At 38.9% G+C, this 103,789-nt stretch overlaps 1 protein-coding gene across 2 annotated transcripts; it reads right to left on the bottom strand.

Annotated features, from left to right (window-relative positions):
- Positions 1-1,673: 1,673 nt before the first annotated feature.
- Positions 1,674-92,938, bottom strand: LOC117427003 (ribosome biogenesis protein SLX9 homolog). Of its 2 annotated transcripts, XM_034045311.3 has the most exons (6): positions 92,440-92,873; positions 90,483-90,594; positions 14,290-14,355; positions 6,601-6,760; positions 2,399-2,467; positions 1,674-2,038 (listed from the first exon to the last, which is right to left on the bottom strand). In XM_034045311.3, exons 1-6 carry the CDS (start codon positions 92,662-92,664, stop codon positions 1,912-1,914), a joined length of 759 nt encoding a protein of 252 aa, XP_033901202.3. In that variant the 5' UTR covers positions 92,665-92,873; the 3' UTR covers positions 1,674-1,911. The 2 variants fall into 2 exon arrangements, with proteins under 2 accessions (XP_033901202.3, XP_058889429.1); XM_059033446.1 differs by lacking the exons at positions 1,674-2,038; positions 2,399-2,467; positions 6,601-6,760; positions 14,290-14,355 and adding exons at positions 83,508-85,412; positions 86,302-86,739 and having other exon boundaries at positions 92,440-92,938.
- Between the last annotated feature and the right edge of the window lie 10,851 nt (positions 92,939-103,789).

The following is a 103,789-nucleotide window of genomic DNA, read 5'->3' as shown; positions in this document are numbered from 1 at the left end:
GGAGTTCATTTGTGTTCACCATTATTTCACTCTTTCTTCTCTATTTAGAATGTCTAATTACTGTTCCCTTATGACAGAAATCCTCAAACAGAACTGAAGGGAACTTTCCAGTGTGCGTTCCCTGACCCAACACCAAGCACACTACCTCTACAACCAGCTTCCCAATAAGTGTGCACTTTGAGCTTACTTTCAAGTATGCGTTCCCCGACCCCAACACCAAGATTCTCTATAGGTGTGCACTTTGAGCTCACTGGGCGCTAGTAGGGTCTATTAGCTTGTGAGGAGACACAGTCCATGCTGATTATGCTGCCCTGACTTGCAGGAGCTCCTGAGCAATGTGATGCTCTGTGACCGAGTGCTGTTGTTGAGTGGCATGTGTGGTGACGTCACGGACCAGGAAGTACCAGAAACAAAACAGTGGATGGGCGGGTGAAGCTGAACGCTATTGCGGTCAGCGAATTTATTAAATAAACAAAACAAACGATTTGAACAAAACAAAACAGAAAAGCTGGGATCATCTGTCAAGTGTTTCTTGTCTGCTGATTAACTGCAGAAATGAAAGCGATACCTTCCTGACGCATTTAATAATGATTAATAATGGCCTGCATGACATTTATTGATTATATTTGTGGGAGCTATGACGTGGAATGGCATCAGCATTATTGAAATAATTGAATTTAATAAAATGTTCAGGTTTTATGATCCCTAAGGATCCTGCCGGTTAAGGCTCAGATAATGTCGAGCAATCATGGAGCTACTTATAGGATACTGTAATTATACCAGTCTGCAAACTGTAACTAGACATTTGTGATTTTGTGAATAAAAAAAAAAGCACTCTGCAGAACCATGGTAAGCATTGTAAGGCCCATAGAGGTATGGTAAAGCATTTTACAAAACATGGTCAATTTTGGTAAACACATAGTAAAACTGCAAAAATAGCATGCAAAAATACTGTAAGACACAAAGAAAATATCTCCTATTAGACATCTGCTTTCTACAACGCCAGCATTGCAAAACGAAGACCCCAGTGGCTCATCTAGTACAGCTGCATGGAGTGAAGAATGAGTCGTGCTAGAGAGAGATCAATAAGGTGGTTGAAGAGAGACGATATTCCATTTGGGGATTTCAAAAGATGTATAAAAATGGGCCTGTATTAAAAAAAATGTACCACCCTTACCCCCCAAACAATGTACTGCTACACAGAATGCAAACTGTCAGTACTTAATGAGTCCTTTTATATGGCTGGGTTAAAACATCCCAGTGATAAATTGCAGCATCAAGTACATCACTGCTATTCCAGAATCTCCTTTGTAAATTACTTAATTTATTTAAAACATGAAAGCACATTTTTGTATGTCTCCCTCATCTCCCTGCCAGTTTTTCTCTGTATACATTTTGAGTTCCCATAGAAACTATTAGCTGGCAGACTGCTAAGCTGTTGCTTGAAACTCTTAAAGTCTATCTAAACACAGGTGTTTGTGAAGTGGTTTCTGTATTTTCAGCCAGTCATACAAATGGTGGAAAAATACAAGCTATGATGGAGTAGATGTAAAAGGAATGCAGTTGATTAAGATATATAAGAGGCCAGACAGACAAGCATTATGCCCTCCTCGTGTATGTCAATTTTGTTAAGTTCAGGAAATTTAAAATCCAAACACAGTCGACCTTTCACATAGAATTATCATACAGAGCTTGATGTTTATTTTTGATCACAACAATTTTCCAACTGGACAGTGTTTGCAGCCGTGATGCTTTCAGACATCCACTGTTGCAAAGCATGACAAGTAGGGAAAACAAAAATAACAATTAAGTGAGTTCTTGAGAAATGGCTGTCCCCGTTTCCTCAGAGGTACCATAAATAAAAGACCACTCTTCCACAATGGCACCCATCCCCACACCCCGACGATGCAGTCAGCTGGGGCTCTCTTCCTCCTCTTCTTTCAGTCTCTTCTGCAGGTGTTCACCAATGGCAGCCAGAGGGTTGCTTTTGAATTCAGAATTGCTTATTGCCTCAGCAAACCTGGACATTTCAGCATCTCTGAAACAGATCGCAATGTTTTGGGAAATTATAGTTTTATATGCAAGGCAGTTGCTTTAAAGCTGATGATCACAACTGTGTACCATCTTTAAGATTGACATCTTCTCTACATGGCAATTGTAGTAGTTCTGAACAATGGCTTCTCTTTCAGGTTATAAACTGTATTTTCTATCTTTGTTTTCTTTGCATAAATGAACGGTGAGAGATGAACATCATTAGACAAGCTCCCCTCATAGATCTGCTCTGATCTGAATGATCCCCCACCTCACCCTACCCCACTCTGTATCTCCCCATTGGGGTCTTCTGCCCATAGAGGACTTCATTAACACAGCACTTCTAAGATTAAAATCCAATACTTACATGAATTTGCGTTTCTGGGTATGTTTCATCTTACTGAATTCTTTTGGTTCTGGCTTCTTCTTTACAATGCTGAAAAAAAGATATTGAAAAGCACAGGTCAGATTTAATTTTGCTCAACTAGAAAAACCTGTTGTGCTGGGTACAAGGTTCAGTCTTTTGCATTAGATGCAAAATGAGGACTTTGTCTACATTTGCATAAACACAGCTAGTGTATTCATCTTGAATTACAGGTTGCATCACAATGGAAGCATAACATTATACTTCAGCATAGGAAAGGGTCTGCTGAGGCATGTTACCAGTATTGACATTACTTAAAAATATTTGGACACCACAAATTCAACATGCTGAATGTTTCTAGTGGTGTGGGTTTTAAGAGGATTTACGAATAGAACTCAGTTTGGCTGTGGTGCCATACCCTGTATACCAAGCATGGTATACCGTCAGCTGCTCTTCTTGTGTTTTAAGGCCTATGCTTTCATGTGTTTGTGCACTTTAATACCTCCAATGTATAATAGTATCATCACTTTAAACAGGCCTTGTTTGTTATTTTTTCAATAACACAGCTCCTGTAGTTCCATTTTCTTTCTGCTTATGCAGGGCTATGCGACTCCTAATTTCAGCAATGCAAGCAAGTTGCCAGCTTTACTACTCTTTTTAAGGTACGTTACCGTCAATTTGTTCCAAATACAGTCATTTTTAGGCAAGGTGTAGAGTCATAATATTAATACTGTACAGTAATCCATCGCATATCTGACTGCCGTGGGACCAGAGTAAGGGCAGATATGTAAAAAGGCGGATAAAGGAATCATTTTAAATACCGGTACTGGTACCATTATACACAGCTGTAACAAATTACTATATTCACACAATTATTGTTTTTCAGCTTTTATTAGGACGCTCCCCTAAATCCCTTGTTTAGAAAGATAGAAAGGGTAGCCGTCTGCCGTGTGGATGTGTGCATTCGCTGCTGAGTGACAGGCAGGAGATCAAGACGGAGGTTGAAGTTGATAGTTAGGGCGGATATGTGACGTGCAGATACGCAGCGGATTACTGTATTGGAATACAACCCTTTTATTTATATTATTATTATTATTTTATTATTATTTATTTCTTAGCAGACACCCTTATCCAGGGCGACTTACAATTGTTACAAGATATCTCCAGGGCCTGCTGCCCCTCCACCCTCTCTGTCACCCCCCTGGACCTCTATGATCACTATTTCATCTCTTTTTCTCTGTCTCTCCCCCCTCTCCCTGCTCCTCCTACCCCCACTGTCACCTCTCGCCGTAACCTCCGATCTCTCTCCCCCTCTGTCCTTGCCACCACTGCTCTCTCTCACCTCCCTCCTATCGACTCCTTTTCACAACTCTCCATAGACTCTGCTACCTCCACCCTCTTCTCCTCACTCACCTCCTCCCTTGACTCCCTCTGTCCCTCTGTTCTCTGCCTCGCTTCGCCCACGCTACTCCACTACTCCGCTCACTCCACTGGCTCCCGATCACCGCTCGCATCCAGTTCAAGACTCTTGTATTAGTCTACAGATGCCTTGACCAGACTGCACCCAGCTACCTCCAGACCCTCATCTCTCCCTACACCCCCACTCGACCTCTCCGCTCCGCCTGCACTAGAAGACTGGCTCTACCTCTGCTACGCTCCCCTGCCTCCATAGCCCGCTCCTTCTCCACCCTTGCTCCGCAGTGGTGGAATGACCTTCCTACAGATGTCAGGACTGCCCAGTCCCTGACCACATTCCGGTGCCTCCTTAAGACTCACCTCTTCAAACAGCACCTGTAGAACTCCTCTGTTTGTATCCTGGGACACTATCACCCTTCATTTAAATGTGCTTTATTTTGCTCTTATCTGCCCCCTATTTTACTGCATTTAATCCTGTACTTCAGAATACTGTAATCTGCCAAGTGTTTAACCTGTAGTATTTTGTATTTAATCATATCCTGATGTAACTATCACTTATCTGCTGTATTATTGAATTGTGGTTTGTCACACTTGTACTTTGCTTGAACAAAAGTTATTGTATTTCTTGCTCTTATTGTATTACTTGTATTGTAACACTTGAAATGTATTTGCTTACGATTGTAAGTCGCCCTGGATAAGGGCGTCTGCTAAGAAATAAATAATAATAATAATAATAATAATAATAATAATAATAATAATAATAATAATAATAAGATATCACATTATTTTTACATACAATGACATTATCTTTTACATACAATTACCCATTTATACAGCTGGGTTTTTACTGGAGCAATCTAGGTAAAGTACCTTGCTCAAGGGTACAGCGGCAGTGTCCCCCACCTGGGATTGAACCCACAACCCTCCGGTCAAGAGTCCAGAGCCCTAACCACTACTCCACACTGCCACTTACACTGCTTGATTCAATATAAATGCTTGTATTCATCATGTTCAGTTAAGTTCATGTTTTTCCACCAAGAACATAAATGTTCATACACAGTAACAATTCCAGTGTCAGAGGTTAAGTTTGCACTTTGGGAAGTAACATGCAACATGTGACTGTTGACACATACACTGGTCAGTACAAGCTGCAAGGGGCAGCAGTGTGGAGTAGTGGTTAGGGCTCTGGACTCTTGACCGGCGGGTCGTGGGTTCAATCCCAGGTGGGGGACACTGCTGCTGTAGCCTTGAGAAAGGTACTTTACCTAGATTGCTCCAGTAAAAACCCAACTGTATAAATGGGTAATTGTATGTAAAAATAATTTGTAAAAAATAATGTAATTGTATGTAAAAAAAATGTGATATCTTGTAACAATTGTAAGTCGCCCTGGATAAGGGTGTCTGCTAAGAAATAAATAAATAAATAAAATAAAATAATAACAATGCAAGACTTCTCATTTTTGACCAAAAATGGACTTGGATCGTTTTGGAAACCCACCCTTCAGTTGTATTTTGGGAATCCATTACAAGCTGTTTATATTTTTTGTTAGAAGGAGCCTGGAGGTTTCTCCATGAAGCTCAGTCTAGCAAGATGTCAAGAAAATAAAATTGAACACTGATCAACGCCCGAAAGAAAAGGCTACCGTGGTTGTGAAGAGTTCCGGTACAGAGCCTAGAATCTGACTATAAAAGAGACTGCATTACATCTCAAACAGCACTGCTGCAGAAAAGACCTCTGCCTTTAATTCCACTAAACACAAAACATACCGTTGATTTGAGGCAAACCATTTTCCAAAATCATTTTAGACCACTATGCAGATAATAAATAAAAAAAGAAACTGACAATGGACTGCACTGCAGATAAAGACATTAAAAGCACAGTAGAGAATATGGAAAATGTGTTATTGAATTATATTTACACCCCAGGGTGTTATACAACCCTCATTTCAGGCTCACTGAATGAATCAAATTCTGAACGCACACATGCACACAGACTCTGCTTTGGAGTATATATTTCCAGCTAGTGTCACTAGGTTTACAGCTAGTATCATCAGAAGTCAGACTTGGAAAGTACACCAGGTAGTTATGTTTTTTTGTGTTTCTTCTATATTTTACATTTAACCTACATAATTACCCCAATGTAGCGACACCTCATTTATGGTATTGGTATTGTTTCAGTGAATCTTAAATAATACGGCAAGTTTGAAAAAAGTTTTATTTAACATTGTAACAAAGACATATTCATTTAATTTCTGAGGACAACTCCAGTCATGGGGTATAAAAAGTAAGGGCTGATTAACAAATGGAAGAGAGCTTATTAAGCACTGAAAAACAAATTCAATTAATTATGCTATTTTAAATAACTGAAGTAATGCATGACAGCATATTTGCAACGTCAATTTGAATGCTGATGATCCCCAGATCTTCCTCTCCTTTCCTCCTCCGACTCCCAAGTCTCCACCCGTATCTACCTGTCTCTCGGCCATCTCCTCCTGGATGCACTCGCATCATCTTAAACTCAACCTCTCCAACTCAGACCTCCTGTACTTTTTAATGTACCCACAGCACTTGTTTAACTAAGAGTTACACTTAATCATAACAGTTGGATAAGGTAACAGTGTTAACTGGGATTTCAGACTACCTAAAACTCCTTAGGTTCAAACTTTGGGATTTATTTAGAATTTTTAACACTGACACATTACCAAACTCATTTATAGAGGCAGTTGCCCATGTAAGCTGATCGACCCTGCATGTTATCAACAAAAGCACCACACCATTTAGATACTTACGGTTTTAACTTCTTGAGCGAACGTATTTTGCTGGCTGCAAGCAGCTCGGAGAGATCTGGCAAGGCATCTGCCAGAGCCTGCATATCCCCGACCACTGGTGTGGCCTTTCTCTTAGCCAGGGCTTTCTGCTTCTCCCTGTCCAGTTTAATGGTGTCGATCTCTAGAATACAGGAAAGACAACAGAGCTTTTAATAACAGACTGCTCTGTGTGTGTGTAACTGGGTCCGGGAGGGGCATGGTTACATTCAAACAGCTTGGTGAAAGTACCAATGACCTTGCCTGAAGAGTTAAAAAGCATTTCATAATTGACTGTACATTTTCATCTGAAGGCGCATTGTTAATCTCAGCAGCTCTTGTTGTTCTACTGGTCCCTTTCAGTCAAATTCAAGATTTATGTCTCCACTACTATGAAATTAATCTAATGATACTGGGGGTTTATATACCTGCTTGGTAACCAGCTAGAAATCAAAATGTTTGTTTCAATTCCCAATTGTTGTTGCTTGCCAGCAGCTGATGACTTTTCTGCAGGATTGCAAATCTCATTTATCTAATTTACATTTAAAACTTCCAGACCCAGCAAAGTTAGGATGCAGCAACACTGAATTGAAGTCATTGTATTTTATCTTGCTCTTAATTGTATTAATACTTGTACTGTGATTCTTGAAATGTATTTTTGTTTACGACTGTAAGTCATCCTAGATAAGGGCGTCTGCTAAGAAATTAACAACAACAACAACAACAACACTGGAACCCTGAGCGGAGGACGGTTTCCTGGTCAGCAAAGTGAACCCCCCAAAAGACAGCTATGGTATACTCCCCAGATGTGACATTGCCCATCTGTGATGTAAATATTACAATCTTACTGTTATTGACATTGCATAACTATCACGGATTCTACACAGTTCTTTTGATACATTATCAATGCATCTGCTTCTAGCACTGGTGGCTTACCCCAGGAGAGCAGTCAAGAGCCAGAAAAACACCCACAAATGTAAACTACTGTAGACGGTAAGAGTGCAGAGTTAGTTTAAGGGGGTATATATAACTCCATAAACAGTGTGCAAATGCTGTAAAATCCTATACTCTGTCTCAGGTATAGTTACATTGCTCCCTATATGCAAATCTGCTTCATACTTTCAAACATGTTATTGTTGCCTTAGTAATATTCTGATTCATGCTGTACACATTCTAAAACTCTTGTGGAATTCACCTTAATAATGCACATGGAATTCTGGCAGATGAACCTGGACTCCATATGAATTAACATAAGCAGCAACATAAACTTCACAGGGAAAAAAAGTCTGATATTTTGCTTGGCTGGTAAAATGTTGTTTATTGTCACAGAGACCTAGTCACTTATTAGTGGAATCAGCTGTATTTGAATATGCACATTAGTAGGCAGTGTTTGTATTCTTTTCAGGTATTCTTTGTGAAATGTCGGTGGTAAAACAGATATGGAGGGGCTGCCGAGTGGCGCATCCAGTAAAGGCGCTCCGCGTGGAGTGCAGGATGCACCCTATCGTCTGGACATCGCCGGTTCTAGTCCAGGTTATTCCTTTGCCGACCGAGGACGGGAGGTCCCAGGGGGCAGCACTCAATTGGCCTGGGGGGAGGGAGGGTTAGGTCGGCCAGGGTGTCCTCGGCTCACCACGCACCAGCGACCCCTGTGGTCTGGTCGGGCGCCTGCAGGCTTGCCTGTAAGCTGCCCAGGGCTGCTTTGTCCTCCAACGCTGTAGCTCTGGGTGGCTGCATGGTGAGTCTGCAGTGCGTAAAAAAGCGGGCGGCTAATGGCACATGCTTCGGAGGACAGCGTGTGTTCGTCTTCACCCCTTCCATGTCAGCACAGGGGTGGTAGCAGTGAGCTGAGCCTAAAAATAATTGGATACTACTAAATTGGGAAGAAAATAATAAAAAAAATTGGCAACTACTACATTTATAGAAAAACCCCCCCAAAAAAACAGATATGGTATGCTGGTACGTGTTAAGCCATTTCTAAATCAGATGTAAGGGGGTAAGGGGTGGGACTGACAAAGTCCTTGTAACTTGCTGATGGCTTTTAGTGAAATAACATATTTTCTTGAAGCACTCATATTATATATATTTTATATATATATATATATATATATATATATATATATATATATATATATATATATATATATATAAAGCAGAAATAATACAAAAAAATAATCAAAGCTCTATAAAAAGTTATGTAAGTGGACCATAGTTCTTCCTTATATCCTCAAATTCTGATACGACAGTAATTCAAATTTTTAAGAACGTCCTTTTAGGACAAGTGGATGAGCAGGTCTCAAGATTAGCGTAAAAATTCAAAACGTGGCCTCCATATATCCTGACACTAGATGTAACAATGTAAGTGTGACCTACACTATTTCCTGCTCCCAGGTATGCTCATGCCCTGCTGGGCATTATTACTAATAGGGAGAAGGATGAATCTCTTACTCGTGTGGGTTAAAATGTTCAAATCCAAACCTCAGGTTTAGTGAGTGTGAATGGCCTCAGCTGCAGCATCAAATTAAAACTGCAAGGACCAAAGATCAAAGGACTGAGAAACTATTAAAACCACATGGAACTAGTAAAAACTAGCTAGTTTTATAACAGGTGCACTTTCACTCATATAAAACTTTATAGTCACAAAATTAAATCTATAACAGGCCTATGTCTGGTTGTTATTCAGGAGGTGCAAAACGCACCCAGTATTTAAAACTTGATCCTGCTCAGGCAGATTGTACCCTTTAGTTCCATTTAATGAACCATGACTCCATTTCTTTCTAACCTCTGGTTATGCTGTTGGTTTATTTCTCAAAAAATCAAACTGCCATAAAATAAATGGGGAAAATACAAGCAACTTAGATGTAGGTGAAATTGATTAAAATAAAACAATTTATTCCGTTTTCAAGGGAGAAAGTACTGTCAAAATGCAGAAAAAATGTTTAATGAGCCTAGTGTCTTTTGCAGTATGATTCAACTCTCTTTTTTATCTCTCTCTTTAAAAATGTATTCAGTGAACTAAATTTATTTATGCTACAGTCCATCTCTTTTCCCCATTTTTTCTTTAAGAAATCACTATGGCTCTTTTAACCACACAGGCTGAAAAGCTCTACATTAAACTATTAAAGACAAGTTGATCTCCTGTAATACATGGCAGGATATTATAAGCAGGTAAACTGTCAGCTCATGAGGTTTCCCTTTGTATTGATTGCAGGCAACAAAACAATTTCATACAGTTTCCATGCACATCCATAGCTCTCAAATGTGTACTATTTTACAAACATGTAACTTCATTTAAAACATGACATCAGGTACTCCATTAAGTTAAGGAAATCTCTGGTTTCAGATAGTTCCACACTTCCTCTGTCATTTCACCTGGAGAGTAAAATTATCCCACCCCTTCAGGGCCTTCTTTCCTGCCAGTAACCAACCAGCTGCTTCCCCCAATGACTGACATGCTTTACAGCCAGCAAGATGCTTGACCCCAAAGACACCGAGGTGAAATGAAATGCAGGTGTAATAGATTTCCTGGAAGGGAAGACAAGCAAACTGAGAACTTTCTTTTATCTAGTGTAGTACCAGATGTTAGGTTTTAAAATGAAAACACATGTTTGCGATATCATGATTCTTTTGTGCACTTCTGAGACCTATACAGTCAATGAAATTGTATGACAGGTAACATTTATGGAAGTTAGCAACAATAGAGGCCCACATTTCCAGGTTGCTTGATCTATGACTATGTGGATTAAATTATATACAGTGCCTTGAAAAAGTATTCGGCCCCCATCCCTTTTTTCACATTTAAGAGTCTTACAGCCTGGGATTTTGATGCATTAGATTGGGAACTTTTATTTGTGAGTCAGCATTCTTCTTCACAGAGTCGCCCCCAAAAAGAAAGAAAATAGCAAACAATAAAATAATAAAAATTAAAAAACGGAAATGTCATCATTTTTTGGAGCTATTACAGCCAATAGTCTTTTCGGATAAGTCTCTATTAACTTTGCACACTGTGATGGAGCAATATTTGCCCATTCCTACTTGCAAAATTGCTCAAGCTGTGTCAAGTTTGTTGGGGAACGGTGATGGGCAGCGATTTTGAAGTCTTGCCACAGATTTTCGATGGGATTAAGGTCAGGACTCTGACTGGGCCACTCAAGGACATCTATTTTCTTCATTTTAAGCCATTCCAGTGTTGCTCTGGCAGTGTGCTCTGGATCATTGTCCTGTTGAAAGACAAACTTCTTCCGCAGTTTGAGTTTTTTGGCAGAGGGGCGCAGGTTTTTATCCAGGATTTCTCTTTATTGTGCGCCATTCATTCTTCCATCAATCCTGACAATACTGCCAGTTCCTGCTGCTGAAAAGCATCCCCATAACATGATGCTACCACCGCCATACTTTACGGTGGGGATGGTGTTACTGGCTGGTGTGTTTGATTTGCGCCACATATACCGCTTAGCATTCAGGCCAAAAAGTTCCACTTTAGTCTCATCAGACCACAAGACTTCCATGTAACTGCAGTATCTTCTAGGTGACGTTTTGCGAACTCTTTGCAGGCAAGGATATGGGTTTCTTTCAGCCAGGGCATCTTCCTTGCCACTCTCCCATAAAGGCCCTTTTTGTGGAATACCTTGGAGATTGTTGATACATGATACATGATACACCATCGTCCATCGCAGCCACTGACTTCTGTAACTCATTCAGAGTCACAGTTGGCCTCACAGTAGCTTCCCTAAGAAGTGCCCTTCTTGTCCGGCAACTAATTTTAGAGGGGTGGCCTGATCTAGGCAGTGTGGTGGTAGTTCCGTATTTTTTCCACTTCTGTACGATGGACTGCACTGAGCTCCGAGGGATGTTCAATGCCTTTGAAATGGTTTTGTACCTTTCCCCAGATTTGTGCTTCTCTATAATCACATGACTTGCTTAGAATGCTCTTTCGTCTTCATTTTGATTCTTTCTTTTGAAAGTCTGTACCATACTGTGGGACTGTGGCGGAGTGTCCCGCCCCTATATATTTATTTATTATTATTTGTATTTTTGTTTGCGGCACAGTTCAAAGCGCCGCGTATTTGTTGTTGTTTTTATATTTTAAAAACCTTGTGAGGATGCGTGGCTGATCAGCTACTAATTATTTAACTAGCTGACAGTCACGCATCCTTACTAAACTCGTGCAGACTGTGGCCGAGGGGTAATAAGATAATTAACAGCTAGTTAACCCCTCGGCCAGAGTATAAGAACCTGCAGCTGTCCGTGCTGCGGGGGAGAGTGTACAGAGGAGAGTACGGGAGAACACGGGAGAACGAGCAAGGAGAGTGGGCAAGGATAGTGAAAAACAATTGCCAAGTATCGTGCTGGGTTAAAACCAGCACGCTTATTTGTTTCTATTTGTTTGGCCAATGCGCCTTTTTGTTTTGTGTTTTGTTGTTTGTTTAAATCTTTCGTTTTGTTTTATGATTTAATAAATACGCTGAGCGCAGTAGCATTCAGCTTCACCCGCCCATCCACTGCTTTGGTTCTGTTACTTCCTGGTCCGTGACGTCACCACACCTCACCACTCAACAGCACTCGGTCACATATGGTGGCAGCAGTGGGATAAACAACGCCTCCACCGGAGCAAATTTAGGCTTGCAATTACAAAGGGTATGAATACTTTTTTAATCTGATCATTTCCGTTTTTCATTTTTAGTAAATTGTTGAAAGCTTTTGGAATTTTTCTTTTTATCTGACATGGTGCTCAAGGCTTTGTAGATCAGTAGGAAAAAATCCCAATTGAATCTATTTCAAATTCTGAATCTGAGACAACAAAATGTGGAAAAAGTGTTGGGGGCTGAATACTTTTTCAAGGCACTGTATGTGAAGGCAAATATGAATTATAGAATGTTCTCTGAAGTGATTCATAAATATATTTCTTCACAAGCAGATCATGACAAAGTCCAAGCAAGCCCTTGTCTGGTGGTTACAATCTTGTGTGTCTGAGTTCACCTCTAATCCAAAGAGCGACTTCAATAGTAAATCAACATGTTTTTCACTCAGCTGTGACATTTTATGAATATCCCACAAAACCACAGTCTAGGATGTAGCCACAGTGTTTTTTGGCTGCCTGGATACATATTTTATTACAACCACAGTAATATGTTTTGTTATGAACATGATTTAATGCTTGTGGAGCAGCTTTTGTCAGGAAACTCCATTTGTAGTATGGAACCATTTTGAGCCGACAGGGCTGGATTTAGCCTCCATTACACATACACTGCATGCTGGGAAACATGACATGATTCTCAGCCTGTTATATGACTTCCTGTGGTGCAGGACACAGGTGTGCTTAGAATTCTTCTTTCAAGTCCATGGTTTGCTTGAAATATTAATGGTTTCAAAAAATATATTTGTGTTTACTTGTTTGGCCATTGGCCAGACATGTCCATTTTAAATAGTCCAATAACTTCAGACAAAAGTTGGACAATTGTTGTATAGGAGATGACTCAATAATAATAATAATAATAATAATAATAATAATAATAATAATGTAAAAGTTATTTATAGTATCATGCTTTAAATGTCTTTACAATGGAGCCTTAACAGTATTTGAAAAAAAAACATCTTCCCCAGAAATATTGTTAAGCCGACAAGCTCAGAAGCACCTGCATCTACTGAAACTGGGTCAAGGGAGGCAGCAGCTCCAAACATCCTTGTTAATACTGTCCCTTCTATTTAAAGTGAATATAGCTAACACAGTATTACTGGTTTACTTCTTTCTAGTTTACTTCAAATTGTTATACAAGTCAGAAATGTGCAGTTTTGAAAGAAACCTGTGTTACAGTAAACTTGTATTTTTATTTTAAAACATGATATGAGAGCTTCCTTTAACCTCAAATTGTATCAGATATGTTTTAAAATGAGAATACATGTGTGCTATGACAGGTGTTTCTTTCAAAACTGCACCTTTGAGACTTATTTGTGCAAAGCAGGTAAGATAAGGTAATTATGTTGTCAGCTACAATTACTTAAAGCAGAAGTTCTATGCGTTTTTTTACTAAAATGTTATCATAACAAAAATAAAACAATTCTCTCCTGGTCTTGGTTTGGTTCAATTAAGACAAACTCTAAACAGAACTGTGCTCATTTGGAGTATATGTGCTTTCAAATGAACCAACCACACTCTATTTAAAATCAACTAACCAAACAAACCAATTGTGAACAGACCCATAGGCTATGATTACAATGACTTTTGGGACCCAGAATGGAATGTTGTTTTTCTAGAACTAAACCAAACCATTCTCAAAGACAAGGGTGACCAGTAGAATGCTGCAGTTACATCTGTTGTAAACCCTGATGGCCACAATTATGTAAAATTGGACCGTTTCTGTAATATCATACTAAAATCTTACAAATTAGGCACCCTTTTTAAAGCAATGCTCATTTAATTCATAATATGGTTCTTATTATGTGTGATATCCAAAATGTTAGTATTTTCACTGCAACTACACTTTGATGGTTGCTTTAAACCCAGGTCATGATAAAAAAAAGGACAGGGTCATGTTGATGTTTTTCAGGATTAATAATGCTGCTATCTTAGTGGGCCACCTTCTTTCATTGTAAAAAAAGACCTTCCATCTTGAAGGCATCATATGTTCTTGCGATACACGTTGAATTTCACTGCTGAAAAGTGAACCATGCACTTACTGTTTAGCCATTTCTCTCGCCTCTGCTTTACTTTCTCCTTCTTTGATAGCTTCTTTTCACCAGGTCCTGCAAAAACACAATAATAAATACTGTTACTCAGGCCTCTAACTGTACAAAGCTCTCTTCCATTACATACAGTAGCCTTTTAAATAAACCGATGCCCTAATATGCCCAAAATAAAACGATGCCTACATGACAGCCAACGTAGTTGTTTTATAATCACTTTGTGCTTCACAGAATTAATATTGGAGATGTACAGTACATATTTAAGAGACATACTACTAATAGTAATAATACTAGTAATAGTAATATTAGTCGTAATAGCACTAGTAGTAACAGCAATAGTAGTAATTGTAGTAATATTAATAATACTTAGTAGTAATAATAACAATAGTATAGCTTTGGCCAAAAAGTTTTGCATCACCTTATAGAATTAACTAATTTTTCTTGATAAAGTCAAATGAAACCTGCTGAATAGTGTTACGTTAACATTGCATTACACAATGCTTTATAGTTTTCCATATACTTAACAGAAAAACTGACAAAAAATGAAAAATATGACATTTCGAAAAGTAACATGAAATACTGTACTGTGATTATAGCTTCTAGTAGACTTATCGTTTCAATATTGTGTTATTGTTTTGTAGTTTTTGATTACATGATGTTAAATAAAATATCTAAATTATGTTCATATGTTTTTTTTTTTTAATTAATGTCTCAATCCTACAATTCTAGGTGATGCAAAACTTTTGGCCATAGCTGTAGTAACAGTAATAGTAGTAACAGTTGTTAAAGCCAATATAAAACTGTGTCCTGAAGTTCAGCTTTGAGAAGAGAATGTGACCCTGTGTCATGCTCTATGGCTCTGACACCACCTCAACCTCACAGCTCCGAGTTCCCAACCCTGCCCTTCCTGTCCAGCTGGGATATGAGCATCTCTTGTGAAGCCACAAGACCAAAGGGTATCTGACAGGCTTCCTCTGGGAAAATACAATCAAAACAGTTCCTGGCCCTCTGCCTAGTGTTTGGATTAGTTGGTGAACTAAAAGTGTATCACTGAAAGCACAGTAATATTTGGAAATGCCGTCAAATACAAATTCAGCAAAGCAATATGTGTTTTTCAATGTGGTAGTCATGACTGCAGAATACTCATTAAAATAATTTGCATATGAATCCACTATGACAGCAGACAATTTACAAAAAAGTATGTGCCACAGATGGCCGGCTCTTTCAATGTTTTTTTTTTATTTTTTATTAACAATCTGTAAATAAATAAATAAATAAATAAATAAATAAAATAAGTGTTTAAATGTGAAAGGCTCAATGCCAATTACCAGTATCGCAGCATAAATCAATACAATAATCTCTTTCATAAATTAATGCTCATCATTTTTTTTCTACTTTTGGACTATGAATGATTTTTCTTTCTAGTAAGTAGTGGTGTCTAATTATATCTAAATCCACAGTCTAAAATTACAGATATCTTTTCTTGCTTCTCTTGTACTTGACAGCATTTGTATTTGAATTAATTTATACTATTGCTGTAAATAAGTTTTAAATATGATATTTCATAAATGTCATTCCTTTTTGGATTAATGAATTCTTCCTTGCATATAAAATCTAAAGTGAATTAGTGAAGACTTCTTAAAGTAGAGTTTATGACTGTTCACTGCCAACTTGGCCCAATCATGAATGACCTGAATTAGTCAACTTTTTGAGGGAGCACTGTATATTATAACAACGTATTAAAAGAAGTTGACCAAGTCAACCCTGGCCAATGGAAGTGCAATACCGAAACCAGGATCTGAGGACACTGTTAGAAATGAAGTGGAGAGAGACTTGAGACAGAGGGTGACATATATTTACAGGGAGAATGGCGACAATATGGAATAAATGCCTGAATAAATGTGAACCTCCCAGCCACGAGAAAGATGTACTGTACCAATGGTTAATGGGCAAACAGAATATGACCGCACTTCAAGGAATTTTCAATCACACGTTTTCACTGGCAGTGTCATTATGATATTTCCATCTGTGAGCACCATGTTATCTCAAAAATGTTTAAAAAGAAAGAAGGAAGAAGTGCTGTAAAGCCTAGGACACACATGAGTGGCACGGCACCGCTAGCGGGGAGCGGCAAAATGCTACACATATTGCTCACCTTTTATTTAAATTAAAGTGAACACACATTGACAAAAAAATGATGCTGCAGAAAAGTGTCGCAGTGGCAGAATTTTAGAACACAAACATTTTCCCACAGTGGCCAATCTGGGTCTAGCCAATCAGGTCCATGGTGTGGGATACGACATGTCTTGATGCACTCGAATATCCATCAACATGGAGGAGCTACTGATAGCTGAAGTTTCTCAGCATCCTGAGCTATTCGATTCGATAAAAATAAAATTTTCAAGGATGTTAATATGAAAGTCATCTGGTGAACAGTTGCGCAGGCTGTAGGGATGCCAGGTAGGTATTATTCACGTCTTATTTTATATATAGCCTAGTATATAAACAGCACATACACAATTAAAGCATATACCTGCAAACAACAGAAACTTCCAGACATATGGGCTTACCATGAAAGGGGTTATGCTAAGAAATTAGTTGGAAATTAGGAGAAATGTTGTACAGTGCTGGGAGGTGGTGGGCGGTCTTTCTTTTTTTTATCACCGCTTGAAACCGTTGATGTGTGCCCACCAAGCAAAGTGGTATTGCCGTGTGCCGCCCCGCTTCGCTCCTCACAAGCAGTGTCACGCCGCTCATGTGTGACCTAGGCTTAAAGCGTCAGTGAAGTGTTCGGATTTACCTAATGTTCAGGTAAGCAATGGGTGCACAACAATTCGTCCCCGACAATAATAATAATAATAATAATAATAATAATAATAATATTAATGTGAACTTACTTAATGTGACCGTTGCAATACACATTCTGACTCCTTTCATGTCTTCAGTGTATATAAATTTGTTACACACAATAGGTAGATAATTATTAGTTTTGCTCAAATTCTTACACCAAAAGAAAAACACAAAAAAAACCAACAAAAAAAAACACACCAAGTAGCTATGACATGGTTGAAGTAGCAGCTCCCTGCATTATGAAACGAGTAGGAGAGATAACATAATAGTGAACGAAACACAATCTTGAGAAGGGCATCGATTTCTGTTTTCATTTATTTGTGTGTAATACATTCTCACTACCTTGTGTAGTTCTGCTTTATAACTAGTAAAATGTGTGCTTTCACTCAAGGGGTTAGAATGTGTATGCTTAAAAACAGCATGCCTTTTTTTTCCCCCCTGAATCGAGTGTCCAGCAATACACCATAACAAAACTAAACCCTTGCAACTGAAAATTTACAGAACTGTGAAACTATATAAAGTCTGTCAAATGTAAACATCTAACATTATGTACATCCAGCTGTTCATCATTGTGATGCAGAGCACTCTCCATTGCCTGACAAAGTTTCTATTTCGAGTTTTCCCCAAAAACGGGTTGTTTGTACAGGTTTTGTAACAGCGGTTATCAAACTACAGTTGCGCAGACACTGCAGCTCGAACAACTCATTTGACCACTATCGTTATCAAACTCCAGCCATGGGCAAATCTTCAACCAGTTTGCCTGAAAATCTATCTTTAACTTTCCCTTCACTGACATTGCTTATTTGTGCTGTTGTATCACTAAGGCTGTAACTAAGCCTCTAATCCACATATATCAAACTCAAGGCCCATGTACGGCCCGCGACGAATCTAAATCCGGCCCGCGAGACTATTTCTATCAGTCAATTCATTTTGGCCCGCGACCAGTCCGCTATAGAGAGCCGAAGTGCTTTCATCATCGCGGGTTCCAGAAGAGAATTTTCCCCATGTATTTCTCCATAGAGGTTCACAATATCAGCGATTACTGATATTGAAACCTTGAACCGGTGTAACGTTTACCTTTCGTTGTTAGATACATCATAAGCTATGTAATAGGCCGAAACATCTCGCAAATTATCGAAGAATTGATAAAGGTACAACTCTGTGTACATTATATTCCACAAACGAACTACATTATCCCTGCAGAAAACCGCTAACTCAGTGTTCGGAATGTTCCAGCATTTTGAGTGGGGTATTAGCTTGCTAGCTTTCGCTTCATAGTTAAATAAGTAGTTAGTTAGCAATGCTTTTACCTTGGATCAACCTTGCTAGTGGGCTAGATCGTTTTTATTACGGTTTTAATTCACCAACACTTAATAAATTTAGTCTCACACACAAACTCTGCTCAACACAATCACCCCCGCTGCGAGTAAACTGGCCTTGTCCTCACGGAGCTCCGTCACTCCTCAGGAACTTCAGCTTGTTTTAGGTTGGGAAATTCAGTTCTTTAAGCGAAGACAATGTATTTGGCATGAAATTAATCCAGTTTCCACTACAATTTCTGAACGATTGTGACACAACTGTATTTTAATAATCTCAGGTTTAAAAAAGGCCTATGGGGAAATCAATAGGATAATTTCACTTCTGGAACCCGTGGGACAGGAAGTGACATAATACTTCGGTTCTCTATTCACTACAAGTCCAAACATGCACTGCACGCTCTGGCACGAACCATGGCATATATGCACAGTTCACAGGCCTACACTGAGCATTCTGTTACAGTGCGCTCTGTCACGCATACACTTAACTTAAAACCTGTCACAACACAATCACTCAATCAACAATAGCTAGCAAGCTAGCCAGCTATCACAAATGGCTAAAAAGAAGGTGGACAGAGAGGGTATAATGTTCCAGGACAGGTGGGAGTTCGATTACATGTTCGTGGAGCACAGGGAAAAACGTGTTTGTCTAATTTGCAAAGAGAGTGTATCATCAGTATTGAAAGAATTTAACTTACGACTCCACTACGAGACCAAACACAGAGACAAATATGGAGACTTGGACAGAGAGCAAAGGCTACAGAAGGTGGCAGAGTTAAAGAAAAGTCTTGAGCTCCAACAGAATATGTTCACCATGGCAAAATCACAGTGTGATGCGGCTGTAAAGGCAAGTTTCATCGTAGCGCAGGAAATAGCTAAATCAGATTTCATAAAGCGGTGCATGCTTAAAGTTAGCGAGGTAGTGTGTTCAGACAAAAGGCAAGGATTTGCAAACATTAGTCTCTCGAGAAATACCATAGCTGAGAGAGTGGATGAGTTAGCTACCAATCTAAAAGATCAGCTGAGTGAAAAAGCAAAAGACTTCATTGCATACTCACTGGCTGCTGACGAGAGCACAGACGCTATGGACACAGCTCAGTTGTCAATTTTCATCCGTGGGGTGAATCCCGACTTATCCGTCACTGAAGAGCTTTTGGGTGTCATAGAGATGCACGGCACTACCACAGGGAAGGACATTTTTCAACAGGTCGAGAGGTGTGTAGATGAGATGAAGTTGCCATGGGAGAAATTGGTGGGACTGACAACAGATGGGGCTCCAGCTATGTGTGGTGAAAACAGTGGGCTGGTAGCACAGGTGCGAGAGAAGATGCAGGGGGAATGAGTGTTGTTACGAAAACAGTGAATTTCATCAGGGCCAGGGATTGAAACACCGCCAGTTTCAGTCATTCCTTGACGAGCTGAATGCCGAATGTGATGATGTGCCATACCACACAGAGGTGCGTTAGCCAAGTCGGAGTAAAGTGCTCAAGAGATATTTTGAGTTGCGTGAGGAAATCGCCCTTTTCATGGAAATGAAGGGGAAAGAAATCAAGGAGCTTTGGGATGAGAGCTGGCTGTGTGATCTTGGTTTCTTATGTGACATAACGGACTATCTCAGCTCACTGAATGTGAAACTGCAGGGTTGTAAACATGTTATTACTGACATGTATGATGTCGTGAAAGCCTTCCAAATGAAACTGAGTTTGTGGGCAAATCGCATGCAAAAGGGAAACTTTGCTCCCTTCCCGACATGTCAGACAGTGTCAAACTCGCTTACCAGCGCAACTTTACCAAGTGCGGCTCTTGCTGGCAAACTGAGCCTACTGCACACTGAGTTCGAAAGAAGATTTGCCGACTTCAAGACGCAGCAGTTCACTTTCGAGCTCTTCTCCAATCCCTTTGCAGCGGAAGTGGATTTTTTTATATTTTTATTTATGTTTTGCAAGTGAATATCATAAATATATGTGATATAAAGATATGTTTTATTTATGTTTAAATGCCCGGACAGATTTTTATTTATGTTGTGCAAGTGAATATCATATGTGATATAAACATATGTTTTAGTTATGTTTAAATGTCTCAAATCCTATCTGAAGTTAGTTTGCCCTGAGTGATACTGTTACAGCTGTAGATGTACGTTACTAGCTGGCTTTCTTGTAGCTTGGTTACGCTACCGTGTGCCTGTGTCGTAAAAGGCTTGTTATTATGTTTTTTTGATGCATTGCCGTTTGTGAATATGTGAGTGTGTGCAAGTGAGATTAAGAACGTGAGACACACTTCGAAACACTAGTCTACTTCATCTTATTGAAACACAACAGATACATCATACTAACAATAATAAATGGTTAATAAATGGTCGCAGCATTCATAAGCACTTTTTACAGGGGTGGGAGGGCAAGATATTTACATCCGGCCCTCCACTTCAATTTGAATTCTCAAAGTGGCCCGTGGTGGAATTGAGTTTGACACCCCTGCTCTAATCTAATCTATGTATTAGTCAGTGGTGTGTGACTGTAAAAAAATACTCTGAATATATTTTGCCAAATTACCCTTTCTATTTTTTCATTATAACAGTTTGTTGTTTTTAAATTGTATTTTTTATACCATTTTATTTTTACAATTGGAAAGTGACCTATATTTTATTTTTGTAACAATTAGTGTGTGAATCACTCAGAAAACATCAATTTGTGTTTGAATTAAAATTTCATCAACATAATAGGCTCTCTGTATTTCTTTTTAGTTCTTTTATGAATGAGTAAGAAATCGCCTTAGTGCTCTTGGGTTGGATTTATGTTTTGCCTTTTTTCCCCTAGAACTGCCTTGGTGCCCCTGAATTTTCACGCCCAACGAAGACAACATTGCCTTGCCCTTCATGACCTTAACTTCATGCTCTGGAATGGGTACCTAGCCATGTTGTTGAAACTTTGGGATCCTTTAAGATCTGACTTGACACAATTGTGTGACCAAACCAGCATCGACTGTAAGAACTGGAGGAGCACTGAAGGGCCAAATGGCTCCTCTTTTTCTTAAATTTTCTTACATTCTCTATGTTTGTTGATTCTTCTGACCCACACATTAGAATAACCCTAAATTGTATACTGATAATATTATTTCACCAACAGGACCTTAAAGATGTATTTTCTGGGTCAAGTTAGCCAGGTAACCACAGAAAGTTATAGCACTGTACCTCTGATTCGTCAATTAGCCTCCCAGAGAGGCAATTTCTTCACTATGGTTATATTTGAAACTCCTAACATGTTTTTATCACCACTGCAGCACTATGACACATTCTCTTCTGACTGACACAAGAGTACCAGATAAGTTCAGCAAATCCTAACACCACAAACAAATGGATGATTATCCATGTAGCTTGCAATTACATTCTGTTTACAGGGTCTGAAAGCCTGTTATTTTTGTATATATATATATATATATATATATATATATATATATATATATATATATATATATTGTAACAAACTGGCGGGGTACCCTGCGGGATACTCCTTTTCCACGGCTTCCACCGACGAGCACAGACACGTAGAGATTGCAGGCAAGTAACCTTTATTTACAATATTCAGACACAACAGACTCTTTGAATCACTTAATGCCCTGTACGGGTCACTAACTGTCTCACTTCTTCGCCCCTCTCTATCTACTATAGAATACCAAGTCCTACAGGTCGGAGCCTGTAGAAGTCCGCTCCCGAGGAAGGGTCAGCGTAGGCTCTCCCAGCGGTAGGAGCTTTGTAATCCACGTAGTCCAACCGCTCCCTCCGCTGGTGTAGTCCTGCAACACGGGTAAGTATCCACAGACTCCTCACTCACTGCAGTCTCTCTGACACAGAGGTAAGGACAGCACCGACTCCCTCTGCTGGAGTCTCGCTGCAGCACAGGCAAGGACAGCGCCGACTCCCTCTGCTGGAGCCTCGCTGCAACACAGGAACAGGTAAGGACAGCGCCGACTCCCTCTGCTGGAGTCTCGCTGCAACACAGGTAACAGGTAAGGACAGCGCCGACTCCCTCTGCCGGAGTCTCGCTGCAACACAGGTAACAGGTAAGGACAGCGCCGACTCCCTCTGCTGGAGTCTCGCTGCAACACAGGTAACAGGTAAGGACAGCGCCGACTCCCTCTGCTGGAGTCTCGCTGCAACACAGGTAAGGACAGCGCCGACTCCCTCTGCTGGAATCTCGCTGCAACACAGGTAACAAACAACGGGAAGACTCTTGGCTGGAGTATGTAATGGGGCCCTGAATAACAGCTCCTGGATGGCCACTCCTGTGTCCCACCTCCCGAGCAAGACGTGCCCAACGGCGTTGATGACTATATCCAGACTGTGGGGAAGAACCCCGGCAGCCAGTGTCCTGGGAGGTTCCAGAGCACCCCTGTGTAAAACGTGCTTATTTTCTGTCACAATAAACTGTGTCCTGCAAACCAAAGTGTTGTTTCAGTCCGCTTTCTTTTCCTTTTATTTCTACCCGCTGCTCCTGCAGCGCGTACTCACACAATCCCTTTCCAGGTCCCGGATACTCCACACAGACACACAGACGGCCGCTGTGACGGTGCTCAACCGACACGGAAGCTGCGGAACTGCTTTACTTAACACTGAGGAGCGGCGTTCATCCAAACGTTTAAATAAAACAAATTATCCTCGTAAAACAAAAGGCTACCTCACCAAGAGGAAAAACGCTCACAATTTAAACAAAACAAAACTCTTGTTCACCAAACAAAAACACGTTCACTTTACCTTGCAAAGTTTTACAACACTCTCTATTCTCTGGGTATTTCCTGCAGGACAATCCGGCGGTGCTCCCCACGATCACCCCCGTCCTGTCCTACCCTACTTCCTTATATACCCCAGGAACCCCGCCCTACTAATTAGTGCTCTGGTTCCTGGGTGCTGTTTGTTTCATTTTCCTCAGTAGCGCCGCCATTTCTTAAAGGCGACGTTACTTCTTTCTTACAATATATATTGTGAAAGAATCGCCCTCACCGCGGTTCGTTGCCCCTTTAAAAACACGACCCAACACACAGAAATGGATTTTTTTATGCGCGGTTGCGCAATTTTTTAATAAACACAGAAACAAAAATAAACAAAACAAACACCTGGCTCTCTTTGAGCAATAACTAAACAGAACAGGAACCTAAACTAAAACAGGACAGCTAAGCTGTTTACCTGTACAAACAAAACAAAACACACAAAAAAGGCTTCACACTACCTTTTTCTTTTAATTACGGCTGTACCCACACACCAGCACAGTCGGGCTTCTGCCCTCTTCAGCAGCCGCCCAGAGCAGACTGACTGCTCTCCTTTTAAACCCTGCACCTGGCTCTAATTTTCAATAATAGCCAGGTGCAGGTACTGATTAAACAATTAAACAAAAGCAATTAAACCATTAACAAAACAAAAGTGTGCCTTCCGCACATGTTTTTTCTGCAGGGAGGTTTTAACCCCCTCCCTGCTGTCTCACAATATATATATATATATATATTGTGAGATAGTGGGTTGTGAGAGACAGCAGGGAGGGGGTTAAAACCTCCCTGCGAGAGAAACATGTGCGGAATGCACCTTTTTGTTTGATTGTTTTGCTTTTGTTTAATTTAATTGTTTAATTGTTTTATTATTAATTATCCCCTGCACCTGGTAGCTATTGCTAAATTGGGACCAGGTGCAGGGTATTTAAGAGGAGCAGTCAGTCTGCTCAAGGCTGCTGAGTAGAAGGAGGCAGAAGGAAGGTGCTCTGCTTCCGAGCAGTCCTGAAAAGTAAGTGCTGGAGACCTGCGAAGTTTGCTTGTGTTTGTAGTGTCAGGTAAACGGCTTAGCCGTCCTGCAAGTTAGTCAGGGAATAACCTGTATAGTTAGCGCTCCAAGAGGAGCTAGGTGTTTATTTTGTATTTGTTTTATTTTTGTGTTTATTAAAATATAGCGCGTCAGCACTTGAAAACTCCATTTCTGTGTGCTGGGTCGTAATTTTAAAGGGGCACGAACCCGAGTGAGTGCAACTGGTTACAATATATATATAGTGCAGTCAGAATATTATGGTCGTTCCAGAAAGAAAAACAAACTGTTTTGTGTCTATTTTTAGAAACACAGGATATATAAAATACCCTGTTGGTAAGAATATATTTAACAGAAAACTAGGTTTGGACTGGTAATGCAATAATTGGATGTAACTACATATACTTAGTTATTTAAGAAAATTGCCTCAATTCCTTAACCTTATGAACCACACCTCCCATTAAAATGGCACTAAATGGCATTCCCAAAAATGCTGCTATTAGTTTCAGTTAAGCTACAGTACAGAGGTCGAGCCAGGATTTGTCTTGAAAAAGAGGTCATTATCTGACAGGATCTCGTCTGTAATGGTGGGGCTGATTGTGCCAGCTGAATGTGGTCTCAGACAGCTGTGAGCTCCGATTAAGTCAGAAATGTCTACAGTGTACATCTGTCCAAAAAAATGATATATATATTTTTTTTTTTTACTTGAACCATATTGTTTTCTAGTAAAGTTACTGTACCCATAGCAGATATATTTCACCAGCACTTTCAAATGGCAGCCAACAATATATATATATATATACATACAGCTCTGGAAAAAATTAAGAGACCACTGCAAAATTATCAGTTTCTCTGGTTTTACTATTTATAGGTATGTGTTTGGGTAAAATGAACATTTTTGGTTTATTCTATAAACTACTGACAACATTTCTCCCAAATTCCAAATAAAAATATTGTCATTTAGAGCATTTATTTGCAGAAAATGACAACTGGTCAAAATAACAAAAAAGATGCCGTGTTGCAGACCTCGAATAATGCAAAGAAAATAAGTTTATATTCATTTTTAAACAACACAATACTAATGTTTTAACTTAGGAAGAGTTCAGAAATCAATATTTGGTGGAATAACCCTGATTTTCAAGCACAGCTTTCATGCGTCTTGGCATGCTCTCCACCAGTCTTTCACATTGATGTTGGGTGACTTTATGCCACTCCTGGTGCAAAAATTCAAGCAGCTCGGCTTTGTTTGATGGCTTGTGACCATCCATCTTCCTCTTGATCACATTCCAGAGGTTTTCAATGGGGTTCAGGTCTGGAGATTGGGCTGGCCATGACAGGGTCTTGATCTGGTGGTCCTCCATCCACACCTTGATTGACCTGGCTGTGTGGCATGGAGCATTGTCCAGCTGGAAAAACCAATCCTCAGAGTTGGGGAACATTGTCAGAGCAGAAGGAAGCAAGTTTTCTTCCAGGACAACCTTGTACTTGGCTTGATTCATGCGTCCTTCACAAAGACAAATCTGCCCGATTCCAGCCTTGCTGAAGCACCCCCAGATGAGTCCAATTTTCAGCTTTGCCCAACACCTGGTCGTCTAATGGTTAGACGGAGACCTGGAGAGGCCTACAAGCCACAGTGTCTTGCACCCACTGTGAAATGTGGTGGAGGATCGGTGATGATCTGGGGGTGCTTCAGCAAGACCAGATCTCCAGACCTGAACCCCATTGAAAACCTCTGGAATGTGATCAAGAGGAAGATGGATTGTCACAAGCCATCAAACAAAGCCGAGTTGCTTGAATTTATGCGCCAGGAGTGGCATAAAGTCACCCAACATCAATGTGAAAGACTGGTGGAGAGCATGCCAAGACGCATGAAAGCTGTGCTTGAAAATCAGGGTTATTCCACCAAATATTGATTTCTGAACTCTTCCTAAGTTAAAACATTAGTATTGTGTTGTTTAAAAATGAATATGAACTTATTTTCTTTGCATTATTCGAGGTCTGACAACACGGCATCTTTTTTGTTATTTTGACCAGTTGTCATTTTCTGCAAATAAATGCTCTAAATGACAATATTTTTATTTGGAATTTGGGAGAAATGTTGTCAGTAGTTTATAGAATAAACCAAAAATGTTCATTTTACCCAAACACATACCTATAAATAGTAAAACCAGAGAAACTGATAATTTTGCAGTGGTCTCTTAATTTTTTCCAGAGCTGTATATATATATATATATCTCTCAATTCTTTCTATGCTATGTATCATTTTTCCAACAATAAACTGTTAGCAGATTTTCAGGGGTGAGAAATATTGACCCTGAAGGACAATATAAATAAGAAAGCACGTGCCCCCTTTGGTAAACAAACCGAATTTGTGAAAACCAACCTGCAAAATGAGACCAAAATGATGTCCAGATTTCAAACTATTCTGATTTATGAGGAGGAAGAAAAAATATTCAAAATCAAGAAATGCTGCATTAATCATAAAGATTTGAGCGATCTACAAATTGAATACGAATGTGTGAAAGCAGAGAAACTACAGAAACAAACTGACAAGTGTTTTACAACAAATTAGAACAAATAAAGTGCACCCTGCTGCACATATACGCTGCAATTCCAGCTTGGGTTTCTGCGACATTGAGCTAAACATAAAAAGGTATTACAGCCTTTTTATGTCCATTATTGTGGTTTTTCTTTAAAAAGAACTACATTGTTTAAGCATGTTAAAATATCATTTTTAAGGAATGAGGTTTCTACTACGGTAAATATCTCTGAAAAGATCAGACTTAATACAGGAGTTATCCAACCAGAGTAAGTTTCTCTTATTGGTCTAATTGCTGAAAGTGAAAAAGGAAACCAAGCTAGGTAAACAGTTTACTGTAACTGTTTTCAGGCATTTGGCCTGGTCCATACTGCTGGCATCTGATCAGTAACATATTTCAAGGTGCATTTTAAAAGACAGGATTTTCCCACTCGTGTCGTTATGACAGGTTAACAGGTAGGCTGCCAAATCCCATAACTCAGGGATGACAGAATTCCCCCCCCGGCACTTCAGTTCAAGACATTTCTGATTGTATCAGGTTCTATTATTTGATCTTTTTCAGACACCTGTGCATAATTCAATTCATAACGTGGGATCTATTCATTCTGAATGATCCCAGACTTAAATACCATTTGACTATATGAATCTCACTGGTGTTTCTCTCTTTTTTCAAGGATACTGGTATTTAGATCTGCAACTGTTAGGATCATTAAGACCCTATCTGGTGTGCAGTACCAAGGCCATACATACCAACGCCTCAAACATCTCTGAAGTGTATTTTTGTATTTAAAAGTAAGTAAACGCAAGCAAACACTGTATGAATTGAACAGCGTTTAGATCTACTGTCACTGCGATGGAGTGAATGGATCCCTTGTTTTTTTAAATACAGGCCAATGGCAACAAAAGATCATAATACAACACTGAAAATTGATCAAATTGGGAAACTACAGAACAGGAGATTCTGTAGTTTTCAGCTATAATCGCTCAATGAAAACCTGTGTTGTTCATACTGTACTGCAACAAAATGTGCTTTAACACTGGGCCTGATGTTCTGTTGACTTAATTTTTTCATCAAGGAGAAAAACAAAGTAAATATTATAAAACTAGCAAGAAACAAATTAGACTGATTAGACTAGTTTTATAATATTTACATTTTTTTTTCTTGTTGCAAATTAACAGAAAATCAGGCCCAGTGTTAAAAATACTACATCATCACATGGATTTTTGGCACGGTAGGAACAAGATTAAACTTATTGAGAGAGTGCCTAATAATATTATTTTAACCCTGTAACTGGGTAATAATCAGTTCTACTCCTGGTCTCTTTTTATCCTATGCACTGGTGCAAACAGAACAAAAATCAGGCCCAGTTTTAGCACAAGGTGTGCAAGTCTAGACATGGCTAAAACTTGTAGGTACAAAACCGAGCTGAGAGACAACATCGTGTACAGTATACAGTCATAATGCCCTGCAAGTACAGCAGTCAGCCCAGTAATCCTGGTACAACATAATGCTGTGTCACCATGATGGAGCACCACCACATTGTGGGTGCTGATGATTAATGAATGTCTTCTCTGGCGGCTACTTTTAAAAACATAATTAAAAGGTTATGAACGCCTTGGATGTATGGAATAGTGTAAATATTTATTTCTACTAATTCAACAAAACGACAAGGTTAAAGGTTTAGTCTTACTTAATTAAGGTCACAGTAAAGCCTGGAATGAGTCAGACTGGAGTGAATTACAACAGCAAATGTCAGCCATGCTTATATTGTACATGGATAATCATCTACTTGTGTTGGACTTTGCTGGAAAAAGAAATGAAGAAATAAGAAATTCAGAGTGGACATGCTGTACAGCGCAGCTCTTTTCACATGTGTGTGCAATAGGGAGATACAAGCACTGCAGCGACACTAAACAGTATAGTGACGATTGAGAGAGAGACATCTTCCAGGATCCATACTGTACAAATTCCAATTCTAGCTCATTGTAGTCATTAACTTGAAGGCATTAAGAAAATAAAGAAAACATGCTTATACATTAATTAAACGTATCCCCCCCCATACTAGTTCTTTTTAATGTTTAATCTTTCACTGACATTTTGCTTATTTGAGAAATAATATCTGAAATATGAAAGAATATCTGTACAAAGGTTTAGGCTGTAAACCTACATTAATATATTCAGGATATAATATACTCAGGAGGTTGTTATGCCAGAGGTTGCTGTAATACTGCTTAATTTACTCCTGATTTGGTAATCACAGTAGGTTGCTATATTTTATTGAAAGTTTGAATGACTGTAACTAAACCACAAAATTGACCTACAGTTTCTAATACCCAAAAGCCTTGTAAATAACGATGAAACTGCCACAATCTCGTCACTGTGATTAGTTTTATTTTTGAACCAGATACTGTAGTCAGTTTTCACCTCACCTCTAGACGAGTTGTCATCCCATCCTAACATTAAGTCTAGACAGAATCAACCACAGCTATGATTAAAACCAATAAACTACAACAGCAAATGTAATATCCAGTAATACTTTAGTTTATAAGTAATAAGCATTTCTTGCAGTAAAACTGCAGTATGTTAATACATTAAAGGTTTACACATCAGAAGTTCCTGTTGCACCTTGTCTTATACTATAGGGAATAAACAATAAGTATTAATGTACAGTATAACAAATACAGTATTAGAGACTGAATTATTGGGCTTAACCACTGACTCCGTTGACGTTTAATAATAATAATTAATTAAAAAATCAAAGAAACAAACCACAAAAAAAACACTATGTAAACCCCAAAGCCTTTTAGTTTTTGTTATTTTCCATTTAGGATCAGCCAAAGCAACTCACTCAATTTTGAATTTCAGGCCGTCTGAAAACCCTCAAACTGCATCTGTCAAAACTTAGTGGCAGCTTTATAATCAAAACAACCAGGTCTTCTGAGCTTATACAAGAGCTTCTCTTTATTAAAAATAGCTAACAAGAAAAATGTAGAAAGAAAAGGTGCTGAGAAGCTGTTGGAGGAGGAATATGACACACGAAGAGGATGACGTTCCACGAACGCCCCTAACAAGTGCAGTGAGTGCAACATGTACCAGTGCAGTGAGTGCAACATGTACCATTGCAGTGAGTGCAACATGTACCAGTGCAGTGAGTGCAACATGTACCAGTGCAGTGAGTGCAACATGTACCAGTGCAGTGAGTGCAACATGTACCAGTGCAGTGAGTGCAACATGTACCAGTGCAGTGAGTGCAACATGTACTAGTGCAGTGAGTGCAACATGTACCCGTGCAGTGAGTGCAACATGTACCAGTGCAGTGAGTGCAACATGTACCAGTGCAGTGAGTGCAACATGTACCATTGCAGGGAGTGCAACATGTACCAGTGCAGTGAGTGCAACATGTACCAGTGCAGTGAGTGCAACATGTACCATTGCAGTGAGTGCAACATGTACCAGTGCAGTGAGTGCAACATGTACTAGTGCAGTGAGTGCAACAACATGTACCAGTGCAGTGAGTGCAACAACATGTACCAGTGCAGTGAGTGCAACATGTACTAGTGCAGTGAGTGCAACATGTACTAGTGCAGTGAGTGCAACATGTACTAGTGCAGTGAGTGCAACAACATGTACCAGTGCAGTGAGTGCAACATGTATAACCTGGTTTCTACAGTGTTGTCGCTGGGGAGAGACCAAGAGCTGCTGCAAGCAATCAGAAACAAGTAAAATCAAAGCAACCTCTGTCTTCCAAAGGAAACAAACACATCTTTATTTATGACTGTTGAGAGAATATCTCCCAAACTGTCTTTTTTGAAAATGATACTGGTCTGCTATTAATAAATTTGACTGAGTTTAAACAAAAAAATGTGCCATCTGTGAACTCTGGATGAGAAAAAAATATCTAAAAAGCAAGACTTTCCAGTAAGACTGCACCAGGAAATGCAAAATCAACCCATTTGTCACTCAAAACAGTACTTCACATTTACAAATTAGATGTAATTAACAGACATTTTCAGTAACAAACAAATGTATATGTTTGCACATGACGTACTTCTAACACAGTAGAGTACAACTCTAGACACATGGCTAATTTAAATAAACTTCCACCATCTCTTCCAGTAAAACAGTCCCCTATATAAGATCAAGCACTTGTCTATAGCAGCATCCCCTTTACATAGTGTACTTTACAATGTCTATGTGCATTATTATAGTTAGAACTCTCAATGATAAATGAGAGATTTGAAGTATATAACAGCACTCCCCCACAAAGACTTTAACCAGACTGAGCAGAAAGTACAATTGTGCAGCTGGACACTCACAGAGAATTCACTAAATACCAGCACAGACAACCTGAAAATAACTAAAGGGGTCATTTTCGTACAGGGCTAGTTTTATTCTAAGTGCAGACGCAACGCAGCCTGCGCTGCGATTGAGTTACGACCAATTCTAAAAATGCAATTTTCAATAAAAGCAGGGGAAAAAAAAAACAAAAGCAGGGAACGAACTGAAATGCCCACAATGTTCCAACAAAACCTTGCACTGATGCAAGGCTAGTTTTTCAGTGCAACTCTGATATTGAAAATCGGACGCAGCTGCGACTCTGTTCTTGTATGCCATCGCATCTCTTTTGAAAATTGGGCCAATATTTCTGAATTAGAAACATTCTGCCTGATATTTATATCCACATCATCAATAATGGACGTGTTCTTTTTTCTTTTTACAAGCGAAAGGAATCTTGTGAAAGCTACACTGCAGCTAGAACGTTTAAGAGAGTTATTTTAAACACTTCATATTTATAGCTGAGGGAAATTGTCTCCTGCCTTTGCTAGATCACATCTGAAAGCAAGATGCTGCTTCTAAGAAGTCTTTAGATGGTTCCATATGCTCGCATGGTTTTGTAACTACAACAACTGAAATAATTCTTTTTTTGTTACATTTTGCGGTGTTAAGCGTTTGTGAAAGGAGCTGGACAATACTGACGGCTGAGGTGATTTAGCGCGAGAGTAGGTATCACAGCTCTTCATGAACAGGACATGTGAAAGTGTTGCAAGCCTTTCCTTGGAGCAACCACCTTTTAAGGGGGCTCAATAGCCCTCTGTTTCTTGTACTACTTTCTCAAACTGTAAAGGGCTGGTTAGCTTTTTAAACAGGATTAAACTAGCATGACACTGCCCGCTCTAAAGTACACAATGTGCTATACAGTACAGTCACTTTTGTTTTTTTTTATTTTATATCAAATAGTGTTAGTTTATAAAACTAATGAAAATAATACATTTCCAAACTTTCTAGGTAAATACTGTGGGTAATGTGTGGAGATGGTCACAAAAGCAGCTTACCAGCTACTATCTTGAGAATGCAAACCTTGTAAAGCTGTTGAGGTCAGTATGTTAAACAGACAACCCCATATCTATTTTTATTTACCTAAATGTATCTAACAAATGTAAAATCGTGGATTTTCTTGGTGCAAATCATTATTTTCACATGCATGAGTGGACCAAATGTTAGGTGAAAATAGATAAATACAGACCTGTAGCTTTTGTAAAATCCAAATTTGGAAGAGACTCCCTACTGGACTGGCAAACCCAGCTTGTTTAAGAGGGTTGTGCTGGAAGGAATTCCCATTTCTGTTTCCCTTTTCAATATTTGGGTAGAGCCACAGCCTGTCTTTGTTGCTGTAAATAGTATTAACCAAAAGACATGACCATAAAATGTATTGCAATACATCTCTGTACAATTTCTATGAAAGTCAAGCTGTTGCCCTTTTAAAAGATCCCTCTGCGGGGGAAGAGGGCATATGCCCAATATGACAGAAGATGAAAATGTGCGAGTTATTAGAGAGTGCCGGCTTCTAACCTTAGTGCCACCTGTCACAGCAATTCTAAGGAGTTTTGAGGTGAAAGGCCAACAGTGAGCTACTGGCATGGCTCTCCAAAACCTGTTAAGCATGCTGCCAGCCCTTTCAGGAGGTAGTAAACAATAACTGGCATAATAGAGGACAATGGGTCACTCTGGTCACTGATGGGAGGCAATACAAAGGAGAAGAATATGAGCTGCTTAGATCTGTGTAGTTGTTCAACTTGAACGCATTCAGAAAATCCTAACCCACACCATAAGAAATACACTCTCCAGTGAGTTATGAATAATGGACTGTTACAAAGACGGCTGCAGTGGGTGACGTCAGACCAGAAACAGGAAGTAATACACAGAGACTTGGGGTTTTGGTGAAGCTGAGCGCGTGATCATGCTCAGCATTTAATAATTAACAGGCAGAAAATAAAAAGGTTGTAAACATACAAAAACACAGGGCACGGCACTGGTAGCCAAAATAAAGAGACAAACAAAACGGACAGACACTAACAAACAGGGACGAACAAACACGGTGAGAAACACTTATTATTATTATTATTATTATTATTATTATTATTATTATTATTATTATTATTATTTTTACCTCCTCTCTCTCCCGTTCTTTCGCCCTGAACACCCAACCCCGAGTGAGTGAAAACATGCTGCTTTTATGCAGTTGTACCGAGTCGATTGCTAGTCAATCATTCAATTGGAATCCCGGTACAACTGCACGTGAATTAATTAAGTGTACTCCCGTGACCACACATTACATTTTAACCAGCACATGAAGTGATCTGTGCCATCCTCGTGCCTAAATACAAATCTACATTTTTAAATACACGTGAAACACAGACCCGTTTATATCCCGTGTACCAATCTCTATACACCAACATTAACACACGCAACATACAACACAGAAATGCACACAGGGGGGGAGCACATTGCCACATGGACCCATAGTTGAAATGACCCGTATTTGATAGTTTTAAAATGTGTAGGCATACAGTTATAGTATATTATAGTACATTTTTTCTTTATACTTTAGGTGCCTAAAAAGATCATAGTTGACAGTTTCAAAATATGTAACAATGTTAATTTTATACAAAACATGTTTTATGTAGTCTATCCCACTTAAGTGTATATCGTTAAAGTATATACAAGTGTAATAAATTCCAAAATTATTACCGGTGCTGCATCATTAGATTTACACTGTTTAAGCACAATATTGTAAGTGTATATTCCCGTTTTACTGTATAGTGGTGATACTTTTTATGAAGTAAACTGAGCATGTGAATCCAATGTATTACTCACAACTAAAATGACGAAGTGAAATTTCATGACAAATGTACACTGTAGGAAGTCCCTTTGCTTTCATATTTACTGTTTTTCTTTTCCCTTGAAATCTGGTCCACATCTGCAAGTAAAAACACGGATTCAGGAAAACCCATAACTTTATATTTGGTAAATACATTCCTGTGAACATTAAATAGGTTAAATGCAATACATAGCTGTCTGTGTACTTTTGTACCAATGCTGGTTACCTTTGCACTACCTCAGACAGACGCAAGTAAACTGTTTTTGAATCCTTCCCTCATAATAAGTAAAACTGGAAAATAAATTATTTGCACCAATTTTTCAGTTCTTAAATTTTAATAATAATTTCAAGGGAAATTTTAATAAATAAAAGTCCTTGCGAGTTTTATTTATTTCACTCACTTCCTGTTTGTTTGCCTCTTTTTGAACACAGACCCAACACACAGACTTGAGGTTTTACAGCGTGGTTGCACTAATTTTCTTTTATTTTTATACACACACAAAAATAACCAAACAAACAAAAAACCTAGATCCACTTTGGAGTGCTAACTAAACTTTAGGAACACCCTGTCTAACACGGGACATCTAAGCTGTTTCTCCGTCCTTACAAAAAATCAGTTTAGCAAAATGGTACAGACAGTACCTTTTTTTTTCTTTTTCTTTTAATGGCGCACAGTTGGGCTCTACACACAGCAGCCTTGACTACACTGACTGCTGATCTTAAATACATTGCAGCTGGCTGTAATTTGCAATATTCGCCAGCTGACAGTAATTCATAAAACAACTGGAGGCTTGTCAACCCCGTGGCCTTCTGGGAAGTGTAGTCCTCTAACTCCCCAAGACTACACTCGCTTTGCTCCTTGTCTCACCAATATATTATATATATATATATATATACACACACACACACACACATACTGTATATATATATATATATATATAATGAGAGAATGCATTCATAATATAACGTGCCCATTAAACATTCCAATCGGATGACTTATTTTGCAGTGCATCTTAGGGATGACAAGTTGTCTGCACTGAAATTCATCTTGCTCAGTTCCAGTCACTATCTCTGGAATTGTTTTGTAGTCCTTTGGAGTAGCAGGTGTATCCCGTTCCTCAATTGAATGCACATCCCAGCATGTTCGCTCATGTCAGGATATATAACTTCATCTGCTTCTACTGGAATGCCTGTCAGGTTCTGATATGTCTGGGGTTTCCATGGCTGGAAATGTGGGGTCTGTGAGCAAGAAGATAAAAACAAATTCCAGAGCGGGAGTTCTAAACAGAAGCACATCTAAATATAATAATTAACTTAAAAAAAAAAAAGCTTGTAAGACCGTATATTGGTTTTCATTATAGAATTTTAACTGGGTGGCTGCTCCCTCTGTCACAGTTTTAATTTATTCTTGTGTCATAACACATGCCTCTTTGATGTATAATATCTTTTGATTGTGTGCCCTTGGCCACCACAGAATATTCAGAGCTACTCACTCCCATATTCACATTAAAAAACAAAAATATCTATAGATCAACTAATACTGATACAGACATGTCAACCCCTAAGTGTTCACACCAGTGAGACCCCTGCTGAAAAACTTGGGATTGATGAAAAACCTTAACCTAGACCACTAGATTTTGTTTTGGATGGGGGGTGGGTTGCTGGTGACAGATCAAGACTTAAGGGCTATGCACACCGGGAGCGAAGCAAATGACACAAATACAGCACGAGTACAGAACAAAACACAAGTAGCTAGTCATGAAAAGAAAATACTGTCTGCTTTTTCTCCTTTGGTGGAGATGAAATGAAATAAATAAAACAAAGAAATAGTCGGGGTACACCACACACTAAAAAATGACATTTAACAGTGAATGTTTACATGTGATCTGGTTTAACATGTACATTATTCAAAAATAATATATCTACACATTTATTTGTAAATACTGAGAAAATTAGTTTAATATAATATACTTTTATTGATTTTCAGTTTTAATAAAATCTTCTCAGTTAGTTATAGACATACCATCAATTTCCAATTGTTCTGCTATTTCTTACCATATGTCTTTCTTTGTATTGTCTTTATAACCACTGACACTGGCATCATAAAGAACATTATATTTTTCAATTCAATTCTCATTGATGTCCATTTCTCTTTTATTTATGTGGTAATTTCTGTGTGAACGAGACAGTGACCGTCTGACAGCTTCTCCTTCGACTCTCTCCGAGGGGGGAGTAAGGGGGGAGTTTCCGTAGATCTACAGGAATATAGAATGGTAATGTACATCTCTTCATGGTGACCCCCCACCCAGCCCCCCACACTCCCCCGCTTGGACAGTTGTATTGGATTTAACACTGTATCATGTATAAAGGGTTTCACAGCCTCGCAAACAATAACAAACTTATGCACAAACGAGAGAATCCATTGCACGGCCGTGAGACTCTCAAAATTGTGAAAAAACTTGAGTTTCACTGGTAAACCCTGAGACTTGACATCCATGCTGATAATATGACCGAATCGTAGAGCTACACAAACCGATTATCCGATTTTGTTGTGGACAAACTTGCCACAGGTGAGGGTCATTGGTGTTGATCAGGCACATTAACCATTCCAAATGAAACAACTGAAGAAACAGCTGCATAGATTTATGTGGATTGCTGTTCTCCACAGCGCTGAAGAAAAGCAGCAATCCACACAAATTCAAGCAACTGTTTCTGTATTTGAGAAGAGTAATGCTTGATCGTCCAGGAGTAGATTGTATGATGATTTGTGGAAATGAAGGGGGAGTCCATGTTGAACAAGTAACATTTTTTACCTGGGTTCCTAATGAGAGTTTGAACCACAATTGTTCCGAGCGAAAGCAGGTTACATACCAAGGGTAATCCTGTAGGGAGATTCCCAGAGTGGTTTAAACTGCAGTGACAATTGGTTTCACAGACCCTGAATAGCATCAATCTTGGATTACTTTACCTAAATTAAAATTAGGGAGACCATGATCAGGGCTAATCAAGGTCTGTGAAACCTGCTGTAAAAACCTAGTAAGCTGTAGCTTAATTCAGCAGGACATAGGTTGAAAGCAACCCCTGGTTATTTTGTAAGTAATGCTTTCACTCAGTGGGAAATGCATCCAAAATAAAGCAGAATCTTGCAAGGTGGTGTAGTCATTATTCATAGCAAGAACAGATTAATCACCAATTTCACTCTGCAATGCCCAAAGCAGCCTTGCTTTATTCACATCTGTAAAAATCTGCATTATATTATACGAATATAAACTATAACTAGATACAGTTCCATAATGATATTTCTGCAGCCCTGGAAGTCCAGCATTCCTAAGCTGCCTGCACTACACAAAACCCTGAAGCAAGGGAAATTAATTGTAACATTTGTGTTCCATAAACAATGAGGAATGCTGAGTATTCTGCCTGCCTTGCTAAGGGCTAAGTGAACGTGAGCAGAGTACGCCTAGGTAAGCAAGCAGGTTTCTCTGTCCTCTTAACGAGCACAGGACTTTGAGGGTGATTGACGGGTCAAAAACTTTGTGCCTGTTTCTTTTGTGTTTTCAGGATTTTCATTTGCATCATATGCAGCAGAATATTAAAACAGAGATGCAAGATGTGCAGGAGCATGCCTCAATATGAATATTCATGCCCTTCCTCAAAATGTGCATACTATACTTCACACACAGAGCCCTGACTCTACAAACTAGGCTGTGAAATATGTTTACCAGCTAAAAGCTGCTGTGTCTTAGCGAGTAGGTATCTCGTAGCCAACCCCAACCCTTTGCATTTCAAACCTGAATTAAGAATTATCATTAGTCAATATTTATTTTTCATGGAAAGGATATGATCATATACTATTTGTCTTTCTAATGTATCAAAAGGTACTTATAGTTTTGTAATGGTATTAAACAAAGCGTAGCCCGTACAAACGTACCACGTTAATGGGAACTGTGCAGTTTTCCCATGCTTTTCCTGTGGTTATACCATGCATTTACCATAGTTTACCAGGTAGTCCTCCAGGATTCCGCGATTGCTGAAAATCATGGAATTTGCTCTCTCCCGCGGAATTCTCAATTTTTTGCAAAAAAACAAAAATGCAGACATTTGCTCACTACTATCACTGTACATGTCACTAGAGCGCGTACACGCTACTTGTATAGTGAGAAGTGTGGCAGGGTTTCAGTGAGAGCTGGTGTAGGACATGGTGTAGTAACATGAATGCTCAAAAAGGAAGGGGGTGGCGAACTATATTAGATATTATCCGATTACTTGGGATGACAACATTATTGTGAAATCCTCTTTTTTTTTTTTTTATTTGTTACTTTCCCGTTTGTTTTGTGGTATGTGATGGTAGCACTTTTACATTGTGGCCTTGGTCAAAAGAAACAAAAATGGGTCATTCCATGTCAATTCAACCAGTCAATGTCACCATATGTCTCAGATCTGGATAAAAATCGGCACAAAGTTAGTAAAAGCGATTTTATGGAAAAATCTAAAATCTGAGTGGCAGCGCTGGCAAATGCCAGTGGGGCCGGTGATCATGAGGGGTAAAAAAAATAAAATTTTAAAAAAAAAAAAGTATAAAATATTGCTATTGTGTACGTGTATAATAATCAAATAGAACAGACTTCAAATGGCTCACTACATTAAGAGCTCACCTAAAATAATGTAATTAAATACAAATTGAGGGGACTTCCTCTCAGCAACTTTATTTAAAAGACACTGCGATACACACACACTTATGCGTGGCTTCTCCCTAATCCTGAGCCAATCAGTGCAGAATGTTGGATCATCATGGGTTGACATATTAAAAAAAAAGCAAAGACGTCAAAATTAGTAGGTCTGCACTCCCTGTTAGAAAGATGGATAAATCAAATAAAATAAAAGTTGGAGCCGAGAAAATTAGACAAAAAAAAGCAGACGATTCTAGAAACTGAAGCACAAAAATGTGTTAAAATAACTGATTTGTTTAGTCGTCCCGGCCCTTCTCGACCATCGTCATCAACTTCAATTTGGGAATCGTGATCGTAGTGTGAATGAAATGTTAGTAAATTATATCCCTCAGGAATAGCTCCTGTGGCAGCTATTCCTGTTATTGAGCAACAATTTGCAGAATTAGGTGATTTAGCATCTAATGTGAGTGGCGATCTCGAGGAGAGCCAGCACTAGGCTGATCCATAGGTCCTCTTTAATATTATTATTTTGCCTGGGCCAGTAGACGGAGCTACACATTTATAACTGCTTATTGTTTGAGGGTAGACCTTTCATTTCATGAAACAGAAAGTTAGTAGAAAGAAGAGAAAAAGATAGAACAGTAGTAGTGAAGGTAGAAAGTAAGTTCATCTGTATGTTCATCGACATGTCAAGTCTCCCGCATGGATGTGAGACTCAGACATTATTATTATTATTATTATTATTATTATTATTATTATTATTATTAATTTCTTATCCAGGGTGACTTACAAGTGTTACAAGGTATTATACAGATATCACATTTTTACATACAATTACCCACTTATACAGTTGAGTTTTTACTCAGTTTTTGAGTTTTTACTGGAGCAATCTACCTTGCTCAAGGGTACAACAGCAGTGTCCCCCACCCGGGATTGAACCCACGGCTCTCCGGTCAAGTGTCCAGAGCCCTAACCACTACTCCACACTGCTGCTCACATGCAGTTAACTCTCTTCTATTTATGCAACTACCCTTTTTTACAATAGCAACGCCATGGTAACAGATTATATATATATATATATATTATATATATATATATATATAAATATATATATATATATATATATATATATATATATACACACACACACACACACACAAGGGTTCTGAGCACCTGCTTATTGTTAGGCTGCAGTAGTGTACTCGTGTCTTTACTGTAGTTTAAAATAAAGAAGCAACATGTTGTTTAGGCTATACTACACTTGTGCCATGTGTTTTTGTTTTGCAATTACATTCAAATTATATTTAAAAAAATCCTGCGTCAATGTTTAATAGACAAAAGTTCCACTTTTCTACAGTACTTTTATAGTGAGCTAGCGTTTTTTCTTTTTATTTTACAAAGAATATTTGTGTTTTTATGTTAGAAAACCAGTCATGCTTTGCCAGTGTACAACTTACACCGTGTAACAAATATTTATTTTTTTTTGGTTCCTGGGTAGTAAGTGTTATTTCCTGATTGCTTATGCCTCAAAAGTATAGAAAATGGCTATTATTCCCCACAAACTATGCTTTTGTGACCAGGACAGTGATATTTTGAAATTTACCTATTTCCAATGAGAAAACGGATGAATTTGTGTCTTTTCGTTCACATAAAAAGTCAGAAAAAAACAACATATGAATCCAAATTAACATGTATTTATACTAAAGTAATACAAAAATGACTACAAAAGATTTAGAAGTGAGTAGTTTTTCGAGATTTACGATTATACTGTAAATCACTTTCACGAATCAGCTCCCAAATGTAGTCTCCCATCATGTTCTTGTTATACTGTCCTTGGTAGCGGCGTTCAAAGTCCAGTATATCCTGGTGGAAGCGCTCGCCTTGCTCCTCCGAGTACGCTCCCATGTTCTCCTTGAATTTATCAAGATGAGCATCAAGGATATGGACTTTGAGGGACATCCTACAGCCCATTGTGCCGTAGTTCTTCACCAGAGTTTCAACCAGCTCCACATAGTTTTCGGCCTTGTGATTGCCCAGGAAGCCCCGAACCACTGCGACAAAGCTGTTCCAAGCCGCTTTCTCCTTACTAGTGAGCTTCTTGGGGAATTCATTGCACTCCAGGATCTTCTTTATCTGTGGTCCAACGAAGACACCGGCTTTGACCTTTGCCTCAGACAGCTTAGGGAAGAAGTCTTGAAGGTACTTGAAGGCTGCCGACTCCTTATCTAGAGCTCTGACAAATTGTTTCATAAGGCCCAATTTGATGTGCAGTGGTGGCATTAGCACCTTCCGGGGGTCCCAGCCATACTCATCATACTTCAAGGCGTCCAGCAAGGTCTTGATGCAGTTGTAATCCTCTTTGAGGTGCACCGAGTGAGCCAGGGGAAGAGACGGGTACTTGTTACCATTATGGCACAGCACGGCTTTGAGGCTCCTGGATGAGCTGTCAATGAAGGACAGTATAACGAGAACATGATGGGAGACTACATTTGGGGGCTGATTCGTGAAAGTGATTTACAGTATAATCGTAAATCTCGAAAAACTACTCACTTCTAAATCTTTTGTAGTCATTTTTGTATTACTTTAGTATAAATACAAGTTAATTTGGATTCATATGTTGTTTTTTTCTGACTTTATGTGAACGAAAAGACACAAATCCGCCCGTTTTCTCAATGGAAATAGGTAAATTTCAAAATATCACTGTCCTGGTCACAAAAGCAAAGTTTGTGGGGAATAATAGCCATTTTCTATACTTTTGAGGCATAAGCAATTAGGAAATAACACTTACTACCCAGGAACAAAAATTGTGTTACATAGTGATCAAAATGAAGCCATGACGTAAGTTAAAAGCCTAATCATATTGTAATAAAATCAATACTTACTGTAACTTCCCAATGCACGCATTGCTCACACAGATCATGTTTTACAATAACAATTAAATCTAAACAAATGGAACAATTGTATTGTGATCAATTAAGCAGAGCAGTACAAACTTGAAAAAGCAGAAATGGAAAGAGATAAGAGAATATGCCCTGAAAATTTTGTGGAGTTAGATCAATGTTATGTCTCTGTTGTGTGTTAATCGCAACTTGATAGTACCTATGCCACATCTTTTTTATCTTTTTTTTTTTTTTTACTCATTTGTGGACCTTGCGACCTGTTAAAAAAAAATCCCTTGATGACCCACTGAGCCTTCATTTAACCATGAAATGTATGTTTTACATATTCTTTTGATGATATATTTGGATTCTGTGACTAAAAATCTACCTGGGTGTGAATTTTGACAGCTCTAGCATACTTATATGAAAACTTATTTGCTATTAAAAGCACTGTGGGTGTTTTTTCATTTCATCGGCTAGGTGTAAACTATTGGCAGTTGAGCGCTCAGATTTCAGATTTTTCCATTAAATCGCTTTTTACTAACCAAATATGAGACGTATGGTGACATTTTCACAAAATTTTGGTTCATTTGACATGGAATGACCCAAATGCTAGTTTATCAGCCAATCAGTGTGGCCTGTCACTGTTTCCAATCGCTTGTCATAGCTTCCAAACTATTTCTACGTGCTGTCTTGATTTGGATACATTTTAAAATTACAACATTTTGGTAAACACGTTTCTAAAAATACCCTGTTACATTTGTACAAAAATGCTCCAAGCCTACTACACATTTGTAAAACAGTGCATTTGTAAAATGTACCAATGCTAATTTGAATCCCAGTGCACCACTACAATCTTATTCTGCTAGGCAAATGCTATTATTACTAATGTGATTAAATATAGTCTGGTGTTTTGGCCATAACTGTATTTCATTTATTTAATAATTGTTATGTTTTATGTATATTTTAAAAAATGGCATCCAATAGTCAGAGTTTTTAAAAAAAAAAGTGAACTCTCTTTGCTTTATTGTATATTTTTTTCTTCTTTGATTTCCATAAAATATGGCAAACATGTTTGTTCTGTTTTTTTTTTTCCCCATCAGATTTTAGTAATGTCTTTTTTAAAATATATATAATTTAACTAACTGTGACTTACCTGTGCTTTATAATGCTTTCACTTTGCTATGCTTTTACTACAGTAAACGTTTCGGACACTCTAATAGTTGAGAATCGAATAGGTTTGAAAAGTGGCGTATCAAAGACATGAGGCTTGGCATGCATATTGCTAAACCTGTTCATGTCCTGTGAACTGACTACATGAGAGGAAAGCAATGGCATATTTCTAATTGAATGAGATGGATGCAAACAGAAAATGCAATGATGTCGACATCCTGTTTAATATTAACAAATATTACAATATCCCACTGTACCATACATAGAGTCTGACTATTATATAATTAGCTGTTAATTAGTCTGTCTTGCCTCCCACAAAGACTACACATTCATGCATCAGAGAATAGCGCCACACCAAGGTGGTTCTTCAGTCTGTGCAACCTACTGACGCAAATTGCAACAACATATTTATGCATGGTAATAATGTAAAAACCCTACAACACCCAAAATACTATATTCAATGATATATCAAACTCATTACATAGAGAAAAATGCATATTTACCACTTTGTAGGTCTCACCTTTTCCTATAATGAATTGTCTCTAATAGTATTATACAAATCAGCCCTTGCATCAGAGACCTGAGCCATACTTTCATACATTTTCTGATTTCAAAACTGAAAGGATGAAGTCTGCAAAATAGTAGCGTTTTTAAAGCAGCCAGCACAGCAAGTTTAAGGTATCTCCAGTGCTAGCATAGATTTATTATTGTGTCGCCTGGATCAGCACACCTTCTCCTACCTGACCAGAAAATAATGATGATTCTATTAAATCGACCGGAATTCTGTGTCATCACAAACATTTCCTTCTTTTCAATGAAAATTGACTAAATAAAGGTTGGTAATGATTTTTTAAACATATATTAATAATAAAGCAGTAAATAACAGATAGGATTGTGAGCGTCAGTGTATGAGTTACATCGGCATTCGCAGCTCGTAAACATTCACTAGTCACCATCATGCCGTTATTACCCTAATATACAAACGCTTGCTGTCCTATAACCCTATATTATCCCTTCAAATGGTGGAATACATTTATTGAAATACAGCACACCCTCGCTATAACGAACCTGTTGGGGTCCAAGCCTTTTATTTGTTATACCAAGGGGTTCGTTATAGTGAAAGGACAATCAAAATGAAGGATAAACTGTTGGGTGAGATGAGATTGTGAATAGAAGTAGAATTACATGTACCTGTTTTTCTCATGTACGCAGTACTCTACCTTCGCTTTATCCTATACGTTAAAGAATTAAAATGCAGTACAAAAAGCAAAAATCCTGAATTGAAGATGAACTTTTATTCAAAATCAATCTGACATGAATCGTTTCAAAATGCAAAATCTTAATCCAGCATGCAAGAATCCCAAACTGGGCTTTTATTCCAAATCAACCAGACATGAAAAGTTAATCAGATCATCAAGTTTTTTTTGTTTTTTCTTTAATCCATTTTGCTTTGCCGCATGGCTGCTGAACAAGCCAAAAAACAAAGTGCTTTCTGACAACCTATATTCACAATCAATATAGTTACCAGCTTTGTTGCAACGTAAATTTATTTTAGTTTTGGATGCATAGTTACACAGAGTGCGTTTTTTATTTAACAAGATAGCTAACTTCACTGCGGAGGTGGCATGCCGCGAGTAGAGACCAGAATGTTGACAGTGTGTATTTATATTCACTTTTTAATATTTTTTTATTTGGGGTCCAGGGACCAGGCTCGTTATAGCCGAAGGTTCGTTCTAATGAAGGGCGTTAAAGCCTGTACTGTACTACTGAATTACACACCGGTACTACATGTTGCATATGTTCTACCAATATTTCTATTTAGAAAAAAAATCAAAACGGAAAAGGCAAGCTGTTTCTTCCACAGCATCCATTTTGTTGTTTTTAGGTCTCGACCACATCTGGATAATAATCCCACTTCCAATACAGGCAGAAATGCACAAACCAAACAGATGATCATGTGACTGGGTCATTTGTGACACTTGTTATGTCACCCCACCTTCCCCCAAGACTAGGTCACCATGAGACGCATTTAGATCATGCAGTCTGGGTGTTTGTGCACCATAAATAACTGAAAAAGACTATGTTTAGTTATTCAGTATTTCTTAACTCACCATAAATAAAAGCATCGATGACGACACAACCTTTTGAAAAAAAACCTTTGAAAAAGACATAAAAGTATTACTATAATTGTTAAATAAAAACAAGTATACATCCATTAACATGAAAGTACTGAAATTAATAGCAACACACATGAACTTTATTATTTTCCACTTTGTAATGCAGTAGAGGTTAGAAACAAAGATACATAACTGATGAAGGCTAAATCAGAAGTGACAGTAACTTGCAGTTATTTGTAATTCATAGTCATTTTCACACCACTCTTATTTAATATTATTACTGTCTGGAAGTAGCATCATTTGGCAGACATTGTATACTTATAGCAGGCTTAATGATGCATTTTTCGCAGAACTTTGATTTGCTGAACATTTTCTGGTAAAGACAGATGGCCAACGGCAAGATAACAGACTAAAGAAAGCATGATAAAGAACACTGGGAGTTACTGTCTTAGACATCACATTAGAGCAGGCGTGCAATTACAGGCCGGGCACTTTATTATGCAATTCCAGGTCTATTATGATGACTAATGAACTTTGAGTTGTTTGCTGTATTTGATCAATGGGGTTTAAAATGGTCCTAATGTTTAATTTATTTTGGCATTAAAGCCCAATGCAGCGGTCATTACCTGATAGATACTTGACTGCAGTGACAAGGACATGTCCTGAGCCGATGACAACAAGGTCACTTTTATTACAGGCAGTGACCCACTACTACTTTAAAATGATTTACTTTTCGTTTTTAAAGACATTTTAAAAAAAGTGTTTTAGGTTATAAACTTAATTGCTTTTGTCTGCATAAAATGTAAGTCCCACTAGCTTAAGACAATTATCGACCAGAGGGAATTGGACTGTCGGATCCTTCGAGAATATACTATGCATGAACGATAGTTTTATTAATATGCTTTACCATACCTCTCTGGGCTTTACGATGCTTATGCAGGCTTTTGCTATGCTTTTACAATGGGAAATATTTACAAGGGAATCATGACACACAAAAAAATTGTTGCTTTGAAGTAGACACTGAATGGTTTAAACAGTTACCATATACTGTAGAAACATCAAAAAGGAGTTTTTTTTTATTTTTTTACATTAAAGGTTAAAAAGACATCTCTCTTAAAGTCAAGGAAATTCAATTAGCTGTATAAAAACAGAAGGTCTCCAGTAAACGGAAAGGAAACTAACATGTGGAAGCTATCTTCTCAATACACACTTCCTACTGTACAAGAAAATACTTCAAGTACCCATATCTCAATCAAAGAACATGAACACATGGCTTGGCCTCATGAACAGTTGTTGACCACTGTCAGAAATTATTTTTTGAACAAGGCACCAACTGTCTTGCTTATCACATTTGCTGTGTCATTTGTGAAAAAAAAAACCAAAAAAACATTTCTTTGGATAATTTTAAAGACAGAATGAATTCTAATGGTACCAGACAGCGGAGCCCCAAATAATGACTTTTATTATGAACCTGCTTGTCTTCACAGAAACAGAAAACTGCTTTAGAACTTATTTTATTACACTAATAAAATCCCCTGGACAAAACAGACAATAATTCACACACTCGACTCCAATATACAACATATAAAATATCTGAAATGCTTGCCTTTACTTGTTCCCACTGCTGTGCTGCAGGTACCTGGCATGTGTGACGTAGCAGAGCGTTAGAAGCCGGGAAAGCTCCATAAAAAGGGAGCAGCAAGATTTTTCTTTTGTTCCTAAAATCTGTGTGGATGCCTGAACCAACTTGTTTCATTTAATGTAGCTCTTGCCTCATGAACTTAGACCTGAAATCAAAGAAGTTTAACTTCCCTCTCTCGAATCTGGCTGGTGGTCGGGCGCAATTTGGAATGCAGAGATTGTATTACACATATTTACAGGTGAACTGTCTACAACATAATTTTCCAGAGGAGCAGAATTCAGGCAAGATAAAAAAAATGACCCATAAGAGATTAACAGGTTTAGTACACTATTGTAAAAGAGCATGATGGGTGCCAAATAAAATCATCTAAATAAAAAGGGTTCCTTTAGAAAACCTCAACATGCAACACAGACCTAAACTTTTAATTCAAATTGTAAAATGACATATCATCTTTAAAACATCAATTTCTCAGTTTCAAATTCAAAAGGCATCCTATAGATGGGAGAAAGGTAAACACAAAGATGTCTGGGCTTGACCTAAAGGTCTATTCAGTCATAGGCCAATCAATTAAGAAGGAACAAGGAGCACTAAATCTCATTCATATATAATTTCCTTCTCAAGTCACATAAACCCTGAGTTCCACTGTGTATCGTGGAATGCTTGTCGGATAATGAATACCATCCTTGGAGTTCCTGAATATTCGTAGCTGTGAACAAGACTAGGCACCCTGGAGAAACGACAGCAACGATGGATATTAATAAAGACACTTTTTTTAAAAGAATTGTTCCTAAAATAGAAGCGGTTACTCCCTGGTGAACAGGAACAAGGAGGAAGCTCCATCTGTCACTATGTTTCCGTGTAGCTGTGCTCTCTGAAATTTACATTTCTTTTGCTGAAATGAAGGACATTTTATTTCTTCTTTTTTATGGTCAATTATCCCTAACCTTCAAAATAGGAGTCACTTTTCAATGTGACAATCCTTCACTGCAAATTAATGTTAGTTGTAGTTATAACATGAAAGTTATGTGTCACCCTTGTTTGGACTGGAACTTTTTTTTTTTTTCCCTTTTTTAGTAGTCGCCAATTATTCTTTTTATCATTTTCTCCCAATTTAGAATGTCCAATTATTTTTAGGCTCAGCTCACTGCTACCACCCCTGCGCTGACTCGGGAGGGGCGAAGATGAACACACGCTGTCATCCGAAGCGTGTGCTGTCAGCCACCCGCTTCTTTAAACACTGCAGACTCACCATGCAGCCACCTCAGATCTACAGCGTCGAAGGACAACACAGCTCTGGGCAGCTTACAGGCAAGCCTGCAGGCACCTGGCCAGACCACAAGGGTCGCTGGTGCGCAGTGAGCCGAGGACACCCTGGCACCGCCCCCTGGGAGCTCCCGTCCACAGTTGGCAATGGAATAGCCTGGACTCGGACCGGTGACGTACAGGCTATAGGGCGCGTGTCCTGCACTCCACGCGGAGCGCCTTTACCGGATGCGCCACTTGGGAGCCCCTGGAACGTGTTTAATGAGGAATAATTTCCCTGTTGTCTTTGTTATGTTAACCTATTTTTTGTGGTTCGGGGGCGGGAGCGAGGCTCCTCCCTATCCTTTGATCTCATATCAATCAGATCTACTTCCTATTTAACACTAGAACCGCTGAGATTTCGGACTACATACAACTGCCGTACCCGCAAAATGTGCGGCTCCATTTTAAAACGGCTTCGATATGAAAATGAAAAACAAACAAACAATCGGATACACCTTAATATATTTATTTATGAACATACATAACATTTTCAGGGCAGAAACACCATATTTACATTGAAAATTAAACTTTGTTCTTATTTTTTTCAAAAAGAGCACATAACAGGGCTTGAATTTCAGTGCGGAATTGCGGGAATAGTGCATTTTCCAAGTTGCTCCCACATATCTGAAACTTTCAGTGCGGGAAAATCCCACAGAAATATTTTAAGACACCAAGCTACTCTTTCTGAGTAGTTAAAATAAATAAATAAATAAAGTAGTGCTGGATATTTTAAATACCGCAAGACTTCATTCTCTCGTACATGATTCTCGGCCGCTATCTTTAAGGATTATAGAAACTCAGTACACTGCAGTAAGTAAACATTTTTGAAAAAAAAAAAAAGACAATATTAAGTCTATCTAGGTGTTTTGCAAGCGGTGACGTTTGCTTTAACTCTTAAAACCCAGCCTCGTTCATTTTGGGGCACCAGTGCACTGAAGGTTAAGCACATATTACTCAGGCACCGTAAAAGCCACCTACCTGGCTTGTTTAAAAGTACAGACTCGGGGCTTTCCAAAGACGTATTCAGTGTGTGTACGCGGTACTCCTAGCCGGAACTACAATGGTTTTTTTGGGGTTTTTTTTGGAACTTCCATAATATGAAAGGAAATTCTGTGGCCTTTCATTTGATATGTTACATGCATGCAGTACAAACTATCCATAGTTAAACATACATAAAACAGTGAAAAATAGGTGGGAATAGGACTAAGTGTAAAGAGTTAAAAAATAAAGAAATGGAGCACTGGTTAAAAAGAAAAGCACCTTTTTCTTCTGCTGCAAAAACTTCAAATCAGGCAATGGCAAAAGCAATGGAGAATACTCTGTCTCAGTGATGAACAGCTGTTAGGTCTCCTGAAAGCAGCTTATTTTAAAGTAACACCAGTGTGAATGACGATGCAGTAATATATATATATATATATATATATATATCGTTTTTTATATGCAAAAGTGCCTTTTCTTTTGCCATTCCCCCCTAAAATTTTGGAATCCTCCCCATTGGCTGCAGCATAGTGGGGAAATCCCCCAGCACACAAAAATGAAATTCAAGTTCTGACATATACAGTACATAAATATGAAAAACTGTAATAAAATAAAGTTTAGCAAATAAAATTCTGTGTAAACAGGTATAGAAAGCTGTATGCACATATAAAATTATAAAACATAAATAACTAGTCATAATAGCATAAACCAAAATATAACATAACTTATGCAACGTGAAAGTGCTTTGGGTGAAATAGAGTAAAAAGGCTGTCTGTTCAGAGTTCCATTACAGCTTTCCAAGTACAATCTATGCAGAAAACACACTTTTCAACTGTACCAATGCATTTGCCACAGACTTGCCTTTTCACAACAGTCGCAGACATCAAAAATTCTGTTTTTATTGCATTTAGCAACCTGGCATTGTCTTTTATCCATGTGCTAGTTGGCGCAGCGCTGGCTGAAGGTTGAGGGGCATTTGCCAACCGGCTTTCATGTCTCTTATTAAAATATTTCTGCCGTAGCTCCAGGGCTAGCTGCAAAATTATGTCATCCCGAGTGATTGTGTTGCCGGTGCACTCCTTGTACAAAACCAAAGCGTTGATGGCTGCCAGGTCTAAAACATTATAAAAAACAGCCACAGGCCACCTGCAAGTACCACCTTTGACAGAATACAGCCGTGCCATTTGATCCAGTATATCCACACCGTACTTCCTTGCGTTGTAAAATGCAATTCTCTGGCTTTCATTTAGCATCAGTCCCGATGGTCACTGATATGTGCAGAGCTTAGAATACGAATATTAGATTTATTTTGCACCGTCACACTCAGGGTGGCACAGTCGTTCTGCCTGAAAAATGTAGTGTAAATAATAATATATGATGCGTAGAAAGACTTTCATCAGTGTTTCATCATTTTTTCTCTTTATCTCTCCTCCCTCAGATCCACAGGCAGAAGCGATCACGAATCTTAAAAGTTTATTTTCAGAAGTTGGCATCCCGCTTTCAGAGGAAAAAACTAATCGGCCCCCTTCATTCACTGGTATTTCTAGGAATCATACTGGACACAGAAAAGTTTGAAGCTAGCCTCGACCATATTCGTTCTCTTATTCAGAACTTTCAGATCAGTAAAAAAAATCAAGAAACGAGCAGTGCTCTCGTTGCTGGGTCATTTTAATTTTACAATTCACATTATCCCCCAGGGACCCAATAGTCGCAGCAGCAGACCTATGCGGTCATATTTGGTCAAAGAAATCAATACTATTCTTTTGCGATAACAAATCTACAGTTCATATTATCAATAAAGGCCGTTCCAGTTCCCCTCTTATTATGCAACTACTGCGGCAGCTAATTTGGATTTCGGTATCAAATAATTTTCTAATCCAAGCCTGCCATCTACCGGGCATTTATAATAACAACAGCTGATGCTCTTTCCCGTTTACAGATTTCCAGATTCCACCGTCTGGTTCTTACAGCTCTGCCAACTCCAGCAGTGACTCCCTAGTTCAATCAGCTAATTTTCAACTGAACCCAACTACCATCGGACTACTCAGTACAGCACAAGAGTACATGGTTGCAGCACTCGCTCCTACCACCAGATCCTCTTATTCCACCAGCTTGACCACCTACTTGACTTTCTGCTCCCAAAGCGGGATTAATCCAACCCCATTCAACCAGGACTGGATTATGGCTTTTATAGGGCACACAAAGGACTCTTTACGTCTTGCACAAGCTACAATCAAATCCTATCTGTCAGGAATTCAATACCAATTTCTCTTGATGTCTATTACCTCCCCAACTCTGCTATCAATACCAGCGTTCCGTTTCCTCTTGTGTGGAATCTCTAACAACTCTCCGACCGCCTCTCCTTCTCGTCTGCCTATCTGTATAGATATTCTTGGCAATCTGATTTCAATCCTCCGGCAAGGCTGCTTCTCCACATATGACCTTACAATGGAAACCATATGCTTAATGAACTTTTTTGTTTTTTTAAGATGCTCAGAATATGCAGTTCCTTCTATTGCCAGCTTTCCTATGCTGGTTATTTGCTGCAGCGATCTCACTCTCATCTTGGATTCCCACTTCATTCTCTTCCTTCGCATTTCAAAAACGGATCAGCATCGGCAAGGTCAATTTATTCAGCTATCAAAAATCGACTTTCCTCTATGCCCATATGCTTCCATGCAGAAATATATTGCAGAACGCAAACCTATTTCAAATTCTGACACCCTCTTCATCGATTCAAGCCGGACTGTTATATCCAGACATTAGTTCACATCTCAGCTTGTCCAAGATTAACCGGCATCTAATTAAAAATATGGGGCGCTGGACCTCATCAGCAGTTGATCATACATACGTTCTTCCCCATCTGAGATATCTTCTGCACATCAGTCTATTGCTAGCACATCTTGAGTGGGGATGACCCTTCTGCTGGGTCCACCAAAGGTTTCCCGGTAAAAAAAAAAAAAGGTTTTTTTATTTTTTCCTTTCCACTGAGCAGAGAGTCTTCACATAGTCAGTAGGGAGCCAGTTACTAACCTTCTTTGTTGTGTTAAATGTTTTATTTCTTTATTTGTTTGTATATGCATTGGCGGTTCTTTTGTTTGCCCTTTAGCGGGGAGCCGGGGGTCCATCCTTTCGGGGTGTTAATGAGTCGCACTTCCCCGACCTTTGTGCAAGCTACGCTTCCTTTACTTAATGAGGAAGGTTCTCTCAGTGAGTTAGAGGGGACCCCCGGCCAAACCCAACCTATCTCTTGCGCTATCGCTCCCCTTATTCTTGCTAACCTTGCAGAAGGAGCTCTCCCTTCGTAACTCGAGGCAATCTTCTTGTTTCAGGCTCTCTGGGGGTGCATCTCTGCCCCAGCTTTAGATGTATATAATTCACCTCATCGAGGGCAGCTCTCAGCGATTTCTTCCTTTCAGGTTGTCAAGCCTCTGTTTATTGCAGGGGATCTCCCGTGTGTCTCGTCCCCCAAGCGGAATGGACCCCCCTTCTATACGTCAGGCCTTAGCAAACGGCGGGGCCTCTCTCATATGTTTTCAATCTTTACTAACTCTATGTCCCTGAGGGTGCCGAACACCCAGCCCTTGGAATTAGCCGCATCATGACGCAGCCCTCTCATAATCTGCAGCAGTGCCCTCACCACGACTCAGACCTCATCCTGCCAAGGGCTTGGTTCCAACGGTGGGCGGCTCGCTGAGAAGTCAGGCGACATCTCTACAGGTAGCCCGGCTCCCACCCCGTGAATTAAACTTCCAGGTAAATTACACCAAAATGACACAGAAATTACTATATAAAGTGTAATGTGCCCAAGCATTACTACTCAGGGAGAGTGCAGCTTAAAAAAATGACCAACGATTCCCACAACTGACACAGTTGGAGTCTATTCTATTCACAGAGAGAGCAGGAATTGCAAAGTAGTCAATGTGAGCTTCCCCTGGAGTAGGCTTCAGGCCTACCCTAGAGGGGCAATCTTTTTTTGCAATGACAGAGCAGCAATAAGTGCCTAGTAGATAGACTGGGGGAGTTTCACAATATTTTTGGGCACTACTGTATTTTCAGTTTCACCTGCAATCTCTTCTAATGCAGCCTTTGTTTTTCAGAACACCACTGATGAGGCTCATGTGGTATCCATGTGGCGATCAGCATGTCACCTACTGCACAGCTGTCAATCAGGCCATGTGTTTGTGGTGATCAGCATGTTTGTTCTTTTTGTGTCATTTATATTTTCACCCAGTATGTGTTAATTAACTTGTTACTAAATGGGGGGTATCCAATATGTGAGGATCAGCATGTTGGAAAAAGCTACAGCAAGCATCAATCTGCACATTATTAACTTTAGATCCATCAGTATGCTGATAATTATTGTGCTTGGTGATGAAACGTCAGGCAGATGGATAAACTGGATAAATTATTCAGATGCGGATCAACTCCTATCACTCAACACACTGCTACTGATATGGTCACATTAAGAGAGGTGGGTGTGTGCCAAGTAGTCAAGAAGAGGACACTAAGCTTGCAGAGGTGTGGGTGGCTACTGTAGTTCTTCACAGGCAAGTAGATCAGTAAAAAACAAATAACACACAATAAAAGACATGAGAATTAAAAGGTTGGAAATAATAAAATAAAAAGATGAGAGGCTGGAGAGGAGAGGATCGCAGTTAGTCTTAAGTTGGAAACATGGTACAGTGGTGTTATTTTGTTAATTCCGAATGGGCTATCGGTTATTAGTTATGCTACTGCTTGCTGCTCTTTGTTCTTTCTTTCACTGAGCATCATGGTTGCATATAAAAATGATATGCAGGCGCACAGTTCCAAATCGTGAGTCCAAAGTCTTTTGGTTACTGATTTGCTATATCACCAATATACTGAGTTCAACTAGTCGAAAAGTTGGTAATTGAATTGGTTTAATGTGTAATAGTTAATTATATTGTATTTCTGTTTAGTAAACAACTGTTAACACAAGAGCTTGTTCTTTTAATCAGCTTCATGTACAGATTTTTTATTTTTTTCCAGCTTAACCTGTCTCTTCTGTCTACAACTGGAATCACACCAAAACAGCGTTGATCAAAGCTGAAACTAGCAGCTTCTCACAGTGGCAGCAAATTACTGTTAGTCAATTCAATTGGTTTCAAAATGAAATCGCAACAATTATTGTGTCTCTAAAATATCAATTTTAATTCCAATTCCATGTTCTTCAAAAGGAACTGGAATTAAAAAAACAGGCTTCGACCCCAACCCTGCTTCTATTGTAATTGATTTTGATGTCAGGGTCCACACACTTCAAAGGAAGCCTGCAAGCCTAATACATGAAAGCCTGTCCCCCTGTGTCTGGTTGGGAGACAGGGTCCAGAGCTTTGACAAGAAATGCAAGCACTGATATATCGCTGTTGTAGAATAATTTGTTTCAAGTTTTATTTCAAATAGCTTTTTAATGTAGTAATTTTCCCATATATACAGTGCCTTGCAAAAGTAGACCCCTGACCAATTCTCTCATATTACTGAATTACAAATGGTACATTGTAATTTCGTTCTGTTTGATATTTTATTTTAAAACACTGAAACTCAAAATCAATTATTGTAAGGTGACATTGGTTTTATGTTGGGAAATATTTTTAAGAAAAATAAAAAACTGAAATATCTTGCCTGCATAAGTATTCAACCCTTGTGCTGTGGAAGCTCCCAGTTTACACCGATGAAAGAAATTGCCCTAACGAGGACACAATTACCTTACCATTGGCCTCCACCTGTGAACCATTAAAGTTGCTGTCACATTTTCTGGATAAAAACCCCACTGTTGAAGGATCATTGGTCAGGCTGTGAATCTGAAGGAAAATGAAGACCAAAGAGCATTCTACAGAAGTTAGAGATAAAGTAATACAAATGCATAGATTAGGGAAAGGGTACAAAATAATATCCAAGTGTTTGGATACCCCAGTGAGCACAGTTGGATCAATAATCAGGAAGTGGAAGCTGCATCACACCACCCAGGCACTGCCAAGAAAAGGCGGTCCCTCAAAACTCAGCGCTCAAACAAGAAGGAGACTTGTGAGAGAAGCCACAGAGAGGGCAACAATCACTGGCTGGGAGTGGAGTAATGGTGCACCAGTCAACCATATCAAGAGCTCTGCATAACACTGGCCTGTATGGGAGGGTGGCAAGAAAGAAGCCGTTACTCAAAAAGTACCATCTGAAAGCACGTCTGGAGTTTGCCAGAAAGCACGAGAGTGACCCAGCTGTGATGTAGGAAAAGGTTTTGTGGTCAGATGAGACCAAGATAGAGCTTTTTGGCCAAAACTTAAAGCGCTATGTGTGGCGCAAACCTAACACTGCCCATGCCTCAAGACACCATCCCTACAGTGAAGTATGGTGGTGGCAGCATCATGCTGTGGGGATGCTTCTCATCAGCAGGGACTGGGCATCTTGTTAAAATTGAAGGAAGAATGGATGGAGCAAAATACAGGGAAATACTGCAAGAGAACCTGCTTCAGTCCGCTAAAAAACTGAAGCTTGGGAGGAAATTCACCTTTCAGCAGGACAATGATCCCAAGCACAAGGCCAAAGCAACATTGGAGTGGCTCAAGAACAAAAAGGTGAATGTCCTACAGTGGCCCAATCAAAGTCCTGATCTCAATCCCATTGAGAATCTGTGGCACTATTTGAAAATTGTGGTCCACAAGCATCGACCAACCAACCTGAACAACCTGGAGCAAATCTGCCAAGAAGAATGGGCCAAAATCACTCCGACACTGTGTGCAAAGCTGGTACATACTTACCCCAAAAGACTTAAAGCTGTTATTGCAGCGAAAGGTGGCTCTACCAAATATTAATGTGTGGGGGTTGAATACTTATGCAAGCAAGATATTTCAGTTTTTTTATTTTTCTTAAAAATCTTTCCCAACATAAAACCAATGTCACCTTACAATAATTGATTTTGAGTTTCAGTGTTTTAAAATAAAATATCAAACAGAACGAAATTTCAATGTACCATTTGTAATTCAGTAATATGAGAGAATTGGTCAGGGGTCTGAATACTTTTGCAAGGCACTGTATATATATATATATATATATATATATATATATATATATATATATATATATATACACACACTTACTTACTTGCAACCGGTCAGTCCACATAATCACAAAAGACAGTGAAAAAAATATCTGTATAAATGTATTGGATATATGAGGCTAGGAGTGTTCGACAAAAGTTTGGTGAAGATTTGTGTAAAATGAAGCCAGTTATCGTGTTTATCATGTAGAATGACAGGCAGAGAGGGATGGACAGACAGACACGATTAGGCAAAACTGTGAAAGAGAAAGGCTGACGTGACATTGCCAGTACGGGTATGTTTCAGGGTAATATTGTATATTACTGCAACAGCATATGTACATTACTAATAGCATCTCAAAAGGCTTTATGAAAACGTTTGCAATTCTGTACACAGTAATTGCTATCCTGTTCTCCAACTCCAAGATTGGTATTAATTTTAAACAACATGCCATTAAATTAAAACAACATGCTTTTTTTAATCACAGAATTAAACGAGAACAAAATCCTTGCTTCTTTTTTCTCCCTTAGCAATAATTGCTAGAGGTAACACTGAAATGACCTTACAGCTAGGTTTTTTGGGGTAGTATGTCAGATGTAATTCGTGTTGGCCCCACCCAGTTCTCTAAGGTTCGGGGGCTGAATGCGTTTACTTTGCAAGAGCAGGGTGAAGTATTGTTGTTTAATGTCAAACTTAATCCAAAAAGCAGTGCAATGCATCAGATTAAGGGAAAATTTGCATGCAATGATGGTAGACTTTTTGGCTAAAACTATAAATACCTATAAATATTTCCTTTAAGACATTTGCTTGGAGTGTGCATTGGCACACCTATGCCGTGCTCCACAGAGGTCATGGTCTAATCAGCCAATAATTATTGTGCATGTCTCAGTTAACTCATCATAACCCTTTACTAGGTTACAATTTAAAGAGAAATTCACCTGTGTATATCATTATGCTCGACAATTGTGCCCTTAAGTAGATCTCCGCTGTATTTCTGATACAGGGAAAGCATTTTAAACACAACTGCGCAGGACCTTCAAGGTTGTAGGAACACTGCATCGACAACCTTTTCAAAACATTCCAAGCTGAAGGTCAATTACTGGGTCAGGTGACAAATGACATCATCAGCCAGGTCTTTTTGTAATTCATGCCACATGCCCAATCATTTTAATGGGTGCCTTTCACTTCAAATTGCTTCCTAACAACTTTTTCCAGACATGCCCTTAATTTCAGCTTAACCTTAACGCAGAAGCTGGAGACTCGAAGCAGCTGGGCTTTAAACTGATCACAGCAAGAACTGAATTGGCAATGCAAATTCATTCAGATTTATTACTGCACAATGCTTCTGCCCTTCAGAAAATAATTCAAAGATGGACAAAAACAATAGAACAAAATTATTACATTGAAAACGTATTAACATTAAAAGATGCAGAACTAGTTACAGTTCCAAATAGTAACAACAGTAACAGCACATTTTACGACTGAGATTTTTTTTTCGGTTTGGTCAGGCTGCAGCTCCAAATATTCTTTGAAGATCCAGCTATCGAACCCACTGGTTCCCTCCTCTGACACCAAAGTCCCTAGCAAGAGGATGTAAAAAGCGTGCACAGATGAAGCGCTTTTTGACTTCCATGTTACGTATTCGCCGAATTACAAAAATTGTAATCTGTTAACTGTCTAAAAAGGGAACCATTACAGTTACAAGTCACTGAAAAATGTAATCAGATTACAGCAACGTGTTACGTGTAATGTGTTACTCCAACACTGGAAACATGTTACCCAAACACATGAAGAAGTACCCTGCTGCAACACTTTGAATAAGCACAAGGTAGCATTATTTTCACTGACAAACCACTGACAAAATGTCATTTTGAAATGTTTATTTCATTTGTAACTTAAAATAGCCATTCTGTAACTGCTGCAATTATTATAATAATAATAATAATAATAATAATTATTATTATTATTATTATTAGAATACTGTATGACAAACTAATGTATGTAGATCATTAGAAAATAACTGAAAACACATTTCACATCATGTTGCATATACTACTCACATTCTGTTTTTAGTCTTGTACAAAATACTGTATTATGCCAACAGCAATTGGTCACTAGAGCACAAACTGCAAAACGCTTCACGGTTTTATCATTTCCAAAATGCACTTACAGTATTGTGTTTTCAATTAAACTTTCTGTGTGTGTTCACTCCTGAGCTAAAATTCCAAAAAGAGCAACTGAATCATTTACCAGAGTTATATTTAAGTTAACACTATAAAACACCTCCATTCAAGCTCCTCATTAAACAAATCTCTGAAAATAGTACTGAAGTGTGAAGGAAGGAGTTTTCTTTCTTTCTGTTTTTGTCTCTAAATTCTGATGAAGCTCACTGCCACAAAAGCAACATTTCTCTTTCCTGGGCTAGAGAAATACAGAGCAAAGCTGTTTTATTTTTTGTTTGTTTGTTTTATCTAAAGCTTCAAATACATAATCATATTTTTACAAACTAAATATCGGAAGCTTTATATTGTAATACTCTTCCATTTATTATGCTCATTATCCCCCGATGAACGCGAGTACTGGATGTCATGCTTGATAGTTTTGTATATACTTTATCTGGAGAACCACTTTTTAACATTTTTAGGATAAGTTAATATGATAGCAGATTCTTGGGGTACAGGGGTGTCTATCTGCATTTCAGACTTTTTTGTGTATGTATCTGGGGAATTACTTCATCAAGGATCTTGATTTCTGTGTAAGAAATTAATCTTGATTTATTTCCCTAAAATGCAACAAACCCAGTGGTAATACTGAAGTTTATTACAAATTAAGTATCAACATAAGGCTGGAGTGCAAAGATATCATTCTAAATAAAAACCTCAGTTGACATTACAAGAAGGATTTGATTATAAAAGTATAAACAAACACTGCTTCTAATATGACCTCAGTGCCTACAGCATTTGTTACACATTCTTGCCAACTCCTGGGTGGTGATGTTTGCAAATCCAAAATGGTGCAATTAAGTCTTGATAGAGCACAATGATGTCATTTTAAGCACTTATCAACCCATACAGACTGTGGCTAATGCTTTCCTGGCCTTATAAACAAAAAGGCAACAGTGAAATCAAATCAAAGTTTTCTTTTGCTTATATCTATTAAAGAAACAAAAGACCAACAATTGTATTGCCTATCACAGTAGAGTTTTACATTTAAAAATGTTATCTCTCTAAGAATCAGATTACTTTCCTTTATGTTTGGTCGGGAACTGGCAATCCTGTCCCACCGTGTAACGTGCAAGAGAAAGAATTGTTAATTGGTACATCATTTATTCAATTTGGAAGCAAGAATAAAATGTTGATTTTTATTTTACTGTCAAAAGTTATTAGTAATATAAGAAAATAAGAAAAGTTAGGTCTTATTGACTCTGCAGCAGCAGTTGTAATGCATAGTTCACCCTCTAGTCTCTGTAAGTCACTTTGGATAAAAGCGTCTGCTAAATGACTAATTCATAATAAATTAGTTTTTAAGTGCACTGAACTCAGAGGTAAAGATTCCAAATTATAAAATAAATGACTCGGCAGGCCTCATCGTTGATGTAGAAATGTTTATCTCCTTGTACACTACACTTAAAAACAAATTAGTGCTAAACTAACTGTAGCTAAAAACCTACAGTAGCCGCAATCAAAATGAAAGGAGGATATCGGACGTAGCAGAGCAGAGGTCTGGATGAGCCAGAAGGGCAGAAATACTAGAATTTAAATCAATGCTGCCTTATTGTGGCAGTAAACAACATTATCTTGAGTTACCACAAAAGGCTGTGCAATTTCCTGTTGCTATTTTTAATTGAACAGACACTACCTGCCAACAACAAGCAGAGCTGGTATCTCATAACAGATATGGAAGCAAGCCTTCTTAAATTACACATTTAATCAGCCTCTTTTTATCCCAGCAGCCCCTTTATTAAATTACTGAAATAGCTACCATTTTAAATTAGATTGCTTTGAATGCTTCTCAAGGGCAGCATGCAGACTCATCTATTCTGCAAACATTTTCACCAGGGTTAGCCCATGAAATTAAAAGTTCCTACAGAGAGTGGGGAAGGTATTGTAACGCTTGGCAGGCTCATTTGATGTTAATCCAAGCCATAATGCAGTACAGAGAGGCCAGACACGGAATGCGGGTACAAGCACAGAGCACACTTATTTTAGTAGTCAAATGCTTCAGACCACAGATAGCCTAGTCTCTCGGCTTCATATAACATAGAATATAACACAGAGTCAGTGTATTATTTAGCCTGCTTGTTAACCCACTACTTAAGGTCAGTCTACACAGCTGTCCACCCCTCTTAGAGACAACCAGAGTACAACCTAGTAGGTGCCTTGAAAGAACTATATACGTTACCAAAAGGTACAGTAACCAATTAGTAAAGGATCATTACAGTATGGACTGGTTTACCTAGCCTTGCTAATACTAAATCATTGGGATCCATTAAAATACTCCTTGACAAAGTTTTGAGATCAACCAGCTACTAGGAACCGGATCAGCACTGGTGGGACGAACATGTTAAAATCTTTCCTAATTAAAAGACCTTTATTTATTTATTTATTTATTTATTTATTTATTTTTAAGAAAGTTAAAAAATAAATAAAACAGTGGCACAAAAATGATCTCATATTCAATTTTGCATGTCCATAATTTCATAGATTTCATGATCAAATATCTTTATGTCACTGTTAACCTCATCAGATTCCTACTGTATTTACAAGTACACAATGTAAACTGATGATGGGTAACACACTAGTCATTTTGTATAAAACAACACGTATCACATGTATCATATTTACATGTTCAGTAAAACATCTGAAAGCAGCTGGGGTGGATACCAGGTAACTTGTATTAGTATTAGTTGTATTGTTATCACTGTTTTATTATTTATCTTGTCAAGTTTTGACTTCTGTGCTATTAAGGTATTTCGTTGTTGATTTTACTGCTGTTGAACCCTTTATAGTAATGTGCTTGTTAGATAAGGTTTCCAGGCCAATTGTTTGCTAACTGCTTGAAATTGTCCCATGTGCATCTGAGTCCTGTTAATTTCAAATGTGATCATGCCGCCTATTTAAAGGCATTCAGTAAAAGAGCTGTGCTGTTTTACTCGTCCCAAAATGCAGGCTCTTTCCTATCTATTCTCTGCCTTGGTGCACTGTCTATACTACTTCATGCCTCTACTGTTTCCTATCTGCTAGTGTCCACTCCATCCACTGACTTTCGCTGCTATTCCAGTCCTCTCGCAAAATCTCTCACCAGCACTGCTCTAACCCTTCCAACCTGATCTTTCTACCCCTGCTCCCCCATTTACTCCTTCCTCCTGCTCTCTCTCTCCAGTGCCATCTGGAACTGCCAGTCAGCCTGAAACAAGGCCGACTTCATCTCTGCCTACGCCCCTCATCTATCTCTTGACTTACAGAAACATGGATCACCCCCAAGAACACTGCTCCCCCAGCTGCTCTCTCCTTTCTCACTCTCCCCGCTCCTCAGGACGAGGCGGGGGAACTGGATTCCTACTTTCTCCATCCTGGAACTTCGATACCCCCTGCTCTCTCCTCCATCTCTGTCAGCCCTTTTGAGTTTCACGTCGTGCATTCTCTGTCATCTCCTTTTCACTTCTACCCTCTCCCATCCACCTCTGATTTAGACCACTACTGCTCCCTCCTCCTCTCCTCCTTCTTGACAGCCCTCACGTCCTCCAAACACTCCTACTAGCAATCCATCATCCTGCCCTCCACACACAACACCCGCTGACTTTTCACCACCTTTTCCTCCCTCCTCAAACCCACACCCGCTCCTTTACACCTGATGACTGTGCCTCCTCCTGCTCCAAAGGATATTCAGAAGCTATTCTCCAGACCATCTTCCCCCCCCCCCCCTTCATTCTCAACATTGACACCTCTACCTGTCTCTAACTTTTGCTCCTCATTCCTATTGATTTATTGACTGTTGCCCATCCTAAATAACCAAAAAACTACAATATTGTACCAGTTTAGCTTCCCCTCCTGTATTAGCTTTACTAGAACTTCTGATTCAAATATTAAATATATTTCTATAAAACACATCCTTAACTTCAAAACATATTTTCGAACAAAACATTTGTCTACTTGACTTGTTTCTTGTACGTTTTATGTAGCGCACACAATGTATAATACTGCTAAGTGACATCACATTCAGACCCAATACTTTGTAGAATCTCAATCCTCTAGTGGAATTTCATTTTTATTCTTCATGGTTCAATGAAATTCAGCCCAACTACTGCATCAAAAAGGACTGGAGATGCGCTGTCTGAGTGGAGACACTTTCCATATGACTGAACCCATCAGCTGGTCATCCATCCATATGACTGGCCAGGAGAAGGACCAAGGGCTCAAAATGAAAGGAATGTGAGACAGACTTCGACAGTTCCGTCAGGAGAATATTCATCACAAATCCAAACGGTAATCAAAAGCAGCTATTAAATTGCATGCCAAGTTAAATCTCTCAGCCAATCACTTTTATTGTGATTTCAAATTATGTTAAAAAAGATACGGTAGTCAAGGCGTTTGACTAATATGCCTGGTCAAACTCAGAGCAAAGGCACTTCATTTTTTTTTTTCTTAATTAAAAACCAAAACCTTAAAACAAGGAAAGACCAAAGCACCATAACTAGCAGGGCTCTATAGTGCTGCCAATTTGGTCGCATATGTGACAAAAAAATGTGTTGGTGCGACCACCAATTTTGTTTTAGGAACATGTGTGACCAATGCTTTCACAGCCTCAAAAACTGATCAGCTGCATATATAAACTTATCTGAAAAACAAAAACAAGGTTTTCCATATAAGTTCTATCTCATGTGAGTGTTTATCATTGTGTGTTCAGGGTGAAAAGAGCTGTCACAGTCAGACAGGCACCTGATCACCACAATGCTGCTGATGTGCTTGACATCACACTTATTTACAACAACCAAAAGGTTTGCAAAAGTGTGTTACTTGTACTCAGAATTGTATTTAAAAAAATTGTCAGGTATTCAATAAATCCATTCATTAACGTTTTAAAACAAGGAAAGCGGTCCTACCTCACATTTACAGCTATACTATACTAGACTTTTAGGATTGAGACATCATATATATATATATATATATGATATATATATTGTAACGTTGCCTCTCTGTTATCGGCTTGTTTGCCCTTTAAAATCACAGACCCAGACACAGAACTGCACAGTGAAGCACTTTCGTGCACTTTTATTACAAAACAAAAATAAACAAACAAAACAAAAACCTAGCTCTCATTGAGCACTAACTAAACACACAGGAACCTCAACTATAAGGCAGGGCGGCTAAGCCCTTTACTTGCTACACAAAACACTCTGTTCTTTCAACTTACACTTTTCCTGTAAACTTTCTTGACTGCTTGGAAGCAGAGCACCCCTTCTGCCTCCTTCTCCTCAGCAGCCCTGAGCAGACTGACTGCTTCTTTTTTATACTCTGCACCTGGCTCTACTTTCCAATCATTGCCAGGTGCCGGTGATAATTAAACAAACAATAAAACAATTACCTTGGCAGGGAGGCTTTACTTCTGTCCCTGCCATAAAACAAAACATTTTTCATATCGCAGGCCCCGTCCTGCTACGCCCGTTACTATATATATATATATATATATATATATATATATATATATATATATATATATATATATATATTGTAGCACAGCGGGGAGGGGGTTGAAATCCTCCCTGCAGTAAAATGTGTAGTTTTGTTAATTGGGGAAGGGTTTTGTTAATTGTTTTATTATTAATTATCCCCTGCACCTGGTAGCCATTGTTAAATTAGAACCAGGTGCAGGGTATTTAAGAGAGGCAGTCAGTTTGCTCAGGGCTGCTGTGTGGAGAGCCCGCTTGGTTGTGTGTACAAGTGTAGGAAGAAGAAGAAAGGTGCCCTGTTTAAATAACATCTGTGGTCCAGTAAAAGTTTATTTTTCATACAAGAAGGTCCCGAATTGTAGCAAGGCACCCCCACTTTGTTACAATATATACACACACACACACACACACACACACAGCTGTGCAAAAGTCTTAGACGTGTTGCATTTTTCTACTCTCATGCATTATGAGCATCAACAATTTACTCAAAGCCTCCACTAGTGTTTTCTACTACTATAACAACCTGGACTTGCATAAAGAAGGAAAAACATTGAGTGAAATAGCTCACATCACTCGATTTTCAAGGTGAAGATTGCTCTCTCTTTCTCTGCTTTAAAAAAAAAATACATCTTATTTTATAAATAAGGGATTTCTGTGTCAAACTGTTAATTAATAAATCTGTCCACATTTCCACAGGAATAAATCTCATTCCATGTATGGCAGTTCAGAAACTGGAAGCAAGTGAAATTGAATGTTAATAAATATAACATGCCAGTCGCAAAAATGTATGACTCAAATGGGTGGCACACAATTTGAACAGGCCCACCACTAGAAAGACCTTGGAGCTGTAGTAGACTTGTCTTGTCAGCAACCAGGCAGTGCAGCAATTAAAAGAAACAAACAGAATGCTTATATACTTGAAAGTGTAGATAATGAGGATGTATAATGCATAGATGAGAGCACACTCGGAACACTACATTCAATTCTGGTCCCTGCAATAGAACTGAATCTATAGGCCGAGGACAAAGAATGGTTAGGGGAGGCTTGATTTTAAGCATTTTAAATCCTAAAAAGAGTTGACAAAGTTAACCATTGCCAATATTCTAATTATGCAATAAGTATTATCAGCACTATCCATGTGCGTTGATGAGGCATGAGGCACAGCCAAGTGTCTTTAACCACCTGAGAAGAGAGTTGCATCAGTACCACCCACGCCTTTATGTGTATTGAGTTTTTAGAATGGCTCATTATTATTCTGAAACTGATTTTACTGATTGGCATGAAAAAAGTTCTGAATCATAGGTTGAACTCTTTTAACCAAATGGCATTGGAATGTTAGCAGCCAATCAGGGTGCAGAAAATATCCAATATATTATCCATATGTGCAGCACAGAGACCAGGACCAGAGGACACAGTCGGAAATTAAGTGGAGTCAGACTTTAGACTGAGGGCAAGAGGCACGTTTTTAGCTGCTGAATCACTGGGATGCTTTAACAACTGACTAGACAAAGTTCTGGGATCAATTAGAACCAGTCAAGCATTCACGGGTTGATTTCAGGCCTTTTCTTATGTTTTTATGTTCAATGTGTTGTTGATAACAATATCTTGCATGTTTATCTACAAGATTAAAAATGCTCTTTTTCAGAAAGATGTTAATTTTACAATTCTGAATTGTTCTCTGTATATGAAAGAGCTCTGTATTGGGAAACGTTTCTGTTCCCCAGTGCTAGTTTGAAGCAAACATGAATAAAGCACCTTCCTTGACCACTTTCTGTGATGTTTGTCCAACATGTACGTATGATTCAACAGGCCAGGTTATTACTTCCATGCAAAATGTTGCCACAAGAGACAGTAAAGTGAGTTATTCAAGTGTGCCCAATGTTTTATATCTCAGCGGTTATCTTAATCTTTAGGGGGGGAAAAAAAAGAATGAATAAAGAGATGATAAACATTTTTTTGCAGTTCTCTTTCTCAATGCAAAATATCAAGCTTTACTTTTTGAATGGACAAAACTAAGCCCTCGCTACTCTTGAAGTGGTCCTTGTTATATAATTATTCATTACACAGCCTCTGTTTAGAGTCTATTTGAGATCAAAGTCTTATGGTACCTGGTTCAGATAAAGAGACTGTGTTGAGAAGCTTCACAGAATTGTCTCCTACAAATCGGAGCAAAACAAATTTCTCTTGTCAGGTGTACAGATATATACTGTGTGTGTAGATGAGCGCTTGTGGAAAGTGTACAAAAATACCTGTTTGGTATCGTTTTGACTGAAATGACAAATAAAGCTTTTAAATGTCCCTACATTATTTATAAAAATAAATAATAAAAAAAACAGTTGCCCTTACAGTATTTAAAAACAAACAAACCACTAAACATCCTAATGTGAATAATTAGTTTTGATAAAAAGAGCAGCTTTAAGGAATGCCATAAAATGGTACAGCAAAGTCTAATTTTAAAACACCAGAAAACAAACGGGTCAGTCAATTAAAAAATATATCATTTACCAACTTAGAAGTTCTAAATGTACTCTAGCTTGTCCTACAAAGGGGCACGAGTCTACATTAACAGCTCCAGGCCGTGGCTGCGTAATTGATTATAATTATGTGGATATTGTATTACCTTTTTCTGCTCTAATGGAGCCGAGAGGGGGAAAAACAATAAAAAAATCGATTTCTGATTTTGTTTTCCGCTAATGACGGTAACAAGAAGGGCTTCTGAGTTCCATTAGCACTAATCAGTGCACACTTCAGGAACTGTTACAGTAAATGTCCCTCTATCAAACTCCTTACAATTAACTTGTCTTTATACAGTAGGCCATTTTTGTGTACTGTCAAACCTGGTTTAAAACACAGGGGCTATTATTTTATGTGCTGATTTCTTTTCAGACTTTTTTTCTACAGTTGCAGACACGTTTTACAGACATGATAACCGGTTGATTTTTGCTATGAAGGAATAATCCTCTTATGACACCACGGAAGTAAACTACAAGGCCTTAGACAGTGCTCTCCATAAAACCCCTATTTACGAGAGTCAAGAGCTGTGTTGGTTATATGGCTCATTACAGTTAATATCTGTTTAATCAGTCCTATTTATCAAAAGCAGAATTAAAGGGGGGGGCATGGATTAAGTCAGTAAAATCTTTAAAAGGACTTGACATAGGGGCAATTTCCATTGAAAAAGAAAAATAAGTCTCACCTTTTTACCCCACTATTTTGGTAGTACTTTTGGGTTATATGTTTTTCCATGTAGTTTTCTAACAATAATGACTGTGAAGAGAGAGTGACTAATTTCTAGGCTGCGTGGAACCCCAACCATTATTAACCCTAACCAATACTTTAACCGCAGATCAGAAAACAGGACCAGAGGACACAGTTGAACATTCAATAGCGAAAAACTTAGGACAGAGGGAAGGAGACACTTCTTCACAAAGAGAGGTGAGGGTATGGAATGGGTTACCTAGTCATGCTATTGAGGCATAGTCACTTGGGTTCTTTAAGACCAAACTTGACAAAGTTTTGGAGACCAAACAGCAACTAGGCACCAGACGAGCTTAGATGGGCCAAATGGCCTCCTCTAGTTCGTACATTTTCTTATGTTTTTATATATCCACACAGACTTCCCAATTACAACTCCTTCTGGTCCTTGCTTTAACAATGACATTTTGTAAACTCTTTACACCTTAATTCAACATAGTCTCATTAAAGATGGATTTTTTTAAAAAGACAGTATACATAGAGATTATGTTCTGAATCTTCATTGTGTACAGATAATTCTCTCACAGATGGGTCTGATGGTTAACTTTTACTTTACATTTGTTATTTAAAAAATTAACAAGTTAGCAAGTAATTCCAAAGCAACTAGGATTCTTTAGCAACAGTGAGATTGTTGCGGACTCAATGTGGGAGCTCAAAGTGAAGCCATTATAGTAAAAAGCAATATACTGACCATGGAGAGAAAAACTGTAGTTTAATGAATGGATCAATACTTATCCACAATCTTACTTGTGGAGATACAGGCACACTATCACTGGCAGCACTGGAACGACTGCGTGCAGCTAAGAGACCAGGTTTAAATATTTTGACTTGTCATAGTAATAATATCTGGATGTTTTTAGAGTAAGCAGCAAGTCATAGTCATTTTTTCTACAATAGCAATGTAATTTTGTATTAGCTAGTATTAATTATGCGGTTTACGTTTGTATTAATAAACTCTTCTGTGTGTTAATCTGCCTTCAAGAAGATTTAAAATAATACGATCTCTAACAGCCTTGCAGTTCATTATGAATAGGAATGTTATGATTAAAGTAGTTGTGTTTTTTTGTTATGCCACTTTTTTTTTTTTTTTACATGCGATAGTGACTTAAGCAACATTTATTTATTTAGAGTGGAATGTCTTTTTTTTTTTTTTTTTAAATAAATTTAGTAGTTCCAAATGATTTTACCCCATGTTTTTCCCAATTTGAAATGAATTGTATTTTAGGATCAGCTCACCGCTACCACCCCTGCGCTGACTCGGGAGCGGCGAAGACGAACACAAGCTGTCCTCCGAAGCGTGTGCCGTCAGTTGACCGCTTCTTTTCATTCTCCCCTCTCCCCCTGGGCCGCGCTCGACCAATTGTGCGCCGCCCACTGGGAGCTCCCATCCATGGTCGGCAGTGGAATTGCCTGGACTCGAACCGGCGACCTCTAGGCAAAAGGGACGTGCCACTCGGGAGCCCCTACAGTGGAATTTCTTAATTGTGGCATAAAAATGACAAGACAGAAATCCGGGTCAAACAAGCCACAACCAAATATCACCACAGAAATTAACACTTGTGTCTTGAACAGCAGATTATCAACAGTGTGTCAGATACAGTAGATGAAGTCTATAATAAATAAGCATAGCTGGATTTAGCAAATACAAGTTCCACTTAGACATCTCGCAGTTTAAAAGACAAGTTATGAAGAACAGTAATTTGTTTTAGAGGCAGCAAACGGTACTGCATCCTGAATAATCAGTGCACTGGACTCTCTGTTTATTCTGCTGCAATTTATCTTAATGGACCAGAGTCATTCATCTTAACCTTTGTAGGCACCACATGCATGACCTTCAAACACAGAGTATCTCTCTAGGGCTGAACGGGTCAATGGCTTCAGGATCGTGTTTCCCCCTTATATACACCACAGATGACTCGTCAGTGCTGGGTTCTAAACTGCACACATGCAGGCAGATCATTCATCTGGACAATACTACTGGCATCAAACCCCATCGGGGGAACAGACAATGCACATGGATGTTCTGTAAATGATATGCTTTGCCTTTGCGATTGGGGCATTGGAAATTAATACTGAGATTTTGCACATTGACAGTTTGAGGCCAGGGCTGAACTGGTTTCCAGATTAACCTACACTGCAGAGCAGGGCGGAATGAAATGATCTCAATGGTTCATAATGCAGTACTAATCACATTTCTGGTGTCTCTAAAAACGAAAAAGATGTCAATTTCAAAAACAAAATACAGTAGAAGTTTGCAAGAACATATTGCATTAACCATGACGAGCAAATTTCAGCTGTGAATTGGTAGGCAAAACAGGACTCATTTCACCAACAAATTATTATCCCTACACCAGTAAAACCCCACAAAGTCTAATTTGGAAATCACTTTTAAGTACTTCAGAATATCAAGTTTGCCTTGCTTGAGTGATGGTATCAATTGGTATAAAGTATTATTTGTGAAAGAGAGTATAAATAGAGTAGATTTGTATAAATAGAGTAGCACACTACTTGTCCCATAGTTATATTTTTTCCATATCAAGCTTTGATGTGCTATCCTGTATGAAACAACGTGTAGGGGTCTATACAGCGGCCACCTAAACAAGAATGGGTCTCTAGGCTCAGACAACCTTAGAGAGACCTAGAACTGTCTTGCCCATCTACGGCATGGCTCTTTATCAGCAATCAAAGTGCAGACAACAAACTGTTGTGTCAGTTACAGTAAAACACAAGCCGATAGGCATCTTAGACCTCTGTTATCAACCCGCTGTTCCAGACATACAGAACATGAGACCCAGCTTTTATCTCTCGTGTTTGCAGTGATGAAATGTCCTTGCCACTAAGCAGAGCCCACACACATGAAACTGATAGCACTAATTAAAAATGGGCATGGAATTCAAGCTGCACTTTCCTGCCGTACACCCGTCATCTTAAATGAACCTGAGCAGCTACTGCACTGCAGTATCTTTAAATGCCTGTTAGTTGGAATGCATAAAAGACTGGGAACACATACATTTTTGTGATATTTGGTAGAAGTTGTAATTTTCCTTTGTTTTCAAGTTGGACATTGAAATCTTAGTCAGTTTACAAAAAGTCATAATTACACAGATCAGCTTTACAATATCCTGTGGAGTACAGCAACTTCACTCATGAAGTGATGCTCACCGCAAGTATTTTACAACAAAAAACAAAATGGAACAAGGAGAACTGTTGTGCATAGAAGCAGTCTTAGCTAATAAATATATATATATACCATCAGGTCTATCTTTTTAGTGATGTGCTGGTGCTGTGGACATAAAGTGAATAAACTAAACTAGGCAGACAAATGCCTCAATAGTATCCCCTTCAGAGGGGATTTCAACCCCAGCAGAGGATAATAAGAGTAAGATACTGTAGCAGTCTAACATTTGCTTCTTGATCCTCCCCTCCCCCTAATCACCCTCATTACACGTGGACTGTCCATCCCAGTCCCACAGCTTCCTACTACCAGCCAGTGGAAAGAAGAAAATAAATAAAATAAATAAATGAATAAATAAATAAAAACAGCAAGAGATTAGAGATGATGTTTCAGTTTTAAGCTTTAATTTAAGATGATCCGGATTGGCACACTTCTTTAATGATAAACTGAGCATCCTTTTACCCCAGTGTAATAAGTCCCTTACGCATGGTGGAAACCCTTAATTAGACAACGGAAGTCTTAAGGGGATCCATAATATGTAAGAGCTCAGCTTATCAAGTACATTCGTTTTCAAGGGTTCTGGTTAAAGTAACACGCAGAGTGGTAAAAGGCATGGTCAGTGGCTGAAAGGAAAGAATTGTAACAAATGGGTATTCAGAGTAACGTACAATATAATTTGCCTTAAATATATAATACGACAAAGAATTTGAATAATGTGTTGTCTTTCGTTAACTATATCTGGTTGCGCTTTATGTTCTACATTTTCTTTTTCATTACTGTTTTTTTATTATGGTAAATTACCATGCTTATTTAGACACTACGATTTCACTGGGGAAAGATAACGTAGGGTTACCGGAGTTAAAAAAAAAACACAAAAAAAACCAGTAACCTTTTCACTTCCTTTTTTAGCGTAATTATTGAGCTTACTGCTTCATTAATTGTTTTCTTTATGTTAAGTTTTCAAGGCATTTTGTTAATGTGCATCTATCTTGGTTTTTCTCTGTTTTTTTTTTAAAATACACCTGTTAATTTTAACCAATTTTCTTTTTATTTTTATTTTTTACACAGCAGTACTCACACGTTTGATCACTATCATAACTGTTGCATGAAACCGCAGTGTAATAATCCAGCACCTCTGCACTTAAGCATTTGTAAGTCAGCTGTGTTCTGCTGATATCGCATCATGCCTTTCTTTTTAAAAGGCGAACAGCCTCTATACATGAACCCTCAATATCTCTCACAAGTAGCTGGTTACATATTTTTACAATATCACAACAAAAGAAATAAGCTTTTTTTGTTTTTGTTCGGTGCATATGTATAGCTATTATGTACTATATCACCTTACAGTACAATAATATGACAATTATTAAATATGAGGATTTCATCGACCGCCGACTTATTTTGACCCCCTGTATTCATTGTCACTATTTTTGCTTTGAAAATAATTGGTTATTTTTTTTGCAGTCATTTTTAACATTTTAGCCTCTTGAAGTGCTTAACACAGAAAACCCGCCCCTTCAACTCTCTGATTGGTTAAATGCTGTGTCAAGACGTAACACAGGTAAGGGTTAGGGTTAGGATTCCAAGATTATTTTTTTTCACCCAGCAACACGCAAGTGGTCAGCTAGAAGCACAATCAGTCCTTATTGTTAAAGGCACAGTGGCATCTGCAAGACGGGCGGATCAGGTTTTTTCAGCCGGGTGGCGACAGCTGAAAGGCCTGGGGAGAACCCTGCTAATTGTGTACCATTACCGGTCTGGCACATAATATATCTAATGACTTGTTTTGGAGGCAACATTTATAATCACATCAAGGCTTGCCATCTTGCACATATTAAATGAGGAGGAGCACAAAATAGGTACAGCTTTTTAGTATCTGTTTGGTTTACTGAAATCCTTGTGTTTTTGGGTGCTGATCATCTAATGTGTTACCAAAATACTTTTTAAACAACATTTTTTCCACCAATTTTGAATATCACCTCACCACTGCAACCCACAGGAAGACTGGAGATCAGCAGGTGAGCTGACTGGCCCCTGGCCAGTAGGGGTTGCTGTAGCACGACGAGGCAAAGTATCCAGAGAGACAATGCAGCGCTCCCCGTGGGCCCCACAGAATCTGCAACTTGCACTCACATTCGCTTGACTCACCCTGCACTCCGAGCAGCAATGCTTTCACTAGCTGAGCCCCTAGAGACCACATCCTTGTCTCTTATCTTGGGTTTACAACACAAGTCAAGAGAGTTGTGCGCAGTGTGCCAAGAGCCAGTTTAAGAGGTCACTGGTAGTTGCAAAAAAAAAAAAAAAAAAAAAGAATAAAATAAAATAGATCCCTGAGGCAGAGGTGCCACCTGAATCATGATCACCCACAATCAGCATAATTCTAGGTTAAAATAATACAAATTACAACAATCTTGCATTTATGACTTCTGTCAGCTTCAAAACAGTCAAAATGCTCAGTGTTGGAGCCTAGAAATTAATGGCTTCCTTTCTGGTAACATGTTCAACCCTTTACATTTATATTCCAGGGCTGTCACACTTTGAAACATGTCACAGGATACAGTTTAATATTTTAGAACAGGACTATGAACCACTGTTTATTGCAACTTCCCAGAGCCTGATTAGTACTCCTGAATCTATGTACAGGGTGATTAGAAAGTAAGTTTACCACATCAACGCACCATATCTCACAAATTTTAAGGCATAGGAAGGTGAAATTGCATACGTTTGTTAAGGGAACCATGGGGATTTTTGTCACTAGGGGGGCGCCACTGTGGTTACTGGCATGTATTTGTATACTACAGTACTGTCACTCACATGGCAGCTTAGTCAAGTAACATAAGGCTGACAAGTACGCAGAGGTGAACTGGCCAAGTTTTTTTTACATCAAAGGAAGCCATAACATCCGCAACGGGCCGTGTTCAAGAGTTGCTGTTCACAAGTTAATGAAAAAAAATAAGGAAACAGGTTGCACTTGTGATAAGCCTCACAGCGTCAGACCACGGACACCAAACAAAGTTGTCATTGAGATCAACCATGCCATAGCAGAACAACCCAGCACAAGTGCATGTGTCGTCGCCCGCCGCCTGAATTTGCCAAATTTAACTGTTCTTAAGGATCTTCGTTCAACTCTGCGGATGTTTCCATACAAGCTGCATCATGTTCAAGCATTGGAGGAGACGGATTTCATCAGACATGTTGATTTTGCGTTGCAGTTCTTGGTACGACTGGAATTGGATGACCAGTGGCCTGCTAATATCCTGTGGACGGATGAAGCACACTTCACCCGGTCTGGAAGTGTGAACACGCGCAACTGTGTTATCTGGTCGGAGACTAATCCACATGCAACATTTGTGAGACCCCTATGTGATGTTAAAGTGACAGTGTGGTGTGGCTTTATGGCTAACTTTGTTACTGGACTGTTCTTTTTTGAAGCACCATCCAAGGGGACCTCAAACGTGCACAGTCACTGCTGCACGACACCACACCATGTTGACAACCCATATCATTCCTATGCTCCAGCAACAAAATGAGATAAATGGTCTTCATGTAGGATGGTGCTCCTCCGCAGATTGGTAAGCAGGTGAAATGTGTCTTGCAGGAGCACTTTCAGGACAGAATCATTTCACGTCACTTTCCTTGTGAATGGCCACCTCGTTCACCGGCACTTACACCAGTGGATTTCTGGTTATGGTTATCAGAACCCTCGCACAATTCTAGACCTCAGTGATGCCATTGTCCGGGAGGTGGCCAGCATACCTGATCAGATGCGTAATACTGCCGTAATGTCCGTTGTCACACAAATGCAATTCATTCTGGATCACGGAGGAGCACATATTGAACAGTGATCAGAGGTAGGTCATAGTGGCGGCCCCTGGTGACAAATGTTCAACTGTGGCATTTGCGTCCCCATGGTTAACAACTGTATGCAATTTCACCTTCCTATGCCCTACCGTTTGTGAGATATGGTGCGTTGATGTGGTAAACTTACTTTCTAATCACCCTGAATATATATATTTTTTTGTTTCTACTTTGCCTGTTAATTATTTTAGGTTGCTTACTACTGATTCACATCATTATCCATTATGCATTGTATATGCAGACAGACCCTTTATAAATAACTGGGCTCCAGTACAAAGGAGTTCCATACTCACACACTCAGTCAAAATCTGGATAGTTCTGAACTTTTCAGGAACGGGTGGTATAAAGCCAGCATCATTTTGGAAAGTACACAGCTGACTGCTAGACTTTTAATAGTTTCCTTTTTTCCCAGCAGAGTTAAGTGCCAACACAGCAGGGGATAAAACAAGGGCTGTCTGTTTACCTCATCGCCAGCTTGGATGGTGAAAACTTAAACTCAGAGGAACTTAGAGCTTTGCCGGTCACTCTAAGCGCTATCCGAAAGCTGGCTGAAGATATCTTGTTGTAGGGGGTTTAGCTGTTTTGTTTTCTATTCAATTGGAATTTCTCAGTCCTGTACAATTATATATATAAAAAAAAAAAACTTGCTTGCTATCTATGAGAAGATTTAGTTTCGGTTTCTCTTACAGAAAAAATTACAAACAAGCAGGTAAATCACAGTGAGAAAATTATTCACAGGTAATAATTTTCGTTAAGAAAAACAACTGCATCACACTCAACTACAGTTCTCTCTCCTCTTCCTGTCCCGCCCCATAGCAACTATTACACACTCTTGATTTGCTGGTACAGTACTCCCCTGACCCCCAACTCCCAGTTAATAGGCTCTCATTAACTGTCAGTAAATGTACTGTATTCAGTCCCAAAAACACAGGAGTATAGTGCTGCAGATCGGAGCCTCTCATGGCGCCATTTCTAAATCATTTAATAAAATATTGCAGCGTTTGTAGAGCATAGTATTATTAATAAAGGCCGCCCTCGTATAATTGTCGCCCTCGTTTAAGGGCCGCAGTCATTTTGATCAATTTAAAATAAACACTGCGGTGCCAAATTGAAGTAATACGGTACATACAATTCTTCCACTGAATCGGAAGTCAGTTTTCTCCGGGTACTCCGGTTTCCTCCCACAGTCCAAAGACATGCTGTCCAGGTTGATTGGTCACTCTAAATTGCCCTCTGTGCGAGTGTGTGAGTGAGTGTGTGTATGGTGCCCTGCGATGGACTGGCGTCCCGTCCAGGGTGTGTATATATATTTAGCCTTGAACAAAGAAGAACATGAATGAAGTCTTTAAAACCTTAAAAGGAGTTGATTTAAGTTAACCCTTACCAATACCTTAAGCACAGTACAGAAACCAGGACCAGGCTACATATTGTAGTCATGTAGTTGATGCTGAATCACTGGAATCCTTTAAGACCCAACTTGACAAAATTTTAAGAACTATCTGCTACAGCGAACCGTTCACAGATTTTCTTAATATCTTCATATAAAATACATTTTTTTTTATTTTTTATTTTTTATGAATGAGAGTCTAATTTAATTGTATCCATTTTATTCCCCATAAATTATGTCCGAAGGAGCTGGATGCAATTATTTTTTTAATCTATACGTTAAGATTTCAGATTACACATTATGCCAGTTGGAATTTGGAAAACAGTTCAGCTACAGCAAGGGTGCACAACTATATTTTGAGGGGCCAGATGCAGGGGACGCCAGCTCGCCAAGGGCTGAAATTCATGAGGTGAAGAATATTACCAAGACATTTGACAGCGATACACCCTTCATTACAATGTCTGCACTACATTCACCAGACTGTCGCGTGCGCAAAGTTGTCTGGAGAATAAAAAAAAAAAAAAAGGAATTTGTGATGAAACTGATAAAATCACATACGCTCAACTTCCAGCCTACAACATCGTCTTTTTATAGCACTTCTACACGAAGTTTCAGCTGACTACAATGACCTTTTACTGCACAATGATGCTCGAAAACTCAAATGTCACAGAGTTGAAGCAGTTCTGCATGGAGGAGTGGGCCAAAATTCCTCGACGGCGCTGTGAGAGACTAATCAATAACTACAGGAAGCGTTTGGTTGCAGTTATTGCTACTAAAGGTGGCGATTACTTTTTCACACGGGGGCATTGGGTGTTGCATAACTATCTTTAATAAATAAATGAAATATGTATCACATTTTCATTCAGGGTCCCTTTTATCTAATATTAGGTTTTGGTTGAAGATCTGATAACATTCAGTGTCAAAAATATGCAAAAATGCAGAAAATCAGGGGGCAAATACTTTTTCATGGCATATATACACACACACACACACACACACACACACAGAGCTAACTAATGTCACTGTTTAATAAAACAAACCCAGAGTTTTTATTTATTTATTTTTTTAAACCTTGGTTGATATCCCTTATTCTGTTATTACTTCTTAGTTAATTTCTTCAAAATTGTACAGCATTTAAAAATGCAGTGAAAAGGCAGGGTGGGTCCATACATATTTATGAACAAACCACTTACTAGTATAACACGTTGCATGAATCTTATAAATGTAGCAGTACTGTGCTGGAATTAGCTTTCATTTTCAAAACAACTCTTTTGTGGTTGTAACTATCATTTATAAGGTCATACAATGCAGGATTCAATGATATATATATTTTTTTTTTAATCACTATCTTTATAAGTTTGTATGATTTGTTAGTTACTGAAATCTCAGTCAACAACTGAAGACAGATAAGAGGATAATTTCGTACCACTTAATTTGCACCGATGAAAAATAACCTGGTTAACCATATTGATGGCATATCAAATGCTTATATCAAATATGGTTGCATTCTTGTAGAACTTAAGGATAAAACAAAACACATTGACAAGGAATTGCATTATTTCCATTACTTACTTGAGCACAAGGTGGTTTGAATAAATACTTTCTGATTTAAATATAGGCCTACTATTTGATAGTTTGGGTTAGGGTTAGGGTTCAGTCTATTTAAAACAGTACGTAGGTGTTTATTTTTTTAATTACATTAATTGGATCATGGTAACGTTATAGCTAGCTATCTGCTTCTGTTTTTATTTTTTTTTTAGATAAAGTAGTAAGTTAAATAAACCGCTACCGAAGAAGACCATTTTGCTACCTACTTTCCAGGCAGGTAGCAAATCCTCACTTCTAGCCCTGATATTATATACTTTTTGTTGCAACTTTGTTATGTGGAATGTAATAAAAAAGCAAAACTGTGAGTTTTTTCCACCTTCATTTTACAACGCCATTTCCATGTTTGTTTTATTTTAAGTGTTTAAAGTTTAAATTTCAGTTTTGGTTTGCTTGTTCAGCTACAAAAAGGCAAAAGTAAACCTTGTGTTTAGTCTATGGCCACTGTTTACTGTTAAGGAACGCCAATGGCAAGGAATGAAAAAAAATAAATAAATAAAATGTGGTGTCTATGTACTATTTATTTCGGAAATAAACAAAACAACGTTTAACTTGAACTGTTATTTGGCATCCTTTGTTGTGTAGTTAATTCACTGGGATAAAGTAAGTCCTACACAACTTATTCTTTACTCCTGGGATATTTTTCTATTTTAACGTGTTACATATTGTAAGGTCTTGCTGTAAAATAAAGGCACACACACAGGGGCCTCGGCCACGACCCCTGCCCGCGTTCAGAGCAATATAATGGCTTTTATTACTTTCTGAAAAACGAACGAATATTTAAATTATGTGTGAATATCCGAACATGAAAATCCCAGTGTCCCAGCACTATTTATAATTAATATAAAAGTGGGTTTAAATAACCCAAACATTTATTGGCACTTTTGGTTCTCGGTCTAGCAATCTGAAGGGTAGTATCTGCAGATGGGAAAGGGCAAACGGCAAAAGAGCAGATAGTATGAAAATGAAGCACTCCTCTGACAGAATGAGTATCTGTAAATGGATGGTGCAAAACCCCTGAGGGATTTGAGCCAGGAGCAGCAAGAGCTGAGGCAAGCAGGCAGGCAGGCAGGCAGGCAGGCAGGCAGGCAGGCAGGGACAGTGGGAGGGAGTGAGCGCAGATGGATGGAGCCGAAACACATTCTATTTATATATCTTACACAGTAACTGCAGGGAATAGTCACCATCTGCAGTATGAGGCTGGGGACCAGGCACCACCACAACAAATCTAAAAGCAATGCCAGGCTGTCTCCATGGAGGCCCAGACTGGCTTGCCTTATGGCTTACGGGCTTCCCATGAAGTTGGTTAGAGAGCTCAGCTGATCCAACCAGTAGCCAAAATTCAGTACTGCTTTAAAGCTTTCGCTGTACAAAGCATGACTTATGTACAGCAGATATTTCTAGTTAAAAGATTGTTGTGCTGGAACTCTACTTAATTTATTTTTTAAACAAAAGGCTCTAATAAAACAAAACACATTGACTGACATAAAACCAACTGTAAGGTTCAACAAAAAGCATGCAACTTCAAATTCTTATTTTAAAATTAAAATATACACAACAGGCAAGCATTTAAAACACTGCAAAATCCAATGTATGATAAACAAGAAGGCCGATTCAAGAATATGTACTGGGATTCTTTTTTACCAGCCAGAACATTCCACAGATCTAGCATTAGAAACAGGACGGCATGCTTAACAAGATGCTATAGCACCATAAGAAGGAACCTGTAAGGATTCCTTGTATTCAGCACCTACTGTTAATTTTTCTAACACTTATAATTGTTAAACACTTGTTTTCTATTACATAAAGAAACAGATCTGAGATCCATCAATACTGGCACTTTTTATATAATAAAAAAAGATACATTAGTGAAAGCAATTTTCTTACATAATTATGTAACCACATGACAGCTGTGTTACACACTGTCTTGACACAACATTTAACCAATCAGAGAGCTGAAGGGGCAGGTTTTGTGTGTTAAGCACTTCAAGAGACTAAAACGTTAAAATGACAAAAAAAACAGCCGATTATTTTCAAAGCAAAACTAGTGGCAATGAATGCAGGGGGAGAACCGAACCCTCCCTCTCTCTCTCTATACACTGAGTGTACAAAACATTAGGAACACCTGCTCTTTCCATGAAATAGACTGACGAGGTGAATCCAGGTGAAAGCTATGATCCCTTATTGATGTAACCTGTTAAATCCACTTCAATCAGTGTAGATGAAGGGGAGACAGGTTAAAGAAGGATTTTTAAGCCTTGACACAATTGAGACATGGATTGTGTATGTGTGCCATTCACAGGGTAAATGTGCAAGACAAAAGCTTTACAGTAAGTGCCTTTGAACAGGGTATGGTAGTAGGTGCCAGGCGCACCGGTTTGAGTGTGTCAAGAACTGCAACGCTGCTGGGTTTTTCACGCTCAACAGTTTCCCATGTGTATCAAGGATGGTCCACCACCCAAAGGACATCCAGCCAACGGCAGGCTAGTGGTTGAAAACGGCTCATTGATGAAAGAGGCCAAAGGAGGCTGACACAAATTGTGCAGAGTAACAGACGGGGTACAGTTAGTCAACTTACAGTCCAGTACAACATTGGTGCCGAAAGACCCATAAAAGAATGCACAACTCGTCGTACCTTGACACGAATGGGGTATGGCAGCCGACGTCCTAACAGAGTTCCACATCTTTCAGCAAAACACAAGAAACTGCAGTTGCAGTGGGCTAAGGAACGAAAACACTGGACACTGGAGGATTGGAAAAACATTGCCTGGTCTGATGAATCCCGGTTTCACGCTGATGGGAGGACTAGGGTATGGAGAAAACCACATGAGTACATGCACCCATCATGTCGCGTGTCAACATTGCAGGCTGGTGGTGGTGGTGTGATGGTGTGGGGTGTGTTTTCATGCCACACATTGGGCCCCTTGATAAAAGTGGAGCAACGTTTGAATGCCACAGGATATCTGAACATCAATGCCAATCAGGTGCATCCTTTCATGGCAGCAGTGTATCTGTCTGCTAATGGATTTTTTCAGCAGGATAATGCCCCATGCCACAAGGCTAGGATTGTCCAGGAATGGTTCCACGAACATGACAGTGAATTCAGCTTACTGCAGTGGCCTGCCCATTCACCAGATCTCAATCCAATTGAGCATCTGTGGGATGAGATGGAACAAGCTATTCGGAGTAGAGATCCACTACCAGCCAACTTAAGAACATAAGAGCATAAGAACATAAGAAAGTTTACAAACGAGAGGAGGCCATTCAGCCGATCTTGCTCATTTGGTTGTTAGTAGCTTATTGATCCCAGAAATTTATCAAGCAGCTTCTAGAAGGATCCCAGGGTGTCAGCTTCAACAACATTACTGGGGAGTTGGTTCCAGACCCTCACACTTCTCTGTGTAAAAAAGTGCCTCCTATTTTCTGTTCTGAATGCCCCTTTATCTAATCTCCATTTGTAACCACTGGTCCTTGTTTCTTTTTTCAGGTCAAAAAAGTCCCCTGGGTCGACATTGTCTATACCTTTTAGGATTCTGAATGCTTGAATCAGATTGCTGCGTAGTCTTCTTTGTTCAAGACTGAATGGATTCAATTATTTTAGCCTGTCTGCATACGACATGCCTTTTAAACCCGGGATAATTCTGGTTGCTCTTCTTTGCACTCTTTCTAGAGTAGCAATATCCTTTTTGTAACAAGGTGAACAGAATTGAACACAATATTCTAGGTGAGGTCTTACTAATGCATTGTAATGTTTTAACATTACTTCCCTTGATTTAAATTCAACACTTCCCACAATATATCCAAACATCTTGTTGGCCTTTTTTTATAGCTTCCCCACATTGTCTTGACACAACTGTGGGAAGCATTGGAGTCAACATGGGCCAGCATCCCTGTGGAACGCTTTCGACACCTTGTAGAGTCCATGCCCCGACGAATTGAGGCTGTTCTGAGGGCAAAAGGTGGTGCAACTCAATATTAGGATGGTTTTCCTAATGTTTTGTACACTCAGTGTATATATATTGTAATGATTTCACCTCTCTCGGGTTCGTTGCCCCTTTAAAAACAGTGACCCAACAGACAGAAATTGATTTTTCTTGCGCGGTTGCGCTATTTTAATAAACACCAAAACAAAAATACAAAAACAAACACCTAGCTCTTTATGAGCACTAACTACACAAACAGGAACTCCCTGACTAACGCGGGACAGCTAAGCTGTTTCCCTGTCTTTTCAAAAACCCCGGTTTACCACAGCACTTACTTTAATTCAATGGCTACTCGGAGACAGCGCACCTCTCTGCCTCCTTCCACTCAGCAGCCCCGAGCAGACTGCCTGCTCTCTTTTTAAACCCCACACCTGGGTCTAATTCCCCAATAATGCCCAGGTGCGGATGATCATTAATAAAACAATTAAACAAAACAATAAGCAATCAATCCAAAACAATTAACAAAAGGTGCATTTCTCTCGCAGGGAGGTTTTAACCCCCTCCCTGCTGTCTCTCACAACCCGCTTCCTTACACATCCCCCCCCTTGTCTTTACAAGACACAGGCCATGAAACGGCCACCTCCTCCCCTAAAACCTAACCACCCACCCTCGAGTCCACAAATGTCCATTTTCGCCCTCTTCCACGGGCGAACTCGAGGGTGGATCGATCCACGTCCCGGCTCAGCCAGGTAGGGACCGCGCACCGGCGACGAAGGACCCCAAAGGTTTGACAGGGGCGACCAGAACGGCAACCGGGGCACTGGAGGCTGCAGCAGCGGGCAGAGGTCTGCAGCTGGGACCCAGTGCAGCGACGTCCGGTCATCTAGGGGGAGCGAAGCAGTGACCAGGGGGAGCGTAAGCGACGTCTGGGAGCAGCGCAGCGACGTCTTAGTGTCCGTGAGGAGCGGAGCAGGGGACCAGGTGCAGAACTGTGCCCGATTCTGCCGACTCCTGGGCTCCAGGTCTAGTGACGGGAGGTCCAGACCAACCGACAGGGTGTCCAGGCGCAAGGGGTGAGGGACCGGACGCAGCGACGCCGGACTGGACAGTAGGGGTGGTGGTCGGGGCTGTGGTGGAGGTATGTTTTCCACCTCCTCCCTGGGCTCCGGAAGCAGCGGCTCCTCCCCTCTGGGCTCTGGCAGCGGCGGCTCCTCCCCTCTGGACTCCGACAGCGGCGGCTTCTCCCCTCTGGGCTCCGGCTCTTCCCCCTCTGGCTCCGACAGCGGCGGCTCTTCCCCTCTGGGCTCCGGCTCTTCCCCCTCTGGCTTGGGAGATTGCGGAGTTACCCATACCTGCTCCCACTTCTGGAGCAGCAGGTCTATCTCTGTGGGCTCCGGATCAGGTAGCCCCCACTCCTGTCTCCACTTCTTTATCTGCTCTTTTTGAGCAGCCGTGTTTCGATTGACCATTTCAATCAACTCTTTTAAATCCATTATTTGGGTCGAAGGGGCGCCCACACACGCTGCCACCAAATGTAATGATTTCACCTCTCTCGGGTTCGTTGCCCCTTTAAAAACAGTGACCCAACACACAGAAATTGATTTTTCTTGCGCGGTTGCGCTATTTTAATAAACACCAAAACAAAAATACAAAAACAAACACCTAGCTCTTTATGAGCACTAACTACACAAACAGGAACTCCCTGACTAACGCGGGACAGCTAAGCTGTTTCCCTGTCTTTTCAAAAACCCCGGTTTACCACAGCACTTACTTTAATTCAATGGCTACTCGGAGACAGCGCACCTCTCTGCCTCCTTCCACTCAGCAGCCCCGAGCAGACTGCCTGCTCTCTTTTTAAACCCCACACCTGGGTCTAATTCCCCAATAATGCCCAGGTGCGGATGATCATTAATAAAACAATTAAACAAAACAATAAGCAATCAATCCAAAACAATTAACAAAAGGTGCATTTCTCTCGCAGGGAGGTTTTAACCCCCTCCCTGCTGTCTCTCACAACCCGCTTCCTTACAATATATATATAGTGACAACACGTCTGGATTACCACTGTTTAGCAGGTTAAATACCACAGTCTTCTAGTAAGAATACTCGGACAACAGAGTAGAATTAAAAAGTTTCACAAAATAAACAAAACAAAACAAAATCTTAACTCCCTCAAGGAGTACTAACTAAACAGAAGATTATTAATGAAATAAGCGGACGGCTAAGCCCTTTACCAGTACCAAAACACATATATACTCTTCAGGTATAAACACAGGACCTTTCATAAGGTTCCCCACACAGGTATCTCTCCAGGCCTTAGCCTTCACAGACACTGACAAGCCTTACAGACCTGCTTAAATGCACCTGCCTTGATTACTAGCAGGCAGAGTTGTAATGACTCGACTCGGAATCAAGTCGGAATTTTTTTCGTGACTCGACTGGACTTGAATTATTGCCATCAAATGACTCGACTCACTGCTCAGAAGACATGACTCGGCTCGAGTCACGCAAAAAAGTCTCCATCTGACTCGAGTCATTGTCTTTATGATAAAATCAATAACAAACTTATTTCATTTTCAACACATGCAGTCATCTTGTCATTTTGCACATGAACAGGTTCCTGTCATGGTTGTTAAGACCATTGCTAAGGAAGTAGAAAACACCTTTCTAGCCTATAGCACCGTTCTGTGAACATAACGTCACAAGCAGCAGGGAACATGGGACTCAAAATGTGTAGGCGGGAAGCAAAGACAGATTTCTGATTACTGATCACAGACAATCCTGAGGAAAATAGTGATCTTTGGGTTTTGTCACAGACACGAAAAAAAATAAAACAACAACAACAACAACAACATGGAGAGTACACTAAAAGTACCTGAGGTAGTTCACTTTTAATAATTATAGTCGACCGGGAGAGAAACAAGCAGGCTGCATCCTGCCAGCACTGTAAAGCGACAATATGAATAAACTGCATTCAAAACATAGCACCAGTAACTGCCACTAATTTATAGCGGTAGGTTTTTAGTTTTTTTTCAACGGCTAACATGAGAATCTGAATGAATTAAACTCAGGCACAAGCTACACCAGTATTTTTCCAAAATGAGTAAGTTGTCGATATTTGATATTTTAAAAATAATAAAAATAATGCCAGGCAAATTAAACAACATGGCAGAAAAAGCTCTGATTAGGAGTTATTTTTCAGGTTTTGTTAGCACACAAATAAAGGTAATGAATGTATGGAAAACGTTTCTAAGAAGTAAAATTTTGCCTAGTGAAAGCTTGAAAAGTAAATATAAGTATTTGGTGTGCACTATTCTCATTATTTAATATATGTATGTATGGGTGTATGTATTTGATCTATTTATTTATGGACACCATATCTCTTAAGGGAGTTGGTGCTTTGTAGCTATTTTTAAATTTCCCTTTAAATCCAATTCTGAATAAAACATTGTTTACAGTACACATTTGTTAAGCTAATGCAAACTAAGAAAAACTACAAACATTTGGAAGTTTACCTGAACTAATATTTGGTAGTCCAAGGTCAGTGCTAATCAGGGTCTGTGAAACTAGAGGTTTATTTTTAAAGTCTTAGTTAAAGACTTAACTAAGGCTTAAAACGTTTTTCTTTTCTTTCTTTCTGGTAACGTCCTATACTTTAACATACGTATACATAAAACTTGAACCAAAATATTTGGTGAATCACACCCATAAAACCTATTTTGCTATAGAAATGTTGGCGACCTGTTGCACTGGTAGTAGTATATTACTTCATTATATGTACAGTACTAAGATATTCATACGTGAAAAATGCATAATGAGAAAGAGAGAGAGAGAGAATGAGAGAATGACAAAAACAGATGGGCTTCACTTACAGGAAAATAATTTCATCTAGGGTTTACGTGACGTCATAAACTACAAGACCGTTAGGTCGAGTACTTCATAAACTATCGCAGAAAACCTGATTTCCCATCCAAATCTTTTTGTCACTGTACCGTAGTGTTTTCTCTTATATAAATAGATTTTAATAGAGCAATGTAAAAGTGCACAGAAGGAATGGTCTATTTGCGTGGCAGTCAAAAGCTAAATTAATTCATTTCAAGGTATTTTCTTATTCCAGTCTGTTGATTGGACACCGTGAAGTACGGAAGAGTCTGACGAGGGTGCAAAAGTTGAGATACCAAGAGGTAAAGAAGGGCCGGACAGAGAGAGGCCTGGAGAACATGAGGTGGAAGAGCATGGAGCAGGGTTGAACTCTGGTGGTGGTGACCACATCTCTGAATTGGGGACCTGTGGAACCATGGAAGTGCAAGCACTGACCTGCAGAAAGGCCTGAACCATCAACCTTAAACTGCTAGCCATAGTCAGCTAAGTGTGTCTCCACCCGGCTCATGATAGCGTTTGTCTCTTGCTGGAGCTGCATGAGGCGTCCCACATTGCTGTGAACATCTTCAATCGACTGTCCCCTGGGCGTTCGAAGCATCCCCCTCCTCAAAGACACAGGTTGGTGTTGGGGCACAGAGCTAGCAGCGTTTGGACACGGGGCAACTGGAGGGGCATCAAATAAACGAGTAAGAGGCCCTATGGGACACTCAAGGGATGGAGGCGTACAAAAGGCACTTGATGAAGGTAGTGGTGATAGTCCCTCTTCCTTCTTTGGCACACTAATCCCTCCAACTAGATCTTGAATCTCTTCCTCCATAGGCTGTACTAGTTGCCCTTCCTCCTCAGACACAGTTATTATTCTGCGAGGCTCCTGTGGTTCATCATCATCATCATTGTCCGAGTCTGTTTGTATTATAAAATAAATGTAACAAAAGAATCATTATAAAAAAAACTAAAATGTATCTAAATTTAACTACTACATCCCTATTATCATTTTGGCTCGAAGCATTGTTTTATTGTTTGTTTATTATTGACTAGTGCCACATACTATAATCAAATACCTCATCTACTGTATGATTTTAGACGACTTGAGTTATCATTGGCACATAATAAAATGTGTTAGTTGTGTGACAGGTTTCACTCTTCGTTTTTTTTCTTCATTCTTCATTTCTGATCAGCTGAGGTAAATCATGTGAATAAACAGATGTTAATCATAGCTTACAAACCACTATCGGCACAATTCTTCAATAAGGACCTAGAGTAGGGTGTCAGGACTAATTATCTTACAGTGACTTGAGTGATACTGTCACCTGAGTCTCTATTAAACATGACATCTCTTGGTCACTGTTAGAGAAATTTGCCAACAAGATGTGTTGCAACATATTATTGACATCCAGCTTGCATGTGCTCAGCATTGTTTATCACACTCAGTCATGCAAAGATTAATGCAACTGATCAGAGAAGAAATATTAATTGAAAATGATCACTAAGTGGTAAAGCCCCTGTGTGTGGGGGGGAAGGGGTGGGGGGGAGGGAGGGTTGTTCAGTAAATGAGGCCCATAATCTACACAGCTTCCCATGATGGCACAGAGCTGGTTTATCCCGCTCTAGGTGATATAAAAACATAGCTAAACAAGAATGCATTTTACAACTGGACAGAACATTTTTACAATGTATTTTCTCTTCCAGACAAAAGGCACTAACTATGATTTCTAGATTGATGTGCTTCAGTTCTGTAAACAAACTTGAAAAAAAAATGCTGTATGTATTATGGGGTCAACAGTATACATACCTTGTTTTGTTACACTATTAACTCCATGTACAGTGTAATAGGCTATGGGGAATCCTCTGAAGACACGCAGGTTAAAGGTTGCGAGAATCCTCTGGTTCCTGGGAGTCAGTGGCTCTGGCGATGAAGATTGGTCGGGAGTCGAGGAGTCGTGGTGAAGGATGTTTGCCTTCTTCCTGACATTGGCACGGATATCAAACCATCGTTTCTGCACCTCCAGTCTATCCCTTGGCCAAACCCCCAATCTATTGATCTTAGCAGTGATATCCTGCCAAATGGCTTTCCTGGCAGAGCACGGTTTACTGGTATTTCCAAATAAATGCCTTCGATTTCTTAAGACCTCAGTAACAAGAATGTCATTTTCGCTTGCTCTAAATTTTGGTTTCCTCCACCTCTCTGGAGCAGGGCTGGCTGAAGAAGCACCAGTAGCATCTTGATCTCCTAAAGACATGTTTAAAGATTTTGCATCATTCCAAAAAAACGCAGCAATATTCATATACTTAATTAGGGAACTTTTGTGTTTAGTTAAATTATTTAACACATTTAAACTTGAAAAGCCCTCTGTTGGAATTGTTTTACTAAATTACATTAACGTGGATGAGACTCCATGGGTACAACATGAATGTGTATATGAGAACATATTGAATAAATAACCTTACACTTTTCATATCCCACTGTATAAACACAACAGCAGACCCTATATCTGAAAAGCATGTCTTTGACCACCACTCCGGATAAGCTGCGTAAAGGGTGTTTTACACATAGAAAAAATATAAATGACGTATTTACATTTAATGCGTAAAGAATATGCAAAGCAATTTTGCTGCACAGCCTGAGTATGCATGTTATCAAGCTTCTTGTACTTCGCTGGTTCACGGCGTCTCAATGGTCTATTGTGAATATACTGCATGTGGTAGCTAGAGAAATGACAGGACAGCTTGTAGCCTTTTGTTTTATAAACCGTACGTTTGAATTCACTCCCTTGCAATGCGTGTTTGTAACTGGTGAATTAGAGACTGAATTCTGGATTTCTCTGCACCGTCTTGGTGCCCCTCAACCTATGCTACCAATTGACCTATCTGTCAATCAAATCGTGGAAGGTAAATCTATGTAATAAATACAATATTCTGTGTTTGAGTCAGTTTGATGCTTTATATTGCTATAGAAAGGCGATCAATAAGAAATACAATATTGTCATTTCTTTATAAATAAATAGTATGTGCATGCAGGCCTTTTGTTATGTATATTCCATCTGCAGCATTGGAATGATGTATATTGCTTAGTGTTTATTTGCATCACAGCCATAGTAGTCAATAAAGCAAATAAGAATCGTTGTTGTTTTGGTTTTTATTGCAAGACCAAGTTTTTGTACAGTAGTTCAAAGTAAAATCAATAAAAAATATAAGGTTCTAGTTAATGCATAGCTTTCACTCACCCAAAATACATTTTACACCCAAAACCTTATAGGGAGCGCTGTGTTTGACAATGGTTAATCATTTAGACAAAATCTAAATGTTAACAACTTTTACTTTTAACAGTAAATGACATCATATTGCCCAAACTTACAGTCCAGCTGATTTATTCACACAAGATCTACTGACTGTGTAAATAAATGTATGCATTTTCTCCAAAAAGAAAAAAATATATATTTTGATACATCTTTGAATTGAGCTCATGTTTATCATCACTATACATTTGGATCTACTGATGTTTTTTCTGTTTAGGACAATGCTAGAACAATGCACAGAACTAGAACGAATACACAGAGCAGGACTGCAAAGGTAGTAATAAGTGCCAATAAAGATTTCCTTTTACTGTAAAGTTCCAGAATTTCAGCTTACAGTCAATAGTTAAATTCACAATGAAACTACAGAAATATGGATCAGGCCTGACACCTAGTGAAAGGAAAAGGATTAACACAAAAGCTGAGAAGTGCTCTTATTCCAGTCAGATAAGGTACTTGCCCTTTGCATGCATACATACAGTACACGTTGCTGTCCTGGCATAGAAAGCACAAGCCTGAAAGCTAATAAATCCAGAATTGTTAAGCAAGCAAAGAAATGTCAACAACTTCAACTCAACACTCATTGCCTACTTGAGTTTGTTGTTAGATTGACCTCGTCTCCAGTGAGGATATTATATTTAGCCATGATTTGTTTGTGCTCCCCTCTCGTAATGGAATTTTCAAACCCACCACTCTCAATTCCGATTAAACTCGACAACAACAAAAAAAATCCCAGTTTCCACAGCAGCAGCTCAAGTTCAAGGAAAGGTCGCGTTTACGTGATGGATCAGCCTTTGCTAGTTTTGCAAAATATTTTTCGATGCCAATTTATGGCCTCAGTATGGCAATAAAAATGCCAGCACCTCGGATGAGAGGTTAACTGCCATTGCTTGTTACTCAATTGTAAAGGTGAGGCAAGGGCAGTTTTTCTTGTCTTGAAATCAACATATTAATAAATAGGTGTGTTTTGACTTATTTCATACCTGTCGACAAATACTTGTGAAAGCACTTACTCTGAAAATACGAGTGTCAGCAAACCTCTAGTATTAATAGCAGTATTTCAATTGTTGCATCTTCAATTAAAGAAATGTCCATGGTTAAGTTCTACTGAATATCATGCAAGTCTATCAAGGATATACAAATACATTATGTATGTACAATACATTATTACGATATAGGATGTTTGTGCAAAAACTGAATCCTGTTTATCTATGCTACAGGTCACGAAATTGTAAATCCACCAATAAATGAATGAGTTAATAGAGTGCACTATATGTTTCATTATTATTGTTATTATTATTCTTATTTAGTGTTATTAAACACTATTTGTTTTCCTCATAAACTTGTTATTTTTAATAACGTCAGTACCTTTTTACACCCTGAAAGCAAATTTCTAGGGTCAGCCCTTATGCGCTGATCGTGTCTGTCATTCAGTCACATTCTACATGCCTTGATTTTGCACCAATCATCAGCAAGCTTTTACCATACACTTCTAGTTACCTACTGACATTTCGAATTGCATTTGGGTATAATGAGACAAATCTTTAACTCTCACATACAGAAATTCCAAGAATCTGTGCCGGAAGTAGGTTATAATATTTGAAGAAATTCTAAGCATTCTGTGGTGATTGCCTTAGAAAGAGTGTCTTAAAGAGCTCTACAATGCATTACTACGCAATCCTCAATGTTCTTTCGGGATGGGCATCATAATAAGTTAATATCAATGCATTGTCTCATCTAGATCACTGATGTACAGTTGAAAAGCATTTTTTCTTACACTCATTCACCTTTGTGTGTCAGTTTGCATTCCCTTTTCAGCAGAAAACACTTGAGAGACTTCACACAAGGTGCCACCGCAGGCATCTTGAAGTGGGTACTGCCTCCTCAAAGCTGTGTCCACTGGCACAGCATGCCTTTGAAGGCAGTTGCAGTTGAAGAACTAAAGTCATTTATATCTGCTATAGGAACATAGGACATTTTACAATGAGAGGTCATTCGTCCCATCTGTGCTCTTCCTGTTTCTAGTAGCTAGCGGATTGATCTCAAAACTTTGTCAAGTTAGGTCTTAAATGATCCAAGTGATTCAGTATCGACAACATTAATAGATAACCCATTCCATACCCTCACCACTCTTGGTGTGAAGAAGTGTCTCTTCCCTCTATTCCAAGTCTACCCAAGATTTTAAAGACTTCAAATCATATCCTCCTTATCTACTACTCTGTACTCTTGATCTCTGCTGTTGAGCCAGTTGATACATTTCAATTTTAGCTGTCATTTTATTTAACATTTTGGAATAAGTGGTTACCTATCAAGAGAAAAATTATTATCATGCCAATCGACCCGATGAGAAATACACACATATAAATGCCCAAGACAGAAAAACTTGAGGACCACGATTCCAGTCAATATTATATTATGGGTGTAACAAGTGGTCCTTACCATGAATACATTGTTTCCTGAATCATAACTGAAAAACTACCTCTGGCCCACCAAGTTCTTGAATGATGAAAGTGTAATTGATTGCTGGTATAAAAATATGCACTCCGTCACTGAAGTTTTGAATTTCAACAAAATAGCCAATCATTAATAATCATCTGATCTTATTGAACATCATACAATGTAGCCCATCATGACCATTAACTAAAAACATTATCTACATCAAAGAAACATAAACATGTACCTTTCTGAATGGGCACAGGGCTCCGAGTGGCATCTAAATCCAATGACTGCACAAGAGCTTCAGGACTGATCTTGGTTTCAGCAAAGATGGAAGACGATCGAACATTCCAGCGCTAAGGAAAAACAAAATCCTGTCTCAATCCAAAATGTGTGACCCTGTAAAGTAATTCCCTACCAAACAGCCAGGGCAGTACACGTGACAGCCAGAGCTATGAATGGCTTGCTGAACCTCTGTCAATGACTGATGTGTGGCAAAGATCATTTTGAAATGAAAAAAAGAAAAACATTTGTACGAGGCAGCATTCCAGTGGGAAGCTTGGTTTGGCAACTATATTAACATGAAGTGTAAATTCCCTTTTCAGGTTCAGTTGTTTATTGCCCTGCTGCTCCAAAGTAATGTTGCTATCAAATACATCATACTGTGTTTCAGCAAGACGTTCACTTTTAAACCAGTGTGCATTGTCTGACACTGTATAGTTAAGATGTGCAATATTCCATCGATTCTGCCCTAAATTAAGTTAAATAGAATCATATGTGTTTCATGTTTCATTCAATAAAGCACAGAGCTTACCAGGAGTGTCACGGCATCAAACATACAGTAGCATTACTTTATGTTCTCTATCCAACTTCCTTATGCTTGCTTTTATGACCAGTTAAAATTAAAAATAAAAATGTGCTCATCTTTTTTGTAGCTTAGTACAGATGTTGCATAAATGTACACTTCTGGGCTATACAATTATAATCCCATTTAAAATGGATTTTCATGACAAATAATCTATTTGTGTAAAATTCTAATTAATGTGTTGAGACTGTATAAATGCAAACAACTTCCTGGAACAGATTTCCTTCTTTTATTTTTATTTTTATGGCAGCAATCTTCAGTATGAACTTATTTTAAAAAGAGTCATCATGTTTTCAATACATTATTAGTAAAAAGCTGAAACATGTTTTAAGTAATCTTTACTATCCACTGAAGAAAAACTGGAGTCCCGTTTTAAACTGTTTTTATTTTGGTTTGCTGCCAATGGGAAACACACTTTCCTGGTTTCAAGTCCTGCCCACTCCATTCTCTGGTACTGGTAGCCAGACCTGGGCTCAGTTCCGATTGTAATGGTGTACTTTGTAATTAATTGCAATTACAATGTAATTGTAGTTGAACCCTGGCACACCTGTGTAATTGTATTTGTAACAAAGTTTAATTGTCATAACTAATCAATTACAGTTCAATCATTCACATTTCCATTGAGCAAACATTCTTCTAGTATTTTCAACCCCATTTGTTTGAAGAAACGTTATATGGTATGTTTCTGTATGTGTACATGCTTGGTAGAATAAAGAGTAAACATGTTAATGTGTGTGTAGTTATGTGTTACTTTTTAGTGTAACTGTCATTCTAATTGACCCCAGGTCTGCTTGTAGATGAAACCCTGATGGCAAGCTGGGTTAAGCAATATCAAACCACAGAACTTTCTGCTTTTATAATTATTAAACTGTGTGCATGAAATACAGTACGTCTCGCAATGCTTAAATAAATAAGGCATTAACGATACATTGTGGGAGTTTACTGTTGGGTCACGTGCTGCTGTCTGTTTGTGTTATTAAAGTTAGGATGTGTTACACGGTACTAGGATCCTGTTGTGCTATTAAGTTGGGATGTGTCGCACTACGCGGATGTCGTTGTGTTAAAGTTAGGATGTGTTACACTGTACGCGGATCTTGTTGTGTTATTAAAGTTAGGATGTGCTGCACTGTACGCGGATGTTGTTGTGTTATTAAAGTTAGGATGTGTTAGTGTACGCGGATGTTGTTATTAAAGTTAGGATGTGTTAGTGTACGCGGATGTTGTTCTGCTATTATGTTGTGTTGCTGTTTGCATTGCAACTGTCCCGAAGTTCTGTTTACCGTAACGTTTCTACCGAAACGTGCCTGCAGTGCTAGATATAAAAAAAAAACCTTACCTTAACCGGGTCTTCCCCACTCAACTTCTCAATTGTCTCCTCAGTATCAACATGCTTCAAAGTGTATGTATTTACGAGTGGCGGTTTTAAAATAAGCAATCCTCCAGGCTGAGGGAGCTTTACCGACTCACGGCTGGAATTACATGATCTTTCTCCGGTCTCCTGCGTCAGCTTCACTGCCTCATGATGAAGCTTCTGGCGGACTCGCTTAATCTTGCCCACCATTCTTAGCTTTCAATTTTGATTAAAGTATTCTAATAACCCCCCCACTTCGCTTTAGAAAAGCATATATAATTCACTGTTTAAAGGGATGTTTTGGTTACATGCATAGTAAACCCACGTGGTCACCACACAACAGCATCCCCCTGAAAGACGACCTGGTAGAAACAAAAGCACACCCAATGTGTTCCGCGGTCAATCGTATGGCAGTTCTGTAAAAATTAAAACTTTTTTTAAAGGATAGAACATTTTAAATAAATACACAAATGACAGGTAATTAGTACAAGCTATTACATTTCAAATGTGCCGTTGATGATCACTATAGAACTTGTAGAACCAGACTAATTAAGTGATAAAGTGCATATGCTTCAGTCATAGTCACTCAAACGTGTCATGGTCAAGGATGAATGATGGCGTGATTAAAAAGAAACCAAAACATTTTGTCAATGTCCATCATTTATATAGCTTATAGTGATACGTTTCTTTTGATGTTCGGTATATGTAAATTACAACTTTTTATTGTAACTATATATAGTGTCTATAGAAAGTCTACACCCCCTTGAACTTTTTTCACCTTTTGTTGTGTCAGTGCCTCAGAGTTTCATGCACTTAAATGAGGATTTTTTTCCACTTATCTACACACCATACTCCACACTGTTAAGGGGGAAAAAGTTTTTATTGAGAAAAAAATGATATATTAAAAATACAAAACAGAAAGATCATACTTGGATAAATCTCCACCCCCCTGAGTTAATACTTGGTGGAAGCACCTTTGGCAGCAATTACAGCTCTGAGTCTGTTGGGATAGGTCTCTACCAACTTTGCACACCTAGATTTGGCAATATTTGACCATTCTTCTTTACAAAACTGTTCAAGCTCTGTCAGGTTCCTTGGGGAGCATTGATGGACAGCAATCTTCAAGTCACGCCACAGATTTCCGATTGGATTTAGGTCGGGGCTCTGACTGGGCCACTCAAGGACATTTACCTTTTTGTTCCTTAGCCACTCCAGTGTAGCTTTGGCTGTGTGCTTTGGGTCGTTGTCATGCTGAAAGGTGAACTTCTGTCCCAGTATCAGCTGTCTTTCAGAGGGCAGCAGGTTTTCCTCAAGGACTTCTCTATACTTTGTTCCATTCATTTTCCCTTCTATCTTAACAAGTGCCCCAGTCCCTGCCAATGAGAAACATCCCCATAACATGATGCTGCCACCACCATGCTTCACGGTAGGGATGGTGTTCTTTGGGTGATGCGCTGTATTGGGTTTGCGCCAAACATAATGCTTTGCATTTAGGCCAAAAGGTTCCATTTTAGTTTTGTCAGACCACAAAACTTTTTGCCACATGGCTACAGAATCTCCTGAGTGTTTTTTTTTTTTGCATACTTCAAACTTGATTCAAGGTGGGCTTTCTTGAGTAATGGCTTCATTCTTGCCACCCTACCATCCAGGTCAGATTTGTGGAGTGCTTGGGATATTGTTGTCACATGCACACTTTGACCAGTCTTGGCCATAAAAGCCTGTAGCTCTTGCAAAGTTGCCATTGGCCTCTTGGTAGCCACTCTGATCAGTCTCCTTCTTGCTCTGTCATCCAGTGTGGAGGGACGACCTGATCTAGGCAGGGTCTTGGTGGTGCCATACACCTTTCACTTCTTAATAATCGTCTTGACCGTGATCCAAGGGATATTCAAGGCCTTTGATATTTTTTTATACCCATCCCCTGCTCTGTGCCTTTCAACAACTTTGTCCCAGAGTTCTTTTGAAAGCGCCTTGGTGCTCATGGTTGAGTCTTTGCTTTGAAATGCACTACCCAGCAGGAACTGCTGAATTTATCCTGAAATCATGTGAATCACTACAATTTAGCACAGGTGAAGGCCACTTAACTTGGTGTGTGATTTTGCAGGTGATTGGTTACACCTGAACTAATTTAGGATTGCTATTACAAGGGGGGTGGACACTTATCCAACCAAGCTATTTCAGTTTTTATTTTTAATTAATTTTCTACAAATTTCTAGAATATTTTTTCACTTGGAAGTTGTGGGGTAGGATGTGTAGATAAATGAAAAAAAAAAACAAAAAAAAACAATTTTAATGCATTTTAATTCCAGGCTATAAGGCAACAAAAGGTGAACATTTTGAAAGGGGGTGTAGACTTTCTATAGGCACTGGAGAAATATATATATATATATATATATATATATATATATATATATATATATATATAGTAAATCGACTGCCACTCAAGGTCAATCGTTGCCCCTTTAAATTACTGACCCAGACACAAAAAAGTTATTTTATTTTATTTTTTTTTATGCGCTGATGCGCTATTTTAATAAACAAACAAAATAAAACACAAAATAAACATCTAGATCCTTTTTGGAGCACTGACTAAACAAGCAGGTCCTTGACTCACTCGCAGGACGGCTAAGCCGTTTACCTGCCAAACAAAATAAACAAACAAAACACACACAGGTTTACACTCATGCACAAAAAGGTGTCACACTACTTTATTCTCCTCTTCTTCTTCCTCCTCTTCCTCTTCCTCCTCCTCCTCCTCCTCTTCTTCTTCTTCTTCTTCTTCTTCTTCTTCTTCTTCTTCTTCTTCTTCTTCTTCTTCTTTTTTTCCCCCTCTGCATGCACTTGCAAGTGGGCTCTTCACACAGCAGCCCTGTGCAGAATGACTGCACTCCTTAAATACCCTGCACCTGGTTCTAATTTACAATAACTACCATGTGCAGGGGATAATTAACAATGAAACAATTAAACTAAATGTGCATACGCACATGTCTTTTGCAGGGAGGATTTTAACCCCCCTCCCTGCTGTGTTACAATATATAGAATAATAGATGGGCTTCAGTGAGATACAGGAAAATAATTTCATGTAGGATTTCTGTGACGTCATAAATTACGAGACTAATATTAAAGAAGATGAGGTTCAGCACTACAGTTCGGTTTTTTTAAACATAGTGTTTCAGTGCTGTACAGACGTTCTATGTCGTTATCTGTTTCTACAGTTTCTGAGATACAAATGTACCAGCTTTACATTTTTTTTTTTTTTTTTTAACATATTCTCATTCTGTTGATCATTAATGAACATTTCTTTACTGTGGGTGTTGTCGAGTGATTGAAAATGAGACATTTTGTGTTTAAATTGAAAGTGGTGGTCTCGAGGACTCTAATGGGTCAAAGTTCAAGTATATTTTCCTCTAGAGGAATTATCACTTTTTGACGTCACTACTGTGGTATTATTACTTTTATTTATTTGTTTTTAAATGGCTCAGGTTGCAAATATAGCCTTCATCTATGTATTATATAAAATGTGTGTGTGTAGCCTATTTATTTATTTATACATACACACACATTTCCAAAACAGTTGGCAGAGCAGGGTACATTGCTCTAGTTTATTAAATAAAATGTATAGTGTTCCTGTTCTTATTGCGGCCTACTGATTTTACTACAAACAATAAAGGTAAAGCAGACCTCCAATGATGCCCTCACCAGTTCCAGTTCACTGTGTGTTTGGGGTGTATTTGGTCTAATTCATACATACATACACAACATTTAAAGTAATCATTTAAAATATGTTCAAATATTTTAAACTAAATGTCACTTTCAGAAAAGATATGAAAGTACATAAGCTTTTTCCTGTGAAAGTCTTTATCCATCAGTTATCACATTTAATAATATACTGAGAAGTAAACCACATGTACTTAACACACACCTGAATGATTAAAGTGTGACAATGCCACATATTGTTATCCAGATTGATCCATTCAACCCACCATTGTGTATCTTTGAAATGGTCTATAAAAGATATGGTACTGGTAGCCACTACCCTGGTGAGCAATCATTATGGAAAAGGTGGAAATTAAACTTACTGATGGAGTGGCAACTATCACATTGTTGGTTGCACCTGCAGAGAAGGAAATAATTCAGTCAAATAAGAAATATGGATAATGATAATAAACTAAACCCCATTTATAAATGCATTATTGAAAATGACATTATATTTGATCAGTGATTTAGTGTTTTCTTTTATGGGTTGGCCCTTGTTTGAGTTGTCACTGTAACTACTACACCAAAATGTTCTTGAAGACATCTCAAAGCTGATATAAGGCAATATGATTAAGTGTTTTACAGAGAGCATTCATCAGTCATCTTCATACCCCTGTAATAAAATAACTAACTACAACAACTTTTTTTCTGTGCATTTGCATTGGTATTTGTTTAGACACCTTTTACCAGGCTTTGTAATATGAACTCCCCTAAATACAATATTCCAACTTAATGTAATGCCAGTTACAAATCATGGATTCCTCAGTCAAACATGAAAATACAATTATTGAAGGATCATGGTTCTATGACTCCTCTTGTCCACAAAGGCACAGATCTTTGCTCATCCTATTTCATGCAGATCTTGAATATGCCAGTAGGCTTTTCAATTATGTACTGAAGAGCCAGAGCACAGTGCAACCAAAAGGTGAATTATGTGTGTGCATATTTTTAAACCTTATTTTAGAGAGGGTCCAGTTTTTTTAATCCCCTTTCATAACGTAAATGCCTGGAAATGTACTGAAAATATGTTGCTGAAATAATAGTGGATGGTGCATCTCCAACAGACTTCTGTGCTGTGTATGGTAATAAAACCTCCTATCATGCTTCAATCCTTACAACTACTATGAGGACATGCATCAATAAAATGGAAAATCAAGGTAAACACATGTGCACATATATAGGCTAGTGTCAAAACTGTATTGGGATTTCTGTGAAATCAAGAAGACTTAGCCTTTGCTGATTTGTATTATGTGGTTTCTTTGCTTGTCTACCTGACATCTCTTTAGTTCTGTTATGACATACCATTCTGTTATGACATAAGATCGTTATAACAAATTACTTCTGAGTTATTTAGGATGAACAAAGGTACACAAAAAATATATATAGTATTGAACAACTTATGATTCACAAATGTTCAGTACAATATCCATCAATATCCATCCTGCACTTACCTGTAACCCAGGACAGCTCTAGGAGAGAGAGCTGCCCTGTTCTCACCTGCGGACTAACTCACGACAGTTGAAGGCCCTGGAGTGCTCTTCGATTTCCACAGCTTGAAGTAGCTTAGAGAGGGTTGAAGAAGTGAGTTAGTCAGTGGCCCGTTCAGGGCGAGAACTTTTCCAGAAATTGATTTATTGTTGTAAATATTGTAAATAAAACTTACTTGCCTGCAATTGTGCTGTGCCAGTTAGTGGGACGGGAAAACGGTGATACAAACGCACTGAGCTACTGGATCCTTTACAATATATATATATATATATATATATATATATATATATATATATATATATATATATATATATATATATATTTTTTTTTTTTTTGAAAATGCCACAGTTGTCATTTGTCAAATGTCTGGTTGTTCAGAGAAATGTAAATCAAAATCTATGGCATCCTCTACACACACAGTCCCTAAACTACTCTATCTGCCTCGGTCCCTGGTTACTGTAGCGCCCTTCAGAGTGGACCACCATCACAAAGTGCTTTACAGAGGTAGGCTGTGAACTATGCATTACATGCAGAGTCACTTACAATAGGACATTGATTTAACATCTCATCTGCAGGATGGAGCACAAGGAGGTTAAGTGACTTGCTCAGAGTCACACAGTGAGTCAGTCAGTGGCAGAGGTGGGATTTGAACCAGTGACTCCAAGTCCCTTCACGACCTCTGGCCACTCTGCAATGACCCCTCCCATCAGTTCCTGTTTACCCCGTGTCTTCTGGTTTTCATTCCAACTGAGCTCTCACTTACTTAACTAGACCTTATTAATTTGCTTAATTAGACCTTTGTAATTGTTCTCAGCTCCTAAAAAGTTGCAGAGTTCAACTTACTTGTAAAATGTTATAGCTAACTTGAACTCTGCAATGGTTTCAGAGCTGAAAACAAGTAAAAAAGTCTAATTAAGCAAATTATCAGTTCAATTAATGGTCTAGTTAAGTAAGTGAGAGCTCAGTGTGAATGAAAACCAGCAGACACAGGGGGTCCCCAGGACTGAGTTTGAGAAGGCCTGATATATATTATCATATAATAGACGTATCCCCCACCTCAACACCACACGACCATCATGACAGTAAAAATAGACATAATGAAGTGTTCTTACCTTTGTATAAGTTTGTGATCAGCAGATGTGTCAGCCTCACGAAGAGCACAGCGTGTGGTTTTCTCTAACTCTACTGTGCAGAATAAATGATTTTTTTTTAATGTGTAAATATCCAGACTTTCTTCCTATGCATCGGGACGCGGGACATTTGCTAGGAAATTGGGACTGTCCCGACCATATAGGGACTGTTGGCATGTATGTACGGTATCAAAAGACAATAACAAAAAGTACCTGCGTTACAGCAACTAAAATAATGTTGAAACGCACTCATTGCAAGTACTTGCATTGTTGCACATAACCTCACTGATAACTGCACAGAGTGTAACAACAATAAATGGAACATAATACAACATACGTATTTTAACAGCTTAATCTGCAGGAGTTGATTGTTGTTGATCTTGGCCTTTTTTCCACTCTGCTCAGCGGGTGACTCGGTGGGTAAAAGTCTTTGGCTCTGGGGCTGTTTAAAAAAGCTAGTAGATTTTTAGTGTCCTGTCTTCATTTCTTTTTTCTTTAGTATAGTGTGCACTTCCGATGAAAATTAAAAATAACAGTTTGAAATACAGCAACTGAATGATGTTGACATAGTTGACATAGTTGATATATATATATATTTTTTTAAAATTTTATGTTAATACAATGTGCTACTGATCTTACGGTCTGAAGTGCTAAGACCGAGAAATAAAAATAATGCAGCATACATTTATCATTTTAAATTTGTTTAAATTTTCCTGAAGAAATCATTGTTAATTCAAAATCTTTTATCGGGGGCGGGGGTAGGTATGACAACTGAAAGTGCAGACCCAGGGAAATTCTCCCCACTCATCAAATTGCACCCTATATACAGTATATATATATCAAAACACACAGTTATACAAACAAAAGATTCACACAGTACCTTTTTTCACAGAATACGACGTTGAATCAGACTCTTCACACAGCAGCAGTCCTGAATGAACTAACTCTGGGGTTTATATGCCCCAGAGAAACAGGTATAGAGGGGCGTAGCTAGGAATAGATATTTACTGAGGAAAAAATCTAATTTTCGTCTAAAAAAACCCTGTATATCCTGTTCATGTTACGAAGGTGAAAGTTATCATCTTATGAAGCCTGGAGACTATTAATGCAAACTGCAAAGCAATATAAGTCACTAACTCTATTTACCCAGTGACCCACCTTGGATGATGTTTGAAATTTCATGACACATATTTTATTTTTATTTATTTATTTATTTTTAATTTAGTAGTCGCCAGTTGTTTTTTTTGGTAGTTTTCTCCCCAATTTAATAGTGTCCAATTATTCGGTCGGGCAAAGGAATAGCCTAGACTCGAACCGACTCTACGTGAGTGCTTTTACTGGATGAGCCGCTCGGGAGCCCCCCATGACAGATATTTTTTTAAACAAATCTCCCAGCAAAAACAACACCAACCTAAAATTACCCTATTCACACTGTTAGAAATATAATATATTAAGAGGACAAGACGAATAGAACTTATAAATATGAATAAGTAGATGGGTTTAAACCTTAATTGAGAGACGTGCGTTTGGTTCACTGCTACTGAAGTTAATACTGAGACTAGTGACACTGATGCTACAACTGGAACTGGTAAGACTGGTGCTGACACTGCTGGGACTAGTGCTGCTACTGCTGGGACAGGTAAGAATGGTGTTGCCACTGCTGGGACTGGTAAGACTGGTGCTGCCACTGCTGGGACTGGTAAGACTGGTGCTGCCACTGCTGGGACTGGTAAGACTGGTGCTGCCACTGCTGGGACTGTTAAGACTGGTGCTGACACGGGCTCCCGAGTGGCGCATCCAGTAAAGGCGCTCCTCGCAGGATGTGCCCTATAGCCTGGAGATCGCAGGTTCGAATCCAGGCTATGTCACAGCTGACCGTGACAGAGAGTTCCTAGGGGGCGGCGCACAATTGGCTGAGCGCTGCCCGGGTAGGGAGGGCTTAGGTCGGCAGGGGAATCCACGGCTCACCGCGCATCAGCGACCCCTGTGGCCGATAGGGCGCCTGTGGCTCTGCAGCGGAGCCGCCAGATCTGTGTTGTCCTCCGGCACTATAGGTCTGGTGACATTGCTGTGGATCTGCAGTGCGAAAAATGACGGCTTGGAAGGAGCACGTTTCGGAGGACGCGTGTTCCAGCCTCCGTTTCCCGAGTCGGCGGGGGGGTTGCGAGCGGTGAGCCGGGGATACAGATAATAATGGGCATGTTAAAATGGGGTGAAAACCGGGGTAAAAATAATTGGCGACGACTAAATTTATAGAAAAAAAAAAAAAAAAAAAAAAAAAAGACTGGTGCTGACACTACTGGGACTGGTAAGACTGGTGCTGACACTACTGGGACTGGTAAGACTGGTGCTGGGACTGGGAAGATTGCTGATACTAGTGCTAAGACTGATCGGACTGCTGAGACTGTATGATGCCACAATTTAAAAACAATGATTTAGAAGGCTTTACTTAAATAGTTTGCCAATCCTCCTATGGCCTGATCTATCGAAACCCTGTAACACTTCCTCCTGGGACATGTCTCTGTAGACATATAGCAGGGCAAGGCCATTCAGCCTATTTTTACCCATACTTCTGCGAGACCAATCAAACATATTGAAAGGATGCACTGAGTTAAACTCTTTCTCGTCATGAACAGGGACCCTAGGAATCCGTTTGCTGCGGAAAACACATATTGTCTCTATGCTGTCGGAGAATTTTTCGTTTTACACTTGGGGCGGGGCAAAAAACATACAAGGTTTTTTGTTTGTTTGTTTGATAACCAAACCAATACACTTATCATATATAGTCATCAACACAGTGTTGCTTTAAACTTACACAATATACTTTAAACTGCTTCTGGTGTACAGAGGTCAAGGTTGAACGAGGCGTGCTGTCACATGCATGCTGGAACGTAGCTACAGTTTACTTCAGTATGCAGTGCGTTGTTACCACTGAACAAGCTGTTTAAAGATGCCGAAAAATGTTTTTAAAAAAAATCACCGGGATTAAAACATTACTTCCTTGGATTTTTTTCTCTAACCAAAACATTAGGAAAATAACTTTTTTTTTTTTTAAACTGCTGTGGCCTTTCACTGTCTTGTGTGTGTTATTCCTGAGCACTGCAGCAATTACACCTGCACACGGCAAGTCACTTTGCCACATAGCTGCATGCAGATCTTTGCCTGGGCATGTTATATAATCTTCAGTTTTGAACAATACCAGGTTTTTTTCAATTCAGTAAAAACATTTTACGTTGTATGAAGAGATAAGACAGTTAAAATAGTAAATGTGAATTTATTGATAAGAAACGTAAGTTACAAATTACAGGTGGAACCCTAGTTAGACAAGCTGTTAAGAAAGATGTGATACTATATAATAGCTTATTTAATTTCAAATGTCATACTATGTTCGTTGTTGTTTTGGGAAAAATATCCACACAAATGTAAGAACAAAACTGTATGACCAACAGCACTCTGGAACAGAGCCTGCTGTTTTGAGAATAGTATTGAAACTTGTTTTCAGTATTGTATTCAGTTCATAGTTATTCCCTTTTTTTAACGTTTAAAAAAAAAAATGAAAGCAGAACTGATATGTATGTGCATACAAATAAAAAAACAGTGCTTCACTTGTTTGAATCAGTTTTACATGTAATCTGCTTGTATATAACACTTCAGTACTGCTGTAAGATGTGCTTTGCAGAGTGACACAGTGTAAAACTCAGGTTTGGGGCTATCAGAAAAATACTAATTTTTTAAATAAACCTTTATTGCTGTTTTTGTAAACATCTGAACACTCATTAATACGAACCATTGCTATGTTCCTCAGCTGTTCGGATGAACGGGCTTCTACTGTATGTTATTTAATTTTTAACTGTTGTTGAAATCATATAGTGCGTTCCGGAACTTTTTCAAGCACTGATATTGTAACGTTTTCATGTTTAGGAAGTAGTACTCAAGGAGATGGTGTTGAATTCACAAAATGTTTGTTTTATTTGAAACTAAAGAGAATTTCTGTCAGGGGCAGAACAATAGAACAATATTTCTATTCACAGATGTCCGCTAAGTGTCAGCTTGGGGGGCGTGCATAGCTTTTGGGAGCTGTTGCTTGTGACTGAGGGTCTCATTTTTAAAGGAGACGTGACCACGGTGTGAAAAAAGCCTGAAAAAACCACTCTGCGCCATTGCATCTCTTTTAAAAATGAGGCCCTGATCCATCTTCATTTGAAAGACGTCCATATAAGTGCCTGAGGAAAAGAATCACGCAACCTCAATTCGGGGGGTAGTTTGAGGTGTGGACTAGACTTGATTATTTTCTAGTCTTTAAAAATAAAGGGTTTAATTTAAAATATGTACAAGAATACAACTAAATATGATGTACTAAAACAAGCAAGCATTGCTTTTCACTCCCCACCTTGTTTTTTAACTGGTCCTGTAGGCTTGTGGTGCACTCTAGCTGCATTGTTTTATCCATGCTAATTGTGCAAAAGATAAAGGCCTCTAAGTTTTATGCCATTGTGATGGATGAGACTGGATTTGTCAAGAAAAGAACAAGTAAGTTTTTCTTTCAAATTCTTTGAGTGAAGACTGGGAGATTTATGAAGAGTTTATGGGTTTTATTATTATTATTATTTATTTCTTAGCAGACGCCCTTATCCAGGGCGAATTACAATTGTTACAAGATATCACATTATTTTTTTACATACTATTACCCATTTATACAGTTTTTTTTTTTTACTGGAGCAATCTAGGTAATGGGTACAGCAGCAGTGTCCCCCACCTGGGACTGAACCCACAACCCTCCGGTCAAGAGTCCAGAGCCCTAACCACTACTCCACACTGCTGCCCAAACTGATTCAACTGATGCTGCTTCTCTTTTTAAAATTGTGGAAGATATGCTTCTGAAGTTTGATTTGTCTTTTTATGATTGCAGGGGGCAATGTTACGACGGGGCCAGTAATGTATCCAATAAATTTACTGGGGTCCAA

This window comes from Acipenser ruthenus, chromosome 11, assembly GCF_902713425.1.
Source record: "Acipenser ruthenus chromosome 11, fAciRut3.2 maternal haplotype, whole genome shotgun sequence".
Taxonomy (NCBI): domain Eukaryota; kingdom Metazoa; phylum Chordata; class Actinopteri; order Acipenseriformes; family Acipenseridae; genus Acipenser; species Acipenser ruthenus.
The sequence above is the reverse complement of the archived record's forward strand: the minus strand, read 5'-3'. Positions and strand labels throughout refer to the sequence as shown.

Excerpts from the sequence above, each read along its gene's own strand:
- LOC117427003 (XM_059033446.1), bottom strand. The coding sequence starts at position 92,664 with ATGGTGGGCAAGATTAAGCGAGTCCGCCAGAAGCTTCATCATGAGGCA. Across the intron at positions 90,595-92,439 it reads GTGGGGAAGACCCGGTTAAG|CGCTGGAATGTTCGATCGTC; the intron begins GTAAGGTTTTTT and ends GTTTTTCCTTAG. Across the intron at positions 85,413-86,301 it reads TAATAGTGTAACAAAACAAG|ACTCGGACAATGATGATGAT; the intron begins GTATGTATACTG and ends TAATACAAACAG.